This window comes from Taurulus bubalis, assembly GCF_910589615.1.
Source record: "Taurulus bubalis genome assembly, chromosome: 10".
In the NCBI taxonomy this organism is placed as follows: domain Eukaryota; kingdom Metazoa; phylum Chordata; class Actinopteri; order Perciformes; family Cottidae; genus Taurulus; species Taurulus bubalis.
The window spans coordinates 20,821,270-20,965,448 of record NC_136598.1 but is presented as its reverse complement, the minus strand read 5'-3'; the positions used below and the strand labels follow the sequence as shown (position 1 = coordinate 20,965,448).

General features: G+C 42.6%; 3 protein-coding genes across 3 annotated transcripts; 1 reads left to right on the top strand and 2 right to left on the bottom strand.

Annotated features, from left to right (window-relative positions):
• Positions 1–11,091: 11,091 nt before the first annotated feature.
• barx2 (BARX homeobox 2) lies at positions 11,092–21,703 on the bottom strand. The gene is made up of 4 exons (XM_079225507.1): positions 21,500–21,703; positions 16,005–16,314; positions 13,118–13,202; positions 11,092–12,715 (listed from the first exon to the last, which is right to left on the bottom strand). The coding sequence occupies exons 1-4, from the start codon at positions 21,684–21,686 to the stop codon at positions 12,428–12,430; spliced, it is 870 nt and encodes a 289-aa protein (XP_079081633.1). The 5' UTR covers positions 21,687–21,703; the 3' UTR covers positions 11,092–12,427.
• Positions 21,704–25,059: 3,356 nt separating this feature from the next.
• On the bottom strand, positions 25,060–30,587 carry rbm7 (RNA binding motif protein 7). The gene is made up of 5 exons (XM_079225525.1): positions 30,469–30,587; positions 29,993–30,155; positions 28,770–28,845; positions 26,297–26,390; positions 25,060–26,064 (listed from the first exon to the last, which is right to left on the bottom strand). The coding sequence occupies exons 1-5, from the start codon at positions 30,559–30,561 to the stop codon at positions 25,729–25,731; spliced, it is 762 nt and encodes a 253-aa protein (XP_079081651.1). The 5' UTR covers positions 30,562–30,587; the 3' UTR covers positions 25,060–25,728.
• Positions 30,588–82,763: 52,176 nt separating this feature from the next.
• On the top strand, positions 82,764–141,763 carry clmpb (CXADR like membrane protein b; the record flags this gene model as incomplete). The annotated part of the gene is made up of 7 exons (XM_079225331.1): positions 82,764–82,832; positions 129,111–129,262; positions 133,908–134,112; positions 136,704–136,871; positions 138,201–138,323; positions 138,815–138,956; positions 141,430–141,763. The coding sequence occupies exons 1-7, from the start codon at positions 82,784–82,786 to the stop codon at positions 141,761–141,763; spliced, it is 1,173 nt and encodes a 390-aa protein (XP_079081457.1). The 5' UTR covers positions 82,764–82,783.
• Between the last annotated feature and the right edge of the window lie 2,416 nt (positions 141,764–144,179).

Below are 144,179 nucleotides of genomic sequence, written 5' to 3'. Positions count from 1 at the left end.
ATGGAAAACACAGAAGTATCAGGTATATCTCTTGGCTGCGTCTCTGTTTGGGTAACCCTGCACACTGACAACAACATACAATGAAGTCTGCACATGCTGCACAAATCCATAACACCCTCTCTGAGTGATGCTTGTGTGTGTACATGTGCATGTGCTGCAACACTCAGTAAAGGTCTGTTTGTGCAGTGCATGCATCGGAGTCAGCACACGTGCATATTGAATGCATGCATGTATAAGTGGACGGTTTGTGACAAAACAGGTCTATTCTCCTTCTGGTGTGTCATCCGGCCTAATGCTGCACATGCACTGTGCCCTGCCCTGGCATTAAAGGCTGAGTAAATCATTTATGTCTCTCAGAATGTGAAACACTGGCTTTCTTTGTGCCTGGCCATTCAAGCTAGCAGAAATGTACCAGATGTGTTTTGAGTCTGTGTTTATAAAGATAGCAACCAGTAGTTTTTGTCCAAGGCCCTCACTGAACAATAGCCTCCATTGTGTCTTGTCTTCTCCTGACTCACCCTGAATACCAGCTAAAGTGATGCATCGCTATTGACAGCATTTTATGATTTTAATTAGCTTGAACATACTGCAAGGGAAATACAACGATACCTCGTGGTTTCCAAAGACACATTTTGATTTCTAGGCGCCTTGCATTTGTTGTTGTGCATATCTCCGTGAATGCACAATTAAATTCAACAGCATCTTTTTTTTTTTTATGTAAACTTGTTAGACAGAAAGGAAGACGCTTCTTGTCCATCGTCACTTTTACAAAACTAGAAAATTAATTATAATGTAATCTAAGTCTGAAACTAATCACATGCAGCAAAAAAATTGGCTCACAATGGCAAAATAATAGTTACTTATGGTTGTCTTAGTATTTTAAAGGCAGCATTAGTGGATTCCCCTGAAGTGTCTCTGCAGTAACAGACTTTTCAACAGCGCTTCATCGCATAACTTTGCCACAGAGCGGACGCTCTGCCGACAGGGATGAGTGGATGTGAGCCCCAGAATCTGTGGTGCTGACAGCACCGGAGTGATTTACCAGCAGGGAGCCTAAAGACAAGGGATTCAAATACCAGGATCGCTCAGGAGGAAACGAGAGTGGAAATCTGAGGAAAAAAAAGTAGCTCTGGGGTTGAAAAACCTAGTAAGACAAATGTCCATTTGTGCTATCTCCAATATCATATCTGAGGTGACACCTATAATCCTTCTTTGATATAATCATTTTAAAAACAAAACATTCCCAACTACAATATGTTCATTCTGACAATTATGGATATTGAAGTTTGATTGTGTGTCAGTGTAGCTTCTCTGACAAAGAAAAGAGAACATTCCCTTTGAATTTAACTAACACCAATGATCCCATCCTTCAACAGTTGGGAAAGCATTTTCTTTCAGACTCCCTGAAATTCAACCCTTCTAAAAGTGATCGAGGGTCAAAGCCACGTTTAGTTAACTTCGTCTGACAAGCTGACCTTTGACACGAGCGCCCCGTCGCTCCGACTGCTGGATGAGAAGTAAAACTAAGACAACACTCTCCTCTACACCTTTCTGTTGGTTTTGATCTCTTTCTCCTGTCCACCATGAAATCAGTTTTCCCCCACAGCCAAGAGTCACAAATGCGCCTCGGATGAATGTGTGTGTGTGTGTGTGTGTGTGTGTGTGTGTGTGTGTGTGTGTGTGTGTGTGTGTGTGTGTGTGTGTGTGTGTGTGTGTGTGTGTGTGTGTGTGTGTGTGTGTGCATATATCTGTGAATACGTTTGAAGGCCAGAAGGGTCATCGGTCTCTTCCATCCTCTTTCTTCCCTCTCCGACATCCCAGAATGCCACAGCACATGAGAGGACTGAGGATTAGAGAAAGTGTCCTCTCGGATGACTCGTCCATCTGTCCCCAGGATCGAGTTATAAGGAGTTGTGATATTGGGCCGATTCATTTCAATCAACAGCAGATCCAATTCAAATAAGCCCCTCAACTTTGAGGAAAATCCCCCCCAGGGGCTCTGTTACCGTATTCGTTTGGTTGAAGAAAAGTAGCACAGTGACATTTTTTTTCTGTCTCTCTTAATATTTTATTCGGTGATCAACAAGCGTGGCTGTTCCTTTGCTCCATTATTACCAAACCTAATAGCAATTTTCATCATGTCTTCATCGCTTCTTCCCTTTTTTCGCCTCCAGTTTGGTCGCTAATCAGGAAGCACCTAGTCCCTATTTATCACGGAAATTGAATCATTACCACCCACACCACAGGAAAGAAAAACATCCTCATTGTCTAATGCATTTTGTGACTGCGTTTATAGTGATTGCCATTATGCATTTTAACAGATGCGAAGGGTTAATGATAATGCTTTGATCTCCGCTACACCAGTTGGCTTGTGATGTGACCTTTTGAAGATTTAGAAGTTATTAGTGTCCCACAGGAAAATGTTCCAATATATCTCTATAACTGATTTATTTTCCCAAGAACCATACACACACACACACACACACACACACACACACACACACACACACACACACACACACACACACACACACACATATATATACATGCATACATACATACATACATACATACATACATACATACATACATACATACATACATACTGTACATACATACTTACACACATACATGCAAAAAAGAATATCATGCTGGTCCAGCAGGATGCGAGGTTAGTCGTAGACAGATGGACATAGAGATGCACATTCACTCGCACACGACCAAATCCAAAAGTTTCCGGTGGAGACAATAATAATGTAATGCTACTACATGTCATTGTAAAAACAGATGTCGATCATGAGTCATGATGGCGAGCCCATCTTCCTGTCAATGTGAGAATTTAAGACCAATTATAAATCACTTAAGATTCACACTTTAGGAGTGCAGTGGGCTTTTTTTGTGCAAAGCAGGAATGACAGCGATGAATGCAGGCGATCGGCTCTAAAACAAAATCAAACTCATAAGCTTATATATGCTATTACATATGCTTGAGCAGCAGCAGCGGCGGAGTCGGTGCGTGCGAGCTGAATGAACTGCCTCGGCTCGCGAGTAAATACTTAACTGCTGAAATCTGTAAACAAACCATGTGTGAACTGAGCTGCAGACGTAAACGGGGTCAATGCAGAGAGATTAAATTAGCAAATAAATAATATCCTCAGTATTGGCTCAGGATGTGTTATTATTCATCATCAAAGAATGTATTTGTTTCATTGGCCTTTCCCTTTTGACACCTGCTGACACTGTGATAGAGTGTGGCTGTCTTTTTGTCAGTTAACACACACACACAAACACACACCCACACACACACATTCTAGGACATACAACACACCAACGTATCCATCTTCCATCTGCCATGCCCTTGTGTTTCATCACCTTTAAGTGCTTATGAAATGATCTATATTCACTGATGGCTCAGAGCCTTTTCCTTCTGCTTCACCAGCCAGCAATGTTGTTTGTGCAGGCAGTCCTCGGGGCAAAGAGAGCTCACCTTGTCAGGGCGAAGGACGTAGCTACACCTCCTCATCCTCGCTCCACTCCACTCCTCATTTTTTCTTCTTTTCCCCCAGCATCTCTTCTAATTTCCAACTGGTGAATGTGTGTTTGTGAGTGACTGTGTGTGTGTGTGTGTGTGTATGCGTTTTGGCCTGCATGCGTACACCCAGAGTGCATGGCGCGGCGCCAGATGCAGGCAGATAACATCTTGAAGGAAACATTACAGAACTGCATACCCAATTCAGATTTCTCAAATGTTTATAGCAACCAGCGCCACAACAGGTGGAGATGGATGAACCGTTGGCAGGCGTGCAGGTCTTGCTCTTCATGGAGCTGTGGTTTGTGATGCCTTATGACAGCCAGTCAAGAGGAACTGACTCACTTGAAGCATGTTGGATATAAAGAAGGTTTTGTCTGCAGCTGAGAAAGGATTGAAAGTGCAGCGCTAGACGTGCACAAGTGCATGCTCTCTTATTACTAAAGGGATTTGCAAACAACTGCCATTATGTTTTGATCTGCTATATCTTTTGTGTATTTCTGTTTGAAACTGCACTTTGTGAAACTAATTGTACGTTATTATAGCATTTCCTTCTTACTTGCCTCTTGGTTAGTACAGTACACCTTGCATAGCCTTAATGGAACTTCTTGGACATCAAGGTGTGATTAAATTAAAAGGAGTCGTCCACAAAAACTAATTATGTCAACCTCTGTCTGTGATTTGTAATCCACACTTCTTATTTATGCCAATCATAAGAGACTTCGTGGTCTATTTTTCCCTTTTGAATAACCCACAGATTAGTCACGCATGAATCAGCCTCACGTGTAGCAGCTCGTATGTGCCTCGGCCAGAAGCACAGCTGTTTCAGCACATCTCTTAAAATCTCATCCTAATGACGGGCCGCATGATTATCCAGAAATAACCGATAACGCGAAAGCAGATGCTGTGATACAACTAGAAGAATACTGAGTTTATTTCATTCATAAAACCACGTATGGGATTCACTAACAGCTAGCGAAGCATGCCAGTGTGCAGGCTCCGCCCCCTCGCTCTGTTAAATCCACCCCTGGAGCTGACGGATGACCCCTGGCTGCTCCCTGACATCAGCCCAGGCAGAAATGCGTAGAGCCCCTTCACAGGATCAACGACATGCTCTGCTGTCAAAGCGGTTGACAGAGGACAGGCTAAACATGTTGAAGAGATAGAAGCTCTTCACAGCTTGCCAATCACAATTTTATTTTTTTTCTTCTCCCCCCCCCCCCCCCAAGTGGAAATATTTGAAGAGAGGACAGATCGCTCACCTGAGCTCATTACCTGCCTGCTGGCCCAACACAGCACAATTTAAGTGACATTAAGTCCTTCTATACACACACACTTTACTCCACGCAGGAAGAGGGTGTGCGTGTCCAGCTGGAGAGAAAAAGGAAAAGTCGACTGTCAGCACAGCACAGGATTTGGCCCCGGATTTGTGTCAAGAAGAAGTCTTATTCAAAGAAATGTTGACAAGGAGGAAGTTTTCTTAGCTTCTCGGAGAAGACGAAAAAACATCACTTGATAAAAGGTGTCTGGATGTGAATGCAGAACTAAGAAAGTCTGTCGGAGGAGGCGAGGAACAGGCAAACACACTCACACGTTTCCTCGGTTCACTTTGTTTTACTTCAGTCGTACAGAGCTATGAAATGAGCTTTCAACAAATACGTAATTGCTCAGTCATTCTGCCACTCGGCTGATCCCACATTACACAGCCGGCACTATTGCACGTTTCCCCCGACTCCCTTTGACATTTCCTTGGCTTTTAGAGCGGCTTCCTTTATAAACTCAAGACTCTGTGTAAGATGTGGATTACAAGCCTATTGAGCTCAGCTTTTCATGTAGTCTAAATTAAGTCCATTAGGCGCTGCTCTTTACCATTAGGGGAACAAACCTGAGTGAAAGCTTTGAGGAAAGAGGGCGGGTAGTATAAAAACAAAGATGTGATAAGAAAGAAAGGTTAAGAAAATATGAAAATGAGGAAGACTCCCTTTGCTGTTATAGTCTCTGAACTCTCTAATCCAGTTAATGTGCTGTTTTTTAATATTAAACGACTACAAGTCCATATTTTTACGTATAGAACATTAGAAGGAGGGTTGTTTCAACTTGTTTCTGCTTCGCCATGGAACTTTGAAAGACAAAACTTTTCTAGATATACAGTATCTTGTCAGCGATTGATTTGCCGCCAGCTGTAAACATTCTCCGCTGTACGCCATTCTTTCGATCTGAGAGGTTTGATTTGTTGCTGTAAAGCAAAGTAAGGCAGAGCACCATAAAATTCCTTGACTTAAATGGTAAATGAGAGTGCATCTCTCAAAGGCCAGACCAGGTCACGGAAGGGAAGAAAAAAAACAGCAGGCTTTGTTGGATTTTGTATGGATGACTCCCTTGAACTCAGCTGTCCCTGAAAATGAGTTACGATCACAGTGAGAAACTCTGACAGTGCGCACCACCCACATCGCCCTCGTCTCACTTTGGATTGTTCTATCCAGTTGTTGCTGTTGTTTGTATGCATTTTGTTATATATACAGTATATAATATTTTTGGGAATAAAAAGTGTGGGTCTCTGGGTTTCACATGGATATCTTGTTTTTGCATATTAATCATCAAATATGTAACATTTCGTAAATTATTTCATTATAAACCTTGGACTCGTTTTATTATTTTTTTCATTTTTGACCTTTATTCCATATTATAAGATTATTGCTTTTATCTGGAAAGCAGTTATCCAACCACATATTGTTATGATCACCATGAGTGTGATTAAGTTGAAATAAGGAGTCTCACTCTCCAAAATCTCATGAACATATGCAATGGGCAATAGAGGGAAATTATTTTAACCTTCTCCAGCAGCCACTCGCTTCCATTCATTTCAACAGGATGTGAAAAGACTAGACTAGACTCTTGAAACTTAATTGAGACCATCACCCCCATCACGATGGACATTGTCTATTTTCATTTTTGTCAAAGCTACAGTGTAGTTAGGGCTGTTTAGCAGCAAGGGTTCGATCCCCGATCCCCAGCAGACACCTGAAACAGTTCCATTCTGCTTCTGCAAAATCATGGATAACAATGATCTTATCTGCACAAGGTGACTGCAGTAATATTAAGATGTTTTACGGTTAGGGTTCGCCATCGGCAAAAAACTTTAAAAAAAAACATAAAAGTTGCTTATTTTGCTACAGGCCCATCTATCACCCTCGCCGCCACACCATCCCGCTCCACTTACGTTGAGGGCACAACGTTTTACCTGCATTAGCAGGTAAAACGTCGCCACTAGATGTAAATCAAGAGGTGCGGAACAGTTGGAGGCTACTCCCAGGGAAACTGGGCTAACTTTAAAGCTCTGAATCATTGTACAATTATCTGGCCTTTGAGTTTATTTTCTCTTCATTCACATTTTCTTTTCTTTTTTTAATACTAAAGACATACAAAATGTGATGTTTATGTGATTTACAACTAAGGAGCAAAACATTTTTAACTCACTGGTATATCCACACACACACACACAGTGTTGGAGTTAAGTCATCACTGGGATCTTAGTGGAGGTCTGTGGGGTTTGGGGGAGTTGGCGGTAATTTGGACACAGCAGCACACGGTAGCTCCTGGGTAAAACTCAACTGACAGGTCTATTACTGCCCATCTCCTCAGCAGGCGGATGTTCACCCCTGAGCTAGTGATCATGACTTCCACGAGAAGCCCTTCAATATCCCTGCAGCAAAACACACACACACACACACACACACACACACACACACACACACACACACACACACACACACACACACACACACACACACACACCATGTGCTTACTGGTTGATTTATGAGCTTGAGAGCCTGGAGGTGGGAGGCAGCGTCGTCGTCTCCCAGACATGTTGACCAGAGCACGAGCTATCAAAAGACGACAGGGAGGCGGGCAGCACTGTAATTAAAGCACTAAATACGTTAGGCTGAAAGATCCCACAGTACATCAACAGGGGATGAACTGAGAAATGATTTGGGCACTTAGTCCCAAAGCATCTGTGTTAAGGATGATTGCGTAAATGACGGAAGTGATTCAAAGAAAATCTGATTCATGTGGTTCTGGGAACACATAAATGCTTCTTTGGGTTGTTTATTTACATTTTAGATGCTTCTTTTGGAAAAATTAAAATCCAGGTACTATCTCAACTGGTGGAGGTCCTTGCACATACTTGTTTTCTTTGGTTGTTGCACTTCTTTGTCTTACTAATTTCCTGCTCTTTCATATTGATTTTTAAAAGAAAGTAAATATGTTCATTGACTTATTCCACTTATATGGAATGTACATTAATCTTGTATTTGTTTATATCTGTGCAAGTGACCTCTAGTGGATAATAGATGGTGTGTGGTGTTTACATGTAGGTAATTTTCCTTGGGACATCTCTCTGCACTGTGATCAACAGGTGCTGGATTAAACCATACACTGTTTATTATTATATTAGTATACGTGTGCGTAGTCATCATGACATCACTCATTGATTTGTGGACGGTGGTTTTGAAGCCTCTAGTTCGGCATTTTGGCCACAGCCAACTTGGATTGTGGCTGTCGCCATCTTGTTTTATTGCATCCAGTTTACAGAACTTTACTGGAGTGAGGAGGAGTGCGGTAAAGACGCCATCTACGGCTCTGATAGCGACCTGTCAATCACAAGGTAGCCACACCCTAAAGCATGTTTTATTGTCTATTTTACTGTAAATGGGGCCATAATTTACAAAATGGTCATAATGCTGTTTTGAAGAAGATTGAAGAGCAATTGAGACTATAACCTTCATGTTCACTATGTTTACTGAGGTAAGAAAGAGTGTTTTTCCTCATAGACGTCTATACCATCAGACTTCAACCAGACGCCCTCTGATGGCCAGTAGAGGGAATGCAATTGTTAGGCACTTCCTCATTAGCTTCGCTTTTCAGAACCTTCGGTCGCTGTCTGAGTTAAACATTAAAATAATGTGTTTCCTTTTTAGTATTACATCAACTGTATCTTAAGGCATTTATTTTCACTTGTAAACTCAATCAAAGGTAAAGGTGTAGAACTGAATGAATGAATGCAAAGAACATTGAGGCCATACCCACATATAGACTGCGATTCCTCGCTTTCTTGGTTGATTAATCTGAGCCACGTGTGTTTGTTAAAAGGAAATGACCATATTTGTTCATTTGAAAAGTTTTACATCAGGCAGAATTGCTTTAACACACATCTTGCTCATCAGAATCGTAGCAGCAGATAGAGTCAGCCACATTTCTTCCTCACAAAGAGGAGGTGAGCCCCATGACTTTGCCCATGATTACTGCTTCTCTTCCACTGTTATTGAAGACAATGGAGAGCATTATGCGCGTTCTAGAACACCTCCACCTTTATTGACATAGGTAAGCCATGCTGTTGCTCCTGCACTCAACATTTAGAGATAACTTCCTCTGTCATGACACAAATGAGGGTGACACACCGTGAGCTACGCCCGCTCCCCCCTCTCCAAACGGCCCCTGCTAACTACCCGAGCGTATGCTAAGCTGACAGGTGAAGGTGTGCAATGGATGTCTTAGTGAGTGCAGGGGGGGCTGGCTGGGGTTGACACCACTCCACTCCTGTGACCTACAGCTGAACTTGGTCTTGTAAGAAAATAACAGGTTCTCCAATTAGGCCCGCCAGTGTTTCACCTCACCACACAACAATTAGCCTGGAGGAGCTCAACAGCCTGTGGAGACTTGCAAAGCGCGGTTCTTTGCAGACCTGCCTCCCTGCCTGACAGCAAGAGCTTATGTGTTTTCATAAGGATATTTAATAAGAATATGTTGCTGCAATTAAGGCAGGCACCCTGAACCTGCTCCAAAGGCTTTTGTTGTTTTAGCCTTAATTTGAGCAGGTGTTGAGGTTGAGTGTGAGCTCATACTTCTACATGAGCCTGGCAAGCTGCAAGGCCAATTCTGACAAATCTATTTAATATATTCCAAATAAATAGCTATTGTATATCCCAACAGTTGTTAGCTGTTCTCGTAGACCAAATGCATATTTTGTGTGCCTTTAAACAGGCAGTTGAAAGTAATACTTCAGTAAGCAATGCGGACTAATGACGAGTATGACGAAAACTGAAAGCATTGCATTGTTTGTAGAAATCCATGCTCACACCTTTCATGGCTCACTTTACACTTATCTGTTTCAGTGACAGAACTGTATTAGTATGACATATTAATATTCTAGTGCTCCCTGTACCCCTTCTAAAAAATTTCAACTCTAATGCTTTTATTATTATCATTAAAAAATGCATATATTTTACAGAAGGTTTGTTGGCCCTTACATGCTGTTGAACATAGTAAAGATATCCTCATTTAGATTTAGTGCATTAAATTGAAAGCAAATCCCAGTCATATACTGTATGTACAGTACATACTCACATTTGATGTAATCAAACTCACCAATTGTGCTGAAATTATAATTATGCTTGTTAATAGGCTCAAACGGGAATAATAAGATTCCCCATCAGCAAATATATTTCGCACAGGAAAAAAACAGAAAATACTTTTTTATGAGAATAAATTAAAGGATGATATGTTTTCTGTTCTATTTTCTATACTCGACCAACCTACTGCAGAAAAGAATAAGGACATAGCAAACAGTTCCAACTCACACATTTCTTTGAGTGATACTCTACTCCAATCACAGGTAGAAGGAGCCGAAGGTCATTCCGGCAGCCACTGTGCAGAAAAGAGATGATCAGATGGAGTGGACGTCACCCATAGATTCCAGTAGAGGGCTCTGCCTGTGCTTTTAGAACTAGGGTTACAATATTGTAACCTCCGTTCAACCATGCCCTTGTTCCAACCGTGATAAAACAAGTTCAATTCAGATACTGGAAAGAGTCAAATGTGCAATAATACTTCACAGTTTGAAGAAGTGATGGCGCGTCTGCCGTTGAATGCACACCTAAGAAGCATACTTAGAATGTTTACACAAGGTGTTGAAGCGCCCTCCACATTACTCACTGCAAGCTTGTGCTGTTTGCTTTACAAACCATCCATGTCCGGTACCAGCCACTAAAAATACACTTCAGCCTCGCACAGGGTCACAGAGGAGCCCTTACGAGCCAGCTTGTTTGCTCTACAGATAAAGATGATAAATGTCACAACACAAATGCTAAAATGCTTTGTTCTCTTGGATGTGATTTATGGCAAACTTTGACTGCAGCTAATACTTTGTCAAAAGCTTCCTCGGTAATGGATCTGCCTGAACTTCAACTTGCCAGTTCTACTGTAACTGCTTGATTTACACACACTTAGAGTGGCATGACAGTACATCTGACCTGTAAGAGACTTTAATTTGTTGATGAACAGTTGTATTAGAGACACACCAACATAGATAGACTGTTCTTTGAATGTCTGGTTGCATAATGCAAAGTAGAGCATGTTCTATGTGTTTAATGACATGTTCTATGTGTTTAACACACATAGAACATTCTACCAAACCAGCATCGGTACGATGCATTTGACATTTATTGCCCAAATGTCCAAGCAATTGCCCCCAAATAATACCAAGTGGAATTTTAAATGATGGCTGTTTTATTCAGTGTATTTAAATACGTAAACACACACTTGTATATAGTAAAAAGGATTGTACACAAACTTAAAAAAAACTGCAAACAAACTTAGCAGACACACATTATTTACATCAGAAAAATACTGCACTTTTTTATATAATAATAACAAATAAAAATAAATCTGTGTAATTCAAAAAGTGAAACTTTTTAATTACAATTCTTTGTGGGGGAAGAACGGAGAGTTGGAAGAAGTCAGTGACAGCTGACGTCGTTGTTATGGTAACGTTAGTCGAACACACTGTTTGGGGTAATCATGCAATGCCTGCAGGCCGAATAGGTCTGAGATTTTAAATGTTCAGCATTTGCCACACATCTTTGGCACAGGCTATAATTTTTGAGAACCTTTGACAGTTTTAGAGTCTTAGTGGCCTCGTGGCAGAAAGTAGAGGCATCCTGACTCCCATGAAGGGAGAAAAAAGATCAGGGACAGCAGTAACATTATACATACAAACTATTTTAATCCAATTTAAAACAGCAGTTAAAAATACTGTTTTACATATATATCTGAAAGACCATATATTTTAAACTTTATACACATTTCTACAGTATGATACAGTGTATGGCTTGGCAGAAATATTGTATTTTCTTTTCAGATTTGAAAAAATAAAAATGCAAAGCTTTAAATGAAACATTTGCGCCTTAAAGCAGTGCAGAGGAACTCCACAGTAAACATAGAGGTGCTCTTCAAAACTTTACAACTCTCTGTCCAAAAATGGAACTTGTAATCAAAGGTTACTGTAAAAAATATTCTTATTATATCAACACTTTAAAAGCTTTCCTCTGAGACCGACAAGGCACTGTAGCCATTGAATAGTATCTAGTTTTTGGCAGTGACGTGATTTATAATACATAGAAACATAGAGACACTACAGTAAGGCAAATATTGATACTTTGGCACATGCACTTTGTGAGGCAGCTTGGCGGATCGGCGGTTTGTTTGATCGTTCATGTTTTCACAATAACGTGATGCAGCGATGCGAGTTTCCGCTTCGACTGACTTGACCTTAGATCTGACAGATTTACACTCCTTATACCAGGGTCCTGCTCAAATACAGGCCAAATATTTACCAGTGCAATCAGTGTGTGTGTATGCATGTTAGCTCTTGGTATGGTACATTTTCAAATACACAATGAAATAAAAAGGCTGTGTTAGGTAAAGATTGGATTCCAGCAATATGTTTCCAGTCAAATTGTTTAAACGAATGGCTCTAAATACCACACAGGCTTTTTACAGTGATCCTGAGGCACACATTGTTTTCAGGTTGGCATCAGTCTTTGGTTATTTTGTTCCTGCTTAGCTGGCTGAATGAGTCTCTGACTGGATCAGGAGCGGCAGCTCTCGCTCAGATTCCTCCATCGCCGCGGCCGGGTTGTGAGTTACTGAACTGAGATCCTGAGGTTCCAGCTGAGACGCCTCTCCTCCGTGAGCCAGCACTGCTTCCTTTGTCGCCCTCCTCATCCTATCCTCTTCCTCCACCTTTATTCTTTGCTCTTCAGCCTCTATTTCTTCCGTGGTGGGGATGGAGTTCTTCTTGGGTCTTCCCTTGGGCTTAGTCGGGGCCTCGTGACCTCCTTTGAGCACCTAGAATAGCACACAGACAATCTTAGTGGACTGGTAATAAATGGCAGCAGCAGTCAAAGGCAATGCTGGCTATTATAGTAATTAAGAGAAGACGTATTGCTGCTGGCTGCCCCTTGTGCACTCATTCATCTTTAATGATTTCAGGTCCCTTTTCTTCTCTGAGTTGTTGACCCTTGTACAAAAGTGTTTGCTCTCCCTGCCGTCATCATCGGTCACATCTCACACCACACCCTCTCTTCCTGTCATACGGCTACCTTAATGTTAAAGTGCAGCACCATGTGAAAGGTGGAGTTAGCAGCAAAAAACAAAGCCACACTTTTGGACAACCTTTATTTCTCTTTTAAGATAACTAAAGAGATCTTTTATTTATTTTTTTACAACAACCCAGACTGTGTCTCTTACCATTTTCTTCCACTTCATACGCCTGTTTTGGTACCACGTCTTCACCTGGAGCTGTGTGAGACCAAGTGACTGGGCCAGGTCTAACCTGAAAAAATCACAAACAAAACAAGCTGCACATTAGATGGATGCATCATCGGTTGCTCTGCCAGTAATGCCGTGGCTGGGTGCTATATACTATATTAATCATTTACTTTAAAAGAAATCTGATTGTTCCCAAAAGCACCTGGTAGCATCCATCTCGGCCTTTCTTCCCCCACTGACAGGAAAATATAGAAATGATAAGAATCTTGACACTAATTAGTTCCACCAACTGTATAATGCAGCGTCATGCCTAGAGGTTGCCAGCATGCAAGCTGAAGTACAGTATAAGACCTCTCTTAAACTCTTAACTCTGTCCTTTGAATCTCACATCAAAGCTGATTTGGTCTGAGCTGGAGTTTGACACTGTACACCTGCAGCAAAGGAAACACTGCTTGAATTGAAACATCTGTACCGAGGTCAGTAATCCAAACACGGCGCTTGTACAATAGGTGCCGTTGGAAGAAATTGTGAATGCATCCACCACATGTGTTGATCCATGACTAATAGGGCTATTGGATGTAGTGTAACGCGATATCTCAGGAAGGGACAGATAAAGTGAACAAGGCACCCATTTGTAAAGCAACGGAGTGGTTATCTGGATTTATTTTTTTAAATGAGATTTCCTCTTCCTTGCTCTTCTCAAGCTTTAACAGTCAGATGAAGGGGTTCTCAGCACCCCACCCACTCAGTGAAAGGAACCAGCTTTCATTTGATGGTGAAAGTGGAAGCCGAGACGGAGAAGAACCTAAAAGGCAGAGCAGCGTGATTCGCAGGATCCTCTGCATAACTTAATACCTTCCATAAAGAGCTGTGTGTGTGGTTTCTGTGTGCGAGTATGTATCTGCACTTCAAAGGACACCAGACATGCAGGCAATCAAGCTGTCTATCAAACTTCACTCGCATGCGTGCCCCAGTCTGTAGTAGTTCACGACTGAAGGTAAGGAAAAGTAATTGCAGAAAAGTAAAAACCCCTCTTATTTATGGTCATTAGTTCTCAATGGATGGAAACCACACACTCACAGCAACAGAAACAGTATTTGAGTTGCTGCCTCCAGGCTACGGCAAGACTGCCATTTTGTTCCATTCTAACACCTTTCACAAGGGAATCTTGGGTGTAGCTGAAAACCTTTTTCATAATGATGATGACAGTGAGGATTATAGAGACACTAATTGTTATAATTGGAAACTGTATAATATCATTGATGCCAAACGATATAAATAATTATGTTTTTTTTTTAGGGATATTTTTGGTTTTGGTTCCTCTCTCCCCCGCCTGTGCAGACTCAATTCAAAGCCACAGAGGTTCCAAGGGAGAGAAAAGAAAAGTTATCTTTGGATCACAACAAACCAAAGTGGGGAGCACGCCACACCTTTGATGTGGGGCTTTAAAGGAGGATTTTCTCTGCTGATGTTTTTCCGCCAGCTGGGTATTTAATTAATTTTCAACACAGTGTCAGAATCGGATATTTTGACAGGACACAGTAAGGCACAGCCACTTGTAAAGGGTGGTTGGTTTTGATCACTGAGTTGTGCTCAGCCTCGGGGCTTCTGCTATAAGATGAGGCATGGCGCCTTTCCAAACGGCTGCGGGGCAAGCCAAGATGTGATATATTTAATAATGCATCGTGGGAGTTTTCTCCAAGGATGAGATGTAAACGCAATGACAAATAAATATAGTTTAATTCCATAAATGCAAATGTCTTTTCAGATTACGTGTGGTAAGCAGATACATTGCAAAGAGGATGTGAGACTGGAGCTATTTGCATGTCTAAATGCATGAACACACACACTGATCATGAAGCTAGTTGTGTATTTAAACAACCGGTGATTGACTCCTGGTAGAAACATGGATGAGTCATAGGGGTGGAGAGTACAGACTTCCAATCTCTGCCCGATGCAAAGGTTCACAAGCGGTTTAAAATTCCTACCGCGCATGTGAAGGAAAGCTTTTTACAGCATGTATGGTTCAATACTATTCTTGGCTATAATGGAAAAGCAGCCTGCAGGCCAAACATAAAAGTGAGGCTTACAGTAAAACTGGAAAATATAGTCTGACCTCATGTCAGGTCCCAAAAATGACCCAGAAAATGGAACTTAAGACACCGATATTAACATGTATATTACTTCATCTCATTGCAGAAAAGTACTTTCTATACACCTGCACATGTGTGAAATGATTGGCCGTAAATCAATGTAATACACTTCTGTTTGCTTGCGTTGGCCCCCGTTCCTGACTTTTTGAATGAGGCAGTGTTTCTTTGTTGGGGCTTTTTGCTGTTGGAGGGCCTAGGGTTAAAACGTTACTCTTGTCTGGACTAGAATGCTGAGGTAATGTCCTGGCTTAGACAAATTCACATTACATGAGACATTCCCCGCAGGATAAATCAAAAAAATGATGATGTTAGGTGAACCGCTGCTTGATAATTGCAGTTGTGGCTTTGTGAATGTGCATGGATGCGTGTGCACGTAGTGTACTTTCAAAATGCACTCTATACCAGGTATGCAGGTTATCAAAATGTCACAGCTGAGTGATGCTTATATGGATGACTGAAGTTTGGTTGAAATGTAATAATTGCGGTGTTTTTTTTTTTCTTCCTTTAACGCACCAGTGGTTCGCTTTCTTTTAATAAGTAACCTCATCAGAAAATCATTTTTGGTGGCTACGCGGTTGGCAGGTTTTGTGTGTGTGTGTGTGTGTGTGTGTGTGTGTGTGTGTGTGTGTGTGTGTGTGTGTGTGTGTGTTGATTTACTGCATTACTATATTATTGCAATTCTAAGAGAGAAAGAGTTGCTCAGTGGTACTGACCGATCAGGTGTGGACAGGTACTTCTGCTTCTGGAACTTCTTCTCGAGGCCCATCAGCTGCAGCTCGGTGAAGATGGTGCGGCTGCGGCGCGGCTTCTTCAGGCGGGGCGTGCCGTGCTCCGTTTCCGACTCGCTGCTGATGCTGAGGGGCGTCTGGCTGGGCGAGGCCTCGCAGCCCCGCAGATGCTGCGGGGAGAGCAGGTGCGGCGGGACTCCGACCGGGGACGGAGGCTGAGGGAGGTGGAGGGGCAGGTTGGGGGGCTGCCGCGTGATCACGGAGAGGAGAGGGTAGGCCCGTAGTGACGAGGGGCCTGGAGGAGCAGAGACGAGTGCGTCAGATGACAGAAACAGAGAATTGCTGGGTATAAAATAACATTTTAAAAAAAGAGGAGGAAGAAGATTAGATATCACTGTTTTAGTGAGCTCTTATGTGCCACTCAGTCACCTCGGTTGTCCCATTATCGACCGCCAGTAATCACATAAGACGGGTTCATTGTTAATTGACCTGCGTTTTGCTGTGAAAAGTGTTTTGCTTTTGACCCCGTCCATGTAGAGGGCTGCGATCCCAATGACGCAGATTGTGTTTTACACCGCTTCTCTGAACCCTTCAAATGACTGATTATTTTTTCAGCGGTTGTTAAATAATAACTGGCTTCCCAGCACAAACCCACGTGCACACATTGAGTCTGACAGCGTGGTGTGCATGCACACAGACACAGAATGAGCTGTAATAAAATCCTGGAAAAACTAAATCAAACACTGTTCAGCTAATAAACTTTTGTCCCCTCACTCTCGCACATTTACGCAGTCGTACACACACGCACACACACACTCTTTTGCTTTTTATCAGCACAGACAGAAGCAGCAAGACGCCAGAATCAATAAAAAGTAACACTTGTCTGGAGCCAAGATGGGAGGGAGGGAGACCAGCAGGTTGGTCGAGAGGATGCGGTGGGTCATCCAAAGTGAATATAATATCTGCCAGAATAATCCTTACGGCCTCAAATATAAAATCAATCCCTTCACCAAAATTTACAAGCCAATGGAGCACAGCACAGTCTGCACCATACGGGCTGATAAGGAGCAGCAGAAAGGACACAGTGGGGATTATGGGAGTAGAGCTAGAAGATATAGAGGGAGATAAAAGGCTGCAATGGAGCATAGAAAATAGGAGGTTATCACACACCAATACACACTGTGTGTGTGTGTGTGTGTGTGTGTGTGTGTGTGTGTGTGTGTGTGTGTTTGATGTCTGAGGTGGATCAGTGTCCTTAATCTCCTCATCGACCCCAACAGACAACCTAAAAGCCCACAGGAGACAGAGGCCCACTAGTCAGACGTTGACTTTGATTTTCTTTATTGCCGTTCCTTGATGGATTTCTGTCTTAAGGCTGGGGAGAAAATATGTTGAGCACAAATGTGACGAAGAAGAAGACTTAAGAGGAAGAAGACTTCAGAAGAGGATGAAGGCGACTCTACGAGAAGAGGAAGAAAAAGACTCAAGAAGACGAGGGCTCGGGGAGATGAAGAAGAAAGACGAGGACGACTCAAGAAGATGGCCCGAGAGGAAGACTCAAGAGGAAGAAGAAGAAGAAGAAGAAGAAGAAGAAGAAGAAGAAGAAGAAGAAGAAGAAGAAGAAGAAGAAGAAGAAGACTCAAGAAGTAGTTGGGGATATCTGCTTTTCAAATCTCACTGTAGATGCTTGCACACATAGAGACTGCACTATTTCACAATAACCCCCAAATACAGGTAGGCACAGTTGCTCTTCACTCATGGACAGACACACACACACACACACACACACACACACACACACACACACACACACACACACACACACACACACACACCAGACACCAGACACTGCCTTGGGCCCATGATGACATCATGGTGAGGTGCTGAGGTCATCACTAATCCTCCAACGTGAGATAGCTGTTGCAACAAGTCTCGACAAGAAGACCTCTTCTCTCCCGTTGTACGCTCTCACTCTCCATTTATGCCTTTCCATTTATATTGCCCCACCTCTTCTCTTTAAATAAGGTGTGTAAATGTCAGATTGTCTGATATCAGCAAATCATCTGATTAAACGCGTTTCGGACGAGGTACAAGTGAAGGGAAGGGAGAGCGTCACACTGAATGGGGAGAAAATATCTCGGTGAATCTTGTGTCGACAGAGAGCTTGACGTTGTCTCCGGACAGTCCACTCAGACAAGATGGAGAGAGAAAGGGAGCAAAGAGGGGAACGTCAGCCGTCTTTGTGACTTTCCACTGACAGCGAGGCCGTCCCTCTGACATGCTGTTGACAAGTGCCAGTGTCCTGTCAATAGTCTACAAATAAACTGTTTGAGTAGCGAGCTGCAAGAGAGCCGCTCGGCCCCGTGTACCAGCACACTGATACTCTTGATAATCACAGTCGGAATGTAAGGACCGGCACACGCGCTTATGGAAGACATATCTGCTAGGAATAGATCAAGAACGTTTTGTCAAGAATTCCTTTTATTACCGACAATTTGCTCTATTGATCATGAAGTGAATGAAGCATATTTCCTGCGTCAGCCTGTGATGATAATCTATGGTGTTCTTTTTTGTCAATGGGATGATTCATTGCTTATATAGCTTTGACAAACGCACATTAATCTGTGCCTGCTTTAGGGAGTAAGCTGTCTGGTGACAGGTAGGAGGAGGCTGGTCAATTAAACAGGTTTCTTTTCTGTGGGGTTTTTTTTCTAAGCCTTGCCCTTTGAGAGCAAATTAAACACTATCTGGGCTGGAAGGACACACAGCTTCTTTACCTGTTCTAACTCAGATTTGTTCACCTTCAGGACATGATTGGAGCAATTTAATGCTTCTTATTAACTAACATATGTTAGAAGGACGGTGTGGGGCAAGCATCTAGTTGAGTTTTGTGGTCACCGCTTCTTTTCCCCCGTGCAGCAGGCACACTAACAAAGCTGCGCGCCAAGCATTACAATAAACATAAGCATTAACTATTTAATCTGAAACCTGATCCACACATGTCTTCCTGCGGCAGCTGAAATCGGCCTGTTCCTCGACTACTTTTAGAACTGATTTATTACTGATCCTTTGTCCAGATAGAAAAATGTGAGGGGCAGTGGCTGCGCAGAAACGACGGGGAGGTGACAGCTTGTCGAACATTATCCCCAACCGAAGATGGAACGTCTCCGCACACTTTGTCTTTGTGTGTGTGCGCATACTTGCCCACGTGTGTTGACGTAGGTATAATCGGCCTTCTCAAGACGGCTTTATGCCTAATGGGACATTTTATTGTCTGCAGCGGCTCAGGGTTTAACATGGGATGAAAACCCTTTTGCTCACTTGGATTTCTCCCATAAGCCAGTACAAAACCAGTATGCAGCGGCCCTTGGGGCTGCACACGCTCCTGCTTTTTGTTATTTGTGTGGGTTTTTTTCTTCATCATGCTGTCAAGTGAGATTACACCACAGTTGATCTTAATCTCTCTCACCTCTTCCAGAAAGCGCCACTAAAAGCCCTGCCCTGGGTCTTGCTGAGAGATGGGCCTCCAAATGAAATATTGTAACCTGCCATTACGTCGTTCTCTGTTCAGCACCATGCAGGTCAGGGCTCATTGTCTCTGATCCTGCTGTAAACTGACAGGGAATCAGCTCCTCGGGGATTGGCCACTTTAATGATGTTAACCATTTCAGAGGAATAAAAATAGAGATTCAAGGTAAAAGAAATGTCACGAAACTAAATACAGGAAGGCGATTATGTTGGTGTGTTTTGAGTGGCACGTCAATTAATTAGTTGTCAATACCTTCAGCCAGCATCATAGGCATCACTGTCTTCCGGCGGCCTCCCCTGGTGGCAGCAGGTCATAGCATCCCTTCCTTTGCGGAACATAGAAGTCAACTCTCAGTGTGTTAAGGGCCCGAGCCCGTAGCCTCCCTTTGGCCCGGGACCTGCACGCCTGCCAACTTCTATATCCAGCACTAAAAGCCATTGATGTTAGGGAATATACTGTGTCTCACACCCCCGCAGCTACAAATAAGTGGTGGGCACAGTGTTCTGATATGCAGGGCGGGTTACTCTATCCATCCGAACAGAGGGGTGCCAGAGCCCGGCCGTAGTGCCCCCCTCACATACACCGATCCATATCGGAGGGATGAGGGAATCGCTCCCTCCTATTTTTATCCCCCACCGCTGTCATCGTCAAATTGCAGTGGCTATTATTTCAGACTTTAGAGCAATTATCCTAATGGTTACTGGAGCGTGCAGTAGCCGTTCAGTTGTTGGGACTCATCTGGAGTTAGGATTTAGAATCTTTTGTTTTGACAAGATATACATGTGCTGTGGCGACTGAGCGTTGTCCTATTATGAGCATTTTCAGCAAGGCTGTGTAATCTTACCATCTTTTTGAGGGTGGAGGGGGAGACTTCATGGGCGAGTGGAGATTGGTGATTATCATTCAAAGGAATCAGCTGTATTGAATACATAGCTTGTCTGTTTTCTTTCTGTATCAGTTGAGGTGAATCCGTGTGTAGTATAACTCATCTTATAGAGTGGCAGCCCCACAACAACACTGTAAACGACACCTTTTTTTTGGGAGGGGAGGGGGGGGTGGAGGGGGGCACAACTTTACTTTGTTGTCTGTCACAGATTGCTGTGACACAGTAGCACACTAACACGATGCAATCCTCCAGCAGCAGCACAACTCATTATAGAGAAGGCCTTTAAACAGAATAACAGAATAAATCAGATGAAATTGGCAAACAGTTTAAAGCCGAGCAACCTGGTGACTATGTGTTTCTTGTTTATCTGTCCCACTGCTACTTCCTTGACCTTTTGTAACTAAAACAACTCATCAATTGAGTCATTCATCAGCTCAACAAATATCCCGAAGCATCACTGACATTTACCCACTCCGCGTCTTTGACTTTCAACACTTGGCTGCAGTGATTTATATAACGAGGAGTGCAGAGGGAGGGACGTGGTGCAAATTGTGGATGAAGCATGAATTAATTGTGATTCATTTTGAGGCAACTTGAAAACACATCTGATGCGTTTGTTTAATTTTAAGCGATGAATTTATAAATGTATTGTGATTTATAATGGTCACAGATAGGAATATTCCCATATGCACATTTGCTATGGCAGGTAATTATGATTGTATTGTTTTAATAATTAGGGCCACAACTTCATGGTACACAACTATTGTTATTACACCAGCATCAGTGATCACACACTGGCCACAAACTTTCTGCACTTTAAATCCACATTTCCTGAAACACGTGCACCATTCAAATATATCATCTCTTTGATTTACATAAAACACACATTCATAGTTAAATTGACCCGCATGCGCAAAAGTGTTTTTCTAAACAACCTTCTCTAATTTCCCCACCAATCTTGCACACGCAATAATTGCCTTTCAGGTATTTTTTTTTGTACATATTCAAATGTGTTTCTGTCTAAATGATTGACAACCACAAAACAAAAAAAAGCTGTCCTCTTACCCGAGCATGAATGAAGAGGCTTCGGCCGCACGACGAGCGAAGGGCACACCGAATACAGAGAAAGTTTCTCAAAGTAATCACACGTCTCCTTGGAGAGGATCTCGTCAATCATGAACGTCTTGTAGCGCCGCCGGGCCGCCTTGAGTTGCCCGGGGGCGGAGAGCCTCAGCTCGGCTTGGCAGTGCATGATCTGTCCCCGCGTGCGCCGTATAACCGTCGCTGCACGATCTGCTGTATAGTTCACTGAAACCTATGCGGCGCTGCAGGTTGGTCCCGTGCGGCTCGTGCGGCTCATGCGTGACAACAATGCATTGTTTGTCTTTTGGAAAACGCAGCTTTTTTTTTTGTCTCCCCTTGAAGAGTCGAGGAGGAGATCAGCTGCCTTCAACTTGAGCTGCGCGGAGCGCCACAGAGGCAGAGAAGTGAGTGCGATCCGCGCTCACACCCACTGCTATATAAACCATCCCTGAACCCATCCATTGCTGCTCTCTCTCTCTCTCTCTCTCTCTCCCTTCCTCTCGCTATCTCTCCCTCTCTCTCTCTCTCTCTCTTTCATGTAGCCTATACTGTACACACACCACCAAAAAGTCTTCTTTCTCGCTATGATTTATTTTACATATTGGTTGTGCAACTTATCTATTTCGACTCTAGAAGACGTCCAACTTAGGTCATATTTTCAATATAAAAACGAATATGCCATTCATCCATACACATAGGTTAGTATTATGTTAAACCCTGGTGTTAATATACAAAGTTCATATTGAATGTAAAGACCTCTGTGGTACGAACTCCTTTCAGGTAAACTAACATTGGGCCGCTTCTCTGATTCAAACGTTTATTTGATTTTTTTTTTCTTGATCATTTTATTAATTTAGTGATTACCCCGCGTCTAACTTCTTTTCATATAAATATAACTTATTGCATCCGAAGTTATCTTTATACACAATCCAATGTTTTCGATATCTCGACTTTACATATCTGGACTATGGGACTGAAAATACTTTAAGAGGCATATCCAAAGCCAAATTAGTCCAAACAGGGGGTGAATAATCTCTTCTTTTTATCTCTCTTTCTCAGTTATTAACACCTTCGTGTGTTGTGCTGCGGTGTCAGTTTAGTTCCGTGAACAATAAATTAAACGGCAAGTCGTTGTTTTTTTCTTTTCTTTTTTGTTTGAATTAAATATTAAATCATTACTTAGAATTAAATATATCATTTATAATAATAACACAATGTGTGGCATAATGTAAAAGGAACCCGGTTAAATAAGTTAAATCATAGCAGAAAGTCAGTACAGACAGAACTGCGGTCAAAGGCCAAGCCACTCTGGAAACTGACGCAGTATAATTTATTATGAATCAATAATCGCGTGCGTGTGTGTGCGCGCGCCGAATAAAAGACACAACGGGCTCAAATAAAATACCCACCGCGAAATAACTTGCAACTTATGGGTCGTCACGAAATAAGTTTGATTCAACGAGCAACGAGTTTATGTTTGGGGGTTTTGGAATAGACAATTTTGTTGCCGGTCAGATTAATGTCGGCTCTCCGAAAAAAAGGTGTATCAGCGTCACGGGCTGATGAGCCTGATGCGAGGAGAAGTCATTATTCTCGACAGGCTGAGGCAGAAACATTGTGTGCCTTTCCCATCCTTTTATTGTTTTATAACTTTGCCTTTTAATTATATTATGCCAACATCATGTTTTTATTATGGTTTTTTTCACGCCTCGCTTTCTCTGAACTCTTGCAGATATCAGCTGATCTATTTCCATCAAAGAATTTATGCGGAGGAGATAATGAAAATAGTTTGGTCGCATATACTTTTTTTCCCCCCAAACAATATGTTGCAGCCTAATTTAACTACAATTATAAGACGAACAATCCATGCAAGGAAACCCCCAAGTGCAGGAGAGTGTATGACTTCGGTGTCCTAAATTGGGGGGGGGGGATAAATGCAACTCGTGTTCAAAGAGGAGGAAATGTGGGAGCTCTGTACAGGAAAGCTCGGCTTCTTGATGACTCGATCAAAGAAGAGGGAGATGAGAACAACTGCTGTGCAGCACATTGAACGTGTTCGGGGTGGTGGGAAGCCATGCACTGCAAAAAAAACACATCGCTATATAATAGATCCTAGCTTACAATTTTAAACTAAAATATCAGCAACTTTTCTATGTGTTCATAATTTTATTGCAAGGCCTGGTATAGTTTTTCCACTAAAGAAAGAGCGAGTATCTATACATATTTGATATGTATTGCCTCCAGAACCACCCCCCCACACACACACACACACACACACACACAGACACACGTTTTCTCCCATTTAAAGAAGTAGAATTAAAATTGCACTATACACACCAGCTAAATCAGGCCGATATCTCCGGGCTACTGTGGCACCAATGAACCCAACAACCTGAGGTGTGTGTGTGTGTGTGTGTGTGTAGGGGGAATCACGGCTGTAGGCATAAGTCTTGTCACTTATGGTTCACGTTGCAGGACTTGTGGAGAGAGAGGGTGAGAGAGAGAGGGAGGGTCTCTGGGTGCTTGGAAGTGGATCATTTCAGCAGACACGCTTCTATATAAGTCCACACAGCAGCGGCTACCGAGCGGCCTCTCTAATCCGCGCGCTCCAGGGCTGGAGACGCCAGGCAGATCAACCAATTAAAAGAGTTATGCCGCGGCCAGAAGCGCGAGGAGAGGAGGGCCTTCAGGACCGACACCGGGCAGCGGATACTCTCTATTAGAGCGATTTGGGAGCATCAAGGATGCAATCCGACACGAGGCAGATTAAAAAAGGCAAGAAGGCAGTTTAGTGCGGAGAGTGGTTTGAAATGCACCTCCACTTCTTTTGGACACTGGGAGATTTATTGTGGGGTGTAGTTGTCGATACAGTGCGGAATCCGCTGTTAAGCGTCATAAGCGCTTTCGGTGGGGTAGATTATGACCTCAACGCGGACATTAAGGGATTTGAATCATCACGTTGTGATACACAAGTCCGAACGAAAGGCACTGGGGGAGGCTGATCGAGATGTGGAGGATCAAAAGTGCTGCTAATTATAACGCAAACCACATCTGTAAATTAACACACTCAGAGAACTGCGCCATTTGCAGAGTGGCGCTAAGACTCCTCTGATGAGAAGAGAACAGCGCACAGTGGACCAGAGACCTCAACGTGACAACGTGATTGCGAGCTGTAAAGTGAACGAGGGGACGTGTGAAATCCATGTAAAGGACTTGAAAGCATCCTAAATAGAAAAGGTCAAATGCAGGAGCTGATCATGTGGCTGGGTTATATTTGACATCTTAATTGATTCAATAAAAGGATGTGTGTGGCGCCACCTGTAGATTACTTCATAACCCACTGCACAAGTGTATTAAGTTACAGGCGTGCCATTTATAGGTGCAGATACGGCCATATGTGCATGCATTACAGCATGTAGCATCAACATACAAAGGCTCACTTAGTTAAGAAAGTCACACACAAAGAGCTGCAAATAGCATTCATGATCTGCAGCCAAGACACAGGCATGCGTGTTTGCTGAGAGGAAAAGACAACGCAACAGTCAAATGAAGAGAGCTTTATCATAATGAAAATGTTCCATTTTAAAACAGTTAGTCTTACAGACTTGGAATAAAAAAATTGAAACGAATCCCATTTTTTTCTAGAAAAGAGCATGGTCAACAGATCTAACATTAAGAAAGGATGGTGCCCCGATGCCGTAAAAGCGCTGCTGGTGGAATCTTTAGCTGAACATTCTGTCACTACTGCAAAGTACCTGAAGAATTTCTGAGAGCACCGTTTAAATATCTTTTTGCATAACATAAAACTCGAATTTTACAAATCTTTTTTTTGTTTTGTTAAATACTTTTTTTTTCTTTCTTCTTTCTTCATCTTCCAAAATGACTACTAGTCATGTCTGATTTCTTCTTCTTTTTTTTTCTTTTCTTCTTCATCTCCTTGCCCCTCATCAACACATCTCAAAAATAATTGTGACATTTGTGAGGAAAAACTCACATAAAAGAAGTGTACAAATTTAAAAACGCCTTAAAAATAAAAACAAAAATGTCTCTAAGGCATAAGTTATCAAATCTTCAAATTGGTAGCATCATGTACAAACAACCTGAGTATAAATGGGAATCGATCAACATAAAATTTCTTCTCTTTTCTCGCTCTTTTTTTTTTTTTAGCACGCTGTCCATTTGTGTGTGAAGAACTGAAGTCTTTACGTGTCTCAGTACCGCCGCCATCTATTATCTTGGTAGTCCCGGTTGCTTCCCTTATCGTCGTGGTGCCTGTTGCCACCTCTGTTGCCGTGGTGACGGTTGCCACTCCTGTCATTCTGATGATGATGGTGATAACCGTCCCGGCTCTGGCCGTGTTGCTGATGGCGGCCGGCGGCGGGTTCTTCGGCGTAGCGCTGGTTCCTGCCGCCGCCGGTCGGCTGCGACGAATGCCGGTAGGGGGCGCTGTCGTGTTGCCTCGAGCCGAAGTTCCCACCCGCGGGCTTGGAGGAGCCGTCGTTCGCCTGCTCGAGCTGCTGCATTTGGAGCCACATCATGTTGTTCATCTGCGGGTTAAGGAAAAGAACAGTTACGGTTAATTGAGAACAAATAGTTGATTCTATTGCTGTCAAATTGCACAGTGTCAACATTTCTTTATTGCCAACACTGGCACATTTCAGCTTAAACAAGCAAAGAGCAGGTCTGAATACGTCAGGTTTTGAAATAAGCAATGCAAATTCTGCCATGACTGTAGTGCCATAATAAAAGTATATATGTATATAAATAAAAAGAGGTTACCATGACATGCTTCTGCAGGTTATCGGGAGATGAAAAAGACCTCTGCATTAAGGTCGGAGGAGTATATGGTGGAGAACTGAACAGACTCGGGGTCCTGGAAGAGTTAAACAAATCATTGTCACATATTTCATCGCAAAAAGAATAACATAGTGTCAGGTGCACATTCCACATATTGACTACCAACCACTGGTGCAAAAATCCATGTCAAATGTGATGATTAGTGTAATCTACTTTTAGTTGATGTTTTAACTTGTGCTTTGACCTTATTTCACCTCTTTGGCAGAGGGATAGGTCATGTGTTTCAACATTTTGCAAGATCGCCTCGGGAAGACTTCATTAAGGCAAGCCCCATTCTTCAGTTGTTTCATATTGTTTTGAATACGTCTGATCTAGCCGCACAATAATCATCATACAGACGGACAACATTTCTGAGTATCTCAAGCATGATGTAAACAAGATCTTGCGCAGGCAAACTCAGACTTCAAGCCAAGAGCAATCAGTAACTAGTCCAGCAACATAAATTATTGACACATAATTCATCTATCCAACTGCCTCAACTGGGAATATGCTCGAGATAATAGTCTTATTGGATGTACTGAAACATTATTTTTCACAAGTGAAAAAAGAGATTAGTAACACAATCTGTGATGGAATATCTGATGTGAAAATCCATCAGCAACGACACAAAGCCAAGTCTGACACATTCATTTCCGAGGGACTGGATTGACCTGAAAGTAATGTTGCAATCGGTGGATTGTTTACACCGTCGCCTGAAATTGTGCTGCCAGGTGCGGGTGTGCCATGTCCTTCGAGGAGTCCCATGACTCCTCGATGACTTGATGCATGAACGTCACTTCATGTTCTTCATGTTCTTCATGTTTTAAAATCAAAAGAACAGCAGCAGTCCCAACCGTCTGCTTTGGTTTGGGCCCAACCGATAAATTTTGAGAAGGTTATCAAAACAAGAGTGAAGAAATATGATCTTTATCTTGAGGAAATGTTCTTTCATATTTTTTTAAATAGTTAGAGATAAGATAAGATATAGAAGTGTATACAATACCTTTATTTTTTTAAGTTGTTTCATTTTGCAAAATAAGTTTGTGTTGAATTCAGTCAAATGTTGTGAAAAATATATTGAGTACCAATGTGAATGCAGCATTGTAATGAAACTCCTCTACCATGGAGCAAAGGAGGCCACGTTGATAGATCCTGGTGAAAAGTGTGCCAGGTTAGCGATACGCAGAGCTTGCGTTAAGATCAAAGTGAACTGTTCTTTGTGATGCATGTCCCTGGTGTTTCTGTCGACCTGCTATCTTTGAGTGTTAAATCTGCATTATTCCCAAACTGAAATGGAATGCATAACAGCATGTGTTAGGTAGTCAGTTACATTATTGTTTAAACATCAATTAAAAAAAAATATATATATATATATATATATATATATATATATATATATATATATATAATATATATCTAATAATATCTAAATATATTTTTGAACAATTTTTTATATGTAGTATTTACATAATTTAAGCACCACGGAATTAAAGTCTCGGAAACTAAACATTGTCTGATACTGCCCAAGTTAACTTAGGGCAATACTTTCCCCAGCAAATGCCCCAACAGGCACTGCTGCATGAAATTTGGCATGAAACGTGGAAAGGATTGCACACCGAGTCTTCTATGAGTAAATACAGACCAGTCCAATCCCATTTCATGCCACATCTTTTGCCAGAGCAGAGGGCACTGCCAAGAGCATGAAAAACATGCATGTCTAAGTGATATTAACCATCTTTGGGAGCAAATTCAACACGCATTGAAAAGCTGGTATCAATTACAAACCTACAGTAGTGCCATTTCTCAAAAATTATAAACTACTGACAAACTAGGCAACCATGAAGCCTCCATTCACAGCCCAAAAATTGGGCGTGCATTTGCCATTACAGTACCGTATTCTATCATATAAGGGTACTGTGACTTGCCGCCAAGACCTTTCTTTAAATGTGTTTAATGTTTTCACACATGTTATACACAATTAACCTTACACTGTAGTTTAAAATAGAGAAGAAAAAAAAAAATCAGCTGCTCAGATAGCTTGAAACAGCCAGCGCTATGTTTATGCTGTTGCCACAACAGCCCAACATTGATGTATTTGACTGCATGAGATGCTGCACCAAGAAACAAAAAAATTGGCAGCTCAAAGTTGAGATGAAATGTTCCAAGTGAACTTTCTCTGTGATGAGCAACAGGCCACTTGCTTGACTTAAAACCAGTGCTTAGAGACACATTTTAAGATGCAGCTGTGAACCACGACGAGAGCTTTATCGGCTAAGCTAAGGAGGGACACAGAGGTTGATGCAAGTTGAGACAGAGGCAGAGAAGATACAGTAGCTGCTGTAATGCTTCGGATAGTGCAGGTAACCAGATTTAGTTTCTGGCACTGCGGGACAAACTACCCATGAGACATTCTTACCTCTGGCCATGCAGATTTTGGGTATTTGCAGGAATTGTATTCTGCAAGTTCCCTGGACTGTTGCTGTGACTGCTACCTATGATGAGGCAAACGGAACAAAACAGTTTATTAAATGAAGGACAAATCAATTCCAGTTTGAAAATAACTACCACATATACTGTGCAAGTATGAACATTGTTTTCTTTTATTATGCGTCACATTGTGATACAACAGGGAACACATTAGTTTGTGTGAGAAAATGACCATATCTGTTTTAGTCCATTTCAATTTCATTTTCACATGGCATGAAAAACTAAAGGCGCTGTTTTTCATAGATTCTGCGAGAATTGACGCATCACATTTTGTACTTTATTTGCAAAGGGTGCAGTCTTCAGACAAAGTCAATGGGGTTACGTAGAGACGCCGGTTCAGGAACCCATGCAAACACTAATATGCTTCTGGGACTTCAGTTTATTGTAACAGTGATGTTAGACCTATGTGAGGGCATTTTATTAACTCATATTGTTAATTATACAATGCAACTTATTTGCCGTTACTTGAAAATAAAACAAGTCGTCATGTAGACATGCTAAAGTGTAGACTCTATATTAGCCCCACTTTGGGTCTTTTGTGTATTAACATACATTTGGTTCAGACAAAACCATTTCTCTTAAACTTAATTTGCCCAGAAGGTCATTAAACTCCACATTTCTTCCAACCATCTTACTGAACACATATTTCATCCACAGATTTATGAAATTATTTATCTTTTTTTTTTTTATCATAATGGGATTAACTGAGTCACAAAGTAACAAGGTATTCCTCTAGTTTTTGGAAAACATTGGATCTAGTGTCTTTTAACCACTGTTGACTTTAGAACTGCGATGACTATACATACATATTGTGTATTGTATTTATTTGTTTGTTGTTCTTATATAGACCCATGTGTATGAATTAAAGTTGAATATATTTTAGCTTTTTGATTTCCTAATAAAAACCAAGATGGTAGTCCGCAGATTAGAAGACCCTTAGAGGATTCTGAAGATATGGTCAGAGGAGTTTTTTAAAGACCATCAGGGTTTCTTGTTGAGGAACCGATGGTTATTTTGATAACATGTTTGTATAACGTGCAACTACCCAGGACTACTTTCGAAAGGGAAACCCTGTTAAATTAACGCTAATATGTTCCGAGCAACGTTAATGTTTCTCCAGCTGTTCAAAGAGTCCACATTAAAACAACGTACCTGATCTGTACTGCACATGAATGGTTCTCCCATACAGCGTTATCCCGTCGGTTAGTTTCATGGCGTATGGCACGGACACTTCGTGTTTGTAAACAGCGAAACCAAAAGATTTCTGTTTCCCATCCACGTCTTTCGGAATTTTCGTTTTGATGAGAGGTCCCGCCTGCAGAAAACAAACAAGGTAACGCGGATGAGTTAACATGACACGGACAACGACTAGCTAAAGCTAAAGCTAACTCCCGTGAATCTCTTTAGCGTCAACTTGTCCACAACATGCGCACAACACACATTGGCATTATCACAGGTATACAACAGGTCTACAGTTACTGTAAAAGAGCGTACCACCTAATAATTATACATTGTTTGGCCCACTTTAACTCCGACAAGCTTCCAATGGGTTAGCATGTTATGCTATCTGTTGACTTCATATTTGCTAGCTGGCGCTAGCTATGTCTGAACATTAGCGACAACATCACCTGTACAAACAAATCGAACAATATCTCCTCCGTCACTTTCGTATCCAAATTCCTTATGAATAGTGTCCGGTCCGTTTCCTCCTCTATTCCCATTGTGGTTGAGCAGATAATAGCACTCTCAAGCGATGTAAATGCGAACGTCTAGCGTATAAAAAAAAGAAGCGCTCTACCAGATATAGCCGGAAGGCCTGGGTCCGTAAAGTGCCGTCACACTGGAGCTTCCGTCGTAGTGAGCAGCGGTTTTACGACACATAACAAGGAAATTATCTATCTAATTATCTATCTAATGTTCTATTATATATATATATATATATATATATATATATATATATATATATATATATATATATATATATATATATATATATATATTTATTTTTGTTATTTGTTATTTATTTTTTATTTTTTTATATATATATATATATATGAAAACAACACAATACCATACTACATTTTTATTTACTATGCCAGAAAAATATTAAATAAGTCCCATCACATAATAGCATTAATTTCGAATTGCATAGTTTATTATTATTATTATTAGTAGTAGTAGTAGTAGTAGTAGTAGTAGTAGTAGTAGTAGTAGTAGTAGTAGTATGTACTACTACATGTAGTACATACTGCATCTGCCCTTACAAAAAGATACACTCAAAAGATAAATTATTTATCGAAATTGTTGTAGATTCATTTTCCGACGATTGACTAATCTATTAAAATGTTAGGTGTGTGTGTGTGTGTGTGTGTGTGTGTGTGTGTGTGTATGTGTGTGTGAGTGCGTGTGTGTACAAATATGTGCAAATGTAGTGTTTTCTTAATTGAGGGAAAACCATGGAGCATTATTTTGATTTTGGGATGTAAAAGCTGTTTGAATTGCTTGAATCACAAATCTACAGTTACACAATATACCAATCGACACCCATTCCACAGTAAAGAACAGTCATTTTCCTGTTTGACATAGGCCGCTATCCGGGACACCATTTTGTTTTTGCACAGCACACATTGTGACTTGTCATAGCAGGAACAGCACAATTATTACTAATAACATGAGCAATTACTCCATGCACTCTACTCTGTGAGTCAGCACAGACAACTCCAGGACCCTGGAACTGATACAGCTAAATTAAATTCAACGGCTCATTGTGTTGTTTACACCTGCGCTTTTTCTACCGTGGCATGTCAGAATGCCTTGCAGTGTTGTTGCCCTATAAAACCAAGTCAGACAAGCCCTTCAGAAGGTTATGCATGCTACCATATCCTGTTTGCACCTGTTTTGTGGACTGTCTGACTTTCAATCTTTTTTATGAAGTTTAGTTTTAATATCCTTTTTTAATGCATGCATGTACATCTGTCTTCTTTGGTAAGGCCAGATGCAACTTTACCTTTGCTAATATAAAGTAGTTATTCTCTTCAATGGCTTATTCAGTTTCTTTGACTGCCTGGCTGTTGCACACAGATAAGGCTTTTTTATTTTTTTAATACCCTGCGGCTCACTGATTGGGTCAGTGACTCAAGCGCCTGGAACCAAGTGCCTCTGGTGGTTGAGACATCTTGGAGTGTGGAGGTCAAGCAAGCGGCGTGTGAGGCTTGACTTCCACCCTAATCAGATGGGCCACGGCGTCTGTACTCCATATTAATTAGATCAATTTGAACTAATGATTTTCTCCTTCATGCCTGGGAAAAATCCTCATAGATTCTGGTCTAAGTAAGAGAAAGCTGATGGCACATCCGAGACAATCTGAATCTTTTACTCTTCATGCTGTTTAATTCATGAAAGAACAAAGTGGGCCGCGTGCTATAGCCATTATAAAGGACTCGACACCTCACAATCTCTATGACATATTTATTCCAGGCAAGGTGCTTTTTCCATCACTTATATTTCTCACGTGGTAATAAACACTGCAATTTAACACCAACGTCTTGGCTGTCATCATGTCATGTGGGACCTCTGCGGCTGGGCATAGTTGTTAACACTTGACGTACTAGATATATTGGCGCTTTCCAACAAAAGTCATATGATTTAAAATACTGCAAGGTTGCAATGGAAGCAGTAAAAAAGCCTAAACCATAAAACCACACCTGTGCAGTATACTGTTTGATGACTAAAGCCCTTGAATCTATTTTGGGTCCCCCTACATTGCCATTACCCCATACATCTCCATGATGTATTCCCTCCTCCCTTTTTATAACATTTGGACATAATTCAGAAGTGCACTATGAAAGTGTGGTGTGGAAATGAGGGGAAAGTGAATTGAAAGACAACACAGGCGGACCTGCTGTATTTGTTAAACATTAATTACTGCCCACAGAAACGGACCGAATACAACGCCATGAAGCCTATTTTTGCTTTGCCAGTAAATTACCATATTTTGCTTTTGATTTCTAAATAGAACTAGATTAAAACATCAATTAGATCCCTTGACGATAACCATTTCATTCATCACTCTGATTACTGTAATGCTTAGTGTACTGGCTTAGCAACTTAGCCATGCCGAAGTGGCTGAAAAGGAGCAGTAGATGGCAGCATTGATCCAGGGATACTGGTTACGCCAGCGGTGCATTGCTTCATCTCTGGGGATGTCAGATGGTTGCTATGCACGGTGGAAGGGAAAAAATGCTGAAATTAAAGATCTTGGCTGTTGTTTTTTTATGCGGAGAAGGGAATTGGATTTGATCGTCATAGGAATATCCTCCTTTCATGTTTCTCTTCTAGCCTGTAGCCCACTTTCAGGTTTCTTATAACATTAAAGGGTTCCAAATGGCTTGTTATGGAGGTGGTATTGTTGTCCATGGACCTATTTAGAGTATTTCTATTTTTTTTAATATAAGCAGGAGGTCCAGATTCACATTTTACACTTAAAGCGCATGCATTGGAACTCATCAGGAATATGGCCATATTCGGTCACTACGAGGCCTCAATATCTTGTTTTCAAGTTTGCATCAATCTCACAAAGGCCTATGGTTGATGGAAAGATCTCAGGTTGAATTCTAATACATCAGTGGCTCGCGCCAAATGTCCCTAAAATAAATATACACACTATTTTACAAAGCACATTCAGATGCTCAAGTTTAATGTACTGTAGAAACTCACAGAATTGCTTTACTTTCACCTCATGATCCAAGACATTGACAAGCACAGCACTGTTATGCCTTTTAATCTGTCTGGAGACAAGTAGTGCTCAAGCAGAAAGCCATTGTGCTAATTTATAGCAATTACAGAAACCCTTTCGGAGCTAAATATGAAACAGCGGTATGCACTTCAGCTCGAAAACACACCACATCCTACACTCAGCTCCATTAACACGAGTGCAACAGTTCCTGTTTTTATGACCGGGTTTCTTTTTGGATGCCTGCACACGAGTCTTGGCTGCATTGTTTTAATTAATAGAGGAAGAAAAAAAGCACGACAAAATGGGAGCAATGCTCAAGGGCAAGATGGTAGCAAGCGAGCGTTCATCGAGGGAAGAAGTAACAGGGCCGGACCCCAGAAATAGGCCACCACCAGCCACCCCGGCTCTGGTCAGATCCGGGTGAAATCTCAGAGCTACTGTAATGAGGCTATACATACACACACTGTATGCTCACTTCCAATTATGACCTCTGGCCTGGAGGGTTTGGTGGGACTGTGAAGTGGTTGACTGGTGGCTAGACACATCCTTCTCCCTCACCAACATCCTCCCTTGCTTTCGGCTCTTAACGGTACACAATACGCCCTTCCGCTGCCCTTCCATCTTGTTCGTTAATATTCTTAATTCATGTGGAATGAAGCGATTCAGGATCATTAAACGCACATGAATATTTGTCGGATGAAAGTTTAATTAAGCCATCCCTCTTCGCCAGCGTGACGTCACAGAGCGGCCTCCCGTCCGGTGCATCCAGTGCATGCTTTATCGTCCTTTGCCTTGTCAGTACTCAGTGCTTAGCTAGCGTTAACCTACACTTATGCGTAGTCTTATTTTACACCTCCTGCACTGCTGGATAGACTCAATTGATGGGGATGGTGTTTGAGTGGGTCCTATAGTTCCGGTCGCCACATGTGGATCAATCATACTTAATTCAATAGAGCAGGAGAGCCACTTTTGTGGTGGATGTTATTTATTATTTAGTACTGTGGACTTTACATATAGGCTAGCCTCGCTTTTAGATTGCTGAGTAACTGGTATACACACACTGCATACATTATGGCCCTGCAACAATTATAATGGGCTGTATGTAATATATGCAGAGTCCACATACAATATGCATATGATCTGTTATGTCTATGTGTGAGATACTTAGATTACTGCACAGGTCTGAGTATAATGCGGTAGGAGAACAGCCACAGTGCACACATTCAGCCACATAGCGGAGTAAAGCCTCTCCCCAGCAGAACAATAATCATTTACAATCAATCAATTTCTACAGGTTTGCTTCAAATATTAAGTGTAGGACTTTGGTAGAATGCGCTGTCCACACTTTGTAGGACAGATCTGATGAAGTGACTCTCTCTCTCTCACACACACACACACACACACACACACACACACACACACACACACACACACACACACACTCACACACACACACACACACACACACACACAGACAAAGAACTCATCACTGGCAGCCCGCCACCCAGATTCAACACCCTCCGAAAAAACGAATGGATGCAAAAATCTTCTGAGGGGTGTCCGAGACGCTTTGTTTCTTTACAGTTTCTCTCTCCCGCTTCAACATGCTTGTTATCTCAATATTGCCGCTGCATGTTGCTGCCGCCCTGACATGCTGTGACTTCATTTTCATATCTGCGACTCCCCTCTAGCGATTTGTCTCCCTCAAACACACACACACACACAGACACACACACATACCTACACACACACTCACACCCACATTAAGGGAGAGATCCATCCTGTTGCTACAGTGCTGCAGTGCTGAGTAGCAGTATCAGAGAGAGAGAAATAGAGAGAGAGAGAGAGAGAGAGAGAGAGAGAGAGAGAGAGAGAGAGAGAGAGAGCTCTGGCATCAGCCCCACACCACAAAACGGACTGCGGCAGGGCATCCACAGCCCTCTTTTACTTTTCCATTACTTAACTCAAGCAGCACTGTCTTATTCCCCAGTTCTAGAGGGTGTCCAATGACTAATATTAACTTACAGTATATTATTAAAAGCATGGAAGCACTATCTGTTGCAATAAAAAGAATAAGGGGTATATCTTTCTCCAAACACTGTTTCATCTACCCTGACTCCACCCATTACCTCTACCCTCTTAGCCGTTCCAAAAAGTGAGGTGTCAGCACATTTCAGATGGCCAGGCTCACCCCCGATGCCTGTTGAGGAGCAGAATCGTGCTCTTTGCCAAAAGTGCCATATGGAGGGTGTTTTATGGCAGAGGAGGGGAAATGGCTGTCCTAGAGGAATAATTAAGAAATAGATCCCCACTGTATAAAGCTCATCACATCACAAATCTCCAGCCTCTCTGGATATCCCATCCCCAACTCCTCCTGCTGCTCCTGCTTCTGCTGCTGCTTTTTAAAGCCTCAAACACCTTCGGAGAAGTTAATGAGCTCTGTCAAAAGGAGGCTGTTTCTCCAGTTTTTTTCTTCCCTCTTCCAAAAGTAAGCTTTTGCATTTTCCCCACTTCATTATAATCAACAGTGGAGTGTCCCATATTCCTGCTGCTGAACAGAACATGCCCTCAGAGACAGTCAATATTGCAGCTTATAACCTATAACTTTGAGCTCAACCCCCGAAGAAGAAAGTTTTCCCTTTGAAGATTCTCATCACTATGGTAATCAGCTGATCAGAGGATGTTATGCCAACTCCTTGTGATGCAAATATTTACTTTACATGCAAAACCTCTTTCTCTAATGCACTTGAGTTCAGGCTAGCACTGTGGCTGCCATCAATTATGTAATTGCGCAGAGGAAATGACACTCATTGGATAAAGAACCCTAGAGTCAGGCAGACCAACATCTGTAATGTCAGTATATTGAAGAAATGACAAAGGAACTGTTATGGGTGTGCATTTTTAGTGTTATAGTCGATAAAGAAATTCCTCCACTGAGACAAGATAACACAGCTGTTCTCAAATCGGAGTTTCTCTCCATCAAATGGCACTTGAAGCTGACATTTCATAATTCCACTAAAGTGGTATGTTATCATCCTTGTATGTATATTTGTTGTGGATAAAAGAAACTCAAACTCTGCATGTCACACAATTCAAATGTTTTTTAAATACCATTTCGCTAAAATCACCAACCCCCAAGAAGTATACGATGCAAATGCAATAATGCAGAGCCTTGTCATTTATTTGGCCGGCTGAGAGGATGTTTATGGAGAGCATACCAAGGTTAAAATCGTGTGCTCATGGTGTACATTAATTTCTTACTGTATAGCTTTCAGGGATACTTGAATCAAATGTCGGTTTTATATTGGCATAAAATTGCAGAGCTAACCTTCAAATTCACCGTTAGCTCCCTGGAGACCTCCGCGTTGTTGTTTTTTTCCTCCTCAGCCCCAGCCCCTTATCTTCACTGTCAGGGTAAAGCACATTACTTCAAACCCATGCAGGAGCTGCTCTAGGCTCCAACTGTGTTCCGCACCGCGAAATAATAGAAAGAAAAGTTCAAGAGGAGTTTGACAGATCCGGCAAGATGGGACGATGTCAAATCCATTGAAGGCTGTTTGGAGGGGTTTGGATCTGTCATTGTCACAACTAATATTGTGTGGTCCCTCCATCCTTGGCTTGTGGGTTTCTCTGTACAAACGTTCAGCATTCGCCTTGACATTCAACTAATTTATTTATGATGTCAGAGGGTTGTCGGCGAGCCATGAAACTACCACGAAATGAGTTGAGAGACAGATGTTGTGCAGAATGTGCATTCCATTGTCGAAGTTTCCATGGAACGATAATTACGGCCACAGATCAGTTCCAAAAGTGAATTTGTTGCATGATGTCTGTATATTTAGCAAAGATATCTCCCTGTCATTAATGTAAATTATATAGTTTGTCAAATATAAGGCTTATGAGTCACCACGTTGGTCCCAGAATTACAGACAAACAGACTTTTAAATCTTTACTTTTTCCTGCACCGGACATTTTTTAAATCCCTTCCTTCATGGTTGACCTGGACCTCCAGGCGACCCTCTAAGCACTTTCCCTGAGACCTGCAGGCGGAAGACAAACGTCACAGAGGCAATAAGGGATCGTGATCATTTCTGCTCATTAATCTTTTAAAACATTCAGTCTCAACTTCAGGATCGGGGTTGCATCAGCTATAGTCGTAAATCCACTGCTAACTTTGTGTGTGAAGTGCTTTATACTTCTGTCTTAGTGCCTGCTAGTGATTTACTATGTTAGTTTTTACAATGCAAACTGAAGAAATGCCTTAGGTAGTACAATATTTGAGCCAGCTGCTAGGACACACCTGTAGCCAATTAGCTTTGAACAGGACATAATTGGAGCATCACAAGATATAACGTAGCTGCTATGAATGACGGTTTGAGGGGGTCAAGCATTATGTTGAACTTATCTATCAGTCCTTTGTGAAAGTGCTCATGACTTTGTTTTGTATTGGCATACAAGGAGAAATAACTGTTTCAGAAAAAAAGAAATTCATGTAGACTAAAATGGAAGGGAAATATGCTTTAACCAGTGCTATTCAAGTCATTTAGTCTGATGTAACAGCAAAACGTTTTCTAATTTTTATTGAACATCATTATTGTACAGCATTGTGTTCAGGTTTCGGTCAGAAAGACTGATACTTTTTAAAATAAATAGGTCATATTGTATGTTGTCAGTGTTTTCAGTTAGCAATGCATCAGTTCTACCCGTCAGGCAATAGGCCAATATGTAAACATTTAAGATGAAATAACTAGTTTCTGTGGGGCAACAGAGTTAGTCAGTTACGCAAATATCTCCACTTTGTGAACACTTACACTATAACTAAGTTTTAATTAATGAAAGAGCTGAATTTACAGAATAGAATAAATGTAATAAAATGTTATAGAACCTAAATTGCCACGGTGGTGGTTGAAAGTAATTATTTAAGACATTAAGTTACAGTTGACGTAAGAAACAAACAAAACAAATATATATATATATATATATATATATATATATAAATATATATATATATATATATATATATTTATTGTAATCATATTATCAATCAGTAAGTAACACGTGTTTATATTTAAAAGGATTAGAGCAGGAACGTTACACACACTGTGACAAAGATGGGACATTCCTGTGGCATGCCCCTCTGCTTTCCCTTTTCCCAGAACCCAACTGATGCATGCAACAATGCATCAGTTGGCTGCCCCACTAGATTAAAGGAGAGAACCAGGGATCTTCCAAAAATAGCTCTTGTATCAACACTGCCACCAGCTGCTTCACGCTCCACCCGGGGACATCATATTCCATCAATCTTTCAACCATTTATTGATGGGATGTCCACATAAATTTGTCTGACGGGCGTTGGAGCACTATAAAATATTATTTTTTATATTTTCTCTGGTGTTCTTAGATGAGGGGGCAAGTCCGGTCCCGCTTGCAACAGAATGCAGCAGCGGTTCATACTTCCACTGGTAGATAATGTTGATGGAATACTGGACAGTAGGACGTATACTGATGGCACTGGCTCATATCCCATATATGCACAGGGCCAGTTGAGGACAAATTACAAGAAAGTCACATTTTAATATGGGCAACGCTTATATAACGGCTTATAAGAGAGACTGAATGATGTCATTCAAAGGCGTTGACGTCTCCGCTGTCCATTTCCTGACATGTAAGCCATTCTACACGCCTGTTTTCACACCTCAAGGACGTTGAGCATCCGTTCAGCCTGTTTCTGAAGGCTCTGATCTCACTCCATATACAGTTCATAATCCAAGTATAGTGTCAATGAACTTGATTTAGCCATTTGTTACATTTTCATCTCGGTGTTCATAGTCACACTTTGTTTTCTTCAAAGTGGCAGCGATGTGACTGCTCTTGGATGAGGCTCCAAGGTTACTCCGTGGTTTGATGCTTCATATTTAAAATCAGCAGCAAAGTAAATAAATTATACACATCAATCCGTGCAGCAAGTCCAAACAAAAAATGCTGTTAAGTGTAATTATAACTGCGGGTGTATATGGGAATCGGAGGGGTGATGGCGGCGTTCCATAAATCATATCTGTATATTGTGTATGCCTGGCATGTGGCTCTAATAGCAACACATGCCTTCACTTTATGGCAGCACATTTCCGTTTTGCAACCAGGATATTGCGATCTCATCACCGTGCAGGAGAATATGTAAAAAGTAGATTTATTGTTTTCTTTATTGTGTTTTCACAAAGAGTCCGGACAAAGTCATAAACTGCAGCGTAAACCTGTATCAACAGACTGTCAGGCTGCGGAGAAGAGAAATATCAACATCTTCAACAGACTGAATTCCAAACTCAGCAAAGATATAGTGAGTGAAGTGAGCGAATCTTAACAATGGAGGGCTAATCCCAAACCAATTCTTTATTCATCTGCGAGGTCAGGGAAATGTCAGGCAGGTTCAAGGCACCGTCAAGAATGACTGACAACCGCAGAATCCGCAGTCCTTACAATGCTATATTACTTCATTAATGGATGAGAGGGGAGGAGGTTGGGACCATTACTACTCTGGTGGCAACGCTTCCCCCTCCTCCAACCTCTGCTCCCGATGTTTTGATTCCATTATGATGCAGGGTGGAGATAAGCCAGCTGTTTGGTGGGTCACGGACCACCAACACTGAGATCAATATTGCTATCTACCAGTGACGGAGGGAACAGTAAGAGGACATGAGCATAGTGGAGCAGATTGGAATACATTGGTGTTTCACTGCATAGCACAAAACCTGACTAAAATATCTTGTAATATAATGGTTGATATGAGACACAATCACCAAGCAAGTATCAGTTCAGTGCGGTATTGGGATTTGGTTTTAGTCAATGCATCCTGAATATCATCCAAGATCTCTTTTTATCTTGAAAGGCCTTCATATTACGGCTTATTTCAAGAATCTATACCAGGTCCTTTTTTTTTTTTTACTTGTTCCATTGGCAACTGTAATAACCAACTGAAATAACCAACTAAAAATCATTAAAATATAGAAATATAGTCAGTAAATTAGAGCAACCTTTACTTGTTAGATAAACAGTAATTTCCTCATTATGAATATTCTTTGTTATTATTCACCTTTGGTAAATAAAAGCAACATCTTTAACTTTTCCAAACCGCTCATCCTTGCACTGGGGGAGGCCTTTTTATTATCTTATTTTGATAATTTCCATCTGGCTAATGAGTGCTTATTTTCTCTGTGCCCTGAGGCCCACTTGTATGTATTGTTGTATTTCATCACTTGGTTAAATGTTAATTGAGCTTTTCATATCATGTGTGCTGAGTTAATGTCTCACTCAAAGGATTTCTCCCGAATTAGCTCTAAGGGTCTCTGCAGGTGTTGCCATTCCACTCGCAGTGCAAGGTTCTGTGCATAATTGTTTGTTGGTAAACCATGTTTCTTCGCTTAATGAGCCGTCTGTTGGGTTTGGAACAGTAAACGGGATTGACCTGCAGACTCTGCAAGTGCAACCACTTAAGTTGTCCAAGCACGTGATCCTTCTCATCCCCCTATGTAATCACTGCAATACGGGATCTCTGAAACATCTGTGGTATTAACATCTGCATTCTGCTGCATCTATCCCCCACACCCATTAGATCTTTGCTGTTTAACATAATCAATGGTTCGCAATTTTAAAACTCCTTTGTCTCACGGCGCTGTAATTACTCTAAAACGCTTTGCCTACTGCCATATGAGCGTATGCTACTGGAACAAGGGTGAGTGAGAAGTGTGTGCCTCATACAGAAGCTAATGCGTTTACACATTTGACAGAGGTCAGCAGTTATTGGACACCCAGTCCAAATTATAGGTTGAACTGTATCTTTACAAAGAAGAGACCTATAGATGCTCTTTGACCTTGATGCATGAGCTTAGGGGTGTGATATCCACAAATGGATTTCAAGATTATATTGTTGCATGCATAGAAAGCTTTCATTTTCATTTTTACACGCATATGGATAACCAGCCAGAAATGTTCACTGTGTGTTCAATGCACAAATTCAAATTTGCAGTTCAATTCAATTTATTTTGTATAGCCTCAATGACAGTTTTATGACAACGGGAGCCCCAAATGGATGACATGTTTCATTGTAATGAGAATTATTTCGCTTTAGGGGCGACAATAAATTAGTCAAAAGACTCATGCACCAAAGTAAACATGTGCATCAGCAGGTTTGTGTTTATGCACCGCGTCATTGGATATATGAATGCTCTTGTTTACTTAAGTCACAATCAGGGCACTAAAGTAAAGGCTCCAGAGTGTGCAGTCAGAAGGCTTCAGTGGTCAGATTATGATATGAGTGAACGGGGAAGGGCAATTGAAGAGGTTTATGGCAAATATGGAATCTTAAAATTTGAAAGCAAATTTTTCAGATTTTTCTCTTTTTGACATTTATAGTTGAACAAAGGCATTATACAATATATATATATATATATATATATATATATATATATATATATATATATATATATATATATATATATATATATATATATATATATATTGCCATATCAGGTCTTGGTTGTGCAGATGATACTTTTTAGTAGAACCAAAATGGCTGTTAGTTTGGTCTTCCGATGAGATTGGTTAAACTAATGAATATATAATAGCACTACTCGTACGCTTGAAGGAGTACCATTTACACAGGATGTCAATATGCATGTGCACTGGAAATAACGAACAATATAACATAACACTTCATTCCCCATGTAACTATATGCATCTAATATTTATAGAGGAAACCTATTAACTGTCCTGTTACTTGGCACCATTATACAGTGACTGGAAGCCTGGGCCAAGCAAAGAACTGAAGTAAAGGCAGAGTAAGGCAGAGATGGACAGGAGCAGTGACAGGCATGGAGAGGAGTAGCAAGAGAAGAGCTGCTCTGGGCATTGCCCAAGTCATGCTCAGGGCTATAGAGCATGAGACCGAGGCAGTCTGGGTGCTGCAGTAGCAGCAGTTGGTAATTACCACTGTATCAGCAACATGCCGTCTGTGTCGTCCATTTCATTAGCTGCGCATCCGCTCCCAATATATGGAGGGGGGGGGGGAAGCATTACTATAACCTCCCCATCCCTTTTCTTTTCCTTCACTCTTCCATCTCTGATGATGAGAGTTAACACGCTCTGGAGGAAAAATGTGGTTATCAGATTACCTTTTTTCTTTTATATGTAAGTTCTACACTATGTGTGGTTTCTTTGTAGTTTTCCAGGACTGAAGAGGTTAAACGCCCTGAGAGAATATATTATTAAAGCTGCCCTGCTCATCCTGTCTCTCTCTCTCTCTCTCTCTCTCTCTCTCTCTCTCTCTTTCTCTCTCTCTCTGTCTTTCCTACTTCCTTCACTCATGGCATACACCAATATGCAGTTTCCTTTTTACAGTAGAGGTGTGTTGAAAAGTTTTGTTCCAACAACAAGACCTCCCTAAGGACCTCTCTCTGGGGTAAGTAGTGCAGCTACCTGAAATTTGAGCAGGTTGGATAGCCACGAGCAAAAAAATCCCACAGCAAGCAACAGCGGAGGAAATAATGCAGACTCCTAACGCATGAATAAAAACATAAATGCAAATGCTGATGTTTGCCCACGCACATACACAACCGCAGACACACACACAAAAGTTCTGGTTGCATCTACATTTAAAAGGGTCCAAGGACACTGATAAGATTATTCAGCTACGACATAGCCACGCACGGCAAAAAACATGGGCCCAATTTGAGACTTTCCCTTGAAATGTGTGCTTTAATGACGTCAGTCTCATGGAAGATCATTTATAAGATATACAATTCAACCTTAGATTACTAACGCATTCTGAACATTTCCACAGAGGCCCAAATAAATCCATCCACTGTATTGACGGGGCTGTCAGCTCGGCACGTTGGGAATTTTGACGTTAACTCTCTCCATCAACACACACACACACATGTATCGGTCACAGCATGGCTTACCTTTAGACTCTAAGTGGCTTTGACGACCTTAGAGTGCACACGTTGACAGTGGAAGTACAGCACAAAAATAGCAATACAAATTCAATTCTTTCACAAGAGGATAGCAAATGCTTTTTGGGAAGTGCAATCATCACGTTTACATTTTTCAAAATGTGGCTTTTCGAGCTCGGCGACAACTCGACAAATCAAGTGCAAATGAAACCCCGCTGAAATTACACGGACGTGTCAAAACAGTGACGACAGCGCTCCAAATGAGATGGAAAATGCCAATCAAGATAATTGAGAACTCCCTCAGTGTGCTCGAAGCTGTGAGTGCGCACAGGAGTATATGACATCCTCTTGAGCTGCCTGTGTGTGAGAGGGAGTGTGAGTGAGTAAGGGGGAGGAGAGGAAGAGGGGGTTAGTGGTGGAGTAGTTTTTCCCCCTCATCATTTCTCTCTACCTGGCATAAATCATCCTCATCCAATTATGATAAAGTCTGAAGCCTAGATTACGTGGTTTTACCATAAGGCAAGGGGGGAGATCATTCTTACAGACGTCTTCTACAGTGAATAAGAGTGAGATTTCATTTGGGCTTCAACGGAGCATGTCCTTTTAATTAATGGGGCACGGCTGAGTTGGAGATGCTGCAGCTATTTAAAATGCTAAATGGTTTTTCAGATTTTCTCTTTCTTGCTCAACAGAACCTCCCCGACCAGCACTGCACTGACACACACACACACAAACACACACACACTTCTCTCTCAACGCTGTCAGACTCACTGTTAGTGGCATCTGTGATTAATTCTCTGTGTGCTGAGTGAAGGGCTTCGTTGTTCGGCTGCGGGATGAGATTGAAGGAGGTACAGAGCGGTGATGGATTGATTGATTGAAGTCTAATGCCATCTGCAGTCTTGTATTACCCCAGCATTTTTTTAACGAGTCCAAGACATTGATTTGTATTGGTCGGGGAGGATTGGAAGCCAAGGAATTAGCATCCCCTCTCAGCACGCATCAGGTGAATCTTTGGAAGCCATACTTGTAATCAGTCTAATGTACAGTGTCCTGTTGTGAGAATAGCACATGGAAGAAGCTATTTGACACGTGTTGGGAGGGATTCCTGGCGGAGATACTGCAAGCCTCTCTGAATCATCAGGGTGACAAATCTGGAGATGTAATATTTGTCCTTTAGTGCATCAGGTTGTCGTACATTTCTAAATGGTTGGATTGCAAATGAATGCAGTTGGTATCAGTGCGTGAGATTCTGGCTTAAAAACAATATATATCTATACATTTCTAAATACTCAACAGCCAATTAGTTTAGCTTAGCTTAATGACTGGAAACCGGGGGTTTTACAGGCGGTTAAATAGAGGAGTGTTTCTGTAATTCCTTTCCTTCTTCTGAGTCTTGTCATCACCATGAGGTTGCCAGGCAATCAGCGGAAATAATAATATTAATATTTATTGTCCCACAAATGTGGAAATTTGCCTTCGGCTTCAAAGGTTTGTGAAAACACATCATAGTGAATCAGAATAGACGCAGTAAATAGCACAACACGCACAGTACAGACGACACTGATGGGCGTGGTCATAGTGTGAATAGTTTTTACAAAATGAAGCTAAGTTATGGCAGTTTGTATATAACACCTTTTGTAAATGTAGGTTGCTTAGACGGATCTCAGGAGATTTGTCTTCTCAACGCGTTCCCATCCTAACTCGTAACATACTAACGCTTTGTCAGAACTATCGGTGTCAGGTTTTTGGAAAAATCATCTTGAAACCTAAAAGAAAAGTGAAAGTAAAACCAAAAGTCGTCAACACAACAAACAACAGGTGGCCTACAAGACAGGAACAGCTGTTTGTAACACATTGCTGGTGTTTGCAAGGGACAGGAACAGCAGTAATCTGGTTTAAAGTAATGTTGGTTTCAACTTGTAGTTCTGAATTGACTTTGTTGCTGACCTTGAATGTTACCTTGTGCTGCGAAGGCTTCAATCATAGACGAACATATCTATGAAGTGTTTTCCTTGGCTTGTGTCTCATCATAGAATGGCAACACATAAAAAGTGAGTTGTTGTAATGTTCCGTCACAACAAAGGACAGAAGGGTTTGAGGGAGAATCCTGGCTGCACTGCAAAGTTTACCCTCGCTAGGCCCTTGATATCCCCCAAACCTCCCTCCCTACCCAGCATACACCCTCACCCTCTCACCCCTTCTCTCCCCCCACCACCCCAACCCACTGGTCCCTAGGGCTACCATTTGTGAATTCATCTCTGCCCTCACAGCCCTGCTCAGCTGTCACATCGCATCTTGCACGCGCAGACAGTCAACGATAACCGTGTTAGGGCTTTTCATATTCCATACACCCAGTTTCCACCTCCCACTATACCGACATGCAATATTAGCCACAGTCTCTCTCGACTATTACCCCCGTATCTGCCTATCCACCCCTTCCACCACAGTTGTGGTTCGCTGGCGAGGCTTGCCTTTGCTTTCTGCCTTGATTCCACTGTTTCTCCCTCTGAAACGTCGTGGGTGTTTTCTTTCAGGGAGTTCTGAGAAACGATGGCTTTTAAACTCTATATTAACACATGAGAAACTGCTTTTACATTCACATTGCTCACAGCGCTGCTTCTTGAAAAGAAGAAGTTTCAAGACATATTGAATACATCGTCTTACATTGCCAATCTGAAGTTTAATTTCAACGAGAAAGCAGAAACACCATGGCAACGACAGAGCGAGCAACACACACAAGCTGGATATAATCTCACCAGCGTCTGTGCTTCTTGTGAAATCATCATTTTAAACTGATGATTGTGACGACAGAAATATAAAACCTATCTTGTGCATAAACTCGCCACAGTTATGAAGTCTTCCGAAGACTTTTCTAACCTGCTTTTAAGGATATTTTGACTCAACTCGCATACCACAGGTCCATGCTTGGACCCAAACAAAGTATCCAATAATAGCTGCCCATCCAGCTGATTTCGGTGTTCTGGTCCAGGAATAAAAACAGGGCCAATTTACAGATGTTGAATGCCAAACAAGTTCCAGAGAACTGTCAGAAAACAGATAGGATCTGACCACACCTGGTTGATATTTGATATTGATTGTGAGATTGTGTCACTCCACTAGTATGTGAAATCTAAGCGAGGCCTGCTACATGGGTGTAACTGCAACGCTGATATTGTTTTCCCCTTGTGAGTCTGTCTGCGTGTGAGTCATCGTGGAAATATGTGGTCCTGGAGACAACCTCTGTATTGGAAACCGCCACAGAAATGTTTTTGAGTATTTTTCTGTCTGTGGGCAGTTTTTTTATCTCCGCAATAATGTTGCAACCGTGCAGGTTTTTTATTTATTTGTTGTTTTATTTGACCTTTTATTGAACCATATAAGTCAATTGAGAACAAGTTCTCATTTACAGTGACGACCCGGCCAAGAAGGCAGCAACAGGAGGCAAAGCGTTACAAATGGATAAAACATGGAAACATCTCAATCAATCTCATACAAAAATTATAATCATAATATGGACAATATATAACTTGTTCCTGGAGAAGCAAACTCAGAAACGGTTGCAGGGATCAGGGACTATCCTTTGCAATGAGTTATTTAAGGAGGGTAATGGAATGAGGGTGTGAGTTTTAGCTTATTTTGTAACTCATTCTAATCGCTTGGAGCAGCAAACTGGAACGAGAAACGGCCGAAGGCGGTGCGGACTTTTAGAATGACCATGTTGATGAAATTGCTCAAGCATAAATTGCGGTTACTGTTGATGAGTATTGGTTATATGAAAAGAAATTGCTCCCGGCTTCTTTTAAACAGTGTACCTGCAAACTGATCCACTGTTCCAGCATCGGCACATAATGGCTAATACTATTATTTTTTAACATATATATTTTAAGTAATGCATAACTCTTCCGTATCACTACATATGTTGTACTAGTTTGTCATGAAATGGAATATTAATATAAAAGCGAGAGAACATCAAAAACATCTGATCATAAACCTTTGGGATCTGTGTTTTAATGGATGGTAGAATTTAGGGCAGCATACAGAAGAATGAGCTTAGCTAGAGGGAAGAAAATGTCTTGTAAGAGCTGGTCGAATGCATTGTGGAGAGTGCAGTGTCGGGACAGCAGGCCTAGTGGGATATGCCAAAGTGGAGGGAGAGACATGGTGAGAGTTTGACAGAATAAAGAGCATGATGGAAGGAGGATGGAACAAAATAAGAAATGTATGTTGAGCGTGAACAGGATCAAAGACAAGGTAAAACAGAATTATTATTTTTTTGCATTTGTTTTATAACTTGGATCTTTACACATTTTGGCAATACATTTAATCAGTTATAATAGCATTTTTGTCGCTTATTATAATAATGATCATTTATCTTTATTATGATTAAAACATTGGTCTATTATCCTGAAATTGTTCTGACAATTGTCTATTATTGCATGCAAAACAAGATATGTGCACAAATACAGCAATGTGAAAAGATACTTTGGTTATACTTACTTACTTATTTACTAAAAGCTGTGATGATGGCCTTGGCCCCACAGGCTGTCTGGAATAAAACATAACTAAACTCAATTGTATCTATAAGTCACCTTTTAAGAAACAATTGTATCATCACAAGCAATTGCAAATGGAACCTTGGCCCAAACTATAATACATTTGGCATACTTAATATCAACTCACTCAGAAATAAGCTTGAACAGGAGAACTGAACAGTGCATACTGAGCTGGAGATGTCACTCACTCAGGTTTAGCCTGTTTCTTTGAGTCTCTGTCTGAAAATGAGGAGAAAGAAAAGCAGTTTTTTTGGGGGGGGGGCGGGGGGTTATCCAATCCTTACAATGAAAAAAAGTATTTGTATATTATTCTTTATCTTCATGGCCATTAATTAGCATGTTATGAATCGAGACACACAAGGAAAAACAAACCCGAACAACACATTTTTGACACAAGCCTGAAATAGCCTTGCTAACCCAGATATTTTCTGTTGGTTTGGACAAATGCATTATTTCAGAGATAAAAGTCACGCAGAGCCGTGTCTGGAAAAGTTGTCGTTGTGAATAACTGCCAGGACGTGGCGAACCACTGAACCGTTCCCTGCCTGTGTTGTGTCCTGTTGTGCTGATATTCATTTTTGCTGACAGCCTCTTCCCGAAACCCCTTTATCACCCATTCTCCTGGACATATTTCTGTGGCTTGTCAAAGGAAGGTCTCTCTCCCTCAATCACACGGATTCAGCCTTCCAGACGCAGACACACACGTTTCCAGGTGTCACTAAAGTGCGTCGCTTCAATCGGCCCGCCCCATTGAGTGTGAAGATAAGGAAAAAGTTGAGCGCGAGAGGAAAACAATAACACGGCGTCACTCGACTTGAGTGAGTGACTGATTCAAACTTGTTATTGAACTGCGCAAAGCTGACAAATAAAAAAAAAAGGAGATGAAAACACAGTATGTCAGTTCTTCAATTTCATGCAAGGCTGCTTGCATCATTGCAGTGTATCCCTATAATAAAGAGCCTTTGCGTTCTGAATAGTGATTACCTCCTTCGGCGTACCACGCAGCTGCTGATCTAGCTACCCTGAGGATTCTTCACACACAGCTTCTTCTCACCTGACCTCAATCCAGTCACACGAGGACACCTTGGTGTTTGTTTGCCTTGTAATAATAATAATAATAATAATAGCTAGGATTTATATAGCGCCTTTCATGAAACCCAAGGACGCTTAACAAAGACATAAATAAACATAACAAATGCAACAGTAGCTAGAGGACATAGGCTTTGGTGAAGAGGTGAGTTTTGAGGAGTTTTTTGAAGGTGTCCAGAGATGGTGTGTTGCGGAGCTCTATGGGGAGAGAGTTCCAAAGTGTGGGGGCTGTCACACTGAAGGCTCTGTCCCCAAAAGTTCGCATTTTTGTGTGAGGGATGGAGAGCTGACCCGTGCCTGAGGATCGAAGGTTCCGGGACTGTGTGTAAGGGTGGAGGAGGTTAGATAGATACTGAGGAGCCAGGGCATTGAGGGATTTGTAGGTGAGGAGGAGGATCTTGTAGGTGATGCGGGACTTGACCGGAAGCCAGTGGAGGTGGATGAGGGTGGGGGTGATTGTGTGTCTGATGTTTGTGTATGTGCTAAAGCGTTTTGTTGGGCGCGTGCGTGTCTTTGCATACAGGTCACTGGCGACATATTAAAGAAGGAGCCACAATAGCAGGCGTCTTTCTATTTCACCTTTGCGTTCGTCTGTGCTTTCCGCATCGTCTGGGACACCTGTCGCATGAACGGGCCCCCTGGGGTGCTGCTCCCCGGTGAGGAAAAGAGAAGGAGAGACAAAGCGCTGCAAGAGGAATTAGGCCGACAAGGACACCTGTCAAGCCAGCTGGCACGTTGCCCAACATGGTCCTGCAACCGTCAATGTGATCGATATGGGGCTGACGTTGTAGACAGACAGAGAAAAGAAAACAAGCACGCGCATACCCAGAGCCGCTACTATCTCTACTACCTGATTACCCTAACTCACTTATTTACGTGTCCACTTATGCCAGCAAGAAAAATGTCCCGCATCAGCATTGTACCGCTGGGTTGTGTTTGCCATTAAGCTTTTGATTGCATTATGGGACATAAGCATGATTGATGCAAGTGGGTGAAATGGTGATGCTGCCGAGGGAAGACGGTGCACTTACACAGATAACCCATTTGCAGGTTGGTCATTTTGATCATTGTATAAAAGACTCCTAGACTATATAAAAGTATCATATGGCAATTATGTCATGTTGATGGTTAGGATATTAGACATTGGCTGTACTTATCTGGGAGTTTGTACTTTGAGGAGGATATAAATGTTGCAAAATTATCTTTGACTGATGGCATCACCTGCAGTTAATTCTAAGTGTCAGTTAACAAAAAACAAGGATATTTTAGCTGTTTTTTGTGAACTGTTACTCGTAGTAAAATGCCTACAATAATTGTGTATTCATTTCTATTCACTTATTACCGCAGGTATCCATCTATAAACCTTGTTACAATAAAGTTAGCTTTCCTTTTCATAAATGTCATAATGTCATTGCATGGTCCTGCATAGCTTCGTGATGAGTTCACGCTGTTTAATTGTCAGTAAGATTTTGGATTATTGAATGAATCCATAATTATTAGAAGCAGCAACGTTAGCTAACATTACCGGTCTTGCGTTCTTGAAAAGCAGGAAGTTGTATACAGTTATATATATATATATATATATATATATTATAACTTATATATTATAACTTCTGAAGACAACATACTCAACCTACACAGGTACAAAGCATTAGGAAAATCTGCATATTATCAACAATATTTTCCAAATGATAATAAAAACTGTTATTTGGGGTTATTTTGGGGCAGTTGTCACTCTGACATGATGCAATGGTGCCTCAGGATAGTATTGCACTATAAGAAATAATCCACCAAAAAAATACCTCTAAATAATCCCCTTGTAAAATCATTAATTCATAGCCTGATCAAATGAGTAAGGCGAAATGTACTATTATAGTATGACATTTGCCCTTTGCATCAGCCCTGGATGTTGAGTCAGAACATTATTTTACATTGTTACTGCCTGAGCCTGGTCCTCAGGGCATCTGCGAATGATGACCACGACGGATGACTTGGTTGTGTTGTTCTTTCCATCTGCATTTCCATTTCTTAGACCTAACATAGGGATTACTCCCGTATCACTTCTGATTAAATCAGATATATGCCTGATGCTTCGTTGTTGTTCTTTCTCTGTCACGATGGCTTTGTCACATCCACTCATCCTTGCCATTCAATTTACTCCAGAGCTCCAGCTTTATCATGTAGATCCTGGTTTTGTTCTCACAGCTTCAGCTCAACATCAAGCGCATTGTCATGGGGTTTGGAGGGATTTGGTCACATCCGCAGCCGAGTTCACAATACGACATGATGAATTCTCCTTCTCCGCCACTCATCCGCTCTCCTTCCCCTGTCTGTTCCCTCTCATTCCACAGTTGGAGAGAAATGACAAGCCGATGTTCTGGAGCTAGCCAGACACGCTCAAGTGGATGGACCTTGGTGTAATGAGTGACAACTGCATGCTCGTCAGTCCCAGCAAATCAACAGTGAAAACAGAGAGAGCTGACCCACGGACCTACTAGAAACCACTGGTCCTGTAAGTGCCCATCTAATGGGCCGGACACACACATACACACACACACAGAACTTAGGAAGTCAGAGGGGATCAGATCCAAGGATATTGTTCGTTCTTGCTAAACATATCTTTTGTGTTGAGAAATTATATTGATTTCTGACACCACTACCACTACGTAAGACTCAGAGAACAAGATGGACCTTTACAAATAGCAGAAGACGCCTGTGCCAAGGCTCAAGGCTCCATTAATAATTCATGGTCAGACAATCAGAGAAAAAAATCTGGCAACCGACAGCCTTTCCCGAAGTGTGAAAATGCAGGATACCGACTGCTGCAGGGTAGGGCAACTCCACACTTCTTTTCACTTTTATTGTTTTCTCAACTTCCTGCATTTCTTTCCTGATGGACCATCTGACCAAACCATTCTTCAGTTCCCCAAGGCAGAGCTGGTGGCAGACGAGGGTCATTAGTAACCGTCTGGACAATCTCTCCAAACAGCACCCAATATGGGAAAATCACCCAATATTAGGCCAATGCGCCCATCATATCGTATTTCCTGCAAGCCGATGACGGCTGACACCTCTGTTGACATGTGTAGACCATACATCCCCCAATCCCCAGACTTGACAAGATCCTAAAAATCCTGGACACCTTATCTCCAACACTCCTTCAGTCATCCCTCAGAGGCTGGCTGTGGGAGGGTAGGAGAAAGGCAGGGATCCAATAATGGAAGGACTTCGCCTGCAAAGGGCTCTTAGCAGCTTCTTGTCCGTGCACTTTGATACACATGAGACTGTCAAAAAGTGAATAACAGGGAGCTTTGTGAGAAGTCATCAGCCGGAAAGGATCTGACCTTATCACAATACTGAGATAAGGTAAGCCCCCTCTTCTTTGCTGTCACTTTTTTAGGGGCAGATCACCTTTTTTTGGGAATCAGACGGGTGTATTTGACCTCTGTCGGGTATTGAGCTGACGGTCATGTGAAACGCGTGCAGCATGCAAACCGCTTGTCTGCTCGTGAAATACAAAACAGCTCTTGTTTATTACTGAGACCATTTGATTCCCGGTGACGGGGCCTACTGTCTGAAGTGCCATTTAATAAATAATGTTCTATAATGGCGGTAGTTCATAACAAGTACGTCATTTTCTCACTTGTGTGGGTGCTAAAAGGCAGCGATCCCCATTTGCCCTGAATAAATAGTGCAAATGGGTTGCACAGTGGTGGGATTGTGGTCTCTAACTGACTTTTGGCTGAGCTAAATGGAAACCGTCTGTTGGGGGAAATCGCTGATCTTCCACTTATCCCTGCTGATGCCTCTCACTAAATATAAAAGGGCAGGAATCCTATCAGAGAGAGGCATGTAGCGTAACAGTGTGCGATCTAACGTGAGCTTCAGCTCCAATTATGATGTTCACTTCAATCTTGAGCGGGACTGCCCTGCTTGTGTGGTTTCGCTTGTTTAGCACCGTAAGGTAACTGGCTCATTTACAGCCCTCATTGAAAAAGACGTGCCTGGATGTAAGCACTGTTGGCTCAAAGAAAGCAAGGAAGAAAGAACACATAAGGAAGAAATAGATGTTGAAAAGTGGATGTGTGAGGGTTTTTTGTGTCGGACCTCTGCAAATGAACCCTTTTCTATATACCTAAGGGCCACCGTGACTCATATTAATAATTTCCTGGCACATGTTTCAGTAAAAAATAGAAATAGTACTCTCTGTACCTGGGCAGGTAGTCAAAGCTGGCCCAGCTGTGTGATGCTAGCTCCCTCTGTGGGCACTTAGCCAACATTAGCATTTATTTATGCCGGCGCTCGCTCACCCAACAGGCCGTGTGATATCCTGCCAGTATCAGCAATCTCATCATCTGCCTCAAGACTTGCCGCAAACTTCTATTCTCACCTTAAGCCCCCTCACTTAGACATGAGTTGAATAATGCATGATCTCCCTACCACACACATACACACACACACATACACACACAGCAGATTCAAGCAGTATGTTGGAACAGGAACATTTGATGTGGATCAGGTTGAAATGAAGTTACAGATGACTAAACTTTGAGCCCAGTTTCCAGGGAAAAATGTGCTGGCGTTGACGTTTTTGCATCTGGTCAGAGCAAGTGACGTGCAGCAAGCAACCGTTATTAAAGTTACGTAACAAGGGAGAAAGTCCACTAATGGCGCATGGATGAGTGAAACAAACACAGGACTTTCACCCAGGAGATGTTCAAGTTCTGTGTGAAATCAAAAGCAAAGATTAGCTTCACAAACAATAAGAAAGTCGACAAAGGGAAGAGGGTCCAAATGATCATTGAGAAGATGAATAAATTGGATAAAAACCTGAATCTTTGAGACATTAGATTTAGAGGAGTACCACGTTTGTCTCTGTGAAGAACGCCTTTTTAGTCCATTTAACTTTTGTTCCATATATGGCTTTCTACAGTCAAATACAAAATGCAACAATGTGAACCAAATAATAAACAAACTAAAGATGATTTTTTACCTGCAGTGGTTCGACCTGCAGAGAGAAAGAAAAAAGGAAGAAAAGAAAAGAGGCCACTGACTCAAATTATTTTCTTTCCACTCCAGAAAATATACAGCAAGATACAATATTGAAGTTCGCGGATTGTATGCTGAATTATGGAGTAGCACTTCATATTTATGTCAGGTGGTAAATACTCGTTATTCTATCTGTCGGAGCGTTTTTATAATCATTGGACCACTATTTGTGGAATATCGTGCAGCCCATATTGTTAGTAATTATCGCTGATGCTTGTGTCATAATGCAGTTGTCACTCATTACACCGAGGTCCCTCCACTTGAGCGTGTCTGGCTGGCTCCAGAACATCGGCTTGTCATTTCTCTCCAACTGGGGGAATGAGAGGGAACAGACAGGGGAAGGAGAGCGGATGAGTGGCGGAGAAGGAGAATGCATCATGTCGTATTGTGAACTCGGCTGCAGATGTGGCAAAATCCCTCCAAACCCCATGACAACGCGCTTGATGTTTAGCAGAAGCTGTGAGAACAAAACCAGGATCTACATGATAAAGCTGGAGCTCTGGAGTAAATTAAAATCTAAATATGATTTGATTTCTAAAGTGTGCGTTCACACAGGTTGGTCTTCATTGGGACCGAAAGACACATGTTTTTGCGACCAGAGGTAATAGTCAAAAACAAGACAGGAGGAAAAAATATATAGATTGATTCAATTTTTTTTAATTTATTTATTATAAATGTATCTTCCCCCTCCTCTTCATGAATGTGAGATGAGGGGAGTGTGAACGGCATAGCCTCCAACAGTTGGCGGGGCTCCATGGTAAATGTGTAACTTGGCTAGCAACATCAAGTAAACACCAAAATGCCTGTGAGTACGGGCGAATGGTAAATCCCTGTTAATAGACTGTTGAGAAATTTAGACAAGGTTAATGGCAAGGTTGCAAAGATTAATACCAAAACGTGATTTGCTCCATGCAGTTTACTGATTATCATCATGAAAAACAATTACTAATGTCATCCACTGAAAAGGTCAAACCGACTCAATAAATTGTGTTCACCCTTTTGTTGCAATCTGACTAATAACACAGATTCTTCAGCTGAGAGAATGTTATTATTCTTAATGTAAAATTGAAATGAATCTAATTGCACATCAGCCCATTACCCACAAACCCCCATCAAGCAAACCCCCGTCCTGTTTTGTGATTATTTTACTGCCGCTGAAGACGCACTGAAACTCAGCAGGCTCACTCAGACTGATACAATGTAACATGTATTCAGGACTAAACATCAGAGTTTACACTGAGGAGAACCATGGCTTTCTGTAAGTGTAAACAGAAAACTTCCTGCCCTCCGGTCTGGCCTTTCAGTTTGGGTTTTTTGTCATAACTGCGTTAACAGAACCCAGCCTCACGACTCGTGAAGGAACACATCTCTGTCTCTCCTCAGCCTCTTCCTCTGTGCCTGCATTTGTATTTTGTGTGTTTACACATCTACGTGACAAAGTCATGCTTTGTATACTTTTATGTCTTTGAACCATATTCATGTAATGTGCTGTAACTATGTTACGCTGTTCATTCTGTACACATGACATCTATTGCTTCTGTCCATCCGGGGAGAGGGATCCTCCTCTGTTTGCTCTCTTGAAGGTTTCTTCCTTTTTTCCCTGTGAAAAGATTTTTTGGGGGAGTTTTTCCTGATCCGATGTGATGTCCTGGGACAGGAATGTCATGTCTGTGTACAGATTGTAAAGCCCTCCGAGGAAAATTAGTAATTTGTGATTTTGGGCTATACAAAATAAACTGAATTGAACCAGTCCCTTTCCTCATATATCTACAAGGCAAGATTTCATATTTTTTTTTGTAGCGGTGCCATGAGAGTTGCCATGCCTACCGGGTCTCCTTGTTCTCTGTAATTGCTTTCACTGCCATTAAACCCAACCAGCTCTCACTCTGCTCCGTGCGGGACATCGCTCGTGACCGGGCCAAAATAAACGGCCACGCTTTCTTCTCCACAGGCCGACCTCTCAGGGTGCCTCACAAACAGATGTCCGGGGACCGCCCCCCCCCACCCCCCATCCCGGTGAAGACACGCAGGCTCTGTTTTTTGCTCGTGAATTTGCTTCACTCCTTTCGAAAATGTCAAGTATTTATAGAAAAAGAGTGAAATGCTGACCGAGTGGAAGACACGGTACACGAATCCACACCCTGGAAGCCTTCCACGGTGACAGCAGGTGAAGCTTCATGCTCTTCCGCATTGTGGCGCCGCTCTGTCTGCTCCTCAATACTGTGTCGTTTGTATGTTGCTGTCAGTCCCATCTGTGATTTGAGCTCTCCGTATGTTACTCTGTGACGAGACCTGGATATATTGTTTGGGAGTGAAACACAGTGAATAGCATGACTAGAAGCAAAACTTGAATTTCAACAGAATATTTGTGGGGAGGTCATCTTGGTACAGGGCTGTGGCGGATCGTTCGAGAACGATTCGTTTAGAGGAACAAATCTTTTGGGTGAGCGAACTCAACTGAAGCACTTCCTCAAACAATTTGCTTGTTTCTCAGTTCAGTTGAGCTCTCAGTCACTTGCAGGCGAACATGCAGCCGGGGAGTCTGGGACTCACTGAGCGATTCAAGTCATGCATTCGCAGGAAGAGGAACGCTGTGTGCCGTGTTCGAGACAGCAAATACACAGCTGATTCGGGACGATGTGCACATGACAGTTTTGATAAAAATGTATGTTTTTTTCTGTCTAATAGAGGTAGATATTTTTATTTTGTTTTGTTTTGTTGTTCCACCTGAGGCCTTGGGCTACAAATGTGAAAGTGGTACTTTCAAGAAGACACACACAATGAATATGGACAGTTTTGATACAAATGTAACCGTTGTTTTTTGTTGTTTTTAAAACTAGCTGTCACCTGACTGACAGGACACAACCATTATTCGGGAGTTATGACCACTCAGCACACACAAGATCATCACAGAAATTGACAGGACGTCTCTTGGCATTGCTGGTCCTCAAATGTCAGTCAAATGTTGCCGTGGGAAACCCCAGACAATGAAGTGACACAGTTTCCACAAATATGTACAAAAACTAAAAAAATCATATTCTCTATTGAAAACTGGAAAATAATCGTTGCCATATACATTTTATTATACTATACATTCAATTTAAGATGACATTTGAACATGTGCTAATAATCACATACATACGATATGTACATACACGATAATACTTTATATTTTATATTCTACATATAATGATGACATCATTGAACAAATTGACCACATACTGTATATATACTTTTTTCTTTTTTTTATAAAGGTCATAGGGTGTTTAATTATTTACGTGGTATAATTTCGTTGTGTGCCTCTGCTTCTGCCCCATCTCTCTATCTGTCTTAAGACCTCTTCTGCCTGTCAGTTATTCTATTCCCCCAATGACTCGCTGCCATCTGGCTTTCTGATGTATTGGTACAAATTAGCGCCGGGGAGACGCGCATTAAGTCGCAAGAGAAAATTTAGTTAACCCTCTCTCGCACGAGAATCCATTTCCGCCAAGTTGCTTTGCAAACTATTTATGTTCTCTGCCTCACACACACCTATTAACCTTTTGTTTCACTCAATTGAGTTTGCAAATGATTGTCTTGTGGAGGCAAACCCTGAGATAAATTCGGCTTCAGGCTCAGGTAATTGTCTATCAATGGAGATGTAGCAGGTTGAAGTGGCAGCTCGCGTGAGGCTTTCAAAGAGGTTGTAAGAGCATGTTGTCTGATAAAGGCTACACACTCTAACATAATCAGTCATACACGAAGGAATCCGACTTCACTAGAAAGAGAGGCAGGGCAGGTCGGCAGAGAGGTGACGGCATCCAAGTCAAGGTGACCTTCTGAAATCCATTGGCTGCCCCTGTGTGCACACAGCAGGGAAACACAATGGGGCTCCAGAGGCAACAGCATGCGCACTAAATGTGGTTGTATCCTTGCATGATGACATGCACACACAGCTGTGGGTGGAACCGTCTTCATATAGAGGATGTTTCCATGCTCAAAGAAAGAAAAGAAAACGTATCTGACACATAAATAAAAATGTATAGTTTTGAGTTACAGTGGCTTATAGGAAACATTTGGCACTAAGCTAACCAACTCTTATATGATGTGTTATTGATCTTTCCATCTTACTTTAATGACAGGAAAGCAAATTAGCTTATTACTATTGCTTCAAAGAAAGGTTTCACAATGTATTATTAATTTTTTAAATGAATAATCAAGGTGATGAATAATCAAAGTCCATTCAACGTATTACATTAGTAGTGATGTCATACCTGCTTGTGAGCCTGTCATCACAGATTATGGTTGATTTCTTTAAGTATAATAGTTTATTTTATACCTGATATGACCTGCCTTTTATCTGTTTTAATTTATTTATTTTCACTATTTGTTTTATTGTATTTTTTACTCCTCCATCTTTTAATGTGTTTTTACTGTGTTGTTTAACTGTACAGCACTTTGTGACCTCTTTTGTCTGTGAAATGTGTTTTATAAATACAATTATTATTATTTATTTTTTAAGGCAATTTTGACAACTGCAGAGTTCAAAGTATCCAATATTAAAGCGAGAGAATGTTTTTTGAAAAATAAAAAAATCTGAGAATACGCAGTAAATGATGAACCTAATTTTGTGTGGAACATTTATTTTTCTTTCTTATGCCTTTTAATCCTTTTGTTGCCCTTCATATTTAGCTTATCGAACACCTTGGTTAGCAGGATTTGTATAAACTATTTATTGAAAACTGAGCCTTCACAGAACTACCAAAAGCCTTTAACTATGTCTGAATATTAAGTGAATATGGGGATTAAAAGTGCTCTGATACTAAAGTGCTTCCGAGCTCCTTACGCAGTCACAAAGACACATATTTACCTTCCTTACATGTAATTAAAGTACTCGTTTTTAAGCTAAACCCGCTCCCTCTGCTATGCAGCTAAAGGAGACCACCTTCTTGTCTGTGAGAGGTCACAATGTGGCCTCCCCTCTTGCACCGCGGTCCTCAAGTGGGGCCAGAGAATCATCCTTCAGGTGGTGGTATAGTTCTGCGTTGACAGAGGGATGGGGGTGTAGTGAACCATAACGCTTTGGGTTGTTGTTGAGGGAGGGCTTCTTTAAATTGTGGCACTTTTTCTTTGCCTGAGCGAATCCCTCTTTCCCCACATAGAAGCCAGTTCCTCTCTTTTTTCCTCTCACTCACTCTGACCCCCCACTGGCAAGACTGCAGTCCTCTTCCTCCAGTAGCTTTGAGAGGACTAATTACAATAACTACACCTGTGGGATCCATTTTTTCGTTTGACAAATTGCGTATTATAAAGCAGCGATTAATTGCTGTGATTCAATGGTCATTACTTTTTTTTTAAATTCATTAATATACAAGAATATGGATTTCCATGATATTTTTCTTCAAAGCAGCTTTCTCAACAGAAATTAGTGATGATTCAAGTTAATATATATTGCTCTTTATGTATGTATAAAAAAGAAAGTAAAAATCTAAGACATGAAGAAGTGCAAATGTAAACATAATATATAGAAATATATATCTATATATATATATATATATATATATTATTTTACATTTGCATATATATATTATTTTCACATTGGCATATACATATATATATATATATATATATATATATATATATATATATATATATATATATTATTTTTACATTTGCATATATATATACACATACAAAAATAAACAGCTTATGAAGCTTAATGTTATATTAAGAGCCTCCCCAATGACATTGGCCGATGGGCACACTAAGGTGTTCCGTAATTGGATGCACTAAGTAAACAACACTCCAGCTGAGAAATTAGCCCGGAGGAACGCATAAACAAAATGCGTCCCTAAGCTTGTTAGCTTACTTTCTATCACGAACTAGAACAAAGTTTGACTTTTCCATCAATCGGTCGCAGCATGTCCCTGGAAATACAAACACAATAGGTGTCTGTGAGTGACACCTGCCAGCAGACAAGAATTCTCTCTGCATTGCTGCTAAAGCAGATTGTGCAGGGCGATGGACTCCCCTTCATTTGTCCTTTTAAATTGAAAAAAACAAAACAATCATTGCTGCTTTATTGCATCTCTGCGTCCACACATACATGCAATAGCACAACTATAGCGGAGAAGCTGGAGAGGATATCTGGAGGAAATCAATACATAGTCTGTTATAATGTTAATAACAACGTCACTATATTCCAAGAACAAAATAATTGTTTTGTTAAAAGCATGTCCTCTTGGTTTATTGATTTATAAAGCTTTAGTTGCTGGTCCGGAAGGTAGACAGAAAAAAAGATTTTACCGCCAAAACACAGCACTGTTTAATTTTACTGCTTCAGTTATGGCCAAGGGATTCGATTTGGCTGCCCTCTGGTCATTAAGAGGTTAGAGAACCTCTTGGTAAGAGCTGCAGAGGAAAGATTCCCTCACTAAAAAAAAAAAGAAAATGATGAAGGTAATCACCTCTTGAGTGAAGAGCGATAAGAGGGGGTGAAATGAGGAGGCATGCTCCTTTGGGTTTAGCACACCCAACCTCATGGCCCTTTAGGATCAAAGTCAAAGTCAAATCAATCGTATTTCACCATGAAAGGGAGCATGAATGTGTCTAGGAATGAGAATGTAAACTGTAAAGTTTAGTAGTTTTGTAGTTTTCAGATATTCCAATAATCTCCTTTACATCTGAGGCACCAGGGTGGACTGAGTGATGTCATATTCAGTTTATGGAACATAACGTGTGTTTTATCAGTTTAAAATGTACTTTCACTCATTCTTAGCTTGATGCTTTGAGTATTTATATAATTATACTGCAAGCTTACAGGTTTAGCATGTTAGCAAGTATCATGCAATGAGCTTAAATGTTTGGCAAGTCGAAATGTTAACAATTTAGTACCACAACACCAACAACATACATCTTTTGGGGACTGTAATGTAACAACTTGTATGGCAACACTATTGAATTGTCAATATTCTACAGTAATGGATGTTGAAATAAACCAATACCAATTTGGATATTAAATACAGTAGGACATTAAACAATCTATACATTTGTTATTCTTTTGTTATGTTTTTCTTTTGAAAAAGTGGGTTGAAACCGGAGCTTGAAGTATTCGGACTAGTCACTCATCTAATATAAAGTCGGGCAGTTACCTACTTTTCCATCAGCAAGACTTCCATCCCAGAGTGCCCAAGGACATCAGCTGCCCTGTTAAAACCTCCATCTGTCCCGTCCCATCTGTGTAGACTCAAGGATCTGCTCTCTGCCTGCTCACAGGTGAACTTCACCAGTGATCAAGGTGAGCAACCACCTGCACTGGTACGTGTGACATTTGGTCTGAATAGATTTTCACCCACAAATCAAAGTGTTGCCCCTGAGTGGGAATGGAATTGCAGACGTCCCGGAAATGTAACATTTCAAAGGTGTTATGATGAGTGTTAATTAACAATGGCCGCTGATCTTGCATAGAGTTTCTTGCAAGGGGAGTACACAGGGCTACGATCAATGCTGTTTCCTGGACATACAGAAAAAAGCTGGTGTGCTTATCCACAAACAAACAAAGTGTAATATAAATATCCTCATGACAGTATAATTAATGTTCTCTCCTCTCCACTCCCTACCATACTTGCAATATTTGCATCAATGCATAGTGCACTTCATACACTCACTGTGAAACTGATTGTGCAATACTGTTCTCACATTGCTGTGCCTTTTTAATAATGTTTTATACTATTAGCATTTACCTCCTTTCTTTTTTCTTTTTATAATTTTACCATGAGTTTAAGTTTTTTGTAATTCTGTGTGGACCTAGCAAAGTAATATTGTCATTGTACGGCGTAACTGTCTGTTAACAATAAAATATCTTGAATCTTGAATCTGTGTTTTAAATAGAGAATGTGGACATTACAAGGGCCATTGCTAATCTGTATTGGGAATGTGCTGAGAAGGCAAAGTGCTACAGAGCGTATTTCTTTTTCTTCTAATGTCAGCAAGAGGACGGTTCATCAAATATTCCTCCCAAAGTCACAGTTCCACTGACGAAGCAGTATGACCTTTTTTTTTTATTATTCACCTGAATAATCCAGGCATGCCGCTGTCCCATTCAGCACTTTCTTTCTGTTCAGTAGTCACGGCTGAAACATGACAAGACTGTGCCGGGAGAACCCATCTGGCCTACAACTTAGTGCATCGATACATTATTGAAAACGTCCCAAACACAGCATTGTCTCACTCTTGAGCTCCTGCTTTAGACGCCGTTAAACAATCACGCAAAGCTGCAAAGCAGTCACTCAAACTTGTCCTGTTCATTAATGTTCGATGATGATCAGCAGAATGGCGTTTGGGCTTGAATTGTGGAGGCAATCTTGGTATCTCTGCTTGTTTAAATGTCTTTTATTCTTTATTTTTGTATTTCTTAAATGAATATGCTCTGCTGTTTTGTTCTATATATTGTGTATTTTTTATTCCTGATATTGTGTTGTGTCTTCTATGTAACTTGCTTGCTACTGTGACACGCTAATTTGAGGATGAATAAAGTATACATCTAACTATCCATCTATCTATTGTCCAAAATGCTGTGGATCCTGAGTTCACAGAAAGATTCTGTTGTTTTTAGCTTTAAAGCTTTCAAGTGCACGGATCTATGTTCTATTCCACCCAGTAGCACACATATTAACATAGAGTAAGTAACACGGAATAAGTAACACAGAATATGTAGTAACACATAATATGTAGTAACACAGTATAAGTAGTAACACAGTATAAGTAGTAACACAGAATATGTAGTAACACAGTATAAGTAACACAGAAAAGTAGTAACACAGAATAAGTAGTAACACATAATATGTAGTAACACAGAATAAGTAGTGACACATAATATGTAGTAACACAGAATAAGTAACACAGAATAAGTAGTGACACATAATATGTAGTAACACAGAATAAGTAGTAACACATAATATGTAGTAACACAGAATAAGTAGTGACACATAATATGTAGTAACACAGAATAAGTAACACAGAATAAGTAGTGACACATAATATGTAGTAACACAGAATAAGTAACACAGAATAAGTAACACAGAATAAGTAGTAACACATAATATGTAGTAACACAGAATAAGTAACACAGAATAAGTAGTGACACATAATATGTAGTAACACAGAATAAGTAACACAGAATAAGTAGTAACACATAAAATGCAGTAACACAGAATAAGTAGTGACACATAATATGTAGTAACACAGAATAAGTAGTGACACAGAATAAGTAGTAACACAGAATAAGTAACACAGAATAAGTAGTAACACATAACATGTAGTAACACATAACATGTAGTAACACAGTATAAGTAGTAACACAGAATAAGTAGTAACACATAACATGTAGTAACACAGAATAAGTAGTGACACATAACATGTAGAAACACAGTATAAGTAGTAACACAGAATAAGTAGTAACACAGAATAAGTAACACAGAATAAGTAGTAACACAGAATATGTAGTAACACAGTATAAGTAACACAGAAAAGTAGTAACACAGAATAAGTAACACAGAATAAGTAGTAACACATAATATGTAGTAACACAGAATAAGTAGTGACACAGAATATGTAGTAACACAGTATAAGTAACACAGAAAAGTAGTAACACAGAATAAGTAACACAGAATAAGTAGTAACACATAATATGTAGTAACACAGTATAAGTAGTAACACAGTATAAGTAGTAACACAGAATAAGTAACACAGAATAAGTAACACAGAATAAGTAGTAACACATAATATGTAGTAACACAGAATAAGTAACACAGAATAAGTAGTAACACATAATATGTAGTAACATAGAATAAGTAGTGACACATAAAATGTAGTAACACAGAATAAGTAACACAGAATAAGTAACACAGAATAAGTAGTAACACATAATATGTAGTAACACAGAATAAGTAACACAGAATAAGTAGTAACACATAATATGTAGTAACATAGAATAAGTAGTAACACATAATATGTAGTAACACAGTATAAGTAGTAACACAGTATAAGTAGTAACACAGAATAAGTAACACAGAATAAGTAACACAGAATAAGTAGTAACACATAACATGTAGTAACACAGTATAAGTAGTAACACAGAATAAGTAACACAGAATAAGTAGTAACACAGAATATGTAGTAACACAGAATAAGTAGTGACACATAATATGTAGTAACACAGAATAAGTAGTGACACATAATATGTAATAACACAGAATAAGTAGTGACACATAATATGTAGTAACACAGAATAAGTAGTGACACAGAATAAGTAGTAACACAGAATAAGTAACACAGAATAAGTAACACAGAATAAGTAGTAACACATAATATGTAGTAACACAGAATATGTAGTAACACAGAATAAGTAGTGACACATAATATGTAGTAACACAGAATAAGTAACACAGAATAAGTAGTAACACATAATATGCAGTAACACAGAATAAGTAGTGACACAGAATAAGTAACACAGAATAAGTAACACAGAATAAGTAGTAACACATAATATGCAGTAACACAGAATAAGTAGTAACACATAATATGTAGTAACACAGAATAAGTAGTGACACAGAATAAGTAACACAGAATAAGTAACACAGAATAAGTAGTAACACATAATATGTAGTAACACAGAATAAGTAGTGACACAGAATATGTAGTAACACAGAATAAGTAGTGACACAGAATAAGTAACACAGAATAAGTAGTAACACAGAATAAGTAACACAGAATAAGTAGTAACACATAATATGTAGAAACACATAATATGTAGTAACACGGTATAAGTAGTAACACAGAATAAGTCTTAAAAAGTTCAAATTTGCTGTCGTAGTGTAAAAATGGCCGACTCATTTACAGTACATGTACTGTGGATTAAAGAGGAGACTGGAACATGGCCTGAAGAGTTTTAACTCGCAGCAATAATCTTATGTATCTTATGAACTACTTTTCCACATGAGCTAACATAGACTGTCCCTGAGGGAGAATGACTTGAATACTTTATTCATACATTATGATACATTGTAGCAAAGTGTTTGACTAGCAAGAGACGAGAGATGTAGACTTAAGACAAAAGTAGCCCACGCTGTCTCCGGATCAAAGGCTGTGATGTTTACCCACTTAGTTGCCATTTTGTTATTATAAGACACTCAACATGATATATGATTTTAGAATATAAAGGAAGGTTAGATTAACAATTAAAGTGACAGTGAAAGGAACCTGGTCAACCCTCTTTTTTTTTACTTACTAAGTGTGCTTTGAAGCTAACATGTTTTCTATTGCATTTAATAGATTTAGCCCAATATCACAAATCACAAACAATATGTACAAATATAACATCTTCTGTCTTTTCAACAGGATAATGAAAACCTCACCCCCACCAAAAAAAATGAAGTAACCTGCAACGGGGCAAAACAAATACAAATAAAAGAGCAACAGAGGAGGAATCCCCCTCTCAGGATGGATAGAAGTGCAAAATATGTCATTATGTACAGAATAAACAACATAACAATACAGTCAAAAACAGAGTTTGGCTCATTAACTGTATACTGGTTTTTCTGTAAATCAATAAGTTCCTGCCAAATAAACTAGTATACTAAAAATGTAATTAGTAGTTATGGTGCAGATTTAAAGTATATGCCTGATATACCCTACACAAAGGTGATCTTTTTGCTTAAATTAAACTACTGTCACTAATGTCAGGCCGCACTCGAACATTCAGACAACTCTGCTTCTGACTCTTGAAAGTGGAGTCTGGGAGGGAAGTTTTAAGCCCCGCGGAGGAGCAGACTGGAGCCTCATGGCAGCTCCGCAAAGGGGAGCTTTATTTTTAGCAGTTGAACAACAGGAAGGAGAAAAGGAGGCCAATTCTACCTGGCAAGATATGTAGGAATGATGACATGGGCTCAGTGGAGTGGAAAGTGAACACGGAGGGGTTGGTGCAGTTTGATAGGTTGAACAGTGTCGGGGGAGAGAGGGGCTGAAAAGTGAGGTAAAGAGTGAAAATAGATGGTGGAGCAGTGACAGAGGTCCCATTGCATACAGGGCTCAGGTCAGAAAGTTGCTCTGATGAGCCGCCACTATGACCCTTAGCTTGCAGTCACAGTTAATGCATACAAGTTCTCACCCCGAGTCAAAGTCCTGTTCTGGAGACGGTGCATGGTCAATGGACTTGCATTTGCAGAGCGCCTTTCTGGTCTTCATACTCAAAGCACTGTACACATGGTAAAGACTGCTATGCAAGGCGCCACCTGCTTGTCAGGATCTAATATAAAAGCTCATTCACACACACTCACACACCGATAGCAGACATTTCGGGAGCAATTTGGGGTTCAGAACCAAAGACACTGAATATGACTGAAGGGAGGAGCCGGGGATCAAACTTCGATCCTGTGATGAGTGGCCCACACATATTTGAAGATGGATAAATAGTATATATTGTCACTATGAACTGTTCGGGGTACATCTATGACTTATATGAAAAGCAGGAGGTTTGGCATTTCAGATATCAGCATATTTCAAGTTTGCTATCATGCTTGAATTTATTATCAGAATATGAGCTTTTCTTGGCTGTTGGCATTCACATGCACATAATCTTACTCAGGTTACATAACTTATTAACGTACAACAAGTAAAACATTTTGGAATTGCAGTACATGAAATCTGCACTTTACTTTCATATTGTGACAAACTGCTCTGTAATCGTGTATTCGGCAGTTGTTTGCCTTTTGCCTCGCTCCCTCACACAGCTTCTGTACACACTGGAGTGTACCGTGCTGACAGCTCTCAGTATTGGCACGTGACCCGTATACTGAAATCTCAAACTTGGCTCAGTCATTGGTGGTACTGCATGTTGGAGATATTGCTCCTCTCAGCGAGCGCTGCTTTTCAGCGATTCGTTCAGGTACCAGAGACCAGTGGATTCGACGCTCATCTCCTGACAGGCTGCAGATACAGCGCCTGCAGGGTTTGGCGTTGCGGGCTTTTGTTGCTTTGTTGTTAGTCTTGTTGTTTTGAGCAGTGGTGTATTAGCGTATGAAAAGACTTGAAGTGCCAGCCACTATTCACCTGCGCGTAAAAACACAGTACATGCTCCCAGGAAACCGTTTACACAGCTTTCTTATTTTGTCACCCGAGGTGCCGTAGCATTGTGCTCACCGCAGGAGTGAATTGCGACCTGGCTTTGAATTGTCGGAGGTCTGTCAGAGTAAGAATGCAAAAACTCAGCTCACGAGTATCGTCTTAGCCCACATTTCAGCTGGTTGTTTTCCCTTTCAACCACCTGTACCAAATCTCTGCCAGACCCCCACCCCTTTGAAGCAGTGCCAATACTGTATATGCAAATAATGCATCATGCCAAAATGTACAGCAGCATGTTTGGGAGGCCTTTTTTTTTTTTGGAGATGGAGATTAGTGAATCATTTAAAGGCAAATCCAATCTGCCAGTCACAGTGGTGGCACACATGTGTGCTAGCTTAGCTCACAAGGCAGCGCTGCAGGTGGAGGAGGCCTCGTCCTTTTCATTACAAGAGGGCAGATTGGGAAATGGATCAGTCTCTGCATTCATTAGCGCGCACAAAGAGGCGTGATTACCACACAGACCTCTAATTCCTCACCTGTCAGGCCTTTCTCACAGGGAAGTATTCATCAAGTGGCAAATGAATATTCCGCCTCATAAACATCGTTGTTGCCAGCTTTCTCCAGGTATGCAACCATTAGGGCTTAAATGACATTAGGTGCAATTAAAAGAAATGATAGGGAGGTAATCACTGAGTGCCCGGAGCCATCACCTCCACTAATGTGTCTGAAATATGCATAAGGAGATGAAGGCGAGGGCCCCGGTCCAGAAGAAGGCTCTAGTTAAGAGAGAGTGCCCCCAGTAACTCAGATGTCACGGAAACAGCTTGATGGTAAAACCTAAAGGGAGGAAATGTCAAGCTAGAAGCTCAACAAATCAAGATACTGTACCCACACGTGGTCTAAGACTATTACAGCAGCCCCTCGAGGAGACTTTTCAGACACCTCAATTATACTATAAAATGGTCTTTGATTGTACTCTTTTATCCCGTGTGGCAATCACTTTCATAATAGCTTTCTGAATCAGAGAGCCGCGATGTGCCGACGAACAAACAGTATTCCACAGTTCTTCCCAGGTTGTGCATTTTTCTCATTTCAAAATGTTATCAATAAGTAATGCTGCCGGTATCCGGGAGTGTGACCGAAATGTGAATGAAATTTGGTTTCCACCTCCGATATTCCACTTTTAGTTTCTGGTCTTCCAGGGAGTTATTTTTGAGGCAAATTTTGGGTCACGACTCTCAAGGTAAACCCAAATTTGTAAACCCCAGCCAGTTTAGCCGGAGTCTGACCCACAATAAATTCAGCCAAGCTTGATTTGCCTTCCTTCGATGCACAGCCTGGAGATTTGGTGTACTTTGCTGGACCGATTCCAGTTCTTTCTCTCTCTTTTCCCCCCCTCTCTCTTTACTTCAGAAGGACAGAAGTGGGTTGCTGGGTCTGGCTTTGGTCAGCTCCATTGTGATGTGAAATGAGACAGAAGGAGCTGTCTGAACACCCTCTCTCTCGGCATATTGAAGGGAAAGCGGTTGACTTGGATGCTCGCGTGGCACTGTGCGTCACACAGACGGGCTTTAATTAGTTTCTAGGTTCTGCGTTACAATCTTCAGTGTCTATATTTGGATGTTGAAAGGCTTACTTCTCATATTTGTTCCGGAGTTTAACTTCGTCATTAGCGTTTGGCTCTGGTGACTGACCACATTTTGGCATGGGGGTAAATGATATGCAGAAAAAAAAGACTTTCTTTAGGCCGCAGTAGGCATGCGTGTCGTCAACGTTTTTTCCACTTGACCCCTTTTCCATTACAGAATTTGACGGAGCTCGTATTTAATATTCTGCTACTATTCTGGGTCTTCCAGAAATCCAATTAGGCTCCTGAATTTACTGGATTATGACACGACCATTTGGGATTTATAAAGCCTCGGTTCAGTCTTTGTGGAGGAATTATCATAGATATTTTAAGGGGAGAGAAAAATTTAATTGGGGCTGTATTTGTGTGTGTGTGTGAAAACACGCAAATGTGAAACAAACAATCAATTTGTCCTCCGTTGTGATCACAAGCGCAGAGGTTTCTTCACGACGTCTCCGTTTCGCAAATGAGGAAATACACCAGGTTTACGGAAATACTCGGTGTCAGAAAAATGTGTTTGATAATCAGATGATGTCTTTACTGTTTTTGCATTTTGTGACATAAATCATAGTAACTAGTATCAGCAATTTAACTCCATGCGGAGACGAGAGGTGTTTTTGTAATTGTACAGCTAATAAAGCCCAGAACTTCCCAAAAACAGTATTAGTTTATTCTTACTAGCATTCCAGTAAGCCGTCTGAATGATCACACTGAGACGAGTACCCTTAATTATGCTGTGTGGTTCACACTCGCTCACGGTAACATACACACACTAATTCATTCTGTTCTGTAAATGTATGCCGTCCTGCTTCAAGTAATGCCTTCAGACATTTAGTTGGAGGCACTGGTAGGAAAAAGTGTGATCCGCATGTTGTTAACAACAGCTCCCCCCCCCTCTCCCCTGTTACACTGCACATCCAATTTACACCTTCAGATGGTTTATCTTGAAACAGTACCGCTTTTACATCACCAAGGCAAATAGCAAATTAGAAATCACACTGCAGACGACTGGCTGTATTTGTTTTCCGTCGCGTCCTGAATTTCATCTCCCGTGTTTGAACGATGCCCCCCTCCCCTTCAAGTGGCGCAGGAGACCACGCCGTTTGTCTGAGCTCCTCCATTCTTTATGTGCTTCTTCTTTCTCCCCCCCCCCCCCCTCCCATTTTGAGTAATTTGTTTGCTGAATCACACAAAAGGCACTCTCAGTTCAACGAGCATCCCCCAGGTTTGGCCAGGGAGGGGGAAAAAGTGTGCTGATTCAAGCACAACTCTCATGTCCATGCAATGTTCTGATGTTATTACCCCGCTTGTTTGACGTGCCAGGAGAAGACAAAGAACACACATTGTGTATTCACCAATCACAAACAGCAAGTGACAGAGTATATTCCGCCGCAGTGGCCAGATATGTAAAATCTTGGGGAATGAGTTTCAGCCTGCGTCGTGCCAGAGTGATCTGCAAGTATAATGGTCATGGCTTGCATGGGCTAATCCAAAGTAAGGGGAAGTATTTAATGAATTTAAAAGACCTATTTAGTAGTACACCATTGTGGAGGGAAGCATCCATCATTTGTTGGACTATTCCCTCAAGGCCTTGTCTACTTGGCCATGACGTAGCTGCTATAGTGGTACCTTGAAATGTATTTAATTAGAGTCATTGTATTGGACGCAATCAGGTGACCTGAGCATCCTCTGTGTGCGCTCCTCCCCCGGCCCCGGACTTATTCAACTAGGCTCAAGGTGAATTCTCCCCGTGTTTTATGGCATGTCTGGAAATGATTCTTGTTTGCTGTGGACAGGCCAGCCAATATATCATTGTGCCACATTTCCCTTCCGATTCCTCTCCACTTCATTTCTGTCTGTTGGAGCTCATTAAACTGGGCTAAGGGACTGGGTGAGGTGAGCGGTATGTCCCGAGGAGGAAGCTTGTCTTCCAAAAGCATTACCATAACCTAGTGCATCTATCCTTCAGGCATGCTGGTCTGCCCAACCCTCCTGCTCTGTTTGCAATGGCCCTGAGCTGTGTGTGTGTGTGTGTGTGTGTGTGTGTGTGTGTGTGTGTGTGTGTGTGTGTGTGTGTGTGTGTGTGTGTGTGTGTGTGTGTGTTTGCTATTATTAGGAGGAACTGCTGGAAGGTATAGAAAAATGCCGGGGCGGGCAGCTATTTTTAACAGCTGGTGCTTGGCCTTGATCCTAGTTTTCCCTTCCTCTTCTTCTTCTTCTTTTTTAAAATATATTTCAGCGAAGCGTACCATGTGCTGGCCGGGCATCTGTGCATTGCACCCCCCTCACCCCCCCCCCCGTTCAACTCCATGCCCATGTGCTGATGAATCGCAAGGTGTCACACTCTGCCACCTCTTTTATCTCCCGCATGGCAGCAGACAAATAGACACAGAAGAAAAAAAGAAAAAACTACAGTGAGGCGTACTGTAAGGGTAACCATACGATTTGTACAGGATCTATTTTTAGAAAAACTTATCTGGCGTCTTTTAATTTGACTCAGCCAGCGGCAAATTAATGAACTGCATAGGCCAGGCTTTAAAATAGTTTCTTTATGCAAGGAAGCCATTCATACAGTCAGTGATATACGCTATAGTCCTCACTGACATTGCAGTGCTAATGCAGGCAAGAGAACTCCTCCTCTTCCCCTATGCAAGCACCACAAGCTGAGAGCAGAGGCAGCTCTCTCTCGCTCGCTCTCCCTCTCTCTCTCTCTCTTCCTCTCTGTGCTCCTCTCTCTCTCACGTGTGCTGTCTCACTCTCGATTCAAACATTTGGCTTCTCAATTTTGTTTGACTATCATTTCCTACTCTCCCTGCTTACACTTCACTCTTTCCATTCATTTTTTTTTTGTGTCTTTGACTCGCGTCCATCCTGCCAAAAGAGAAGAAACAGAGTCACGGGAAAGGAAAATAAATAAAACAAAAATCCTCCCCTTTCCCCCATTTCAGCTGCTTGCCTCACACACAGAGCACAGTGTTAATAAGCATTAAAAAAAATCATCAGATAAGATAATCTCTTGAGTGCCTTGATGATATTGTTTCTGGCACACTTTTGAAGAGAGACAAAGACATGAGAGTGATATGACTCTGTGATTGTATCATCCTCTAAAAAATATTCAATTTGTGAGCTGTCATTCTAGACCAAGAGAGTAGCGCAACAGCGGGGAACCGCTCCCCTGTTCCACCCATTCATCTGAAACAGAAAAAAAGAAAATGATTTCTGTTCTGCTTCCAGAGAGCTATTTCTGAATGTGACAGGTATAATTATCGCAGCCATATGGCATTTTCTTATCTGTATTTTGACAGCAGCGCAGAGGTCACGCGTGTTCATCGCTGAAGTTAACGGTGTTGTCAAGGCTACCGCATGTAGGATGTGAGTGGAGAACACATAATTTTCTTGCTCCATTTTCAAAGCCATGATCACAGTCTCCGCTTCATGCATATCCCCATGTATTCCCTATTGCCCTGATTATGAACCTCATGAGCTGCAGCTTTTGTTTCATTATAGTGTTGGAATCAAAGTGGTCAAATATAATAGAATGTATGGATATTCCATGGCAGTACGGATATTTTATGAATGCTGAAGGCCTGTATAGTCAACCTCGGCCATTACACACACCGTGGCAGTGAACGTCCTCAGTGAGAGCAGCGAAAGAGAGGATGAAGGTTATGAAAGACTGTCGATGGAAAACGAGAGAGGAAGTGACAGCACGAGAAGACAGAGAGGCTGCACAGCTGGCCTCGGCCCAACAAATTCATTTTGTGGGGCCACAAATCAGTCAGTGTTATGTGAGTCAGAATCCTCAACTTGTGATTGCAGCGACGCAGCGGCAAGTACTCGCAGTGTTGGAGCGCGATCAAAGTGGATTGCGGTGAACAATTCCACCGGAGCGGGCCTGGAAAGCATTTTGCTTTAATTCACTTCAGGTCCTTGTTTAACTTATTTAATGAAGGCTTGTGTTAGAAGCATTAAATACAGCCCTGGTATCCACCCACAGCACAGCAGTTGACCCTAACGTGGCGCAGACCAGTGCAGTCATGCATAAATGGCAACTATCCCCACGGGGCATGTTGTGTACGAAAAAAATACCTTGTTTAACCTTATCTTGCGAGTGTACATTCAGTAAAACTGACTCACCATTTTGTAGAAGAGAATAGCATTAAGCCTGACACCTCCTATACCAGTGTAATATATTATTAAGTGTGCACACTGGTTCAGAATCAGCTACCAAATCAAAACATACACATACTGGGATGCAAGCTGAATACATACCAGGATTCTTCTGTTGTACATCACAGTGTCTCTTTATTAGAAATACCTTTCGAACGGATTTCTATTTTCATGTGCAGCTGCCATGACGCTCCGTACAGTAATGAGCCCGGTGATATTTAGTGGGTGGCCCTCCTGACTAAAGCAAAGTGACAGATGCATGCTAGGTTGTAATTTGTTTCTTATAAAACCCCAGTTTGGTGTCCAAGCTCATTACATGTGAGAATGTGTCACACAGGTTGTATTTCAATGGTAAGGAAACAGCCGTTTCAAGCACACATACAGTAGCCTCCGATCTGCAGGGCTGATGCAATCATACTGTGCCTCTGCTAAGCTACATGGTGCTAAAGTGCAGCTCTGTGCATCTGACACAAGACAACTGCAATGTGGTGTAATGTGGGGGTGGAGGGGGATGATCGGTTTACAAGTTGTAGAAAAACTAAAACATTATTTTGTCATACAGATTCATGTTTCAGTCCGAATGATGTATTCCAAGTGGCTTTCTTCGACAGATATTCAGATAAATGACCACTTGAAAACATGGATATGTTAAACCTCTGTCCTAGGACATCTATTCAGCATGCATAAAGTTGCCCCAGTCTTTCATCAAGCTTGTGAAAACACTGAAATCCACAGACGATCCCACCAAAATGCACTGTAGTTCAATGTATTCATGCTAATGTGATTCAAATACCTAATTTGAGTGTATAGAACTGTTACCACTATGGCTGATGTTGACTATGTGGTAAAGTCCTCTCATAAACAATTGATTAATTGTGCAGTCTATTGACATCCAAAGCCTCAATGTTTTTATTAGTTCTCATATTTTAATTGCACAATACCCTTTAGCCCTCACCTGCCAATCCATATATTATGCCCCGAAACAAACAGGTGGGCAATGTCTGCTAATTACCTATTAGGTTGCATTTCCTGACATTAAAACAAAACGGACATGTAATCAGGATTACCTCACTGGAGATCTATCAAAGTTTTAAACATGCACCCTCTGTGGGCTTTATAGCTGTTTTGCAGAGGAATTTATTAATTCAATGTGGACTCAGAGCACAACATGTCAAAAGTCCCATAAAAATGTCTCAGCCCAGTCTTGCGTAATAACCCCCCAGCACTATTTCATATGTTCAGTGTTTTCCAAAAGCATAGTTACGTAGCTATACGCAAAATACACTTGTGTCGTATTATAATATAGGCAATGTCAGATTTATTAAATACTTAAAGCAGGAGTATATTGAAAAAAGTAACCATAATCAGGCTTTATAGTGTTACTCAGTTATGCGTTAATGCAAAACAAAAACAAAAAAGCACATTTAGCTACACGTTGTAGCTAATCCCTCTCTTCACCTGCTCCACCACATTACTTACTGCTCATTCATTTCTCTATTTAGAGCTAGCTGCAAGGCATCCCAGAATACTCCGGGACTTGCAGCTGCACTTGATTGTGTTTCTTCTGTCCACCTCTCTGGAGCGTTTGCATCAACTCAAGCGTGATACTTCCCAAAGTGCATGCTGGTTTACCTGATTCAAACATGATTGACATATGAGGCAGACCAAACCTTCATTATCATATTCATTACCTGCGATATTGGAAACCACACGTGCAGGGCTGAGTTTACCTCCTCATACGCAGGCGAGCCTTCCCCGGAGATCCACACACAATGTTTGTCTTATATGGAACTACTCTCATCATGACTCGTCCTATCCAAGCTGTGATTGGGTGTGAACATGCGTAGTTACCATCAGGACAAATTAGGAAGGCCATGAATAAACTTGCCCATGAGAAAGGAGGCAGAGAACCAAGATAGACATCAGAGGAGCACCTCCAACGCCTTAAACAGAAGTTATGTGATTTACCCCAAATGGCTGCGCTGGATTCAAACCAGAATGTTGGTGCTAACAGCTGTGCTTTCAGCGCATAGAAAAAAAGAAGTTATCTAAAGGGATGTTTATATTTTTTTTCCAACTTTAGTGATAAATGAAATCTGTACACAGCCTGAAAGGTGAGGACAGAGATGGAGACTTGTGTTCACAGCCATAAAGGTGATGAATGGAAACAGTGATAACCAGAAATGTACTTTTTGATCCGCATAATCGCCTGCTCTTTTTTTGGTTAATTTGTTGAGGTAATGCCCCATCCATCAGCGACGATCAAAAACGATTTTACATGAGTCGGTGCAGTATTAATCAGTCAAACTGTTCGCTGACAGCATCATGAATGATGACTGAAAAGAGAACTCCTCTTTGCCCTCCATCAAAAAGCCTTTTCGTTTGATGTATTCATGTAATTCCCTTCAACAAACACCTTCCTTTTTTATGTGCACATGTGTGTGTGCTAATTCAACTGTTGCCTGTGAGAGCTGAAGGCCAGCAATCAGGCGGAACCGAGCGGCGGTGTGGACGGCTTAGGAATGGGCAGATCGATCGATTGATTTGTGTAAGTGTGTTAATCGTGGTCGCCTGCAGATGGTCCTAAAATCCCCCCAGCATGATTAGCAGCTTCCTACTGAGAATGCTTTGTAGCCCCGATGAGCTCAGACAAAGGGGGGTTGAATGTGTGAGTGAGTGTGTGTAGGTGTGTGTGTGTGTGTGTGTGTGTGTGTCCTGGCAACCTTTGGTATTTCTCTAAAAGTATTTGATTACTGTGCTGAGACATTCACTGCAGAGAGGAATATGTGTGTCTTTTAACCAAGATATTTATTCATCGCGGATATTTTATCAGTGTAGCACAGGCTCAGTGAGGCACGGTGGACTGCAGCTCGAAGAAAAACCCTGAACAGCCAGGTGTGTGTGTGTGTGTGTGTGTGTGTGTGTGTGTGTGTGTGTGTGTGTGTGTGTGTGTGTGTGTGTGTGTGTGTGTGTGTGTGTGTGTGTGTGTGTGTCACATGCCCACATTGGCCAATAAGGGTATCATTGCTTTGTGCTGAACTTTTCATTTCTTGTCATTCTTTCTTGGTAAGGCTTGTCAAAGAAATGATCTTGCTTCACTGGTCACTGCATCAGTCACGCCTCAGCCCCTAGTTGCTCTGGAAAATTGTCTGGGCTTTAGTCCCCAGCTCAGGGCATGGAATTGTCTGTGACCAATATCGTTTTTTTTTTCCTTCAGAAAAGGTTTTTTTTAACCCCCGATTCTGGGTTTATTTAGACAGCCCCCAAAGCATAACAACATAATCCTACATCATTTTTTTGTGCCTAGTTAAAAAGAAGAAAAGAAAAATCGCACGACTCATTGTATCCTTCGGCTCTATGTGTCCCTTTGGACATTGTTTTTTTGCCATGTCTTTATCAGACAAGAGTTCCCCTAACTTCATGTTGTAGAAATAAGAAGACAAAGGGTCGATGTAGTTTACTATGTTGCTGCTCCAGAATAAAGGCCAAAATGAGCCGGTCACTTCTCACTTGCTGACCACTGCCATACTGCCAAATGTAAATATGGAACATTAGCATGCATATGTTGCACTATTTCATACATATCTGTGTCTAATAAATCAGACATTTGTGCACCTACAAACTGTCATATACAGCTGTCAGTTATTCTCTTTATACATGCAAATCCTATCCATGTCATACGTGACTTAGTTACAAATGTATATTAGTCCAACATTTGCTTTTTGCTCTGTTTTGGTCTCCACCCACTTCCGAGGGAAAGATCAGTTTCTTCAGCTGCTTATGCTCTACTATGTTCACCAGCTAGTTGCCATCTGTGTCTGTATCCATTTCACGTGAGTAGTCACGTGATCTATTGTTACCATAACATATCTATAATGGCCACTTTAAATTATTTATTACAGGAGATTTGAGTGTAAAAAGATACATATATGTTTTACTGTCTTTACTATCGTAACTAATTTAAATACCTTGACCAGGGCATAATTCATTCATAATTCATAATCAAGCCTCTCTCCATATCTCATCACTTTATGACTATAAATTGAAATTAGGTCCTGTTGGCACTTGCTAAGCGAAGAAGCTTTTGGTACAAATAATCCTTTTCAAAAAAAAAAAGCCTTCACCTTTTTACCACAGAATCAGTTCTTCAATTCTCAAGTGATGTATTTCTGTGCAGAATTGTGCTTCAGTGTCCATTGAATGCAGTTTTAGATGCCATCCCTTACATGTGTGGTTCCTCAGTGGTATTGCCCTACAGTGTGAGACTGAGGGTATAGCTCTTAAATATGACCTTTGGTCAAAGTGTATATCAACATCTTGGTCATTTCCTCAAGTGATGAAGTGACATTTGTGGAAGATGGATGACCCCCAGCTACACCCACACCTGACATACAGTATGATGCAAAGCTCCTGATGATTTACCACCATGTGGCTCACATGACTCATTTCCCCAATGACCAGTGTGGAGACCACTTCATCAGGCAGAGGGCAGCGGTAGGAGTAGTAGTCGTAGAGCAGAGGGGGGAAGGGACAGTGGAATGTCAAAATCAAATCAAATGAGCACCCTCAAAATCCCCTATCCCCACCACTCACCTCCGCTTAGTCCTCAATCAAGCCGGCCTTGTTTGTTTTCTGAACGAAAACGGTCTCAAGAGCTCTCCGTCCTCTGTCAATAAACCTGAAGAGGTGAAGCGATCAATGACAAAGAGTGGCATTCAATTTGCGTTTAAATCCGAGGCTAATCAGCTCATTTGCTTTGTTCTATGTGGTTTCCCGAAGCTCTCCATGAAGGCTACTCGAATGTCCTGGTAATGAGCGTAAAATTGTTTTCTCATTTTACATAAGTCAGTTAACTGTGGTCGGAGGGGTCGAGTTATACAACCGCCATAGTTTTTCATTCATGTATTATGCGCATACGTGTCAAAACAGTGTGCACTCATTGAGCGGTGAGGCTACGAAAGAGCAGGGAAGGTGGTTTTGAGCAAAGTGAGCCCCAGAAGCTCTAGTTTTTATGAGTATATCATTGCAACAATTAGCTTGCAAGTAGTGTGTTTGACTGAAATGAGGTTAATTTGTCGGGACTGATTTTTAAATTATTTTATTTGAACACTGGCTGTATATAGTTTGTCGATAATGAGTAAAATTAAATAATTGTGAGTCTTTTATTATTCTATTTATTGTAATATTATTGTCGCTCTCAGGGTACAGATATATAGGGTATTGTGGTGTTCATTCAGGCTCTCACATAAATGAAAATCCATGTCTAAATAGCTCAAACAACCTCCTCTAATTAAAAATGTATTGGATTTTTTCTTTGTGTATGCTAAGGGACGGGCAGGATACAGCCTTTCCCCGTAAACTACTGGTGTGGAAATTGCCAGCTTTGAGGAAAACAAATTCTAATGCGGCGTACAATGTGGTGGAAATGATATTCAAACGTGATTGATCTGTTTATCATGAAAAGGCTCAAGCAACAATTTAACATCATTACTTTTTTCCCCACAAAGACAAAGTGGTGTGCTTTAAAATAAACAACAATCAGTTATATTTCACTCTACCAAATGACACCATCATGTGTGCTTGGTTCATGCAGCCATTCACTCCTGCTATGGTTGATGAATTCATTCATTCCATCATTCCCTCTCAGCTGATTCATGTACCTATTCACCACAGACGAACAGACTTCAAATTAAACTGCGTTTGCTGCCGGGCCACTGGATTTGATGCAGTCGTCTGCCTCGCCCTTTAATTAGAGCATGATAACATGTTTTTAAACTCTATCCTTCTCTGCGTCATGTTTCCCGTGAAAGGCTCATAAATAAATTGAGGAGGAACATCCACTTTTGAACTCACTGGGCTTTACAGTACAAGGAAAGCTCGCAGAGGAGACGATGGGAAATAGTCTTGACTCTTTCCCTTTTACCCCAGGTTATATGTACTGTAAATATGCTGAATACAGTAAAACAGAATGTGTCATGTGCTTGTTGGACTGAGAACTGAATTGATTCTGTAGATCAACAAACCAGCCACTGTGTAAAAGGCGTATGTGCACAGGAGAAGGAAAGAAGCCGTTTACAGTCGTCTCAGTAGGCTCTTTACACTACATGGCTGAGGTCTCTACACTACATGGTACTGCGGTTTAACACGTCTCTGACCGGCTATCAGGAGTGGCTATATATGTTTAAAGAGAGACTGAAATAATGAACATTGACCTGGAGTGCATTTGTTTTATTGGCTTTAGAATGAGCTGACAATTTAAATGTCTCTATGGTGGGCTTGCGTGGTACCGGAGGGAAAGAGTTTTACTGACCATAAACAAACATCAGATTTGGATCAATAAGCCGAGTGGCCAATGCCGCCTTGAGACGCTCACCGTAAATCTCCGAGGGCCGCCTTCTCCCTCATTAAATTATAAAGGATCTGCGAGCCGTGAAACACTACGGGTGAAGCATCACAGTGGCTGCTAAAAATAGAGAGGCCTAAACAAAAGAGTTTTTTTCTTCTTTTTTCCCCCTACATCCATATTGTTACTCAGGAATCCTTTTAACTCTCCACTTTTCTCATTCCCCGAGGTCAGGAGAGAGTAGGGGCCAAATCCAGGCATCCCAGCCTGCTCGTGTGTGTTTGCAGGGTGTCGTCCCGCGCGTCAACAAAACATGAACACGTCCCCGTGATGTCACGGTGAGGGAGATACAGCTGTTCTGGCGGATGGGAACACTCTCACTGAGGCGCTCCATCTCCGCCAGGAGGTCTGAGGAGCGTCTTGTTGCCCAAATTTAAATTGCAAATCCACTTAAAGTACATAAGTCAAGAGTGCTCCCAGCTAAAATGCAAGCCGTGTTGGGTCTGGAAGATTTTTAAAAAATCATGGAACTTGCACTTAGGAGGATTACGTTTTCATGCGTTGAAGAGAAGAAAAGGGCGGTGGGACATCGCCACCTCAAACAGGGGCAGCCCACACAGTGAATTATATGTATTCTAAATCACTATATCTCTGCTAATATGTCATCATAATCATTCTTACAACCGGTCATATGTTCTCAGTGCAGTGAGAAGGGGGTCTGTGGAGATTGCTGTGTTCTTGGTGATGTGAAACTAATCAGGGAGAAAGAGCACTTTCCACACTAGTGACTTTTCAAGGCCCCGTGGTATAAATATCAACCATCTGTGAGGCCATCTGCATTGGGGTGCTATATCATGCACCAAGGCCAAGCCACCAAACGCAGACAGCTTTCCTCCCATGGCACCATCACTGCTGGTGAGACAAGTAACACATCGCAGACTCACCACTATCAACCGTGGGTCTGCCCCATCTTTTATGTTGAGTTGTCATCCCTTAAGTGAGGTCCTCTTTTAAAGGTGCGATCATGATGAACCTCAGTGCGATGTAATGCATTGAACAGCTGCATACTCTACCCCTCTATCCAGACCGCATGGTGCTGCAGAGCAGCCTGCTTTGGGGGTGGTGGGATTGAACATAGCTGTAATATATGTTGGCCATCAGGTGTGTTTTCAATCAAGGGCTTCTATCAGAACTCCGATTACTGTAGGACTGTGGTGATTGCGGGGGCAAACATGTCTGTTACCAGCAGCCATCCATCATAGCTTGACAGCTGATTTTGCAGCAGTTTGGAGTAGTTTTTTCTTTTTGTACTTTACTCCACTGCGCTGGCTCCTGCAGAACACAGACTTCTGCAGAAGATGAGTTGCAATGAGACCGTGACCTTTTTATATTCAGCTGGAAACACAAAAGGTAAACACAGCAACACAAGCGAAGAGGGAACAGACGCAGACGAGTGTCATTATTATCTGGCAAGTCGTGGAAAAATGTACATGTGTCGCCTCCCTCGCTGTGTCTCATCAACTGCTCTCTGCTTACATGTGTTTCTTTGTGTCTGCAATGAGAACGGGGAGGAAAGGGGAGATGGGGTGCGTGTGTGTGTGTGTGTGTGTGTGTGTGTGTGTGTGTGTGTGTGTGTGTTTTCAAGCTATCTAGTTATTGGAACGGAAAGGAAAGGAGGAGGGCTGGTGCTGAAGAGCAGGCCACTCAAGGGGAAGAGAGAGAGAGAGAGAGAGAGAGAGAGAGAGAGAGAGAGAGGGGCCACTGGCGAGTGAAAATCCTTTTGTTATTTCTGTATATTGTTGATACGCAGACAAGGGGGGATTAATTTGTCTCAAGGTCTGATAGCAGCCATCAACAGACAGCAGAACTCCCCCTTGCTGCTTTTAGTCCATGCTGCACTTGCAACATATCTTCCTCAAATCCAGTGATGGGATTCATTTTTGTGTGGCAGCTTTGAAGCGATTGGTAGAATAATTCCAAAATTGAGAAGCTGGTCGACAAATAAAAAATGGTAAGCGAGCAGAAACATGCCTTCCGGTTCAAAACAGATCTTTAACGTGCCTTTGATCACGATGCGTCATCACAGCCTGCAACGTATAAATAGCCGAGAAAATGCGTCGCGTTTTTTAACGTCATGCTTTTGAATTAAGGTCATGCTGACGTGAAATCATTCCAGATTAGCCTGACAGTTGAAGTCCTTCAAAAAATCTGAAAAACAAAACAGATACAAATAAATATATCTGTAGTCTTTATTACCATGAGTAATACAAATACACAAAAATACTAGGTCCACGAATATCAGCTATATTGATTATCAATGAATCTGCAGAGGATTTCCTGGATTCATTTATTAATAATTTGGTGCATTAAATGTCAAACGAACATAATGCAGAGCCCAAGGGGATAACAAATCCTTCACTTCACTTTAGAATCACACGAGGCAAAGCAAGGCAGCAAAATCTTGACATTTTGAAATTATAAGGGTTATGATTTTTCACTTCAAAGACTATTTCAGCGATTAATCAATACAAATAAAAGTAGTTTGCTAATTCATTTTCTGTCAACTCATCGATTAACGATTGATAATTTCAGCCCAAAAAAGTACAGCGCACCGTTAGAATCATGTGTAATGGTAAAGCAATGTCATAGTGTCATGTGATCAGATTGCAAAATACCTTAACATAACACTCCTCTAATACTAATATGGCCATATTTAGGATAAAATAGTCCCAAAGACTCACTATAAACCCTGTTATCCGCATTCGCTCATAACAAGATGTCCATTAATAGCAACAATAATTCCATTCATGTCAATGAAATCAGCTCCCACCTAACAAGAGAGCATCCTCTCAACAAGCCTTTTAGTTTTGTTGCAGGATGCTCGGGCTGTATAAGAGAACTTCAGACTCTAGAGGTCTCCATCCTTCAGCATCCCCTCATCATCCACCTATTCACCCTCCTCCTCCACCTCCTCCTCTTTGGCATTTTGTGCAGCGGAGGAGGAAAGGAGGAGAGACTGCTGAGGAGGAGACAGAGGGGACCCGGAGACAACACGTCCCACGCCAGAGCCAGACAGCCAGGGAACTTTGATTTGACGCCAAGAGCCTGAAACTGACGATGAGGAGGAAGAGCCACGTTTCTTGCTCTGGTCCTTGGGAGGCTTAGATATAGATATGTCGGGCGTGTTCAACATATAGTGTCCTTGGACTCTTATATGCTCTCTGAAGATTTATTTCCTCTGATTTCGCTCCTCTATTCGCCGATGGTGCCGCTTCGGTCAGCCGAATGCGTTTGAAGGCAGTCTGAGCGCATTGTTTCCAGCTCCGTTGCATATGGGATTTCCAGCCGTGATGTCTGCAATATTCTGCTCTTTGTTTCTGGGTAAGTCACTTCTCGTTCATGTGAATAGAGAATGCATGCGTTCAAGATGCAGCGGCGCGTGCTCGTCTCGCAATTGTTACGGACGATGTCGGACTACGGTGCCGGTGGTTATTGTGTTTGCAAGGATGTATTTGTAAATATACATTTGCATTGTTCAGAACGTCCTCAACAACACATCTGGCAAATGACTTCAGCCTCGATCCAGAATGATGTCAGATTATATTTATTTTTCCTTAATTGTATTTTCAGGCTCGCGCTTTGTAATGAAATGCTACGAAATTGCTATTTATATATTTGTTGCCGTATCTGGAGAAAAAAGCAATGTGAACGCACAAGTCCACCGCGGTTTGCAAGGCTGCTCTACTTGGGGGAATTAAAGGGGATAAAAGTTCACCTGACCCCTCCCTTTACATCTGCGATCTATCTATTGACCCTGTATGCACATCTATTGACAATCATCCTTTACAAACAGGCCTGCTGCAGTTGAACAAACTGCCTTTTACTATATTTCGACAAAAAAAAAAAAAAACAGCACGTACAGTAACGACCAAAGTCCCCACAATGGTGTATATTTTATGTGCTGTTTCTTACTGTTTGGCCCAATGTTAAGTGTCCTGGTTATCATTTTTGAAAATGAAAATACATGTTGGAATTTGTTGGGCTACATCATTTGTTTGAAATCAAAAGAAAAATATTTATAGTAAAACGTTCTTTTGATCATAAATGAAGCTCCTTTTGTCTATTTATGTCATCACCACCACTACTGCTGATACTGTTTCCAGCACAGCTCTCATACCCTCTACAGTATATCACAGTAATGTACGAAGGGACATTCCAGGTTCCGAGCTCAATGAGGGATTGTTTAATTCCACTGCGACTTCGCTGACTGGAAGTTACTGTAGCACGGAAAGACCGTGTGAGACGACTTCCAGTAAGAGGTCTCACCCTCCGTTCTGCTGTCTCATCACCTGCAGTGAAATCCCAACAGCAGCCGGGTGTAACTGCTGTTAAACCAACGTTTTCGAATTAAGGTGCTTGACATGAAAAAGTTTGGAAGCCCCAGAGTTAAAGTAACATCAGTTGAACGTGGAGGGGAAAATGCAACCGAGAGCTGGCGGCTCATCTGCTTTGGTTCGAGTCCAAAAGTCGTGCTCTAGCCTGAGCGATGCTCGCTGTCCGTGGCGTCGCAGTCTGGAGAGAAATCAAAAGAGAGTCTTTTGTGTGTCGTTTTCTTTCAGTTTAAACATACAGCCGGCGTTATTTGCTTATGCATGGACGAAGGATTGTGCTGAAGGCTTGTAAATGCCTCCAGAGTTTGTGGTCTCCGGCTCCCATTATTCAGTTACTTATGTATTGCGGTGACCTTTCAGGAGAACACACTGCACCTTGCCTAATGCATTCTGGGAAAGGCTCCAGTCCCCCTGTGACCCTGAAAAAGATAAGGGGGAAAGAAAATGGAAGGATGGAGATATTATGTGGACCTGCATACAAGCTGACTTCTCAACCTTTACACTGGTTAACCAGTGAACTCCCAGTATGTGGTGCTGGGCCCCTGATCCTGAGCAAGCAGCTGACTCGGCAGTGGACACCGCATAGCATGATGTATTTTGGTGTCAGCCATCAGCCTGGTTGTATTAGATATGATGTGATTCAAGCTAAAAAATTGTATTATCTAAATAGCAGTTCCCTCCTGATGAAGATGAAAACCCGACCAATTCTTACACTTGATTATCATACGTCAAACCACACCTGAAATCATACAGCAGTATTTGATTCCCTAATATGTATAATAATGGTGCGCTTTTTCTTAAAATAGCCATCATGCTGTGCCTAGAGTATTAAATGGCTTGTTGTTGCCATGGTGAGGCATTTCCTCCGTGCCCCTGTCATGTCACAAGATATGACTATGTAAAACAATGCAGCTGAAAACAATACCAAAAGGGTCAAAGTCCAGTACAGTACAGCGACCTAGGTCATGTGTCTCTCATCCGAGAACAAACGATTTGCCAGTCAGCCAAAAGAGCCTTTTCACCTGAACCGAGGGGATGTAGCTCTTCAGGCTGCTCTGCTGCACTGGACTGAAGGACATTTCCCAAAAGTTATATCACCCATATTAGTTCAAGATCAACACCGGGGCCGAGTTAAGAGAGGAAGTGGCTGTTTTATTATAAAAGAATCGATAGTCATTAATAGGGGCTCATTTCCTTTTTATTTGGCTGTGGCCTCGCAAGTTCTGAGACATCCTTAATTTAATATCTGCTGCAGATGTAATATCCACTGTTCACATTACAGATAAGTAGCACAATTAATTGCCACAGGGAGTTCCATTGCTCGATACGAAGTAAGAAACAGAACAAGGTCAAACGGAGTAACTGAGCAACCGCGTGGTGGATCCATCCAGGTAAAGGACGCTAGTGATGGATCGCCTATCTGTCCTTGAGAAACGATTAAATGATTCAGAATGAGGGGATTTGAAAATGACTGTCCAGGAAGTAATAACACAGCGTAAGTCACTTGACAGAAATGTAATTGGAAAGAATGAGCAGCTTTTACGTGAGATCCAAACCTCTGCACTCTGGCTTTGGTGGAGTCTAATTTTCACTCTGCGAGACGATGCGATGCGAATGATCATGGGAACGCCGACGCGTCTTGACGTGCCGATGCTCGTGCACCCCGCGTGCATGCGTGTTGTGCATGCATGTGTACAACAAAGAGAAGATGGTGGCGCCTGTGCACGCCTGCCCGCGTTAGATGTAGATGAAGAGAGAGCGGTGGCTCCAAACAGAAACTCTGTCCCCATTCTATATTTAGCATGTCTGCCGGGGTAGGCAGAGGATCTCTGAAATGTGAAGATGACAGGAGCCTCCTGAGCCAGAGGTTATGAAGTGACATCTTGATGTGTTTGCGCCTGAATCACACTCCCACACACACACACACACACGACCGGCCACACACTCCTGACATTCCTGCAAACCCAGAGATGTTTCGATATTTGACGTCTAGTTGCCATACATTAAGTCTTCGTTTTGATCTCCTGTTGATGCGCGTTATTCTTCAGCGTTATCACGTGGCACCCTTTAAGCAGACGCTCAGCTTTTGAACATGTTTTGTTTTTCCGAGGGCGCGTGATGATTTTTGGCAGATCTGCTTTGCGGTACGCGGACGTGTGCGGTATTTAAAGCCTTTGTCAGTTAGGTGTGGAGCCCTGCAGCGGGTTAACCTTCATCTCACATTGTAGAAGCGCGCGGCCCTTTAAATGAATAATTGGCTGGTCGAATCCATTTAGAGGAGTTTACTTGATGAACGCGATGCGGACACATCAACACGTTCAGCGCGCCAAACAGAGGGACAAAGCGTCACAACACATGTGTACAAAGGAATCAGCATCAAGTAGATGTTACGTTCAAGCCATACAAGCACGGTATACAGTACACATGTGGCTGTTGAGGCAAGAATAGCAAATAGCCGGCGGCGCATCGCTCCAGATTGTTATTAACTGACTTCCACCTACAGTGTCAGCGATTCGACATGCAGAACAAAGTGTAAACAGATTTCCGTCAAGAAAGGATTTTATTACTCGAAGCAAAAGTGGCAAATCTGAACGGCTCAGCAAGGACGGAGCACTCTGGAATACAAAACCTGGACCAAGGGTGGTGGAAGAGGCCTACAGATGAGCCCAGAGGTCAAGCCGTCCTCAAAACAATTGACCCATATCATTAACAAAACACTGATTTGCCTTCTAAGCACTCCCCCCCCCCCTGATGTGTACAGCCTTTGAATGACAGCGCGCTTCCCTGAATAACAAAGCGTCCTCCTTTTGAACCTGAGGGATTCTTCATGTTTCATTGATTTTAGTGCTTTTAGTCCGACGGTCTTTCTGTTCTGTCGCAGCAAGCTGGAATGCCATGCTTGGAACAGTGAGTGTTTGTAGGTGAAAGTGTACCTCCTTTGTACTATAAGTGCTTTTATTCCTACTACTTAAGGGCCTTTGTTGGTTGATTTTTATAGCAGCCCCAAGACGCTGGCGGAGCGAATGTATGCTTTCTTGAACGCGTCTGCCGTCTCTAGAATATTTCTTTGTTTGACGGTTTCTTTAGCGTTCTCCCGGTGTGTTTCTGCCACACCCGTAGTATCCAAAAGCTGTCCAAGCAGGGAACCTTTTGGGCGCTCGCTTCTTGTAAAAAACAGGACACACGCAGCGACAGAGCGGGGTTTGTGTGGAGTTTGTGACCGATGCACCCTCCCCCTTTTCATCCTTTACTGGGAAAATTACTGCCAGATTATTTTGGAATGTATGAACAGGAACTGCCTATTTCACTTTGCTGCTAATCTTTGACAGATGTTCGGGAGAGGCTCACATTCACATTAACTGGAGCCACATGCACAGTATACACAGGACATTACACTACACTAGCATACTGTTGTACACAAACTATTATAGGCAGAGACATGTTGTGCAGATACACTAACACGTACGCATATGGCAACTGCCAGCTGTTTTATGCAATAGGTGAGCCTTGAGATTTATTTTTTTATCAGAACTTTAAATGTAGTCAGGAAGATCATATTCACATGAGGAATACAAATAATATTTACAGTTTGCTACTTGAGGAAATAGGACCGACCTCTAATCTAACCATCTAATAATTTGAGTCATTCGTTAAATTCCAGGCAAAGTCAAATTAAAGCAAAGTAATTGTTCCTTAATGCATTACATGTCAGAAATAATTGCTGAAAACATGCCGCATTTATGTTTCACTTGAACTTACGCCACAGGCTGTTGCAACTGTTAAATGGTGAAACCCCCCTGATCAATTCTGTCCAATAACATTGGAAAGCCTCGAGGAGACACGTGATTGAATTATTCTATCCCCATTCAAGTTCGCATAGGGCTAAACAGGAAGTTAGTCGATTTGACGGCTGAATACATAGAGCATATTTTTACGTTAACACTTTGAAAAAGTAATATGCGGCAGTGAGCCGGCCAGAATGTGGTGTAACTGTACATATGTGATCAACCCTCACAATGATTGGTTTCAGAGCCGGAAGCAAACACGACCTCAGCGAATCAGAGCAGACAATACTGCTTCTTTTTTTTACCAATTTCAAAACCATCTATCGAATATTAATTTGTATATATTTGGCCTTTTTTTTTACCAAATTTGGCTGGGTGGTGAAGAACAATTTTTTTTGTGCTGCGACAAACTCAGAACACATATTTAATTGTGCTTTAGCAAGAGCAGAAAGGTCACTCGTTCTCTGTGTTAGACATCTTAAATGATGAGGTTTTGTTACTTGTTGCTGTTGTTTATGGTATTGTAAGGTAAAATGATTTGGTCTTATTTAATTCAGCGTTTAGTTTTGTGAGGCAACACATTTAAACTGATCAGCACATTATAAAAACACATTGCCACCGTGAGGCATTAGGGCTTGTTTTAATCTAGTAACTACAAGACAGCAATGACAATAGCAATCATGCTCCAAAATAACCTTTCACCTCTTGAATCAGTTGACCCCACTGCCTTCTCTCACTGACTGACCTGAGCAGAAATGGATTCAGTTAACCATGTCGTGAACATGATTATGTGTAGAGATAATAGTTTGGGCATTACATTATGGATTCAAGAATACATTTTTCATATGCCCATGAAATGCCAACTAAAATATAAATGATGCAAAAAGCAGGTAAATTAGGATCCGCCGCTCCAAAACTTAAAGGAGTAGCCTTTTGATAAAACCTTGGTTAGTCACTGTTAGACACTGAAACATTACATTTCCGCCTTGTTCCCTGTAATCTCTTCAGACATGGCTATTTCCTCCAAAGGGAGGATTTCTGTCGTATTTGCAGTTTGAAAGTCAATGGTGCAGGTGCAATTACAGCGTTCTATTTTCTTAGATAATGTGAACCGATTTGCTGCTTGTGTGCATAAATATTTGAATCAAGGTCTATGATTGTTTTATGTAAGGAGTGGGGAGATCAAAGAGTGGACAAAACGGTGAGATAAACGCCGATGCTGTCGGCGAGGTGGAGCATGGAAGTGTCTGCCATTGATTCACCCCACTATAGGTCCGTCCTGATATAAATTCTTTGCAGATATTGACATTGTTGGAAATAGATTCCATCTGTCAGCGACCGAGTGCGCCTCAGCGGCAAGAGCAAAGGTGATCAAAATTCATACATCTTACACAAATAACATCTAAATTGATTTTTTCTTTTTTCTCTATCAGAGGTGGGGGCTGCAATGGTATCATCTGAGAGCTCCCAGCCCTGTTGTGGTGCTTTCAAGTGCTTTCTGCCTTAGTGAAAGCTGGCAGTGCGGAATAAAGCTGGCTTGCTTGTCTTCTCTAAGCAGAACATGCTTTTGATCTATGTTCACTGTCTCTGAAACCAGGTATATCTCTGTTTCTGCAGCGCAATCCAACTGTGCAGGAAAATAAACAGCTCAAAAACCAAAATCCCTATTGCTGAGGTGTTTTTTTTCCTCCATTTCCAAGCAGCTTAGCATAGCGCTTACATCAATGACACAAAGGAAGAAAGAGCAGACTCTTGATAAAACATTTACACCCAATGAGCAGCACAGGGGTGACATTGGTTGTGTTTCAGTAGCGGTCATGCCTGTGTGTCTTTTCTCGGATTTCCTCTGTCGCCTGGAAGCCTGTTTACATGCTAACTGAGCCCGATCATGCGGATTGCACGTCAAGTCAAGATGATAAGAAACCATTCTCTTAACTCAGCAGACAGAACAGTTTGATGTTTTTACTGCTGGTCCAGCGGACACTTTCAGTGATCGACATAGTGAACCCCAGTAAACCGTCAATATTTGAACATTTCTTACTGAGCGCTTTAATTGGTCATGGGGTGCACCTGCCAGACCCCGACGTGTGCGGCGTCTCATCTCACACTGTGATTATTGATTATCATGTCCGAATATCAACGTGGACATTCAAACAGCCTCATGCTGCTGAGATGAGAACCAGCAAGAGAGCACGAGCTCACAGCCAGACTACATGGTGTCCTCCTTCTGGATTTGCAATGTAGACGGAAAGAATTCTCAAGTGTGCATTTATTCCAGTGTGGTGCCGATGCACAGAACATTGACTTTCCTTGCACTCTACATGGCACTCAGCTGTCATACAATCCCCAGAATTGATTGCATGATGAATAAAAGCAACTTGTGGTGCGCCAAACAATGGCAACCCAGGCGAGTTTTCTTTTCTATTTCTTCTTTTTTCTTCTTCTTCCTCCATTTTTCCAAATGGTAGCTGACTGAATGAACAGGAGCAAATGTTCCACGTCGCTCTATTTAGACGCCTGCTGTTTCTTTCAATTTGAAGCAGTTTATTAGCCCAGCAAGCAGGACACTCCATTAGGTGTTTTGAACCTGCATGCTCCATTGTTTCACTCCATTTCCTCTTTTGCTTGCCGGCTTTCCCTAAAGCACGAGTGGCTTTAATCAGCAGAGGCCCTCCTGCCCTTTAAACATTTATCTTCAGCTGCTTTTGGTCGTCACCAAGCAGCCTGGAAAGAGATGGATGGTGTTTGGAAGGGAGCGAATTTGGTGGCCATTGATTAGAGTGGCGGAAGACAAAGCGGTCACCTGCACAAGACCTGAACACCATCTGGAGGATCCTCTCCACTCTTAGTGCATGATCGCTGAAGTCAGGACTCAGCAATCTGCCCAATTTAGATCTTTGCTGTGTGTCGGAAAGAACATTATTTAATTTTGGTTGGGGAAGAAATGATGGTGCAGTAACTTTAGTGGGCTTATTCTATTTATTGACTGTAACAAAACTTTTGGAATTACCTCTAAAGCTGTAGAAGATATGCAATTTTGCTGATTAATTATTTATAAGATGAAATCCTTAGGAACTGTAGGAAGCAATAACTTCAGCCTGGTCTTGGGTTGCCTCTTCGGTTCTCTTGCAGTGGATGTTGCGTGACAAATGGTTTAATTACCCAACCGCAATGCCAGCCGTTTGGTCTTTCACTGCCCAGAGAAAACATTGTAAACTGAATATCATTGATCAATTGCTAGGTTGTCCACAAATTAGGTACGTAATGCTGCTGATTGCACTCCAGCTCTCCCATCAGTATTTCATATTAAAGAGCGCAGAGCCCTCTGTCAGGCCGGAAAGGTTGAGCTCAGGCTGTGGTCAGAGTACAGTTTATATTTGCAGTGCTAAAAAGCTTTTTTTTCCTCTTTCCTCTCTCTTGTCCTCCCACTTCCCCCTCTTTCCCTGCAAAGTGGTTCAGAACAGATGGCACCACCACCTTTGTTTTTTCCGACTCGTTAGACTTGACTTGTTGATGAAATGGAGCCTTTACGCTATACTGCCCATGCAGATGTGCAGCTGTATATTTTCTAACGTAGCCTCTGTCATAACGTGCCCGGCAGATAAGGAGGATATAATCCACAACCTGCTTGTGTGTCTCACAAGGTCCGATGTTTTGCTTATCCAAAAGTGGACGTGTGTTTTTCAATGAGCGGCAATAGCTTTGTATGGGCATAAAAACATGGAGTGTGTTTGTGCTTGTTACTGCAACTAAACACTCATATACAAGCTCTCTCTCTGCAGCTGTGGGTTAGTGGTGCTCGTGTGGTTGTGTAAACTCACTACAGTAATGGACTGTACCTCAGAGACTAGTGAAATGATGCCAACAGCTCTCCAATCATAACTCGCAGCTCATTCGGCGAGGGTAACGGCATGTTTCCTCCATTTGTTTTCGTCATCTCCTGCATTTCACTTGTTTAGCCTGGCCCCATCACGCAGTTTGTCAGGCCCGACTTACAGATCACCACATCTTAAGTTAAGAGACAGGCAGGGGCTTAGAACTGCGTTCGGGATGCCTGTCATGGTTTGGCGTTGTTGTCCAAACTGTCACACTTTGAATGAAATTGTCTTATTATGGTTTCTGGATGAGGCCGGTGATGCTCTTTAGCGTGTGAACGATGCAGCAGTGAGTGAAAGCCGGAGTTTTATGTCTTTCAAAATCATTAAACATGAGGCTTTTTTTTTGGACCTCACATCTTTTTTTTCTCAGCAGCAGACATCATTTTTATTTTGTGTGTCTTTCTTCAAGAGGGAAATCAAGAGTGTTAGCATTTGGCTTGATTTGCTGTCTGGGGTCCAAAGACGCCGGAGAGGAGGAAATAGCAGAGTTTGCAAATTCAGGCTCTTAAAATAATTAAAGTTGGCATGATGACTCTGCTTTCATGACGGGTCCAAGCTTAAAAGAAGACGGCTTTGGGACTTACCACACAGCAACAGCAAGCTCCGAAGTAAGGAATAATGAAGGTTTGATTATGCAGTGTGCGGATAAAATGAAATTACATGCATAATTCTGTCACTGTGGAGTGAATCGAAGCTTTTGGCCACTGACCCGTCATACTAAAAAACAAACATTTTTCCATTAAGGAGAGGGAGATGCTGTTTACTCTATTAACCTTTCCTCGCGGTTGCACTTTTGACATTGAACAATGTGGAAGAGACCGACTCCTTGCCGGCGCTTTTTGCTAATGAGGCAATTAAGTCTGTCCTGCCTCGGTTGAGCAAGGGGCAGAGAGAGCAAGGCCAGTCATCTGCTGTCTCAGCAAACACCAAGAATCTTAGCCGCGCCGCAGTCAGAATGCATAACAAGCCCTGCTTTGTTGTCGTAGCCGCCCGGTTCTTGTGGTCCTCCCCCGTCAGTGCGACCCTCAGCGCGGCCGGGGATCACAGGCGGCAATCGGGCCGCGTTCATCCATGTGCACTGAATTGCAGCAAATGAAAATGGAAGGAAAACATTGAATTAAAATGACGTGTGTGCTCTTACTTGTAAGCTATTGTGACGCCGTGATGGGCCACAACATGCTTGCACATCATTCTGGGATAACACCGCGGCACACAGAGCACTGCTTAGGGATGAAATAGTGTACCATTGCTTTTACTCCCTGCTCTACACAGTTCAGAATAAATACTGCACTGCATAGTCTCCGTTGTAAATGCCTCACAATGCTTGCAAAGCAAATCAATGAGCATATCTGAATCACATTTCAACAGTGATATGTGTATCAAACTGATTTCTGTATTAGCCTCTGTGCGTCCGGTTGACTCGAGTGTATACCATGTTTCTTTTATGTTATGAGTTATTCATGCCGCTAAAAGAGCTCTGGCTGGTTGGCAGACTGAGAGGTTTGTCTACTGAGGAGTGGTGTACATTGTGGCTGGAGTGAGGATGTAGCTCTGATCCGAGTCCCACAAGACCTGTGAGGAAAGCAAGGTTATGCCTCTCTTTTTCACCTGATCGCTAGAAGACCGATCCCCTCATGTGTGGCGGAAGGAAAGAGAAAGATGTGGATATACAAGCATGTGCGCGCATACATGATCGAGTGTCCGTCAACGTGCGTGTTTATCATCCAATCCCCTCGCTGACACATGTCTGAGGAATAGCACGGAAATGCAATTTCCTCAGCAGCTTTTCAGGATAACATCGATTGCGGTTAAATGTGCTGATACCATCCATAAAAAAAAAGTTACGCACTTGTTACCCAATTAAATGACTGCAATTAACATGTTTCCTCCCTCTCCGCCTAGTGGCTGGCTGCTATAGGAGCAGCTGCCGAGTCCTACAAAAGGGCCCAGCATTAGGGCCTGAGTTAATGTGTTTAAGGGATGCACAATTCTAACGAGCGATAACGGAAGGCTTACGGCTGCTCAGAAGGGATTAGGGGACATAGTTGTCTGTCTTAAAGCTCAGGCTTAACCATCATACTCTTTTTTTCCTTTTTTTTCACCCTCCTCCATCTCTCCTTCCTGGTAATGAATTGCAAGTGTTTCCTGACACGAGGCGTGGAAAAAGAAAAAAACACGTCTCACTCGGCAGGGAATAAAGACTGCTGCTCATTAGCGCAGGAAAGGTGTACCCAACCAGAAATGGGAGATGTCCGGACAGATTTGCTTAAAAATCAATACCGGTCTTCTAAAGCTTCCTCTATGTGTCTGCCACAACTTATCGTAAGAGATTCATCAAAGCTCATGTAAGGAGCAAAAGGTGTGCTTAAGCGCCACGCAACACTGTGACTCCCTCAAGCATCAGATTTCCCTCTTGTGCGGCTTACAGTGTCCACTTCAACATATTTGCCTTCGCCATGTGACCGGATCAATACTGAGAGATTACCTCTGCTCGGGTGTGAGACGCTCATGTCTCTGAAGTGGCATGAGTGGAGAATGACGGTTTCCAGTTACAGGACGCTCAAGATGCATAGAGGCAACGGCGCCATGGAAAAGTGCACAGTTAGCAGTGGGCTGCACAGGCAACGGACCATGTGTGTTGGCCGCTGGTTAAAATGACTGACACTGGACACCACAGGTTACATTCCTTTACTGCATAATATACTGAATAACACAGAAAGCCGCCACCATCACACACTCGATCCAGACTTAATTCTTTGGCTCCACATGTACTTGAGAGAGAGCTTTTCTGATGGCATTTCACTGAGAAAGGACTTTTTCATTCAATAGTCAGCTCACATGCTAGCAGCAGCAGAGGAAGAAGACAATGATACACTCCTTTATGCTTGTTTTAGGTTTGAACTAATGTGCTGGAGTCACAGTTTAATACATACAGTTGCTACAAGCCCTGGACAGATGATATGACTAACCTTCTGGTTATACCAACGCCGGCCTTTTAGCTCAAGCTAACGGCCCTCTCGTGAAGACGGATAGACCTGGGCGCAGTTCCTCCGAGGCGAAAGTCAATAGCGTTGTCACTCTCCCCCACGTCCCGAAGTGTTTCGGGAGCCATTTCCGTTGACAAGCAAGTTAGCAACCGCTTTGTCGTCAGCTAACTGAACCGCGCAAGATTCTTCGGGGAAATCATAATGCATCGGCGCCAGCACATTTTGATTATTAATGAAAGTTATTGTGTTGAAGCGTGGAGCTCTCCTTGCGACCTAGTTAGAGCCGACATCTCCTATATTTACCCCCCGCTTCACTTCTCCATTGTCCTCTTCTCGGCCAGACCAACTGCATGTATATTCACCTTCTGCAATGGATGTAATGAAAGGGAGAGTGGGAGTTATACACACTTTCAATCCACCCTGTCCCGTGTTGAGACACTGCCATGTACCATTGCACACATTCTCTTCTGAATGCCACACAGTGACCAGCAGAAAGCCTTCATCAATTTAGATTTGGATTTTTGTATTACTTCAACTGTAGTTGGGCTCAAGTAATCCCGTTTGTTCTATATGCATCACATCTGTCACAATCTGCGGCATTATATTTTGATTGTAGAGCAGAAAAACTTTTTTTGGTGTCTTTTTTTGCAGACCCCTAATGTTCTCTGTATTGCCATTGTTTGCCTACATGCCACTGGAACACATTCAAAGTATGAATGATGTTTCACTAGAGTGACCAGCATGGTCATTAATCCTAATATTTGGACTGTAGCGGCCATCCACTCCCAGCCGAGGCTTGACTACAAGTAATCATAGCCATACACCGCTGTGTATAGTGCTGCAAGAAAAACACTACAAGCGCAGAAGCTTAGTCCATCAATCTAGGAGGCCAGGCTTTTTTTTCTTTCTCCAGCCCCATGTTGGAGGATTTTACATGCCACACTACCCCCATCCTGAGGGAATATGTTTATGAGCCCTTGCTCTGACCGTCCTGTCTCCTCCCAATCCCCTCTCCATCTTAAGAGACGAGGGGTCTGAGCGGATGGAGCGCATACAGCTTTCCGCCTCAGGGTCTTGATGGATGGCCACTCAGCTATTCCCCCCCGTCCCCTTTTGCTCACCAGAGGCCAGCCATCTTTCTCCCTCACTGGCCGCTACACCTTCATCTGCATGAGGACAGTCAGGGATCGTTGCTTTCTGTGAGCTCAGCAGGGCCGAGTAGGAGTATTTGATTAGGTGTAATGGAATTACAGTAATCTGATTCCAAAAAGATGACATCTGTAATCTGTTGCAGTTACTGTAAATATGCAGTAATCAGATCATAAATGCTTTTGATGTTTCAGAGTTGCATAGCTCAATACAACTGTGGCATTTCAATTGTGGAACTTCCTCACAACTTGCAGAATCGTACATTAATATGAACCCTATTTAGCCGAATGCTTTTACAGGACCGCGATGTAAATTAACTATTCAAGCAGCATTACTGGTTACACATTTTCTGCAGGTAATCAGCACTTTAAGTAATTGCCTCTGCGTGTGCAGTAATCCCCCTAACCCTCATAACTGGTGTTGCAGTTGAATGGCGGGCGAGGGATATGCGACGGAGGGATGATGGACACGTTGAGGTGGAGTATTATAGCATTGGGATGACCCCAGGGCCTTATTGGAGGCTACTGCTCGGTCATAGAAGGAATAAACGCTGCAGGGTAACTCTGCGTGGCGGCGCGCTGCTGCTTTTGGGTCAGAGAAATGAGGGGAGAGAGAGGGAGAGAGACGGAGAGAGAGAGCGAGAGAGAGGATCTGTCATTGATCCTGTGGCATTAGCCTTGGCTGCAGTCATAATGAAGCCAGTGCTGTGTGCTCTATTTGTGAGTGTGTGTGTGTGTGTGTGTGTGTGTGTGTGTGTGCGTGTGTGTGTGTGTGTGTGTGTGTGTGTGTGCGTGTGTGTGTGTGTGTGTGCGTGTGTGTGTGTATAACCCTGCAAATATCTGCATCTGGAGTGTTTGTATCTCGGTGATTAATTATAACTCATGTGAACACAAATAAATCACTCAAAGCGTGTGTGCACACGCATGTGTTTGTGTGTTTGCGTGTCTGCGTATCCCCAGATGGCCTTGTGTGAGCACATTTGTTGTGTTCGCATACTGGATGTGTGTGTATCCCCCGATACCTTTGCGTGAACATATTGCAGGGTTTGCATCGTCATCGTGTGAGGATACTATGTGTATGTTTCCCCGACTTTGAGTGTGTGTGTGTGTGTGTGCGTGTGCGTGTGCGTGAGAGAGAGTTTGTGTGAGCAGTGATGAAGCAGGAGAGGCTACTTGGCGACTCATCCATCATTTTCCCCCCCTGGCCCGCGGTGCCCTCAGAGGAGCGCGGCGCTGTCACGGTGACATTGGGCTCATTTTGGACTAGAAAAATGGTGCATCACCCCCCGCGTCAGCCCCCCCCACACACCTTCTCCAGCCAACCCGCCAGCTTAGGCGCCGCAGTAACATTCCCTCTACCCGTCTCAGACTCCTTCCCCCCCCATCATCAGCTTTGCGTATCCATTGGGGCAGATTGCTAATCAGAGCCAGCACTCTATTGGAGGGCCCTTGTTTGTCCGGGGTCGTTTAGTGAGGCCGCTTCAGGTGGGCTGTCACCTTCTCTGACCCTCCCCACCCCCACCCGCTGCCGGATAACCTTGGAAAGGGTGGAGGAGGGATGAGAGAAAGCGTCCCGCGGTCTCTCTCCGCCCCGTCCTGCGTCTCTCCCTTCGCTGGTAAAGTACAGGGTGAGTCAGCATGAGCAGCTGCAGAATAACGGCCCAGTCGATCTGTTTACGCTTCGTGACTCGGTGCGGTGTATGTGTGCACACGGGTCCTCCAACTCTCAGCACTAGCACGCATCAGACAGACTTTCAGTCACTGCTGAGAGTGATAGGTGTCATGGACATGGGAGCATGCTAAACAATCTAGTAACAGACGAGGGAATGAAAAAGAGGTGGCGGATAGTAGAAGATACACTGTGCTGCACGATGTTGGGAAAAATTGACACTGCTATATCTTTCTTTCGCGATCTTTTGCCCTATGACTGGAATAGTTGTATTTGGGGAAAAATGCAATTCCAGAAATAATGGGGCATTTTTGGGGAAGGAGTGCATCTGTACAGAAAATAATTTTAAGAAAGCAAAAGCCCTTTTTTCCATGTGAACTCTATTGAACTTTTATGCTATACATTTAGTAGCAATGCACCAAACACAAAGGCAGGTGAGCGCTGTGTCTACTTCTGAAGTAGTTTTGGAGGGATTAATATAGACACTGGCTCACTCACCTTGACACCATTGCATTTTTATAATACTCTCCTATCAATCCATGCTAAAGTCAATGATCTAACATGTCATAATATTAATAATGCATGTTTCTCACCTTGAATGAAGAAGGTTGGTGTCTAGAAGGGATCTTGGAGATCAAAAGCTTCTCATTAAAATGAGAAAAGTTGGTCCACCTTAAGTCAGTCCATCTTAAGTGAGCCTGGGCCAAAGTTGTCGCTAACTTCCCTTTAATCAGCAGGTGGCAAGCAAGACATGGGAACTTGGCTTGGGTCTCTCTCTCACTGGACTGCACACTCACTAACGTTACTTACACAACCTATTCCTTAAAGGAGTATGCTGCTTGTGAAACACAGTTTAAAAACATCCTAAAATGTTATATTAAAATGAATTCCCCAATGCTAAAGTCAGACCGTGACTATCAGACATGTGCATGTATAACAATATATCATGCAGCCCTAGTGAGACACTTCTTCTCAGTACAGATCACTGTGTACTGCTGTAAGTAGTACTTAAAGCAACACACAGTGTCACTTTCTCTCTCATCAAGAGTGAGAAAGACAGTGAGTGTGGTGCATGAATGTACAACTCAATGCTATGTGTGTGTGTGGCTACAGTGCACGCTTTGCATTGCAGGTAGGCACTCCGCTAAGCACAGGATCCTCTGAGGATAACTCATACATGGCTGATAATGACAACTATGTTAAACAATCGCATTAGTTCATCGTCGTACACACACACACACACACACACATAGAAACGTTGGTGCTATTTAAAACATACACGCAAAAAGACACCGACTGTGAAGACACTGATAAACGCATGCAGACAGAGCTCAACCACCAGCTCCCATTATGTAACTGCAGTCAACACATTTTAATGTCATTCCTCCCAAAACGGCACCTTGTTGTTAGAGGAAGGGGGCAGGGGGAGGGGGAACAGAAGCAGAGAGATAAAAAAAAAGAAAGAAAAGAGAGATGGGAGAGAGGCATAAAAGGAAAGAACAGAGGGAGACAAGGAGGGATAGAAAGAGCAATATGAAGAGGAAAAAAAGGGGTTGAGGGACTGCAGCATGTTTGCCCTCCCCGTTCCTTCCTCCCGTGTCTGCAACTAAAACAGTTGCTCATCAGTCCTGCCACTTCACACAAAGAAAAACACATTCAATGTATACACACAAATCTACTGATTCGTCAGCCGAGGCGCACGCAGACGCACATGCACAGCTTTTCCTCGGTAAGCCTCCTTTCATAGATAACCTCCCTAGCTGACAATAGCAACAATAGCATAAATCCTGATCCCAACAACAACAACAACAACAACAACAGCGATGGACAGCCACGTCCTTTTACTCAACCCGCGTCAGCACATTCTCCCCTGTCCGGCTCTTCTCCAAATCTGTATTTTTTATTTTTATTTAAAAAAGGATCAGTTTCCAGGAAAGCATAGTAGAACATGCCGGGTTGGTGGTAGATTGATCAGCCTGTTCTGTCCTCCTCTATCGGGGATCTAGTTTCCTCCAGCCCGGCGACCTCATATTCCCACCTGACCTCACCTTTCCGTAAGTCAGAACGAAGGTCATAGCCTGTTATTAATTTGCATGACCTTGTTGACTTTGATGTCCTATTGAGCAGTGGTGCATCTGTATTGTCTTTCATACAGCACTGAGAATAACTTCCTTCCTGTGCAGGGGGATCAATAATGTAGCATTGGCCGTAAAGGAATATTACGCCATTTCGCAATAATGACAGGATTCGTGGGGAATATATGCAAGCCAGCCTGGAATCAATAGCTCTAATGTATATGTAAACTCCTCCCTTCCTGTTTCTGTGATGGCATTGTGGTTTGTTGATGTACATTTCTATACACTGAAGGCAGATTTGTGTCTGAGAAATCTGCACTGAAGGCATTTTATATGGTTACAAATATGACTTTTCTTTTGAATATCGCAGACAAGTATTATGATGCATTGCTCCATGGACTCTTATCACAGCCTCGCACCATGAAGGAATGTTGAATAGCGCATTTCAATCATTCTGTCACGGGAGAACTATAATCTTTTTCTTCTGCATGGCATATGTCCTTCCACTTCTAACTAATCCTTATTATGCCTCAGAAGCGAAGGTCATTGTCAAAGCCGAGGGGTGATTAAATTAATCCACTTGTTTTCTGAATCCGATTTACCTCATTTTCCAAATTTGGGAACAATGTACTGGCACAAAGACATCAAGATGATAGTGCGGCACGCATTAAGAAGGAAGGCCCCCGTACGCTGGAGAGGCTTCTATTATCTGTCGACATCATCTGCATCCCCTTTCTGCATCCCAGCTCCATCAGCGGATTTCTAATGATTGCATTCAAAGCTATCTCTGCCATATGGAGAGCGAGAGTGAAAGTGAGAGGAGGGCACGCGAGTTAAAGGCGGCATGATCTCTCTTATTCATGAATCGATCTCTGTCGCTGCAGTATAAGCCGCTAGCAAAGCGAGGACGGGTGCCCCGGTGAGCAGGAGCCCTGCGCTGCGGCCGGCCAGCCTCAGTGAGTTACGCAGTGCAGTGGCATACGATCGACTTCATTAGCCGGTCCCTCCCTTCAAGGGGATGGGTTATTTACTACTGCACCGGGCAGCGACAGATGCTCCACAGATATTATACTATAGTGATTTTCACGAGAGCAAATAGGTGTGTGTAAGTAGGATGAACTTACGCCTGTGTTTCAGAGGCAAAGCTGTTTATATCAGCAAATGCGGGCTCTACCTTTATGATATGTCTTGGTTTAAGTATTTTAATGCAAAGGATGCAAAATAAAGTGATAAAGACTGCGTCCAATCGCCACTGAGGGAATATAACACTGAATGTGTGATTGTAACTCTGCACGTCAGCTCACAAACATTTATGCACATCCTTGCTAATGTGTTATGAATGTGTGTGGCCATCCGTTTGCCCCTCAATTCTGCATTTATGAATATTTGTTTATAGATTTATTAGTGCGTGTGCCTTTCAGTACATTAGCCCAACCATTAGCATCTCCCTGTCCGATCCGATCACTCTCTTCTGCCTTATCATCGCATGGCATGTGAGCCACTAATAGTGGTCGAGGGAAAGGTGGAGAGTTGTTATTTTTTAGGTGGGAGTTATTTTCAGTAGCGCAAGAGCTTATTGTCATGAGATCATGAGATCGAGTGGCTGTAATGCCACTCGATTTCAGTTTTGACCTCATCTTGGTAATTCCACTATGCAATCAGAGATGGAATCAGAGATTCAGTGTATGATGGTTGTTAAGTATGTGACATTTACGCCTTTTGAAACTCTGCATTTGTAGTAAAAAAAACTCAAGGAGAAAAATCTATTTGTATGTCTTGTTTTGTCCAACCAACGCTCTAAAACCCAAACATATTACTGAATGTTCACTACTAAAGCAGAGAAAAAACATCAGCAAATATTCAACACTTGCTTAAAAATGTCTTGAATGAGCCATTGTCAAAATGGTTCAGCTCTTAACCTCGCTCTCACAAATTAACCAGGCAGCATAAATGTGCAGTGTGATAAAATTAAATGAGCCAACAAACAGCTGCCTAATAAATCAGTTCTGTGTTTGATGTAAGAGGACAAATTGCAGACTGCTCAAAGTTCTGCATTGTTGCTGTGTGTGTGTGCACGTTTTATGCTCCGTACACAAAGCCAACAAAGTAGGTAGGCAAGCAATACTTTGTATGTGTAGTTGACTGATTCAAGGACATAATCAGAATTATATTAAATTAAATTGTCACATTTCATGTCCCAATACAACATGAACCTGCAGTAAAGAAACCCCAAAACTACTGGAAGGTTGGGCTGGGTTGCAGATTTCTATCGTACAGTGAAGTGTGTCGTGAGCAAGAACAAAACACAGAGAGCGGGGAGGCAGAGAGGGAGACAGAGAAAAGAGAGAGCGAGAGAGCGGCGGAAAGAAAGGATGAAAGGGAGAGCGAATGAATGTGGGGCAGACAAATAAACAGACAGCGAGTTAAAAGGAAAAAAAATGAGGCTCAAATGAAAAAGTGCAGATGTTTGAGAGTGTTTAGTAGATCCTGTTGTGAAGCTCTCCGTCAGTCATAATAAACAGGCCTAATGCACAATTAAAAACACCTGGAGCCCCTCCATCACTGATTAAGTCAAGCTTATAATCATCGGGGGGGCAACTGCGTGTGTGTGTGTGTGTGTGTGCGTGTGTGTGTGTGTGTGTGTGTGTGTGTGTTATTTCTTCTCCCCTCTGTCTGTCAATCCCACAGCTTTGCAAATTAAGGTGTGACCGAGCGAGAATGAGATCTCTCCACAGCCAGCACAAACACCATAACAGGCATTTCAAACACAGATCCCGTTATTATTATTCTGTGACGAGCGTGCTGCATTTTATATGACGCCAGTGTTGTTTTTTTCATGATCTTCCTTCCAGAAACCCATTTCTGAAGGAAGAAGATTTGAATCATAAAGTTCTTGTCCCTTCGCGTACACGTCTTACTCCTGCGCTCAAAAATAATGGTTACGAATTTGGAGGAGAAAAAAAACTGATTTCCTTGAGGGGAGGAACTGCATGAATGACACATTTGTTTTAAGAGAAATTGGAGCAGATCGTCTGAGAAGAGCTGTATTTCACTTTTGACAATAAGAGAACTGCCATCAGACAGAGATTGATAATCCACTTGCAATATTTTTGTAATAATAACAATATAATATTGTCTATTTCAAAGCCATAAACAATGAAGAATAACTGGAAAATGTACAGTTTATAAAATAATGTCTGAGCGATTTGGGGGGAAATGTGGTACAACTGGGAAAAACGGAACCCTCCGATAGCTGTCCTCATTTTTTTCATCTCTGATGGGGGTAAACTATACATGTTGCCACAAGTTGGAAAAAGTAATGTTTCCCTGCTTTCGCCTGTGGACTGTGAGTACTATGCACCAGGTTGCATGAGGTATGTTTACCTTGGACTCGTCACGGCGGAGGCCAGAAGCTTATCGTGAAAGCGGCAAAAGCTCACAAACTAAAAGGCGCTTTTATCATCTCTGTTGTTCTCCAGTATCCAGGACCACATTTATGCTTGCTTCACGGTTTCTGCTTGTTTATGTAGCCGGCCTCTGGCGGCAGAGAAACAGCAATCAGCAGAACTTTTGAAGTATTCCACTTTTCCTCGTGAATGGCTTTCTTTCTCCTCTGCAGCCCACCACCCAGGGTTTCTGTGTCTCCAATTCATTTGGCAAAGCAGGTCTGCTAAACAAACCTTTTGAACTCAGGCTGACTTGGGTTCATTTAGACAAGCGAGCAGAGAGAATAATCAATCCTAAAATGTAGCGCACCAATCTAAATATTTTATCACCTCCAATTCTAGATGAAGGAACTTTCGCTGAACTACAGTTCCTTGATGAAATGACCGCATCCACCATGATTGAGACTGAAATTAATTATACAGAGAATTTCATTATAGGAAGAAAAAAAAGTGTATGCTCGGGCCAGATTAATCACGGCCCATTTTCTTGCCTTGCCATGACTGTTTGTGATGATGAAGCAATGCCGGTAGTGGCCGGCGTGGGAGCCGATCCTCATCACTCGAGCTCCCGCGGCTTCTGCCAGATGGAGCTCTCGGTGGCAATTGTTGAGCTACAGCATGGTGAAGGAGGAAGTACGACCCACTGATGATAGAGGGCCGTAATGGTTTAAAGTGTTACACGTTGTCTCCCTACACATTATGGGCTATTAGAGTTTATGTTAATTAGCTTGTTTAACAGCCCGGCTGACCTCTTTTGTACTGTTCAATATGTGCTTTATTGAATCCTGCTGCCGACAAATGATCACAGGTGCTTTAATCAGGGACAAGTATGCACTTTTTTGTATTTCAGGAGCGCTTTCAGCTGATATACCTGACCCTGAGGATTTCTTTCCTTTTGGTGGGACTACGATGGCATTTGCTCACCCTTTTCCTTTGTGTAAATTAAAGTACATCTGTCTGGAATCCTGTCTGTTCAACTACAGCCTGTGTCTTTAAGACTCTGCCTATCCCTACAAATTATCTCTCTCCCCACCCTGGGAGCTGGAGTGCAATGCTCCATTTGAGTAAGAGAGACACCTCCCCCATTACTCCCGGCACCCTCACACAGGTCACAGGTGGGGCCGAGGGGAGCCGGTTGGTGTGGAAGAAGGGGTTGTTTACGCACATTAATCTGCTGGAAACGGATACATCTGGTAAATTTGAGCAGCTGCACCTGCATCCGAATCAGTCAAGACACCATTTACAAAAAGCTCCATTTACAAAAGCAATTGCATCACCGACATGTCACGGAAAATTAGCTCGGCATACAAATACACAATGACAGCGAAGCCTAAGACTCAGGCATGACTGGTTATAAGATGATTTAGTGAGTGAAAGGCGGTTTTGACTCGCCGAGAGTGCCACTGAAGACAAGCCACAGAGGGTAACAGAGTGTGGTTTATGCTGTTTCATCCCTGCCTATCTCTGAGGAAAAGTAAGGAGACGGGGAGTCTCTTCAAGGTGTGTGCCGTTTCTTATTGAGAGGACAGCAGCGTTCTGGTCAATAAAACACCTTTTTCCGTAATAACTCTTTTGTCTCCCTCTTTGCGCCTCTGTCTATTATTCTGTAAGCAGCATATTTTATGCTGTGTTGGATTGCAGAAATGTAATTTCTGAAACGTAGGAAAGCAGTGTCTGCAGCACAGATAGCGAAGAAGCCACACAAGGCCCTCGGGGTGCACCAGATCAAGCTTTGCATATTTGACACAGTTAGTTTTCTGTTAAGTTCTCTGACACCGTGGCTCCACTTCATCTGCATAGCCGCTCATTTGCTAATCACAATAATGCTAACAATTCAGCAAAGCAGGTGGAAATGAGAATCCCTGGATGTTGGTGAGTGTAAATCCTCTTTTTGTTTTTTAAACTCAAGCTGTTCCCCGTCGGTGTTATTCATCTCCTCTTTGTAGAAGTGTACCGTATTCAGCTCAGTATATTAAGTTGCTAATGAAAACAATAAAGTATATAATAGCATAATTCTTCATGCAGTTGATTTTCGAAGTAAAGTCTTTCATACTGAATCCATTTTGTTTGAGGAGAAAAGTTCAGGGCGTCACACAGCTGGTATGTTGACATGGAAGGAAGAAGAAGATGAGGGTGTTACCTTGAGAGAAGCTTGCGAAATCCTGGTCGGATTTGCTAAATGAGGGGCCAGGGGGCCGGAGGAATCCGGTTTTCTGAGTCACTGGCGGGCCGGGATGGGTTGGGTGCCAGATGTTAGTGGACATGCACGGCGTATGGCAGAAGCTGGCGGTTGCAACGTGCTGCAAGATGTGGAAAAGCTTGGCACAGCCAAGGCTGCCCTGTCTTTGGCACCGTGTGCTTGTGTGCAACGTAGTCGTAGCTCGTTTTCTACCCGCCAGCCTCAGCCCCGACCCCATTAAACATTCCCATGATGTCATTATATTAAACTATTTCACCACCGACCATTTTTCTCTTTCTGTTTCTTCCCCCTTTCCTTTTACTTTACTGATGATGTGCTTTATTAGAGAACGTCAGAGCAGCTTTTTCTCTCCACCCCAAGGTACGCTGTTTATTAGAGCAGTATGATGTTGCTCTAACGTGCGCTTATGAAATAAACAACCCTGTCTTGATTCAGGGAATGGAAAGAGGGGAACTAATCAAGGCAATTACCAATCACTGTCTTGAGCTCCTCCCGCTTAATGCTGTATTGGCATCCGGTGAACCTTTGCAATCATCTCAGCAGAGGCTCCTACATAATACTGATTGTCTCTTCCCTCTCAAAGTGCAGAATCAACTATATTTTAGGTAATTTATGGTTAAACCGATAGATTGAATGGAGGTCTGTGTTCACGGACCACATTCACCTTTCAAATATGTCTGCTCTCAAGGTTGTTACTTCCTCTCGGCCCTGTTGCTATTTCACTCTAGGTTTATGGCGCAGCGATTTGCCAACTTGTCACTATCATGCCTCAGGGGTCAAGCAGAGGGCTTGATCACTGACCTTCCAGGTCTATGCGGCCATGCTTCGTCCACCCGACCGCCCCACCGTATCGATGAAGGACAGCCAGTTAGCATCACAGGGAGCGCCCATGCGTCCCTGAAGCTGATTAAAACACAGGTTGATGGGCGTTATTTACAGCATGTCCCTTGTGTGTGTGTGTGTTTTGTTTACGTGTGCATGCGCCTCAAGGACTCGAGCTCCAGCAGGCCCCTGGCCTCACAACCCCCCCTCGCCATCTCCCAGCCGTGCAATGCATCATGTGAGGGAATGAGAAAGAGGAAGGAGAGCCAAGATGGCTGTCATTTCTTTCTGCTGCGTGTGTCACCTCTTTAGCCTTGGTGAATAGCTGGTTGAAGGTTGAAAGCTGCTGACATACACTCAGACCATGATAGGTCACGGTGTGTCGTGTTTATGTGCATTTGTGTGTGTATGTGTGTGTGTGTGTGTGTGTGTGTGTCTGGGTGTTCATGATGCTCTTGTGTGGCCTATTAGAACAATTGTATGTGTTTGCACGTGCATTTGTGTGTGTGTGTATGTGTGCGCCTTGGACGGCATTGCAGCTGATGGCTTGTCACTGATAGTGGCCCCACCGTGAAACGAAGGTCACAGCACTCTCTGGGTTTCATCTGGCGCTCTCACAGGAGTGCCGCTGTAGCTGTCAGCTAATGAGACAGCGGAAAGGAGCAAGGGAAACAGAGGATAGATAAAAGAGCTGAGAGAGTGAGGGAGATGGTGTGTTAATGAGAGGACAGTGGGGAGAAAAGGGGGGAACAAAAAGTAAATGGGGGAAGAAAACAAGAGGGACTAAAGTATGGCACCAGGAGGTGGACAAAACTGAATGTGCGAGAAGTGAGCACAGAGAGGGAACGAGACAAGACGGCAAGACATGAACTACAGCTGGGAAGAAAAGGGGACATCAGAGAGAGGCAGAGTTGAGCTCATGGGAAAGCAGCAGACAACGAGGACAAGGAGGAAGGGGAGAAAAACAATGAAAGGCTTGAAGAAATTTGAAAACAAAACTCCATTTTCAAGCCATAAAACGTAGTTCCACAGGGAGACGTTGCAGAAACAGTATGGGAGTGGCCTCATGCAGTCTGCCATGCACCGCACCTTCGTCCTGCCTTGTCTCCCTAACACCCTCTCTGTCTCCCTCTGTGTTTCTGTGTGGAACTCACTCACTGTCTTTCTTTTTTGCTCCCTTTTTGGACTTCTCCTCTTCTGTACCCCCCACCCCACCCCATTCCTTTAGAGAGAGCTCCTAGACAGTGCCCTGAGGCCACCGTACTGCGGAATGATGGATTGGGTCGAGGGTGCAATGGAAGTGGAGGGGGTTGCGGAGCACTGCGGTGTAGCATGACTGATGGGAACGTGCGTTATTTTTCCTGGAGGGCCAGGATGTAGTGTATCGCCAGCACCCGCTAAAAAAGGCCTTCAGCACAGGGAAAGGGCACTTTTTTAATGGTCATTCTGGAACCCTGAGTCGTGCTATTCTTAGCCGTGTGCATTAGCTAGTGGCAGCGACAGGGGAGGGTATTGGCAAATGTTAACGCCGCGCTACAACATTGGCTCCTTGATGCTTTGCCCAACAACTCTTGTTCTCCATCACAGACTTCAGAGCAGTTAGTGTGTCTGTAAAAGGCTGTTTGTCTAAGACACTACCCGGTGACTCACCTCCACCATGGGACGTCATCCCACACCCACTGGCCTCCCTGTCATACATCATACATATGCATTGCTTCGGCCACCACCTACCTTAGAATCTCCCTGTTCTGTTTTTCCTACTCTCTCGGATGAGCACACAAGGTGGAGTCATTTACAAAATGGCCATAAACATCCACCCAGCTGCTCCTCCTGCGATGCTTTTAAGTCAGGTCATAATGGTTTAACTTAAAATCAATATTCTGGGCTGCAAATTTCCTGGGACTTGGTAAAAAAAAACGTCTGTAAATGCCCCTTCCATTACACTGGGCCTGTCGTGCTGTGCATATATACTGTAGCCTCGGCCCGACTCATTCATTTATAATGAGTGGGTTATGACTCCCCTGAGTCACGCTGGAGACCAGAATCTTACTGTTCGGTCAACCAGAACCTCCTGTTGGTGCAGGAAGGCAGAGATGTGCCACATACAGAGTTTAAGAGCTGCTGTAATAAAAGCATCTAGAGCTTAAGAGGGCTGAAAATTACAGTTCTATTTAGCACACAACACATTTGGTTATAATTGCAAATTTATCATCACAGAGCAGGAACGAACAAAACTCCAGCTGTGGTGTTTATTTGGACTGAAGCTTAATACAACCCATTTAAATGAATTTCATTAAGTCTGAATCTGAAAACCCACAGAACAAAAGGCGATGTTTGTCAATGAGGAACAATTAAATATCTAAGATCAGTTAAAAATGAGCAGGACTCTTGTATTACTTATCGTTGTACAGGCTCTTTAGTTTTAGAGGTGGGCTTTTGTTTCAACACACCCATATAGTACATAATAGCATTTCCTTAATCCTTATAGATGATTGATTCATACTTCTCCAACTAAGAGCTTTGGGATTCATATTATTGCATACTCTTTCATAGCTTCCTAGCTTCATGTTCAGGTCATTAAGGTATAAATTCATAATGAATATTAGGCACTTAAGGAAGCCTACAAGTCTCTTGGCCCACACTTCCACAGGCAATGAGCAGAATCTCTTCGTGAACATTATATTCAGTACATGTTTGGAATTTTACAGTCAACTGTATGCTGCTTGATTCATGTAATGTACATGCAAAGCAGTCAGCTATAGTATTTATTGATGACCTCTGTGCTTCCTCGCACGCTTTTCCCTCAGTGATATACTCATTCTTCTTTCCTCCGCCCTTTTGAAATGATCTCCAAGGACACATAAGAGCTGTTGACCAGAAAATCAAGGAAACAAGAAATCAGACTTTTAATACAAGCCTTTCCACAAGGGACAGTATAATAGTCGCAATTGTACACATAATAACTGTCATGAGAATAGCAGTGGTATTAGTGGGACAAAAAAACAGTCCTCTGCATGGACCACAGTGGAAAATGTTGGCACTCCTGAACCAGTAGAATCTGACTAAACCACACTGAAGTCCAATTACTACAAAAAGGATTCCTTCTAATTCCTTTCCTGACACACATGTAAGTAGCCAGGAACTTAATTGTGTGCCTGGTGACGGGTTAACTTAAGTTTCAAGATCCTTAATTGTATTTTATACGCCTCAGTACCTTCGTTTGACGCCTGTCTGTGATTTCCTCTTTTAGGCCTTTACCAAGCAGCAGCACAAGATCGTGTTTGACGGTTGCATGATTCGGCTATTTTGGATTAGCTTGAACTAGTCATTTTTCTTTGCTGATGTCGTTTGGGTGTTGTTGTTTGATTAGGTTCTACGTTCGGTATTTACTCCAACATTGTGCCGCTACTGTTCATCCCTGCGCCATAACCAATTTCTGTAAAACTCCATTTTATTACATTACATTATCCAGTTGACTTATCCAATTAGCTCTGCACGCAAAACAAGTGCCAACGCATTTAATGTTACATGTCAGTAGACAGCACTCATCTGTAAAAGGATGACTCCATATTTATAATGAATACGGGACTTAGTGTGAATTAACTGTATAGCTGTTGAGAAGTTAAAGGCACACACTGCTGTCACAGTCCAGCCACCTCCACTCGGCTTGGATCTTGTGAGAGCCTCTCAGGTGTTTTGGAGTCCGGGAACAGAGGCTTTGTGAGAGGAAGAAGCTGGTGCCAAATGACTAAAGCCTAAACACTGTAAGAGCACACTTCATCCCTTGTGTCTCCTGCCATGTGTTCCTCGATTCTTTCATCTCTCTCCACCCCCCCTCTCCTGTCACATTCCTGTTTTCCCTCCTTTCTCACCCTCTCTACCATCCTATCCATTTTCAAACCAGCCCTGCTTTTTTATCTGTCTTTCTCCATCTTCCTCTCCCCGGCCCTCCCTCCACCTCCCTCCTCTCCTGCTGTGAACTAGTTGGGCTGCAGAGAACACAGAGCCTGAGGACAGGATGTCAGGAAGTCAGCTCCCATGAAAGGCAATGGGTCGCCACCATGCCTGTATAAGGCCAGATGACTGGTCAGTGTCACGTGCGCGTTAGAGCGTGCGCATGTTTGTGTTTATCTATGGAGGTTTGCGTTAATTCACTTACCGCTGTGCACACTCTTGAGGGGCACGCAAGAGTTTTTGGGGGTTTGACTTTGTGTATATGTGTGCATGCACTCACTAGAATATATGTCATGTCAGTGTGTGTGTGTGTGTGTGTGTGCGCGCGTGTGTGTCTTTGTGTATCTTTGTGTGACTGCAGCCTAACAGCAGGCTGACGTGTGCCGTGCAGCCACAGGGACCGAAGAGGTTCTGCTCTCTCTCAGCTAATCCAAACAAGGCTCAGGCTGAGCCAGAAAGAGGAATGTCGGCACTGTTGGTCATAGACAGAAAGGGTCAACCAGTATGAGTGTGTGTGGGGGGGGTTAGTGTGTTTGTTGTCTGTGCTTGAGTTTGCCTGCTTGCAGCCCAGTATTCTCACTGTGCAGTTGAGGGGAAGAGCTGTGTTAACTTGAAGGAGCCTCTTGGTGGGCGGGCTATTCTTATCCCCAGACTTACCTGATTGCCATCTATAGTCACAGAGAGACGATAAATTCCCTCTTGCTGGAACACATTCAGCCTGCACCAGAATCATACACAAGGGAGTTAAAAAGAAAAGCCCACATCTACTTACACCATAGCAACACTTGTATTTCTCTCAATATCCATGCAACTTTTTCTTCTTGTGTTTATCCATCTTCTTCATGTGTTTATTATGTCAGTATTTGCTCTGAGACATTAGAATCTGGATACAAAAACAACTCATATTATTTCCTGAAAGTAGAAACCTCATAAAAAAATATATTTTTCCATTTGCGCAACACATTCTCATTTGGCCCTTTCCTGAGATTCCTGTTGCATTTCAAAACTCTAACCACCGAGATTGGATCTGCAGTTTCCTCGGGGTGAAATACAGTCGAGGTTTGGAAACTTGATTTGTTTGCTCGAGCCAGAGGGATCGTTAGCCGCTTGTCATCAACAGGGCTATTGTATGTCATGGGTTTTCCAGTGAGCTAATGGAGCCCGATGAACACACATGGGGATTTCACTCACGGCTAACATACTCTGAAGATCACTCGAAAATGCCACAGCACACTGCTCCCTTGTATTGAACGTTATCAATAGGGATGGTAATGCATACCCCAGCATACAAATGAACAGTTCAGTTGAAGAAATCTGACATTTCTTTCCAATTGCCATGTAACAATAGGGACTCAGAGCTCACTTTACTGCAATGTGCTTGAAGCACCGCTGTGGTCAAGAGGCTATTGTGAGGCTACAAGTGGAGACACCCATCCTGCACATTAGTGTCGCTGTGGTCAAGAGGCAATTGAAGGGCCACTAGTTTGGCACAAGTGGAGACCTCCATCATGCACATTAGTGTCGCCGTGGTCAAATGGGAGAAAGAGGTTAAAAGGTTTGGTATGGGATGGTCAGTGATGTGATAGAGTATGTGTGTGTGCTTATGCATGCACACAATGGGGGTTTGGAGCCAAATAATTGAAATGATGGAATGGCGACATAACAACAGGGACAGAATAAGTATCACTTTCTGATAAAATGTATGTTTTTGAAAATTTTTAAAATTCATTTAGGGATAAATTCCGTCTTTTCATTGGTTCTTTGTGAACACAATGGATGTGATGCTGGACACTGTAGGTCTCATCAGGTTATTTCAGTGGCCTGTAATGTCACTGATGACCTTTTCAGCTTTGTTGGGCTATGTATGTGTGTGTATGTGTGTGTGTATGGGAGAGAGAGAAACGGCAAGAGCGTGAATGTGTATGTGTGTGTCTGATTAGTCTCCTTGTGTCCCCAGAGCCCATCGGCTATGGACTTTAAAGCAGCTGTGACTGGTTTGACCCCTGACCTCTGAATGTTTTACTCCCAGGGTACATCCTAGGGTACTGCATTTGCTTCTGCAGACTGGTATTTGTTTGTTACTTGACTGTAGTACAGATGAAGTGTATAATAAGCAGTAGGATCTATTTGGTCCTATACATTATTTTGTGTACTGCACCACTAAAGTGCGGTGGGACTCTTAGTATAAAGCTTTGCAGTGCATCAGTGGCCCTGCAGAAGGCTTTTTATTGGATGATGATAATAATAATATTTTTTTGGCATAGAAAAACTAAACTTTTACCTTTTATGTACTTTCTTTTTTTTTAAATCCCTGGCACCGCTGAAACAATGCAGCAGTGGAGCGGTCCGTTTAGGGCCCATTTGCAATGGAACATGTTCAAGTGCTTTTAACTATTTGGCGCAGGGTTCTTGTGCACTGTACCATAGCTTGATCCCAGAACTGGAACTAGCTTGAATACAATGCCATGTATTATATTTAAACCCCCTTTCATCTATCCATCCATCCATCCATAGCTCTCAGCCACAAGTAACACCGGCATTTCACAAGCAGGCCAATTAAAAGCCAGTGACATTCAGGTGTGGGAGACAGAGTGACATTCAAACTAATTCCTTCTAAAACCCAGTGACATTACAGCAACTGTCGGCCAAATAGAGCGCAGACATTCACTGACCATCTTTAATCCACTGCGTCCTTTAGTGAAGAATGCAGTGCCGAAATTGCCGGTGGGAACTCTATGGCAACGAGCAGCCCTTCAAATGTCATTAGGCCTTTTTTCTCTGTGCTTTTAGCAGTTGAGAGGATCTACGTCTACTGTACAGGGTAGCTGGAGGATTGAAGGGGAGGGACCCCGCCCCCGCCTAGTCGTGATCAGAATCAAAATCCCCTTTGTTACCGAGGACATTAACATGTTTGATGCGTGTGTTTAACACAGTATGCATACACAATGTGGAACTGCATGGCTAAGTTACTTAAAGAGATGCATGCTGTGTATGAGGAAAGGGAATTGCACGTTGTTACTGTAGTGACAAGAATACATTAGCCATTCAGAGTGGATCTGCTCAGAGAGACGGGGATGGGGAGTCCCCACCCATTCTCTTGTCATATCCTCGCTCTCGTGCTCATGCAGATGTTATCCCCACCCCGCCTCCCTTCGCATTAGCGTGGGATAGGAGCAAGGCTGTAATAAAGGACGGAGGACACTGGGGCTTGAAGGTCGTACACCATGGAATCGGTAGCACATTGCTTAGGGCAGCATTACTCCCTCACTCAAGTGTGCGTGCACGCGTGTGTTTACAAATCTGCAAGGTATGCACAATCAAAGCGGTGTTTATGTGAGCGCACAAATTAATTAGGTATGGATGCGCTATCTAGCGAGTGTATTGGAAGAGAAAAGGACATTCCGGCTGCACGCTGGATGTGTGTTTGCTCCCAAAAACCTCGCTCCAGGCCAAACCCTTCTGCTCATTAAACCGTACAGGAGTAGTCTTCTTCCCCATCACTCTCGCACAGAGAGCCTTAATCAGCATGCGATGCAGCCCCGATCGCACTGCTCACACACCGAAAGAACATCTGCATTTACGAGTCCGGCAGATCCCACTTTAATGCGAACACACGCACAGCATATGATTATGCAGACACACACGCGCTCAGACTTGCAGCGGTGCCAGATCTCAGGTGGAACGAAATCCTCTTGTCTCCCAGGCTGACCTCCACTTCTATCCCCCCTATTAGCCCGGCTTCTCAAGCGGAGCCACAAGTGTCACATCACATCATTCGGAGCCAACACTAATAGAAATATTAATATGTGGAGGATGAGAGGGAAAAGCTCTTTTCTCTCTCGTTTTCCCCTCAGCAAACAGATTAGTACCTAATCCATTAGGGATAAGGGGAGATAAATTGTCCCTGATTGGCTACATTGGGATAAATAAACACATGTCTGTTGCAAAAGGCTCTACACTGCAGAAGGCAATTTTTATCAAGTCATTTCTTTTCATGTATAGTACTTTCTGAGATAATTGAATTTTGCCAGTGGCATAACTCCTCATGTTTTCTAATGAAATGCAGTTTTTTGGTTCAGGAGTTTCTACAATGCATCTTAAGATAAAGTACAATAACATAGATACATCTCCAAGCTTTAGAGGCAAAATACCATGCTTGTTTTCAGGTTCATACTTGTATTTTGGGTCTATATTGGAACATGTTTATATGTTTTAATGTTTAAACTTTTTCTCATACTGTCCGTCTGAATATACCTGTATTCATCCTCTGACGGAAACGCTCCGTTTTTAGTGCCTGTCTCTTTAAATCTCCCTCCTGAAAAATACCAGACTGCTCTGATTGGCCTGTGAAATGACTGAGTATGTTATCGTATTTCACAGTTTGTGGGTTGGTAAGTACGTCAGATACCCAATTGTATATCTTTAAGCTCTGGAAAAAGTGAGTTTTTCATAAAACACCCCCTTTCAGAAAAACAGAATGCAAATTAAAGTTCTTCATCCAGTTACAACATGATATAAATGGCTTTTAACATTGATCTGTTCACAGATCCAGCAGCTGTGGTTGTTCTCCGGCTTTGATATTTATCTTGGTATAAGAAGCTTCCTTGTGGCCTTGGTTTTAACATCTCCGCCTTGATCTCAGCTGTGGCATTTTTTGCTCAAACCATGATGACTCTTCATCTGGAATTAGTGGTTAGCGATGTACCGGGCCAGCATGTGGCAAGTTTGAGGAAAGCTGAGATGTCTGAACAGTTTCTTCTTCTGGACTCAGGGGAGAACATTGTCATCTTCTTGGCATCGGTCCAGCCATGCATGGCACAGGCATTAAGCACTCTCGGCTGAGCAGACGCCGTGCAGGGGCAAAAAGTGTGCTTTCACAGCATTTGCTGTTTGTGCGTGTGTTCTTTATTAGGTCGGATGTACAGCGAGGGCTGACTGATAGGAGACATGTAAGATAGACGATGATGGTGGGGGCGGGGCAGTGGAGCTGGTAACCTCTCCCTCTCAGCCTTGCCTGATACCCATGTGAGAGCAAAGGTAATGGAGAAGAAGGTTTTCGAGAGCCATAAAAGCGATGCAATTCACAGAAGAGATCAGCCTGAGGGGATGCTGCGTGGCACATTTCCTCTGGAGCATTGAATCACATACAGTGGCTCTTTTTCTGCACCATTCTTCCTCAAAGGCTCCCAGGTTAGCCAGAGGGATTTGCACTTTTCATTGTGTTTAATCATGCATGAAGGTTCTGTAGTAATCTGGACTATTGTCAAGTAATATTTGATGTCCACACCTGCCTCTTTTTAGCCCCACCCACAAGAGAGATTCCTCACAATTTATGGGAAGGAAAACTTGGTGTAACATGTACGCATTAGTGCTTATCTCAGGAAGCTTTTAAGAACGGAACCTCCCAGACTCACCTCGACCTGTTAAAACACGCTGCGCGACATTTCTAAAACAGGCAAATCAAAGGGATTTCAGAATACATCAGAGTGTTTTTTAAATACTTGAGGTTAGCCAGAAAGACAGATGGGACCAGGAATCTACACCTGGCCGCCTGAATCACTCCACCAGATAATAATAGCAATGCCAGCATGGAAGATTCAGGGGGTTGTTATACCGAGGCTTTCCGACATAGACATACGTTCACCAGATTGCTGTTATTCGCGTCAGCGTGCTGGAAAACACGACGCACGGACACATAAGCTCAGCACCTGTTGGAAAGGCGAGAGAAAAAAAACATGTTAGTGGGTTTCATTCCGCTGACTGAAATCAAATTTGTCAGCAGAGATACTTGGAAAGAAAAGTTTGAAACGCAGCAGCACTTTTTCATTTATTTGACGCGTCGGTAAAAATGGTGGAGAAAGTGTAGGATGAAAGAATTGCTTCCCTGAGCGAGCAGAACCTTCTGAGTGGCGCGCCCCATAAACCTTTCACTGGTCACGGGCTGTTTTTAACCTTTGTGTGGGATTCAAAATGCCAAAGAGCCAAACGTCTTTCATTAATCTCAAGACAAAAGCTCCTTGCATCAGCACAGCCTGCAGAGTGCCTGCAAAGTGATAATCATATCCCAAACTTTTGGAGAGAAAAAATCATACACACCACCGGGCCGGGCTGCTTCCACCTCGGTTGCAGCACACTGCCGACACTGTTTTGCGCCTGTACCTTGTTCTTTTTTTTAATTAGAGAGGAAATACTGCCCCAGGGCTAATGCATAAGGGACAAAGCACTTAGCATGTCTGGCCCAAACTAAGATTCTACATTCAGGTTCCTAAAATAAATCCATTTATTGCTCCCTCCTGGGTATGCGTTCTCATGCCTAAAAGGAGCCCGATGTTGATTATAGCTGTAGCTGCCACACTCTGTAGACTACCCAAACTTAAGCTGTGTGGCCAAATTTAAATGAAAGAACTGTGGGACATGAATTAGCATAATACACACATGGAGGGGAAAAGAAGGGAGCTTGAAGGTAGAGCCTGACATGAAGTGACTCCTACTTCTATGAAGCAAAAAAAATTAAGTCCCTTTGCCCTCCCAAAAACATCCAGATGCTATCATCTGTTAAATTACTACTTCAACTCAATGACGTATCCTCAGATACACCTCATGCGCATTCATCCTAATGTTTAATTCACTTGAAAGTTGAGCACAGGGCATGTTTTCCTTTCTCCCCGCTCCCTCTTCCTCCATGCCCCCGTGGCGATGTCACAGGGGATTAAGTCACGGAGGCCGAGGGACTTGTTTATGATTCATCTGTAGGGAGGCTGGAGCCGGGAGTGGTACCCACAGGGCAGGCAGGCAGCTCAACAGGCTACTTCCCCAGCTCCCTCGCTTTCCTGTTCCCTAACAGGACACTGAACACTGAAAAGTGCCTAATGGCCCTCAAAGAGATGACACAGAGGGAGAACTCTTGTAAAGTCAGATTACACATTCCGGGATGATGTAATTCTTTATGAAGTAAATCCTGCGTCATGATGTGGAATACTTCATTTGGCATTTGTATGAAATTGGCTGTTAGCGTGTATTAATGGATGTTTGTCACATATTAGATGTCTAATAGCCTGCCTGCCTTGTGGTTTTCATTGATCAGAAGTCATAATAAAAAAAATATTTTAGAAGAACATGGTAGGAATTAGTTTTCGAGTTTTTTCCCACAGAGGCTCCCTGATACACTTTTCCAACTTCCTTTGGCAACATTGCTGTGCATCACGAAAACAGATGTCCTGTACTTTAATCACTTCATGAAGAATAAGTAAAAATGCCGTGATAGCGACCTGTCAATCACAAATTAGCCCCACCCTAAAGCTATCCTGCTTTATAGTCGTATTTTACTCTAAATCTAATGTACTAAATGAACATCGTACAGTATTGAAGACATCTTGAAACGGGCTATTGAGGCTATAAAACCATGATTACATTGTTTACTGAGGTAATAAATCAAGTAAGAAGAAGTGTCATTTTCTGCAACCAGAGGAGTCGCCTCCTGATGCCCATTAGAGAGAATGCAGGTTCAAGGCAGTTTTGCTTCACTTTTTACTGGATTTTGCCACCTGGAAAAAAAGTGCAGATTATGCAAATCATACCATATTATGTTTAAAAAAACAACAACAAAATTGTGAGAATCTTTTTGTTTTATTATTCTTATGATTTCTTGATTTAAATCAACGTTAACTGCCATATTCACATTTTTGAAGGTTATATGCCTCAAACTAGTGCTTTTTGGCACACCCAAGGTCGATTCCAATACGTCATATGACATTAAAGTCTCCTCCAATCCAGTCTCAACTAATTGCATGTCAGATTTTTAACAACCTGTTGGAGTTGATTAACTTATTTAATAGTGTGCGTGTGTATTATGGTAAGGCTTGCTTTTAATTAGGCGCCTCGCAGCAGGTAACCCACAAACAGTGTTAAGCTTAGTTGGAAGCACATGCTCAACCACAAAACAAGCTCATCTCATGCCAGAGCTTTGTATTGTTCCACTATAACTAGTCTCCTTTGTTCGTAATGAAAATGTTATTAGTGACAAACTACCGTAGAACTGTGTTACATAACAACGCTGTGCTGGTGTCAAGGAAACATATTACCGCTGTTCAGTGGGACTTACTGTCTTCTTTTAATTGCTCTCTTAATTAACTTGTGTCTAGCCTTCGTCTTGTCAGAGGATGCCATTTAGCAAAAGGTAATGAGATTAACCTCTCGTTGACCAAGCAAATGTAGATTAAACATTATGGCCCAATGAAATGAGCTGGGCCTTATTTACTCATGTGTTCAGGCAGGCGACAGGCAGGCGAGCCGCAACTCTCTCAGTGGTAACATAGCTCAAACGTCAGGGGGATAGAGGGGAGTGTGTTTGGCATCAAGTGGCGAGTGCGGCCGGCCAGCTGCACGGGAAGGAAGGAGAGAGCAGACAGCGCCGGAAAATAGTGCGTTATTCTCCCACTCGGCTCGGCTATCTGGGGAGAGGCGACTGCAGACAGCCGATGAAAACAGCCGCTAATCAGTCAGTCACACTCCCACATGTGTTCGGCTCGGCACACAGAGTCCGACACACACCTACGCCACCCAGGCCCACTCTCTGTCTGGCGGCTAATAGCTTGCCTCTCGCGCATGTCGAGCAGTCGTGGCATTACAAAATGCAGGATTTAACTGCGCAACAGCTGCCGGCATGGACAGCAAGATGTAATTTGTCATCAACGTTGAATTAACCACTGGTAATTAAGGCTGATGTCGTTTGTTGTTTTTTTTTCTGTTTGTTTTTTTCGGAAAGGTCATCCTTTTCAAATGTCCCTATTCCCGTCCGGCCTTCCACAATAAAATGCAATCTGGAGTTTTCAATCCAAAAAGGGGTCAGCGATTTGAAACGTGTCCGCTTTAGGGCACATGGATGTCACTCTCTGACCGTCACGGCACAGTGGCATGACCTCCAGCTTAAAGACACACTCAACGAGTCAATATAGGAAGAAACAACGCATCTTTTTTTTCTTCTTCTTTTCTCTCCTCTTAGTCCCAGTGAAGTCATGTTGAAAGTTTGCAACATTGCTCAACACTGACTGTAATATCTGTGGACACAAACGTGAACAGTATGCCTCAGAGAATTGAAAACAGTGTCATATTGTCGAAGAATTCAGGATTTCTTCGTAACATGTGCGCTCCACCCTACAACACACAAAACCCTTTATAGGGCACATGATATTCTACAAGACGCCTAATACTCTTACCAACGCCATACATTCACAACGGGGCATTATTCAATTATTCTAAAATGTCATTTTTGGCACCAAAACCGTTCAACTATTGCTCAAATCAGAAAAGGCATCGTGAAGACGTGGATTTGAGCCCGACAAAAATCCAATGTCTACACAACAACACGGATTTTGTTTTTGCTGTGATTCATATCACATTCTTTATCTAACCACTGTATGGTGCTAATGATTCTTGCTCCTCAATTCTTGCAGTTTGCCCTCATTTCCATTGGCACATCAGTTAACAGTTTCCACGCCAACGGCCTACTTTATACCTCCTCAGCCGCAAAAAAAAGAATTAAAAAAAAACAATGCAAGGTGACAGATCCCTCCATGTTTTCAGGCAGACTCTCACTTCATTAGATTCATTTAATCTGTATGAATTTAGGAACCATCTAGGCCTCACTGAAGAAACCTCTACAGGGACAGTGTGAGCAAATTGCAGAGACTTTAGTTGTGACCTTCGCCCCGTTTCCTTCTCGCCCAGAGTGTCACTGCAAGCAAATGTCCTTCTGCGAGCCGGAATAAGCTGCCTTGGCCCGGTTGGTGCCGCACCTCGTTTTAATCAGGCTTTGGGGAGTGAAATATGGGCCTGGCGAGCAGGCTGTACCCGAGCTCCATTCATCTGGTTTCAATCTTCTCTCCGCCCTCGGATGTGGCCGCGTGGGCATTCCTTTTCTAGACATTGGGGGGGTGGGAAGAAGTGATGCTGAGCAGCACAAAGGGCAAGCTTATTTGTTTTGAGGAGCGTGTGTGTGTTTTTGTATCACTGTTGGGAGACAAGGAATTACTGGTTACTTTTGTTTTTTTAAAGCTGCAAAGTGCTAATTCTTTTGTATGGTCCTCTGAAATGGACGAAAGGATATAAACCACCTATGAGTCATTCAAACTTTTCTTCACTGACCTTTAAGGAGACATATTATGCTCATTTTCAGGTTCCCTTGTATGTTGGGTTTCTATTAGAGTATGTTCACATGCTTTAATGTTCAAAAAACACTTTTTTTCTCATTCAATGTGACTCAACATACCTGACTGTCTCTTTAAGTTCCCGTCCTGAAAACTCGGCTCTGATAGGTCAGAGCTTTCTGGTCTTCCACATCTGCGCTGATGGCATCTTCACACAGCGTCACTGCAGTCGGGGACTCACTCTGTGTGAGTTTATTGGCACTTCTACCAGAGACTTTATAGTTTATCGTTATAGTAACCTTAAAAGGCACAGTTTCTGAATAGGGGCTGTGTGAATTTCTCCGTGGATTGAGTGTTTTATCCAATATTTACAAAGCACCTAAATCACATCGTTCTTTCTACAATATGCTTTCCTTTATTATCGAAAGTCAAGGTGCATGCATTCCACATACGTATGCACTATAGCACTTTAAGTAAAAGCATTGCCCAATTAAAGGCACATGTTCCACAAGGTGTTTTGTATGTATGTGTAGCAGGTGAACAAGGTTAGTTCCCTGCCTGAATTGGCTGAGCTAATCATAAGGACAGATGGTATGTTGGTCCATTAACTCTTCTAAATGAGCCTAAGTGAGGCCTTTTCCTGGAAGCCTCTCATCCCCCTGTTGACCTGCCTGGCCGCCGTGCAGCCACCACTCTGCCTCTGTCAGCCGCCCCACCCGTCAACACCTCTCAGTGTACAGCTGCCAAAACAGACGTGGCATCTGCTCACCTCTGGGGAAATGGCAGCCATCGACGTGTCCTTCCTAGTCACGGGCTCGGATGGATAGGTTACCTCTGTGTCCTTTGCAGCTGCAGCTAGAGCTTGAGCGGCTGAAACAATACCATCCTCTCGTTTGCGTACGAGGCGTCCCCTGCTTTGTTATTCTCTGCTTAACCGATCGAGTAAAGTGATATGTCAAATGCATACCACAGGACTGGGGGACAGCACTAATATGTCAGTGACGCAGCGCGCTAGAGCTGGGCGGATGGAGAGAGGGAGTTAGCGTCCCGTCTGTTTTCAATTAGCCGGTTAAATGTACAACACGGGAGCTGCTCTGTTGTGTTCAGTTCTTATTTTCCCGTGGACCCAGTGCAGTAAATTAGCATCTTTGCTGAAAGAGGCTTTGCGTCTAACCCCAGGTGAACTTGGACTTTTAGACAGTGACAAATAATCGCAGTGACCTCAATAATGGAATTTAATCTGTGTGTGCAGAGAGGCGAGGAAGAGGACGAGGAGAAGAATACGAGGAGCGTCCAGAATCACCACACTCGCTTACATAGCGAGATTGGGGCTATCTTACAATGCTTCCAAAGCTGAGCCGCTCCAAATATAGCTCAAGCTCTGGGCTTGTTTTCCCATTCCCCTTGTTCGTCACGTGCAGCCAAACTTAACCATAGAGCTGCTGTGGCTTTTATTGTCTTTCCACAGGTTGTTAAAGGCTTCTTTGAAACACCACTGGGGTATTGACTTGCATTTAATAACAGTCATGGGTGTAGTACATTATAGCGCATGAGGTAGATAGTATTAGTTTAGTTTTACATCGGTCTCGCACTATTGCGAAGCATCCATCATCAGAGAAAGCCTGGGCGGCCGCGATACATTCTGCTTCCTGTGGTCATACACCTAGTCAGCTCTATTTTCAACCTAATGGACATAAAAAAAAATTGCAGATTGCAGCAAAATGGACTTGGCAGCACAAAAGCTTATTAAGTATTGATCCGCTGAGGTCAGTGCCCATGTCCAGCCACTCCAACAATGAGAGAGGAGTTCGTTCACGCGCTTGCCAGCCACAAATTGAGATTAGTCCACATAAATAACTGGGGAAATTGAGGAGCATTTTGTGTCCCGGGGGAACTATGCCCACAGTTGCATGATGTGCCAGGGAAAGAGGCAGGAGAAAACGCTTGTTTATATGTGCACTGTGGGCATTGTGGTTGTTTATATCAAAGCTCGCCCATCTGTCCAAACTCCAGCAGTAGTGAGATATGATATCAAACCATACCAATGCCCAACAGGAAAGCTTTAAGTTGAGCAGCAGCAGGCAGACCTGTCGTCTACAATGTTTTAATGAATACAGCTCATCTTGTTTCTCTCTGCACCATCTGTCAGGCATGCAGGGTCGAAGCAAGAGCTCTTATTCACAAAGCCCTGCCAACAAAAATACCTTAACGCCACGCAGACCAAGGAATAAGCTCAGCCCTGGGACAATGCTTTCATGAATAAGGAAGGAACCTGAGCATTTTTAGTACAGAAATGCAAGGAAAGTTTTCTTTGTGAGGGAGATCAAATTTGTTTTCTGTCAAAGCAAATATAATTTCTCGAACCAGATTTGGAGTTGTTTCCTTTTGATAGCCCAAATTGCTGACTTTCCACTTTAAAAACCCGGGCAGTCATTTTCTCCTCAAGTCTGAGACATGCTCGTGAAAATGAGTTTCAGCGAAATGTTCGCGGCAACAGCAGACAACGAATGAAGCACTTTTTATGTATGTCTAAATCTGCCACAGGATTCACTCTCATCTGTCGCCTATTAAAATGTGTTTTGTGACAGCAGGTTTATTCAAGATTGTGTGCACGTGCTGCCAGGCGTACGTGCCCTTTACACACACGCACACAGCCACACACAGCTTCAGTCACCTTGGTGATGAGTTTCTACAAGACATTAACGCTCCCCTTCTCTATGGTCTCAGCTTTGGAGATGCCCATGCAGAACAAAGCGAATGTGTACACATGCTGCTCTGTTTAGACTTTGCCAGAAGTTGGGAGGAACTGTTGCAGCAGCAAAAAGGAGAGGTCACTGTCCAAGCCCCATTTAACTGAAGCATGTTATCTGGTGCTAAACAGACCATTTGACATTTGGACCTTGTTCAGTCTGAACACATTAAACGGAGGAAAAATGTCTGCAATAGTGGGTTTTTTTAAGCCGAATGTAACCCTGTAAACGGTTTAACGCCACACAAGCTCCTGCAGATTATTCTGCAAGTCGGGCTGAAGTCTCTAAGATGCATTGCTGTAATTAACATTTTAAATGGGGACCATCCTTTCCAAAATGATGAATTGTTTGTTCATTTAAAAAAAGAAAAAAAGAAAGATACAGCTAATGACAATCAGTGTTTTCTTGTTGCTGGACAGGAGTTTTAAGTATCTTGCTTGTCACTCTTTCCACTACAAAAACTGCATACGGTGGATAAAGTCAGGCTGCTCACTAAAATGTGTAGCGTGTTTTTTTTGGGGAATTTGTTTAGAGACCAATCCAAACCCAGCATTACGTACAAAGTCGGTAAGAGCAAGCGGAGCTTGTCGTACAGGTCGATGAACATGTTGCATGGGAGTGAAAGACTTTTGACGAAGCTCTGCTCTCTTTGGACCAGAAGATTTATGGAGCAACTGGAGCACCATGGACAGGTACACCCATGAGTGTGGGTGGAGCCACCAGATGCGCCATTGATAAGATGCGCACTGTAAGCAGGTTTCACTGACTCTCCCTCCCTTGGGGAACGGTGTAATTAGCTTTTCTCCCCATCTCCTCCCCGCGTCCTTATTTTGCTGGGAGAAAATGCAGAATACGTTGAGGGAATTAAAAGTGCTCGTCGCGAAACTAATTTTGGATCTATTTTGGGGATCTGTCAGCGGGACGCCGTCCCTATACTGCTCGACGTGACAGCGATGGCGGGGGCCATGAAAGGGATGCTAATGAAGGCAATAAGAGCGGCACAAGGTGAACATTTACCACAAGGCCTTACATTATTCAGACCTCGCTTGTATTTCATCTCCCTTTTCCCTATAGCCATTGGTCCTCCTTCTCTTTTACCATCCGCCTTCTCCCCCCTCCTCCAAGTTCAAAGGATTATCATGGAAATGATTCCATGCCTTCTTTTCTACCTCAAACCCATCCATTACCGCTCCAGCCAGACTTCTTTGAAGCCCCTCGTCAAAGAAGAACATAAACCCTTCACATATAAGACTCACTCCTCAAGTAGCCTTAGTGGGTGCTACAAATAATAGATATAAAAAGGTGACACTGTACTATTTCTAATCTGGCCAAGAAAAGTTGATGCCTCGATATTAGTTCTTAAAAGGAATTGATCATAACTTCATAATTACTTTACATAATACTTTTTACGAAGCTACCTAGCTCTGGGTGGTGTCATTCATCAATAATTGGCTTATTTGTTCCTTACTCGTTCCTTGTTAATGACTCTATGTCCCTTATTGTTAAGTGTTACCAACAAACGCTCTGTGTCAGCAGAAGGGAGCGTCGGTCGCCGGGTGTGAGGCGAGGAGGATTATGGGATTTTTATCCCTTCAAAGAGTCAGCCTCCAGTCAGGGGAAAAAAACAGCCCCTTTGATTTTCACGGGAGCAATATATTCATGAGTTGGACCTTGAAACTACAAGGAGACTAGTGTAGTGTGCCATATGCAAAACATGTGTTTTAATAGGGCATGATAACTTGGTACATTTAAAGAGACTTACCCCTTAAGAAGCTGTAATTAAAAAGCGAGCTGTGGCTGTATGAGTAAAGGACTCTCTCGTAGAGTGTGCATCGGGGGTTGTTTTTGCAGGCACTCAACCAGAGGCGGCCTCTTGTCGTTTGAGACATCTGAAGATTTCTTTCTCGAAATCCCCCAAGATATCGGGAAAGAGGCGAGGGCAAGATGTAACCTACATGTACACTCTGTGAATCTCTTTGCTCCATTGGTGGCATATACGCCTTGGCATTCAAAGAGCCAATTCAGGTCAGGATTGCTGTGCGATCGGTGGCAGCAGACACAGCCTTTTAGGCAGCACGCTGAGCTGTGAGAATCTCACTGTTGTCTCATCAGCCCATGCTCCTCTCGGCATGTCCCCTATTCAGCGAAAAACTAGCTTAATGTCAGCAATAAGAATGGAGGGATTGTATTCATATTTGCCTTGTAGGATTTTGCTCGTTACATGCAAAAAGTCCTATATTTTAGAGAATGCATACGGAGGTCATAGCCCGAACAGTTCTCTCTCTTTCTTTCCTTCTCTCTCTCTCTCTCTCTCTCTCCATTAATCCCATTCCTTGACCTTGATAAACCTGCATTTGGCAGATGATAAGCAGTCCTTTTACATATTGGCAGGGAGATGAATGTTACCTCTGCCTGCTGCAGTGAGGCTGTACACGTTACTCAAACGTGACTTGAAAGTGTGTGTGCTGAGGCACTTTTTACTGTCGGCAGAAGACAGTCCCTCTCAACTCTGCCGTGGATAGGCCGCATGTGTTCACATAAAGCATACATCATACACACAAGCAGTCGCACGTGTACAGAAAATGTAGGTGTGCACACATGTATTCTGCTCACGAAAAGCAGCGTGAATGCACACAATAGGAAATTGTCAAGAGTAATAAAACGGCAATACCTCCAGTCTTTCCCCCCTATTTCCCCTATTGTGCATCTGCTAACCTGTGTCTGAAACCACCTTTGTGATGGTATAATCCATCCTCCACACCAGTGATTTACAGTAAGTGCTTGAAATAAGGCATTGCACCATCCCTCCACCCCTCCCTCAACCCATTTTTCTCTGTCCGTTCACTCCCCCCCTCTATCTCTCTCTGTCCCTCTCCCTTCTCTGATCTGCTGTGTTTGAGTACCAGAGGTCACAAGCTTTGGACATAGCAAAGGCCCCAGCCAGGCCAATGTGCTGACTGAAGGGATATGGGGCTTGACTTTGGGCAGTGTGAAAGATCCAGGCCTGCCTTGTTTGTCTGTCTGTCCGTCTCACTGGCCACACTATAACAAGATTGCAGGGCTCTGTAAGGCGGATTTACTGGAGCACAACTCCCCCTAGGGCTTTTTTATAGAAATGGGTTCCTCCATATTTCACCACAGCCTCTCACTCTCTCGCTTTGTCAATTGTGTCTATACTCTCTCTCTCTCTCTCTCTCTTTCTCTCCCCAAACCTCTGGTGTTTAGCCTCCACTTGCTTTTGTTAATTACGATATGCTTCTTTCCTCTCTTTCATTGGATAAAGATTGAACCTTGCCAGAAATGAAAGCATGAAGCTGAGCCAAACAAAGCTGAGAAAAGCAGACACAATAACAGAGAAAGAGGGATGGAGGGCATGGCCTGGAATAACGTGCAAGCTATCATATCACAAGTCCTCTCCACATTTATCTCTCCCTCAAGATGGCCATTTATTTAGATGGCCTTTCCCGTGTCCTTATGGAATCTCATAAAGACATGTGAATGCATGAACAGCACCGTGGCCGGGTTGTTTATCTCGGTTTAAGCTAATATGTCTCACAGGTTTTATTCTTTCTAGGTCAGCTCACTGCAAATTGAAAACCAAGGTCATAAATCCAAACTTGACTGACCAAACAGTTTTTCCTACTGTGTGTGCATAGCTGCCACAGCAATGAATTCGGTTTTGTCTCATAGTTAATGTTGACACAAATGATGGGGTCTTGCAGTCCAATCGTCCCAGCTGTGCAAACGGTAAATGAGGCCAATCCAAATGCAAAGGCACATCAAGGCGGGCTTATTTTGGGACCACTGTTTCAGCCATTCCACAGCACAAAAGCCCCTCTCCAAGACCATTAATACTGGAAGTGGGGCAAGTGGGCAGCAGCAACCTTATACCAACCAATACCAAAATGTATGTGTTTGCCAACTCTTACTAGCAAAGACTAAGACAATTTTCTTTTCGTCACAGGCTACAGCACATTTTCTGTTTATTTATTTTCTGTGAAATGCATACTGTGAAATACAATGCGTACAATTCATGGCATTCAAATCCCCATTGTTATGGCAATGAAGCACATTTTTCGACACCAGCAATTCCAGTCATTGTTTGAAGGTCAATCTAAAGTGGGCTTGTGGAAAGTCTAGTACTTTGTGTGTAAAAAAGATTGCCATGCCTCGCTTTCAGCGGTCACCGTGGACCTATCTGTCCTTCAGGTAAACTCTTCCATTTACAGAGCCTTCAGTTGAAGCGGTGGGAACTTAAGTAGAAGGTGGAAGGTGAGAAAAGAGCAAGGGAGCTCTTATCAGGCCTGCTACACAGTGCTGGTTCAGCCTTGGGCTGCTGATGGTTGTGGGAGCCCTGATTATAGAGGTTAGCCTGAGGAGCTGAGGGGAGACAGTGGGCACAGGTCTCCCAACAGACCCCTATACAACCATCAAGCATTAACTTGCACCATAAGGTCCAACCAAATGCACACACACACACACACACACACAGACATACACACACTATAATCATTCTCCCTCTTGAATAATCTTCTTACTGCAAACCTCTCTCTTTTCTGATAGAAACTAATATCAGTGGGGAACCCACAAGATAAATGACCCTGCAAATGATGCATTAAAAAGTCATAAAAGGGGATACCTTCAGGGTCCTGGAGTTCCGCTGTTAGGAGGGGTGGCACTTCGTTTTCTGCTGACTAATGACTCGAAGTGAACAGGTGGTCCAACAAAGCAGAAGGACCTCAGCAATGTGTACTGTCACTATTGTGCTGCCAAATAGACACACACACACACACACACTCAACCATGAAATGGCCTTTCTCTGTCCAACTAGTGAATGGCAATTGGGAACCTTAAACTTGATTGACAGTGAGGACCTCGGGCTTATAGCGGAAGCCTCACAAAGTAGAGACGGAGCTTAAACAAAACTTGAATAACTGCTGAAATCCACATGATGTCATCCGTATGACTGAAGCTCCCTTGGAAGAAGTGGTTTGTGTGAGGCTACTCCTCTGTCTCCTGCGTCAGCACTGACTCATTGGTTTCACAGCACAGAGCTGACATTTTCATTGGCCCAGAGATCACTTATGGGACAGGGTGTTGGCTCCTGCGAGGGTGGACCAGTGGACAGGCGCCCAGAGAATGCTGATGCACATTTGGCCTCCTGTGGAACGTTTGACAGCATTTGGCTGTGACTGTTGAGCACAAAGGGATTCGTGAAAAGAGCGGCTCTGGGTTGAATCACACTACCGCGAACACAACACCTGTGAATGTACAGTACAGTTAGTTTCTTCTTCTTTAAATACGTGTTCCACACCATGATGTTTATTTAGTCTCTGCAGACGGGGGGGGGGGGGGGGGGGGGATATTGAACCTCCGTGCTATTAATCAGCATGATAATGAAAAGGAGATGTAACTATATTTACACGCTCAGAATCCCCGGGAGCTATTGGCTCGTTCCGCAATCACATTAAAGACCGGTAGTTAAGTTAAATGATGTTGAGCCAAAAATATCTGTCACATTTGAGTGTGTAAGCTCAGTGGCGCTCTGCGGTGTCGTAAAGCCTTTCTACCAGGTGGAGGGAGTCGAATATCTCAGCAGTGCCCCGCCCCTTCTGGACACACACACAAAAAAGCACACACCAACACCGACCATAGCTTCGGCTTCCAACAAACCCCCCTGACGCCTTTGGCTAAATCCACTCAAGCCCGCAGGGCGGTCCTGCATCCTCCAATAAATTAGCCTCGCTGCTCCCCCACTGAGACACAGGCCCTGACAGTCTGGCCGAAGGCCGAGTCACTCGCTTGTGCACACAATCATAATTATTGCAACTTTTTATTGCAACCCAAGAACTTTACTGAGTGAAAGTGTGTTACTACTGTAAGATTGCATGTTCCGTTGGTGGATATGTGTCCAATCTCAATTCCATTTTGATAATAGGAAAGTAGCCAGGACTAGGTTGGACATATTTTTGTAATTCAATAGGACTCCACAACTGTATCCCATCAGTTTGAGCTGTGTACCTTTCCTTCCACAGAGCTGTTGCTGTGAAGAGGAAAGTCTTCTTTGACTGCCCTTGTCAAAAAGGTTTAACAAAAAAGATCATCATAATACTTCTATCTGACCTCCTATGCCAAACTCAATTTCCTGTAAAAAAGAATCCCCTCTCTTCAGCATCCGGGTGTGACGTATCTCAGCATCTGTCACATAGTGATTGTGATTCTGGGTCATATCTCTCGCTGCGCCGTTCCGTCTCAATTTCCTCGATCGGCATGGTTTTGCTTCCTATCTGCAGCATCTGCCTCTTGTCTCAAGTTTGGATCGAGCATGTGTCCCCAACTGACATCTCTCTACCTCCCCTCCCCCTCTTCTCTCACCCTCCTCCACACTCCCTACCTCTCTCCTCCTCAGTTCTATTCAGCCTGCTGTCAGTGGGTGCCCAGACTGAGATGAAGAAGGTCGTTGGGGACAATGCCACCTTACCGTGCCACCACCAGTTCCCATCATCCAGCTCTATTGACATCGAGTGGCTACTGCAGAAACCAAACTCCAAACAGAAAGTGGTGAGATAAAATTCCTTTTTCTTTCCTGTTTTTTGGGGGGGTTTTAAGACATTAATTGAAGTGAGTCTCTTGGAAGTACTGCAAAGTAAAACTTAAAAAAGAAAAAAAAAGGTAATGCTTCTCTAACTGTGCATTGCCAACAGGAGCGGCCTCTTCAGAGGTAAAAAAAATTTAAGTGTTTTTACTGGCCGAACATAAACACAGACCTCTTTCTACTATGGCTGTATTTTTTCTAGCTGACATATATCTTCTCCTACTTATTATTTTCCTCCGCCTTGCTCTACTTCCACTTACATCCTTTTTTTATCTACCTATCTTTCCTCCTTTTGGGTGCTGATTGATTTCCAAAAGGAGCCATAATAGTTGTACATTAACTCGATCCCCAAAGTTACTGTGGCACTTCAAATTCTAGTACCTTTCACAAAGGAACAATCATGCCCAGAATGTGCTATGTTTTTCTACAGCATTAAAGACACAAATATGAGTGTGTCCAAAAACTTGGACACACGATTTTCAATTAGCTGTTGTTTTACCTCTAACAAAGAAACAGTCCTAATGATGCTTGCAACTCTTTCGTCCGATGTTAGCTCGGCAGCAACCTGAAGAACTGGAATGCCGGAAGCTAGCAAGAGACCGCTACTGTAAGATAAAGTTAGCGATCAGACAGAGCAGCGTCTCTGCAGTTTTTCTCCTTAAAACTGCTTCAGCGGCGACTCCAGGTCCTCTGGAGCTTTCACTGTGCCCTGCCTCACCAACAACTAGTGTGAGACTGCTCTCACACTCCCTAAAGCACCAACGAAAAGACATGTTGTTGTTTCGACATGTCAGCTCTTGGAAGAAAGTCAGTCTGCGCTGCATATCTGTCACTCTGAAGTGCTCCTGTTTTCTTTGCAAGTTATCAGAGGCCCAACTTGTTTTTACCCAGGGATTTTCAAGGCTTCACACATCATGAGTTTGAAGTACCTCATCTGTTATATGCTCTCTGTCTTTTACATTGTTTGCTTAAGTCAAACAAAACAACTTGAATTCCAAATACATGATTTATGTTATTGCATTATTACTTACAGTGACATGTCATTGGTTTTCCTTTGCTGCGTGTCCACCTGAAAGCTAGAAAAAAACACCAAAAATGAAATCAGTAGATGGAAACTGATTCTCGACTTCATCATAACAGTGCTACTATTTCTCAAAGTAAAGCATCACCCTGCTGAAAGTCTTTAAAGAGCCTTAACTTGGTTTTGTGTCTCACCGCCTCTCAAGACGTTTTTGGTGTAGTTTCAGCCGTTTTGAATCATTGCCTTTTCCTCACCCAAATCGAGGGTGGTATCTGATGATAGACAGAGCGTAAAATCTCACAATCTTCCTGTCGGAAGAAAGAGATTTCCTTTCACTTTCGAAGTTGTTCGCTCATGCGCCGATGTGTTGGTTAGCACAGAGAAATGCGAGAAAGAAAAAGGAGAAGAGTTCGTGGAGGAGGAAACCGAGGGGCTAGGAATGAAAGAAAGGGGATCTTTGACGATTCAGAAGGGGGGGGCCGCCACATTGCGATGAATATTTAACGGGATGATAACATTGAAGGCGCCATTAATTAAAATCAAACGTCTGAAAATTTGATTAGGAAAGAGACTTTGCCTGTAGCAGAATGAATAAATAATAATCCTTTGTTCTGCTGTAGGGTTGTGTTGAGAGGGAAAGAGCATCTTGTCAACATTTAGCCTCTGTTAACAAATGTACAGGCTACATGTGTTAAAGACAAAGACAAAGTTTGTCTACATGCTTTTAGTAGACTGTTCTCTGTGCCGACCCGCAACTACTCGCAACATCGGGTATTACCATAGCAACAGCAGTGGGACTAACTGGGAAAAATTGAAGTTTCCCAAAAATGTCAAACAATGAAAGTAGGCTGCTTAAAGCTGAAATTCTCAACTCATCACAAATTCTTTTTTTGGGGTAAAACACCAACAACTTTGTAATACGAGGGTTTACTGTAAATTGTTGCTTTTCAATGCAACAAAAAGCTAAATTGCTGTCCATCAAGTTAACATCAACAATTATGAGCATTGTTCTACTGTATTGGCATTTATTCCCAGGACAAATGTGGCCCACTGAGCTGATATTTTTTCATGACGTAGAAGGTAGAGTGAAGAGTCTCCAGCAATAGCAAATATACAGAATATGTATTTTTCTGTATTTCCTTTTTTTCTGTATTTATTCTACTATTCAGATAGATATATAAATAATATATGAGGCTGATTTAACACGTAATGGACCACAGTTTAAAAACAAAACCAAAGTGCCTTGAATGTTAACAAAAAACTATCTTGGTCCTTTATCATCATTTGTTTTACCAAAGTATCATGTATGATATAGAAATAAGTTTCATAAAGAAATAACTGATATGTTTAAGTCCATGCAGAGTCGAGGTTTCTGTCACACTCAATATATTTCATCCAATGACTGCTATCTGTTAAAAAAAACTAGGGTCGGTAGAAGCGCTCCATGTCTGCATACAGTATTTTCAACTAATCAAATAAACACACCACCTCATTTTATTGCAAACAATGCCAACAGCCTGTGGCCATTTTCACTATCTCTCTATTGCTGTCATAAGTATGTATTCAGAGTACACCCAAACATAACCAGGAGCATGAACACACGTACACTTGTAATGCCATCTATACTCACGTGTATGTGAGTAATAAATGAGTTCATGAAGGCGGCTGAAGTGTGCCCGTAGGCAGGTGCTTTTTAAAAATATGCCCCACTTTGTTTAGGTGCCAGGGTCATGTCGCTCTGTGCCTGTAGCTGTGGCACACTAATGTATGTCTGTTTGCATTCATAGAGTGTTTCTACTCTACATTTGCTCAAAAGTGTGTGTGTGTGTGTGTGTGTGTGTGTGTGTGTGTGTGTGTGTGTGTGTGTGTGTGTGTGTGTGTGTGTGTGTGTGTGTGTGTGTGTAAATGGCCAGTCGTCACCTGTGATCACAGCAGGTACCCCGGTGTCGTCGGCCCTGATGCACTGTGGCACCGGCATTTAGCAGTCCCCATCTGCGGGCCCTCACTTGCCCTGAGTAATAGGCCACTGTGACAGCTGTGTTTGTTTGTGTTTGTGGATGTAGATAGAGAGAGAGAGAGAGGGGGAAAGAGAGAAACAAGGAGAATATATAGAAATATGCCATACAAAGACATCAATAGGCAGAGACGAGAAAATTAAAGCTTCCCAGTTCAGGTTTACAGATGATAGATGTCTGCAGTGACACTTCAAATCATCAGATTTTGTTTTGAAGACCAAGTCTTTGGAAACATCAAGAACCTTGTGCTAAAAATACACAAGAAAGGGGAAATGAAAAATCCCAAACTGCAACACAAACATCCTTTTTCTGTTCCAGCCTAATTTTAGTTTGTTTCCAAGTTTGAAAAAAGATGCACGTCATCTGATCATTGTTTCTTTGGGGTTTTCTATTTTTATCTATTTTGTGATTTAGACAAAATGCAAAAGTTCTCTGGAAAGCAAATCCTACAGAAAAAAAACTAAATATTGCATAGAAGACTTACCCACATAGACAGTATATGCATCTGAATCTAAACACACACACACACACAAACTGTGTGTGGATGTTTGTTTGTACCCTGTATGTGTGAGGTGCACACACACATACATACAAACAGTCTTGACTTCAATACAATACTGACTGTAATACTCAATAGCTGTTCATTGTGAACATTAATCGTAGAGATCAATTTGAAGGAAAAGTGGCTGAACAAATTAAACAAATTAACACCTCTACTGGTTTGCATAACCTCACATTTCATAAGAAGACACACACAAAAAAGATTCAGATTCACCTAATATGACGCATGGCCTATTTTGTGTCTATTTTCATTTAAATCTGTTTTGTAGGTGTTTTTCTTTTTTTATTTCCCTTGTTAAAAAAAACTACATAATGTAGTTTATTTTGTGGTGTGTGAGACATTCGTTTAGTTTTCAATCCTTTTATTTTAGCCAGAGCGCTAACATCACATCAGTGCCACTGTGGGTACTTTAATCTTTTATCTCAGCACCAGAATAGATTTTTATTTGGTCAATTTGACAGCTCCAACTCGTAGAAAGAGCATAAGGAGATAACAGCGCTCACAGATAATCAGCTAAATGAACACTGGCAGGATATAGCCTTTCCAGCAAACGCGTTCATTTGTAAAATATTATTTCCCAAGTGTTAATTAAAAAGTGATTGTTAGCAATGTTACCCATGAGTGCTGGTATTTTCTCAACACTGTTCACCCAGTGAGGGACTAGGTGGTTATGTTTGAGCCGTATGTGCACCATCATTAGAGTTATGTAATGTTAAGTGTTGATGGCAGGCTACCAGTCAAATATATCAAGGGTATTACTGTTGGGACATAGACATTACAGTATATTAACCAACCGTGTTGTTAAGTAATATGAAAGCCTTATTTAGGGGATCGGTTGCATTAATTAGATGAACACCGACATCACCAACAACTAAATGCTAGTTTAGCGTCACTAATGCGGAAGGAGGCGCTGGGAGCTTTTCACACAGGAGGGTTTTGTATTTAAACAGAATAGTCAGTGAATGCAGTACAATGTTTAAAATGTTTTCTCTGATTCTCTTCTCTTCACCTAGATCATTACCTTCTTTGGGGGCCAGGTGTACACCAATGAGGCGACGAGCAGCGAGGCCAGCCGCCTGTCCTTCGCTGGGGAGTACCTGGGTGGAGACGCCTCCCTGCTGATCAGTGACCTGCTGCTGACCGACTCTGGGGAGTACTACTGCAAAGTCAAGACTGGGGGAAAGTACCACTGGAGCCAGGTCAACCTCATTGTGCTGGGTGAGTGTTGTCAGACACATTGTAATAGACACACACTCAGGTTATGAAGGGACCCAAACCCATTTATACATGCGCACACACATACACACACACACACACACACACACACACACACACACGCACAGAAGACCTAGTCATTGGATCATTAGCCTGGCACATTTCCTCCGTCATGCTGACTGTCCTAATGATTCAATTTGATTCAGACAGTGTGATTTGATTTTGCTCATGCTGTTTGGGTTCGTTTGGATTGGTTTGTTGATGAGGTGAGACCAGAGACATGCGACTGGGTCTGGAAGAGCATGATTGATTGTGTTAGGGTCTGAGTTACATGGACAAGCATCAAGATAAATGCTCTATGTCCCTATGTGGCATAGGCTAATGCATGCCCTCTGTGAGACCTATGAGAAAACAGACCTTGCTTTAAGTTTGAGGGTACTTTCTGAAATGAAGTTTAGTCGTTGACAATAACATTGAAAAAAGTTATCAATGCAACCACTGATAAGCAAAGTCATGCCTTGACTCTTGCAACTACAGAAAAGCCTGTTTCGGTCTCTACATTGTATCCCCTTGTTTAGCTTTTTGTTGTCTTCATTCGCCCAATATACAGATGAATCTAAATGGCTTAGCTTTACAACTAGCTCAGTGGTGATATGTGTCTCTCCCTGAGTGTCTCAAATAGCTAAACAACTCTGAAGGACAGACAGCAAGAGGGGAGCGGCTGCACCACAAAAGCCAGCCACAAAGTCCATCGGGAGGAGCAAGAGCGTTCTCAATGTCAGAAAAGCAGGCGATTTATTAAAACATCATGGGAGATTAGTTCAACCCGCGGTTATTGGTTTTCTAATGGAACAGTCTGTTAATCCTCTTGCGCTCACTCTCCTCCCTCTTCCATGAAGACATTTCAGTGAGTTAGTACCTCGGTTTTTACAAATTGCCCTCAGCTTCGCGGTGACACTTTCGATTTTGAGAGAGACGAACATTTGCATTTTTCTCCCGCTCCCCACGCTAAGATAATAGCTTGGCAGCCAAGCTGGTAGCCGGCTTGGCATGAGCCGTTGTGGGAGTGTATTTGTGTGCACGGCAGGGTTTATGCGTGCCTCCAGTGGCTGTGTTTACGCGCGAGCTTGCGCGGTAGCGCCTCCACCGTTCTTGTCACAGAGTGTGTCCAGTTGCAGATGTTTTGACTTAGCGTGTTTGACTGTGTACTCGTTGATTTTTGTGTGTGTGTGTGCACAAACAGGTGTGTTTGTATTTGTGTGTCTGTGTCTGTGGCGCCAACTGCTCGTGCTGCAGTTGGGCCTAACTGACCCTGACAAAGCTGCGGGATACACACAGGGATGAGGACGGGATGGAGAAAAAAGAGGGTTAGACGGACAAAGGCACATAAGCTATCAGGCTGTGTGTACCGTTTACTCCCAACTCTCTACATTTTAGCATTACAGAGTTACTACAGACTTATACTGCGACAGTAAATACGCAAAAGTCGACATCTCTAATATGACAGCATAACAAAAACACTAAATAGTTGTTTAAATATAGCTCACCACTGATCTAAAAATACATCACTGGGGAGGGGAGGGCACCATGTGCTGTGTTGCTGCTTTTATGGCTGAGCCGTGCCTCTCAGCGCGTCTCTAAACAGAGCAGCTGCACAGGCCTCAGCGGGCACCAGTTATACTGTATTCTGCCTCCAGCAACTTGACAATGACCAAAACCTTTTGACCTGTGGAGAACATATTACCACAAGCGTCCACAGCCAGCTTTGGGGTCACATTGATCCATTCCCTATGGGACTGTTGTTTTTCTGCATGTTGTCACCAGTGCAGAGAAATGACTGTGATGCTAGATTAACCCCTTATGAGAAATGGGTAAAGATAGACGTATTCTAATACAGTTTACAATGTATGTTAAACATTTCACCTTTGTGCAACGCGACAAGCCATTTAATTTTTTATTGGGTCGCTTCATTTTTATGTGTTGTTTTAATGAGACTTTACATTGTGGAACAATGACTTTCTTTTATATATTATTTAAATAGATAACCCGAACCCTTAGATAGTAATATCATCACTAATTAACAATGAATGGATGATGTATTTTGTAAGCTCAAAGAATGTTTGTTTGAACTTTTAAGCTATATTTGATGATAGCAATAACAGTCCCGTACGACCACACGGGCCAGTTTCAGTAATTTGTCATTGTGTCATTCATTGTCAGCCGAACAATTACAACGCCTGTTTTGATGGTGCTACAAATTAATCTTTGGCTAATTAAATTATCACATATCCACAAATGAAATTAGTTGTATGTCAATTTATATGCATTTATTTATATTTTTTAATTATTTGTCTTATTTCAAAATGCACCTATTACTGATACAGTACATGTATTATTTATTTTTTTTGTTATTTTTGGTTCTTTGTTTGCTTGTTCTGTCACTTTGCTCTGTTTCATCACCAGAGCTAAAAAAAAACATCTAAATGGTTGACATTTTATGCAAAACTCAAAATTATAAATGCATCTGCACCAATGTGACAAAGAAACGATTATTGGCTTGTTTGTTTTTAAATGTTTGTGATGCGCTCTTACAGTCAAACCCTCCAAGCCGAAATGCTGGATGGATGGCAAACACCTGGAGGGCAGTGACATCAAGCTGAGCTGCAAATCCAGCGATGGTTCTGACCCCATCAACTACAAGTGGGAGCGACTACTGGACAAAGGCAAGAGCCTGGGCAAGTTGCCAAACCTGGCACTGATAGGTAAGGGAAATAATTGCCACTACACTGATGTGCTGATTCATCATTCAAGCCCTCTGCAGAGTAATGCTACGAAGATTCATGTTCATATTAGTGATTTTTATAGGCTGCATTCATCCGAGGAAGTCTTTTGCTGAGCACGCTGCTTCTCCTTCGCCTCCTCCCAACTTCTCGTTCATACATTGGCAAACACTGACACCCATGTCCGCCCAGTGCAACGACATCCTCCTGGTGGCTCTCTGAACTCACCCACCAGATCATTAGAGTCCCAATTAAAACCACTAATTTTGCCTGCCTTACTTATCTTGAGACCGGTGCCAGTTCATCCATCAGCTACAGACCACATTATGCACACAACAGGGGTTTGTTTTTCTCCAGGAAATCAAACAGAAAAACAGCCCTGTGATTTCTACTTGTACTCTGTTGGGATGAGTTGTATAAACACAAGGATCCCAGCCGACGCTGACATCTGATGAAGATGTCCGTGACATTGAAATGTCAGCCGGGCTCAAGTGAATTATACCTCCATGCATGAAGTCAGGGGAAACTGTGTTTTCTTGGATTGGGTGTAAAGTAGAGAAAATCAAATGTATAATACACAGAACTGCTCTGCCAGCTCCCACTACATTCTGCACCTAAAAAAAAACACTGGCACGGTAGTAGCCCTGAGGCACACTTTATTCACATGGTGTGGATTCTGGCATTCTTCTTGGATCATAACCAGACATATCCGTCTCTAAATAGCAACAGAGACAGTTTGTAAAAGCTAATGGTAGGCCAACTCTCCCTACTGTGTATTCGCTAAATCGGCATGAACATCCCCGGGGTGCCAACCCCTCTCTCCGTCTCAGTTTTCCCTCCAGTGTTCAATTGGCATCTGTGACGGCACGTGCCCAGACAAAAACCCACAAATTAATGACCTCCACCAAACAACACCTGTTCAGTCTAATTAGTTTTCATTGGACGATAACACACAGCGTCAGCAGCCATTATTTATGGGTCTGGTGAAAGGTAATATCACATGGTTGTCATTGGCGGGGGATGACTAAATATCCCATGGGGCTGTGGGGCTCCATCGCTCTCTCAGACACGCGCCTGCTACTCTCCTCAAGTCTTCCTCAGTGTGTTGGGCCTCGTTCTTAAATAAACATTCCATCAACATTTCTCTCTCTCTCTCCCGCGTATCCCTGCTATCTCTCTTTCCTCGACCATAAAATACATTTCAGCTGTCTCTGAAGTCCTGCAAATGTAACCGACGTTGTGGATAAACATGCGGGAATGCGCAACAATATACAGCAGACACAAATCGGTTATTTCTTTGGATTCTCCCAGATCTCAAGAACCCGGAGCTTGTGACTCTGAGGAATCTCACCATGGACAGCACAGGCATCTACAGGTGCACAGCGAGCAATGACGTGGGAGAGGAAAACTGCACCGTTGAGGTCACAATGCAACGTGAGTATTTGGGGAGGGAAGGGAGTGTCGATCTGGCAGCGTCCGCCTCACTGATTGATGGTTATTGTTTCAAATACTGCAGCTGGAAATACATTTATTCCCCTCCCTGCCTTTTCCATCCTCACACTCTCCATTCTCCCCTCCAGTGCTCTAACACTATCGGGGCTGCACTTTGACTTAAACTGGTGGCTACTGGTCACCACCTATGCTCCAACCGTTATGTTTCACTGTCACACTAACACATTTCCTGAGAAGCCCAGGACGGTTGGGGTCAGGTGTGGAGAAAGTGACACATACCGTAGCTCAGCAGAAACCGTTTGATGGCCCTGGTGTTAAATTGAATATGGGCGCTGTGGCACAAACGCAGGGAGTGTTGGGGGTATTTCCAGTGAACGAGCATGGACCATAAGTATTTGTGGACGATGAATAATATGTGACAGTAAGTGACTCTTATCTCTCATCACTCATCACTTCCTCTTCTCCGTTCACAGATGCGAAGGATGTCGGTATGGTGGCGGGTGCAGTCGTGGGAATATCCCTTGGTGTCCTCATTGTCATATTAATCATTTGGCTCGTCTTCCGCAAGAAAGAGAAGAAGAAGTACGAGGAGGAGGAGACTCCAAATGAGATCAGGTTCAAGCATCCTCTTTTCTTACCTTTTCTTTGCTATTTTATACTAGTTAAAAATACTACTTGTCCGTAAAATGCAAAAAAAAAATGAATATGTGGGGATTATGAGTGCAGATACTCACGCATGTGTGTCTGTATGTGTTCTTTCATCTGCCTCAATCCTTTAAGGCCATTCTTCGATTATCTGAAAAGCGGACTAGGAACGTTTACAACAACCACGTATTAGCTGATGTAATATCTCATGCACAAACAAGGAATAATGGAGGCATGTGCAGTGTAACGAGACCGAAAAGAGATATCTTGCAACAACACAATTATAGGCTACCTCAGCCACCCGGGGGCGGGGGGCGGTGCACCTGGAGACGAGAAGTATCTGGAGCTTAGTAGACCATATGATTTACATACTTGTATGCAAAGTTGGCAGGTTAGCCATGAAAAACCAATGCAGACAAATGAGGAAGTTAATGTTACAATTAAACTTTCAGGTCGAAATTTCTATTGCCATTTCATGCAGGTCACTGCCCCAGACTAGACTGAAATGTTTCCCTAGAATTAAAGAGTGAGAGTAAAACATTTTTTTGTCTCAGTGTGCTATTGTATTGGGACTCAGTCTGAGTTCAAATCTGTAGAGGGAGAAAAAAGGATATAGTGTCAGTCATTAATAATGGATATACCAAAGTATTAAATGTGACAAGCCCATACGTACAGTAACTGTAAATATATGTTGTTCTATGCAACAGTGCTTTCTGACTGGCTTCACAATTGCTTTTAAACGCAATGAAAAATAAAAGATTGGAAAAGTAAGTCAAATTTCTACAGGGAATCACACAGTAGAATTGAATTTGCAGCTCATGTGAATATCATGCAAGTAGAGCTGAACACATTTAGCTGCAGCTCAGCTGAACGCAGCCTTGTGTTGAGCAATAGCACCAATCTTGGCACATAGCTGTGCATTAACCTGTGTGTGTGTGTGTGTGTGTGTGTGTGTGTGTGTGTGTGTGTGTGTGTGTGTGTGTGTGTGTGTGTGTGTGTGTGTGTGTGTGTGTGTGGTACCCAACCCATAAGCAGCAGTTCAACTGAGACTGTTCAAAACCGCAGTGGCCAAGTTAAATGCTAACTGACACAGCAGCAGGCCCTGTTTGCTTGGATGTGTTTGCTTGTCTACCTGCCTGCCTGCCTGTGAGTGCGCGCGTGTGTGTGCGCGTGTGTGTGCTTGTCTAAAAATAAAAACAACTACAAGGTCAAGTGTTCATCGATTATCTTTAAAGTGGCCTTCTTTCCACACCTCTCTTGAGTGAGTGTGTGTGTGTCTGTGTGTGTGTGTGTGTGTGTGTGTGTGTGTGTGTGTGTGTGTGTGTGTGTGTGTGTGTGTGTGTGTGTGTGTGTGTGTGTGTATCACACTTGACTTCCATCCTCACTCTGAAGCCTGCGTGCAGTGAAGGACCCTGTGTACCGGCAACAGTATTTTTTTTTTTCTGACAGATCCGAGTAGGTGCATATTCACTGATGTAACAATTCATAATGCAGAGTGGTCGAGGGACAGCTTTAAGTAAATAATGTAGATGTTGTGAAGTGTTTTCTCTTTTTATACCATGTAAAGAGTCTGAGCCTCTCCACTAATGTGCTGAACCACCAGCTTTAGTGGCGCATATCTCTTGGGTATGGCTTCGGAACCTGCTGTTTAAAAAATGTCATTCTTTCCAAGAGTTTTGGAACCATCTCTGGTGTGTCTGAGAGGGTACTATGCAGCCAACAGTGCACAGATGAGAGGTTTCTATTTCTGACTTTCTGTCGAGAATATAAGCCTCATATCAATGGGATGATATTACCTGCTGACTTAGCCGCCCACACACCCGGGTGACCTGGTGACAGTGATTTATAATAACTGCAGAGATCTGCTGCAATTTCAATACCATCCAAGTAACAATCACAGGACAAATTATCGTATTTTCTGTGATTAATGTTACTAGCAATTATACGTTGTTTTTGCTGCGCAGTTTATTTTCTTCTGTGCGATATTGTACCGTTTTTGTATTCTCCTTGTGTCATGAAAGTAGAATTATAATGGAAAGTTTTCATTGTGTTCTCAGCAAAAACTTTATTTTTCTCCATTCAAATATTGTATCTGGGGAACTAGTGATTTCAGCAGATTTCATTATTCCATGCAAATGTTTTTCACAAAACTCAGAGGCTGGGGGGTATCTAATAAATTACACGAGGTCCCAATATAATACAGGTCCCATGTGAGTCTAAGAATAGTGTGAGGGAACGGTACTGTGTTGAGCTGTTTTGTGGTCCATTGTTAGTGTGTGTGTGTGTGTGTGTGTGTGTGTGTGTGTGTGTGTGTGTGTGTGTGTGTGTGTGTGTGTGTGTGTGTGAGGGTTCCTTTCCTCTCTTTTTAGAAGTACAGTTAAAATAAATGGAGCGTTGTCGTCATTGTTTGCTGTGTGTTTCTGTGTGTTTTTCCTAACCACAGGGAGGATGCAGAGGCTCCCAAGGCCAAGCTGGTGAAGCCCAACTCCCTCTCCTCGTCCCGCTCCGGCAGCTCCCGCTCCGGTGCCTCCTCCACCCAGTCCATGGTGCACAACAGCGCCCAGCGTGGTCACCGCCCCCGCCCACCTGCTGTCGCAGCTCTCAAGGAAAATGGACAGCCTCCAGGCTTCCCCCAGTCTCCTCCAGCCTACACTTCAGTGGTGCCCAAGACCCCCGAGCCCCCTGCCACTCCCAAATTCAACTCCAGGAACATGTCTGGGCCCACACCCCCAACCCTCATGGTCCCTGCCCAGACCAAGGCCTTTCAGACTGTGTAGGCCTGAAAGCCCACCACTTCCTGCAGCCATGTGAGACTCCCGTCCCAGCCCGAGCCCCCTAGCCCCCTCCCAAAGACTAAGACTCTTCCATAAACAAAGAAATGCAACTAGTTAAAAGGATGTAATTAAAAGAATCAATACTATAAGTCCAAAAAGTACTTTAAATGAATGCATACTTAACAAGGGAAAATAAGACATGCTTGCCCCCTTCTGAATTACGTAAAACAACAAAACAAAAGAAAAAACATGACCTGAGATGCAACGCTGTTTGTGTCTCATCGCTAAAGGCAGAGCTTTTTTTTATGAGTTCCGTCTTTTGGCTTTTCGAAGGCACAGGGAAGCACCGTGTGCAGCGAGGTGGAAGGAGCCCCCTACAGTAGTGGAGCTTTTATTTATTTATCAAATCAAAGGGTTAGGCATGCAGTGGGGGAAAAGAAAGGGGGGTAGGGGGACAGAGACAGTAAAAGCTGGATGATAAAGTAGACCCAAAACTCGGAGCCAGATACCAATGGAGTCATGCAGCTGTTGAGCTTTTGGATGTCGACAAATACAAGATGGATACAAGCGGCACGGAAACAAGGAGGAGGAGAGTGCAAGAGCGTAAGACAGCTGCAGATTTTTATTTCTCTCTCTCTCTGGGAGGAGGAGAGGGGGCGTGGGGTAATTCTCTGATTCATGTCACCCCGCACCTCCGACTCGCCGCCTCCAGCACCTGCTCCGAAACCACAAACCCCTTTTGCCTCCCATGGGCCGGGGCCGATTGTGCCCATCCATGTGGACAGACACAGTGTGCGGGCGCGTATATCATCTGCCTCGGTGCTCTCGGTCTTCCGTGCTCTCCTAACGAACCCGTGAGAAACCACAGCGGTCTTGAGACTGACTCAGCTGGCTCCCAAACAGCTCATCTGCTTTACCAATCAGCAGGGGAAACTTCAGGTACACGGATGTAGCATTGACAGTGGAGCCGATCAGTGGAATTGATACCCCAAGCCCTATCCCACATCCTGTCTACGTCCATGGAAATCCTTTTCTGGAACTCAATATCTTTCCTGAATAATTAAATAGTATGTATTAGGCCTATAGCGTGTCAATTCTTTAAATATAGGGGATAAGCATCCATTAGACCAGCTGGACTTGTGTTCCTTTTCTTTTCTTTCTGTTCTCATGTGTTTCTTCTCTCTGAACTGGTTGTAAAGGGTGACAGACAGCTATATGTCCATTCATCCATATTAAGAAGTGCCACCAATCCCTAGGATGGGTCATTATCGTTGCTTTAATTTGTTTTTGTACTCTTTTGTTGACCTGATACATTTGTGAACTGAAACCAAAATCTATCACCATGAATGTGTGATGTACGAAGATGGTGGATCCCATACTCTTCAGCTCCCTAGAAGGTACCGAATCAATATTGGAGCTAAGGCACAAAGCATTGACCTTGACGTTCAATTTTACAATTACTATGTCTGAATGAAGGGAGCGAGGAGTATGATTCTAGAGACTTCAATGGTATAGGGTGTGTATGGTATCATTGTCAGTACTCTCCCTGGATCCATAACAATGGAGTGGCACTCGATTGCTGTCTCGCTGAATCACCGGGACCTGCTTGGTTATTGGTCGAGCTGCGCTATCAGCCACTTCCCTTTTTGTCGTATATCCTCAGACGGACCCAGTGCAGTTTGATTGAAAGTAAAAAAAAAAAAGAAAAAAGGGGCAAGTAGCCTATATAGTGTGCCTTTGCAATCCCTCTTCCCTTCTGGTTTCTTTCTTTGTCCTTATCGTCAGCACCCCAGTGGTTCAGTCCCTGTTCAAATCCAGCTTTGAGGGTCAACGGGATCAAATGCTGAGAGGAACAACTTCACAAAACTTGCCCTCTTGATAACAAATGCAGAACTAGGGAGGGCCAAGCAGAGTGAATGATCCATGGTGAGAACGCAATCCCATGCCATGGGACAATGTGCTGTACATTCTGTAACCGGTCTTGTTTTATATTGTACATACAGATAGATATACGCACATGATGTCATTTAATTTAATAAATACAGGCGTGTGAGGGTATATACCCCTTACGAAAGAGTCAAATAGGAAACCCAAAAGTGAATGCAAACCGTGTGTTTTTTGTACAAATGTTGTGCAAACAAATGAAGCCCCCTAATTATGACATTTGACTGTTTTTTTTTTTTACATTTTGAACGCAGTAGTATAAATATTGCATACATGTATAATGGGGAGTTAAAGTGTAGGAAAATTAACCTTGTCAAAATCAAAACCTCTTTCCAACTAGTGGCCAGATTCTGATAGGGTATTGTATGGATTTTATTGATACCCCGAGGATAGTGTATACGGATTTTTGGTGAACCCATAACCTTTGCACAGGCACCACCACTGGGTTACAATTTGGACATTGATTTTGAATAAT

Excerpts from the sequence above, each read along its gene's own strand:
- barx2 (XM_079225507.1), bottom strand. The coding sequence starts at position 21,686 with ATGCACTGCCAAGCCGAGCTGAGGCTCTCCGCCCCCGGGCAACTCAAG. Across the intron at positions 16,315-21,499 it reads GCCTCTTCATTCATGCTCGG|GCCCCTCGTCACTACGGGCC; the intron begins GTAAGAGGACAG and ends CTGCTCCTCCAG. Across the intron at positions 13,203-16,004 it reads TACCTGTCCACACCTGATCG|GTTAGACCTGGCCCAGTCAC; the intron begins GTCAGTACCACT and ends TGATTTTTTCAG.
- rbm7 (XM_079225525.1), bottom strand. The coding sequence starts at position 30,561 with ATGGGAATAGAGGAGGAAACGGACCGGACACTATTCATAAGGAATTTG. Across the intron at positions 26,391-28,769 it reads CAAAATCTGCATGGCCAGAG|GACCCCGAGTCTGTTCAGTT; the intron begins GTAAGAATGTCT and ends TAACTCTTCCAG. Across the intron at positions 26,065-26,296 it reads ACCTGCAGAAGCATGTCATG|ATGAACAACATGATGTGGCT; the intron begins GTAACCTCTTTT and ends CTTAACCCGCAG.